The following is a 144,179-nucleotide window of genomic DNA, read 5'->3' as shown; positions in this document are numbered from 1 at the left end:
TAGTTAATATTTTACAAAACCCTTTCCATGTGTAATAACTCATTTCATCCTCAGAACAATAAATCCTGGTTTCATACTTAATAAACTTGCAGTTTCTTGTTGCTCACTGTTTTTTCTTTTTTTTTTTTTAGACAAGGTCTCACTCTGATACCCAGGCTGGAGTGCAGTGGGGAAATTCTGGCTCACTGCAGTCTCCACCTCCCAGATTCAAGCAATTCTCATGCCTCAGCCTCCCAAGTAGCTGGGACTACAGGCATGTGCTACCACGGCTGGCTAAGTTTTTGTATTTTTGGTAGAGATGAGGTCTCATTATTGTCACACATGTTCATGTGAAGAGACCACCAAACGGGCTTTGTGTGAGCAACAAGGCTGTTTATTTCACCTGGGTGCAGGCGGGCTGAGTCTGAAAAGAGAGTCAGCAAAGGGTGGTGGGATTATCATTAGTTCTTATAGGTTTTGGGATAGGCGGTGGAGTTAGGAGCAATGTTTTGCCGGCAGGGGGTGGATCTCACAAAGTACATTCTCAAGGGTGGGGAGAATTACAAAGAACCTTCTTAAGGGTGGGGGAGATTATGAAGAACCTTCTTAAGGGTGGGGGAGATTACAAAGTACATTGATCAGTGAGGGTGGGGCAGAAACAAATCACAATGGTGGGATGTCATCAGTTAAGGCTATTTTCACTTCTTTTGTAGATCTTCAGTTGCTTCAGGCCATCTGCATGTATACGTGCAGGTCACAGGGTATATGATGGCTTAGCTTGGGCTCAGAGGCCTGACATTCCTGTGTTCTTATATTAATAAGAAAAACAAAACAAAATAGTGGTGAAGTGTTGGAGTGGCAAAAAAATTTTGGGGGTGGTATGGAGAAATAATGGGTGATGTTTCTCAGGCCTGCTTCGAGTGGTATTAGGGGCGGCGTGGGAACCTAAAGTGGGAGAAATTAAGTTGAAGGAAGGTTTTGTGGTCAGGGGTGATATTGTGGGGTTGTTAGAAGGAGCATTTGTCATATAGAATGATTGGTGATGGCCTGGATATGGTTTTGGATGAATTGAGAAACTAAATGGAAGATACAAGGTCTGAATAAAAGAAGGAGAAAAATAGGTATTAAAGGACTAAGAATTGGGAGGACCCAGGACATCCAATTAGAGAGTGCCCAAGGGGGTTCAGTGTAATTACTTGCTTGGTTGGCAAGTTTTTGGGAAAAGACCATTAGTTCATTTTACCTTTCCTGAAGATTGAGGATGGTAAGGGGTATGAAGTTTCCCCTGAATACCAAGAGCCTAAGAAACTGCTTGGGTGGTTTGACTAGTAAAGGCCGGTCTGTTATTGGACTGTATAGAGGCAAGAAGGCCAAACTGAGGAATTATGTCTGACAAAAGGGAAGAAATGATCACAGTGACCTTCTCAGACCCTGTGGGAAAGGCCTCTACCCGTCCAGTGAAAGTGTCTACCAAGACCAAGAGGTATTTTAGTTTCCTGACTCAAGGCATGTGAGTAAAGTCAATTTACCAGTCCTGGGTGGGGGCAAATCCCTGAGCTTGATGTTTAGGGAAGGGAGGGGGCCTGAATAATCCCTGAGGAGTAGTAGAATAGCAGATGGAACACTGAGAAGTGATTTCCTTAAGGACAAATTTCCATGATGGAAAGGAAATTAGAGGTTCTAAGAGGCGGGTTAGTGGCTTGTAACCTACATGGAAGAGGTTATGAAATGACGATAGAATAGAATGGGCCTGTGAGGCTAGAAGATATTTTCCTTGGTCCAAGAACCATTTGCTTGTGTGGGAAGAGATTGATAGGTGGAAGTTTAAGTGGGAGAGTAGGTGGGAGTGACCGATGAGAAGGAGAAAAACTGGCCATGAGGGACAGAAGTTGGAATGCTAGCTGCTCCTTTAGTTACCTTATCAGCATAAGCATTGCCCTGAGCAATGGGATCTGATGCCTTTCGGTGGCCCTTGCAGTGTATGACTACAGCTTCCTTTGGAAGTAAAGCAGCCTTCAGAAGAGTTTTTATTAAAGAGGCATTAATGGTGGAGGACCCTTGCATAGTGAGCAAACCTCTTTTAGCCCACATAACAGCATGGTGGTGCAGGATATGGAAGGCATATTTAGAGTCAATATAAATATTGACGGCCGGGCGCGGTGGCTCACGCCTGTAATCCTAGCACTTTGGGAGGCCGAGGCGGGTGGATCACAAGGTCAGGAGATCGAGACCACGGAGAAACCCCGTCTCTACTAAAAATACAAAAAATTAGCCGGGCGCGGTTGTGGGCGCCTGTAGTCCCAGCTACTCGGGAGGCTGAGGCAGGAGAATGGTGTGAACCCGGGAGGCGGAGCTTGCAGTGAGCCGAGATCGCGCCACTGCACTCCAGCCTGGGCGACAGAGCAAGACTCCATCTCAAAAAAAAAAAAAAAAAAAAAAAAAATTGACATGTAATTCCTTTGTAAGAGTGACAGCTCAAGTTAAGGCAATTAGTTCAGCTTACTGAGAGGTAGGGGAGGGGGGCAGAGTGGTAATCTCAATGATAGATGTGAAAGATACTGTAGCATAGCCTGCCTTTGCTGGTGAGTGGTGATTAGGCCTGGTGGAACTGCCATCAATAAATCAAGTGTGATCAGGGTGAGGAAGAGGAAAGAAGGAAGTATGGGGAAATGGAGTGAATGTCAGGTAAATCAGAGAGATACAGTCATGGGGGTCAGGTGTGGTATCAGGAATAATGTGGGGGCTAGCCTAAAACAGTAAGATCAATTTGTTTGGACAGAAAGGCTACAGGGCATGGTCCTGGCTCTTGTGTAAGAATTTTGACCACACAGCTCTGTACTTTGGCTGTGTATAATGAAAAGGGTTGGGATGAGTTAGGGAGAGCTAGTGTGGGAGCAGCTTCTAGGGCTGTTTTTAAGGAATAGAAAGAGGAGTGGCAAAGGGATTTAGGATCTATGCAGTCAGCTAGGTTTGCTTTTGTGAGTTTATACAATGGTTTAGTCAGGATGGTAAAACTAGGTATCCAAAGGCGGAAGTACCTAACCATGCATAGGAAGGAAGGGAGTTGTTTTGTAGAAGGGGTTGGGGTTTAGAAGATTAGCCGGACACAATCAGCAGGGGGAGCACGTGTGTTTTCATGAAGAATTATGCCGAGATAGGTAATGGATGAGGAAGAAATTTGGGCTTGACTGAAGTAATGAGAGCTGTCTGTGAAACCTTGCAGCAGTACAGCCCAGGTAATTTGCTGAGCGTAATGGATGTCAGGGTCAGTCCAAGTGAAAGCGAAGAGAGGCTGTGATGAAGGGTGCAAAGGAATAGTAAAGAAAGCAAGTTTGAGATACAGAACAGAACAATGGGTTATGGAGGGGTTGTGGAGGGAGGTATTGAGGATAGGAGAGTGTATGGCTTTGGCACCACGGGGTGGATAGGCAAGACAATTTGGTTGCTAAGGCGCAGATGCTGAACTAACCTGTAAGACTTGTCCGTTTTTTTGACAGGTAAAATGGGGGAATTTTAAGGAGAGTTTATAGACTTTAAAAGGCCATGCTGTAACAGGCAACTGATAACAGGGTTTAATCCTTTTAAAGTGTGCTGTGGGATGGGATATTGGCATTGAGTGGGGGTAAGGGTGATTAGGTTTTAATGGGATGGTAAGGGGTGCATAATGGGTCACCAAGGAGGGAGTAGAGGTGTCCTATACTTGTGGATTAAGGTGGGGAGATACAAGGGGAGGATGTGAAGGAGGCTTTGAACTGGGGAAAAGGGTGGCAATGAGGTGTGACTATAGCCTAGGAATAGTCAGGGAAGGAGATAATTTAGTTAAAATGTCTCGACCTAATAAGGGAGCTGGGCAGGTGGGGATAACTAAAAAGGAGTGCATAATAGAATGTTGTCCAAGTTGGCACCAGAGTTGGGGAGTATTAAGGGGTCTAGAAGCCTGGCTGTCAATACCCACAACAGTTATGGAGGCAAAGGAAACAGGCCCTTGAAAAGAAGGTAATGTGGAGTGGGTAGCCTCCATATTGATTAAGAAGTGGACAGACTTACCCTCCACTGTAAGAGTTACTCAAAGCGTCTGTGATGGTCCAGGAGGCTTTCAAGGTGATCGGGCTGCATCAGTCTTCAGCTGCTAAGCCCAGAAGATCTGGGAAGGAGTCAGTCAGAGAGCCTCGGGCCAGAGTTCCAGGGGCTCTGGGAGTGGTTGCCGGGTGAGTTGGACAGTCCAATTTCCAGTGGGGTCCTGCACAGATGGACATGGCTTAGGAGGAATCCCGGGCTGTGGGCATTTCTTGGCCCAGTGGCCAGATTCCTGGAACTAAAGCAAGATCCTGGGGCAGGCTGTCCTGGAGGAATGCCTGGTCATGGCGGTTCAGGCGTTTGGAGTTCTTGTATGCTGGAGATGTGGCTGGGATTTGTCTCACAGTGGAGGCAAGGAATTGCAATTCAGAAATACGTTGCTACTTGGCTGCCTCTACTCTATTATTGTATACCTTGAAGGCAAGGTTAATTAGGTCCTGTTGTGGTCCTGTTTGAGGGCTGGAATCTAATTTTTGGAGCTTTTTCTAATGTTGGGAGCAGATTGGGTAATAAAATGCATATTGAGAATAAGACGGCCTTCTGGCCCTTCTGGGTCTATAGTGGTAAACCGTCTAAGTGTTGTTGCCAAACAGGCCATGAGCTGGGTTGAGTTTTTATATTTGATGAAAAAGAGCTTAAACACTAACTGATTTGGGAGAGGTCAGACAAAGAAAAAGGAGCATTAACCTTGGCTATGCCTTCACTCTAGCCACCTCTTTAAGAAGAAATTGTTGGGCAGGTTGGGGAGGGCTAGTCGCAGAACGAAACTGTAAGCCAGACCGGGTGTGAGTAGGGGAGGTGATAAAAGGATTATAGGGTGGGGGAGTGGAGGCTGAGGAAGAATTGGTACCTGGCTTGGCCTGGTAAGGAGCAGGCTGGGGAGGAGGGGAGGGGTCAGATGGGTCTGCAGAAAAGGAGCATTCAAATAACTCAGAGCTTGGGGTGGAGACTGAAGGAACAGACAGGAGAGAAAGGAGAAAGATTTGGGATGAGTCACATTGGGAGCAGAGACTAGGGAGGGACCAATGTGTAAAAGAGTGCCTGGATGTCAGGCACCTCAGACCCATTTGCCCATCTTTTGACAAAAATCATGCAGGTATTGTAAAATGGAGAAATCAAATATGTCATTTTCTAGCTATTTACAATCACTATTGAGTTTGTATTGGGGCCAAGCAGTGTTGCAGAAGAAAATAAGACACTTAGGTTTTAGGTCAGGCGAGAGTTGAAGAGGTTTAAGTTTTTGAGAACACAGGCTAAGGGAGAAGATGGCGGAATGGAGGGTGGAAGTTTGCCCATAGTGAAGGAGGTAAGTTTAAAGAGAAAGGTAGAGACACGGAGAAGGGGGTGGGTGAGCAGCCCTGGGCTGCAATGTGGGTGAGCAGCCAAAGCAGGCATCCCCGCAATTGACTTGCCACCAAGGAAATGTGGGTGAATGACCAAGGCAGGCGTCCACACGGTGATTAGACACCAATGGATTGTGGGTGAATAATAATCAAGCAAGTGTCCCTGCAGTGATTAAACACCAAGGGAAGACTGTCTTCCTGAGTCCATGACCGGTGCTGGAGTTTTGGGTTCACTGATAAAATGTGTCTCCTCTGTCTCTAGTAGAGAGGAAAAAGAACTGGAGTTGGAAGAACAAGGAGATTGAAGGGTAGCGAGAGAGGGAGATTGAAGGGTAGCAAGAGAGGCTGGAGAAGAGAGTGAAAACACTGCTTATCCGATTTGAAATTCATGAGATGTGGCCAGGCGTGGTGGCTCACGACTATAATCCCAGCACTTTGGGAGGCCGAGGCGGGTGGATCACGAGGTCAGGAGTTCGAGACCACCCTGGCTAACATGGTGAAACCCTGTCTCTACTAAAAACAGAAAAAATTAGCTAGGCATGGTGGCGGGCGCCTATAGTTCCAGCTATTTGGGAGGCTGAGGCAGGAGAATGGTGTGAACCCTGGAGGCCGAGCCTGCAGTGAGCTGAGATCGCACCACCGCACTCCAGCCTGGGTGACAGAGCAGACTCCATCTCAAAAAAAAAAAAAAAAAAAAAAAAGAAATTCATGAGGTGTTCCTTGGGCTCGTTGGTCTGAGGACCCAAGGTCATAGGTGGATCTTCTGACGGAGTGAGGCCGAGGACAGGGGAGCAGTCTACCAAAGGAGTCCTCCTGTCCTGGGTTTCAGGACCAAATGTCACACACATCCATGTGAAGAGACCACCAAACAGGCTTAGTGTGAGCAACAAGGCTGTTTATTTCACCTGGGTGCAGGCGGGCTGAGTCCGAAAAGAGAGTCAGCAAAGGGTGGTGGGATTATCATTAGTTTTTTTTTTTTTTGAGACGGAGTCTCACTCTGTTGCCCAGGCTGGAGTACAGTGGCACTATCTCAGCTTACTGCAAGCTCCGCCTCCCGGGTTCACGCCATTCTCCTGCCTCAGCCTTCCAAGCAGCTGGGCTACAGGCACCCACTACAGCGCCTGGCTAATTTTTTGTATTTTTAGTAGAGACGTGGTTTCACCATAATAGCCAGGATGGTGTCGATCTCCTGACCTCGTGATCTGCCCGCCTCGGCCTCCCAAAGTGCTGGGATTACAGGCGTGAGTCACCGTGCCCCACCTATCATTAGTTCTTACAGGTTTTGGGATAGGCGGTGGAGTTAGGAGCAATGTTTTGCTGGCAGGGGGTGGATCTCACAAAGTACATTCTCAGTGGTGGGGAGAATTACAAAGAACCTTCTTAAGGGTGGGGGAGATTTCAAAGAACCTTCTTAAGGGTAGGGGAGATTGCAAAGTACATTGATCAGTTAGGGTGGGGCAGAAACAAATCACAATGGTGGGATGTCATCAGTTAAGGCTATTTTTACTTCTTTTGTAGATCTTCAGTTGCTTCAGGCCATCTGGATGTATACGTGCAGGTCATAGGGGATATGATGGCTTAGCTTGGGCTCAGAGGCCTGACAATTATCTTGCCCAGGTTGGTCTTGAGCTCCTGGCCTCAAGCGATCCACCTCTCTCCGCCTCTCAAAGTGCTGAGATTACAGGCAGGAGCCAGTGCCCCCAGCCACTCACTGTTATTTGCAACCAGAATGTTCACTTTGATGATAACATTATATATTTCTCCAGTTCACAAAGTGCTTTCTTGTCTCGTTGGAAACACAAGTTTTTTCATCTTCTCAGCTTCTAGTCATTGTTCTAGTCTTCCTCTTGTGGGAAGGGGAGAGGACTAAAATGACTTCTCGAATTCCTTGTAAGTGCTCTTAAAATAACAGTAAGCTCTATTGTATATCCAAGGTGAGGACCTTGCTGTTGGATTTCTGTCCCTCAGAGCCTTTAGGCTATAATCTCAGAAGTTCATTCCTACTTCATTTTTGCTCTCCATTTTCCCTTTATTCCATTCCTGATCATGCCTTCCAGGTCATGCTCTATTTGGGATTTCTGTTTTTGTCAAAAAAATAGAAGGAATTTAGCAACTTAAGGATTATTCTGCCCAACGTGTTCACTTTACAGAGGAGTTCACTGAAGCAGAGAGCCAACAAGTGTCAATGTTAAACCCACAAATAAGTGGTAGAGCTGGGCCTGAACCTGAGACTACCCTTCTGCCAGATATCTTTTAAAGACATTGAGCTGTCTTTAAAAGTTACCTGTCAAATGAAATATTCTCTCCAACATGTGTGCTTCTCTTATATAGCTAGCCTATAAATATTTGGTTGCTGTTGCAGTAGAGATCTACCCCATTTTATAATATTTCACAGATTATATTGTATATTTTCAATTCTTCCAGAGTGTGCTTATTCACCTAATGTGAATGGTCTGTGTTGGTCTTCGAATCAACAAACATTTATTGAGCATCTACTATGTGTCAAGCATAATATAGGCATTGGGGACATAAGAACCAATGCCCTTCCACTGTCCCCATGGTGGGTTTTGGCCTGATTTTAACTGGAAGTATTATTTGGATTTCTGTAGTTTCATTCAACATTGGATCATTAGTAACTCTTTAGATTTAGTGTAAATGGTCCTGTAAATGTGAGAAAATTAGTAACAAGAATTGAACTCTAACAAGGTGTTCAAATGCTGACTTTAAAGCCTTTACCTAGGCAGGCGTGGTGGCTCACACTTGTAATCCTAGCACTTTGGAAGGCTGAGGCGGGCAGGGCGCTTGAGGCCAGGAGTTCGAGACCAGCCTGGGCAACATGGTGAAACCCCCTTTCTAAAAAAATACAAAAATTAGCCCGATGTGGTGGCGCACAACTATTAGTACCAGCTACATGGGAGGCTGAGGCAGGGGGATGGTTTGACCCTGAGTGGCGGAGGTTGCAGTGAGCCGAAATAGTGCCACTGCACTCCAGCCTGGCTGACAGAGCATGACCCTGTCTCTAAATAAATAAATAAATAAATAAAGACTTTACCTGTGCATTTAGGATTTTTTTGCACTGCAGAGGACCCAAGGACCTTTATGTATCATCTGTCTGTCTGTCTATCTAATCTGTAGAGAAGGTCTCACTCTGTCGCTCAGGGTGGTGCGATCATAGCTCACCGCAGCCTCCAACTCCTGCGCTCAAGCGACCCTCCCGCCTCAGCCTCCCGAGTAGCTGAGCCCACAGACACTGGCCACCACCGCCTTGGCTTTCCAAAGTGCTGGGATTACAGGCGTGAGCCACCCAGCCAAGAACCACTATTTAAATGTCGCCAAGCGTGGTTTAAAAAGTCTCCCAATTCTGAGGGGGGCAAGGTTTGAAAAACTATTGGATCCTATGTTCAGCACCGAAGTGACAGGATGATTCGTACCCTGAACCTCAGCATCATGCAGTATACCCAGATCACATCTGCACAGCCCCCGAATCTAAAAGAAAAGTTGAAACTATATTAAAAAAAAAAAAGTCTCCCAAATTTGTTACAAAAATGCCAACGAAGGTTAATCTCGGGTAATCTAATTCCGTTTCCTGGTGTTTTCTTTTTTCTTTTTTTCTTCCAGTCGGCTCCACCTACAGAGAGGCCCAACAGGGGGCTCGCGCGCTCGTTTGGGCTCGGCGGCCGGAGAAGACGGGCGCACTGGGCCGGAGCCGCCCCGCCAGGGTTGGGTCGTGGCTGCCGGGGCTCGTCGCCAGAAGGCCTCCTGGGCCGCCCTTCCGCTCTCCCGGGGCTGGGCGGCGCTGTCTGGCTCTTCCTGCCGCGCTCCGGCCACTCCCCCTCCGCCCCTCGCTTGGCCCAGCCGTGGCGGCCGTGCTCTGCACGCAGTGCCTCCCTCGGGCGTGGGTCTGCAGGTGCAACCCCGACTCCTCCCTGAGCCCCGCAAGGCAGCCCTGGGGTGCTCCCGGCAGGGTTGCCCGACTGACCCTGCCCTTGTTTTGTGTTGCAGGGGACCCGGACAGGGCAGCGGCCGGCACTACCGCGCCGAGATTTGCGCAGAGTTGAAGACCCTGACCATTGAAGAGGTGGCCCCCCGCCCCGTCGGGCTCACGAGGTAGGGGGCTGGCTTATCCCCTTCTACTCTCCCTTTCTCCTCGCCACCACACACTCCCCGCTGGCTTCCTTCTTGAATCAAGTTCCCAGTTCCCAAGCGAGGGGGCGACTGGAGGGCAACTTCGCCCTGGTCTAGGAGGTTGAAGTCCTTTCCAAGGTCTAAAGTGCTAAAGGAAGATTGTTCCCCCAAAACACGCTTATAGGCCTCTTTCTCAATGCTCAGAGTTGTTGCCTTAGAAACAGAGAATTTTGATTTGCACATGACTTTGTATGTGCAAGTTATTGGTTTAACACAGGTACATAGACCTCATCCTCTGCTTCGTTCCACCTCAGTGCCGGAATCGAATTATTCGGCCTCTGCCTCCCTGAAACCAGCCCGGCAACCCCCGTGTTTCCATGTGAACATACGCCTCTGGTGTATTGCAGAGATTTGGGATTGGATTCTTTTAGGGATGTGGGCAGCTGGTCCACTGAAATGTGAAAGTCACTTTGGCCCTGCCTGTTGACCACTCTGGTAACACAGTGTCATCTGGTGTGGAGATGAGAACCTCAGACAGTGTGAAGCAGGCAGTGGGTCTCAGTGTTGGAGACCTCCAGGGAGAGGGAGAAAGGCAGCCGTAACCCTGAAGTGTTACCAGCATGGAACCTGTTAACTAACATGGCTAACACGGATTATTTGGATGAGCACTACTTCCTGGGATTCACATGCTGAATGACATTCATCCTCAAATCATCCTTCAATCTAGGTGGAGTGGCTGGAGAACACATGTGTACCCTGTGTATACTTGTCAATAACCGATGTGCTCTGCACGGAATGGGTCCAGGCTGAGGGCTAGGCTCCTTTGTTTTGTTATTTGTCTAGACATTGTGTTGTAAGGAATTAGCCCATGAGAGCTGTGACTATGTAGTTTTACTCACTGCTAAATCCCTGAAGTCTCAAATGGTTCCTGGCATGTGGCAGAAGCTTAAAAAATTGTTGAATGAATGAATTTTGTAGATAAAAATGTCTTCTCACCAATATGGCCACCTCTGTACAAACAAATCAATATCATCCCTTTGGCATCTCAGCTTTCATTTCTTCCAGTGATTCCAACCCCTGTTGGGATGTGTTGGTCTATGACAGTGGTTGTCTAGCACAGCGGTCCGCAACCTTTTTGGCACCAGGGACCAGTTCTGTGGAAGACAGTTTTTCCATGGATCGATGGGGGTTGGAGGGGATGGTTTTGGAATGAAACTGTTCCACCTCAGATCCTCAGGCATTAGATTCTCATAAGTAGTGCGCAACCTAGATCCCTTGCCTGTGCATTTCACGATAGGGTTTGCACTTCTATGAGAGTCTGATGCCACCCCTGATCTGACAGGAGGCAGAGCTGGGCAGTATGCTTGCTTTGTCTGCTTACCTCCTGCTGTGCAGCCAGATTCCTGACAGGCTACCAGTCTTTGGCCCCAGGGTAGGGAACCCCTGGTCTGGCATGCATCAGAATCAGTTGGGGTTTGTTAAAAAAGAATGCTAGGCTTTATCTTCAGAGTTTCTGATTCAGTCAGCCTGGGTTGGGGCTTGATAATTTGAATTTCTTTCTTTTTTTTTTTTGTTCTTGAGATAGGGTCTCACTCTGTCACCCAGGCTGGAGTGCAGTGGCATGATCATGGCTCACTGCAACCTTGACCTTCCAGGCTCAAGCGGTTCTCTTACCCCAGGCTCCCAAGTAGCTGAGACCACAGGTACATGCCGCCATTCCTAGATAATTTTTTAATTTTTATTTTTGTAGAGATGGTTGCCCAGGCTGGTCTTGAACTCCTGGGCTCAAGTGATTCTCCTGCTTTGGCCTCTGGAAGTGCTAGGATTATAGGCGTGAGCCATTGTGCCTGGCCTATGCCAGGTGATACTGATGCTAGTGGTCTGGGGCCACATTTTGAGAACCACGGGCTTACAGGGCCTGGCTACACTGCTGGCTACACTGCTGTTGGTCTGCCTCAGCTATGGCACTATCGCAAAACATAGAGGTTGGGGATCTGGGACTAGACTAAAGGAGTCCAGATTCCCCAAACAGCTGATCATTTTACCCTTCTGTTTAAAATTCATTAATGACTTCCCATTGTTTATAGCATGAAAATTAAGATCCTCAGAAAGGAGGCCAGACGCGTAGCTCACGCCTGTAATTCCAGCACTTTGGGAGCCTGAGGCAGGTGGATCATGAGGTCAGGAGTTCGAGACCAGCCTGGCTAATATGGTGAAACCCCACCTCTTCTAAAAATACAAAAAAAATTAGCTGGGCATGGTGGTACATGCCTGTAATCCCAAAAACTTGGGAGGCTGAGGCAGAAGAATTGCTTGAACCTGGGAGGCGGAGGTTGCCGTGAGCCAAGATCACGCCACTGCACTCCACCCGGGGCGACAGTGTGAGAGTCCGTCTCAAAAAAAAAAAAAAAAAAGTCCTCAGTAAGGCTTCAAAGTCTCTTGTGTCCCCACTGTAGTGTCTTTGTAGGTCTTTGTAGATGCCATTGCTTTTATCTGTGCCAAGCCTTTTGCCTCCTACTTTGAATAGTTAACTCTTACTTGTTAGTTCAAGTGTTGCTTACTTAGGAATGCTTTTTCTGACTTCCCCAAGTGGTCAAATCCTTCCATTATGTGCTTTCATAGCACCATATATTTATATCATTAACACTTGGTACTGGAGTTATAACTTAATATATGTATCTTAATTATTACCTGGTTAATATCTGTTTTCTCTACTATACTTTAGCTTCATGAAGGCAGAGACCTTGCCCATTTTGCCTCCTGAGTGTATGCCGGCTCTTACTTTAGTACCTGGCATGTCGTTGTCATTCAGTAACTATTTTGGTATGATTGAATGAACATTGTCTCCATGGATGTGTACTGTTCTGCTTTGCAGCTCTATTTCCTTTGTAGGTCAGAGTTGATGTCCATTTCTGTGGAGTTAACTTTGGTGATATTTTGATCTGCCATGGTCAATATCAGAAAAGGCCCCATCTTCCCTTCATACCTGGTGAGTATGGGGAGACCAAGTGACTGCTTCAGCAAAAAAAGATACAGGGAGTTTTCCGAATCATGCCCTTGGTCTCAGGCAGTGCTCTGTTGGTGTCTGCCTGCCATCAGTGATGGTTCAGTTAGATGTGTCCATCTCACTGTGAATTGGGATCACTAGATTGTGAGCCCCATGAGGGCAAAGTCTGTGCCTGTCTTGTTCAATATTATATCCCCCAGCTTAGCATTGTACGTGGCTCTTAGTAGGTGCTCAGTAAATACTCTAAAAATGAAGAAATGAACAAATGAATTTTCACCAAAATTCTGTTCACCAGAATTATCGTTGGTCCTAGTCATTCATTCCCTTTCCTTGCTTGATATTGCCCCAATTTTGTTTCTTCACTGAAGGATCACAGACATCTGTGTGCAGCTAAAACTTCAGCCTCACAGACACATTCCCAATAAAACATAATGCCAGAGGATCAGAGAGAAGAAAAGGGTGTGGATTTCTTAGCAGCCCTCTGTCCGATTTTTGTTCCCAGTCTACTTCTAGATTCTGAACATGTGGACAAGTGACTGATTTTTGTTGTTGAAATGTGTTTAAAGGGATATAAGTATAGCTTAGCATGTATATAGTACATGTATATTTTATACAGATCTATATTATTAAAGACAGAGTGATTGCAAATAGTTACCGTGTTTTGGTCTCAGGGTATTTGATTGTATCTCAACAGTTGGAACCATTTCCTTCTGTTTATATTTGCTGAAATACTGGTTGGGGGGAAGATGTCATACTCAATTGAGTTATTCCCCTGGCAGCTCAAGTAGGAAACATTATAATTACTTCAGAAATTTCAGAGGTGAAAGAGGAAAGGGCAGACATCAGTTCATCCAGTTGAGCCAAGTACTGTCTGAATAAACACAGTTCATGTCCTTGAGGGAGGGCCCTATAGTCCAGCAGAAGAGACTTGAAAACAGATAAATAGGATGAACATTGTCATTGGGGTGCTATAGGAGGTCCCAGTGATTAGGGTCAAAAGTATCTGTGTACCTGTGATTCTCTGTGCTTTTGCACAGTCTTGAAATTTTCATTTGTGTCGTGGTAAGATTGGGACTGCTATAGCTTCCCAGGTTGTGATTGTGAAATCTTATGTTTACTTTCATCTGCTTTGGGTATAACACCCTTATCTCTCTGCCTGCATATGGAGAGGGGGAAGGGCACCTAAACTCCCTCAGCTCCAAAAGCTGTTGGACTAGCCTGTCGATCAGTGTTTTCTCATCTCCATGGTGTTGTGTTTTACAGATAACCTAATCTTTAAACAATATGTTTTCAGGAATGGAGTTTTCTGGGACAGTGTTGGAGACAGGCACAGAGGTCAGCACAGTTAAAGAGGTAAATTAGTTGAAGTCTAGGGAATCAATATACATGGAGCTATGAAAAACGTGCTAACTTCATTTGTAGCCGAAGGGTCTTGCTTCTACTGGCTTTTGCCTGCAGACACCAAAGGGAAACCTAAATAGAAAGGTAAGAAAGAAATTCTGAATTGGGGAAAGGAAGTCATTGGAAGTTCCTGGCTGCATTAAACTTTTTATTATGAATAAAAGGCGGCACCTCAGTCTTTAACTGAGAGGACAGAGAACTTGAGCCTCTTGTGAAGTTAAGACTGGGCTTCTAATTCAAATCAACCTTTGCCTTACTCTATCTCATCGTCTCCAATGTGCTCCCTCAAATTGGCTTGACAATCTGGTGGTGGTATTGAGAGAATTACTATTTTATTTACTAAACATTAACTCTGAATAGATAATTAAGACCAACCTGTGTCTTTTGGAGTCAGAGATGTGCATTTTTTTTCTTTTTTGATTAACTCAGGAAAAGGAATGCAAGGTCATGCATTTGCACATATCTTTAATGGTATGTTTCCTTTAGGGAGATAGAGATACAATTAAAGATAAGAAACTTTAATTGTATGGTTGAAGAATGCGTCACTGACCAGAAGGTATCTGTACCACTCAAGATTAATGGTTGAAGATGTTTTTTCTCCTTTGTTTTTCTTTAATTTCCACCTATCCCTCGTTCCTGTCTTCCCCTCTCCTTCTTTTTCTTTGTGTTTGTTTGGTCATGTCTTGTTTCTGAGCTAAGCACTTCATTTTTTCAAATGTTAAACTCCTTCTCTTCATTAACGTGACACTTTGCACAGAGCTTTGTTTGCGTTGAGTGTTTTAATGAAGAACAACATTTTGTTTTCTGAGTCCTTGAGCTGGCTGTTCATTTGGACTAGGTAGTTTTAGTAGAAAAACTGGTTTTGGGCATTGAGCTGGATGTAATGGGCTACTCCCGGACACAAAGCTTGTGAAAGAGAGAGCCCTGGGAATGGAGCCAGCCAGGGTAGTCTAGTATGGTTGTGCCGGGTGTGAATGGTGCCTCCTGGTGGTGGACAGTACACAATTGTCCCCCCCAGCTTTATTGAGGTAAAACTGACATATTAGACCATTCACCCATCACAGTACCGTGATCTGTGTTCAGTTCTCTACCTGTTGGCTCCTTCCTGAGCCAGATGCTAGCCTTGGGGTTGTGAAGTCTGATGCATTCAAGTCCTGAAATCTGCTACAGCTTGCTTAGTTTTGACTTCCACTGGGCTTGGTTATGGGCAGGTGTTTCCCTTTGCCAATCAGTCACTGAATCAAATCCTAATATTTACTGAGCAGCCTTTATGACTAGGTGCATACACTCAATCTGTAAGTCACTATTATCTCTTTTATAGGACCTGTGGCAGATTCCAAAAAAGGTCTCCCTACAAGAAGCTGCTGTCCTCCCTATAACTTATGGCACTGCAATTTTTGCTCTTGAGCATCGGGCCCATTCCCAGCCTGGGTAAGGACTGTGTAGGTGACAGAAGGCTAGAAGGTACTCATCTCTTGGTTTCAGAAGTGTCCAACAAGGCCGTGCCCCACCTCTTCCCTTCCTTTCCCTTCCTTTTGGCTGACGACAGGCCAAAGGGAGGTAGCCACTTGAGATTGGGGTTTTTTGACTGTGAGGACATCCCTCTGTCTGAGAGGAAATGATAGACTGTGAATTTGGCCAGTGTGAATTGGAGAAATACCTCTCTCAAATGTGACCACTCTGGAGATCTCATAACAAATACTAAAGTGTGAGAGTTGGTTTATTTAAGCCCATTTCACTCTGAGTTTATTAGAGGCCCATGGTATTTGTTTCTGTGAGGCCTTGTTGAGTGTGCCAGATGGGACATTTCAGAAGAAAAGGTGCTGAAGTTTGACTCTTTACCTGGAGCATCCATACTGCTTCTTGATCTTTTTGGAGAGCTGAGACCCAGAATTGCTTCAGAGAGGTGGGTTTAGTTGAGCTGTGGCTCAACTCATCTTCTAACATGCTCATCATCTTGTAACATTGGGCAGTATCTAATATGAGAAGGATTTTAAGATAGAATTTCTGAAGAATAAATTGGAGTGGTAGCTCAAAGGAAAGGTTGCCACTGATATGAGGGAGAGGCTACCTAGAGAGATTTAGGAATCTTTTTCCTAGCAAGTCTTCAAAACTGAACCAAATTAACGCTAATCTAGAAGTCACATCCGTAAGCTTACAGGGTAGAGAACAGATGTACACGAAGGTTTGAATGAAACAACCTCTAACATTCTTGCTTTAAAATGTTCTGTTCCTAAACTATTTGCGAAATCATATTACTGGTTGACTTTTGAAGGTTTCTGAAGTAGCATTCATCTTTCGTTGGCACAGAGAAATTGAAATTGTTTTAGTGATGGCAGCAGCTGGAGCCACAGGCCTTGCGGTGATGTGACAACAAACGTTCTTCAGGCCAAGGTATTTGTATGTTAAAGTCACCATTTAAAAAAATCCTAACTCCAGTTTTCAAGCACATATTTATTCAAACAGTATATTCATTCATTGATTAAAAACCACGTGCAAGGCATTGGGGATATAAAGTAACCCAGAGCAGGGTCTTGCCATGTATTCGCTTACAGACTAGGGAGGGGGCCTAGAAGCAAATCACTCATCCTTCCAGCTACTAGACCCTGGCAAGGACTGACCCACTTCATGCCTTCTGCACATGCTATTTTCTCTACCTGTAATGCTCAGAGCTGTCGTTCAGATTTAAACTCAAATGTCACTTTTTCAGAGAAGTATTCTCTGTCCCTCAGTCTAGGTGAGTCCCCTCTCCCTCCTCTGTGTATGTGATTTTGCAGCACCCTCTACTTCTCTTTCATAATACATAGCTCAGGGTGTGGTTATTTGTGTCATTATCGGGTTATTGGCTCCCTCTTACTGGACTGTAATCCCCATAAAGGCAGTGACAGTGTCTCTGTGGTTCATCCCTATAGTCCTGCACCTAGCATGGTACCTAGAACATAGTAGGCCCTCAAGAACTATTTCTTAAATGAATGAATGAATGAATAAAATAATGAAAAAAGACTTAGGTCTCTTCAGAAGTATCTTTCTGAGGCTGTGAGTGTTGGAAAAGGGGGATTTCTTAGAGAAGGTGGACATTTAAGCTGACTTTTAAATAATTGGTAGCTGTTGAACAGAGGAAGAAGGGAAGTGAAGGCCATTTTAGTGGTGGGAAGACTTATTAGAAGATAGAGAACTAGGAACTAGCATGGTGCATTCAGAGAATTGCAAGTAGCATCTTTGGAGCCAAGGACCTTGGGGGGAAATGGTGGAAGGTGACTCTAGAGAGGAAGGCAGAGATAAGATCACGAGGGGCCTTGTGTGGGGCTGAAGAATTTGAACATTTATTGGAAGCTATTGAGAGCAGTTGAGGATTTAAAGTAGGGAAGTGACATGATATTTTTGCATTTGGAAAAGTTCACTCTGGTAGCCATGGGAATAAGGGATAGGGGAAAGGTCAAGGGTAGTCTGGAAGCAACAGGACAGGCTCTTGGAGCAATCCAAGCCAGGATTAGGATAGGCTACCTGAACCAAGGCAGTGGAAGCAATGCATTGAGAGATACTGAAGTGGAAAAAAAGAGAGAATTTGGAACCTGGAGAGCATCCTGCTCTAGTCAAAAGAACAAGGACTTTAAAGTTAGCCTGACGTAGGTTCAGATTCCAGCTCTGCTTCCAGCTTAATATCGTCAGTTTTCTCACTTGTAAAAGAATGCTTTCTCCATGGAGTTGTTGTGGGAATACTGAGATTACACGTGCAGTGCCTATTAGAGGGCGGGGCATGTCAGTAAGAATCTCTTTAAAAAGAATCCTGTTATTATTAGACATTGAGTGGGAAGGAGCAAACTAAGTTAACTCGAGGAGTTGCCATCTTACTGAGATTGAGAACACAAGCAGGAATAGTGAGTTGGGTTTTCTGTGTGTTGAATGTGAGGTTCCTGTGGAGCATGCAATCGGATAGCCAGAGGGCAGCTAGGTATGTAGGTCTGGAGATAATTGGAATGGTCTGGAATTCCTTTAGGGGACATCTCTCCTTTCTCATATTAAGTTCCATTTGGGAAGGACTTGTGAGTTCTGAAAGTAATCAGAGATACCAGGAGGCTCCTCAAGTAATAGGAACACATTTCATGTTAAAAGGATTGGCTTTTAGCTCCTGTTTGGGGGAGAGACTGTAATTGGTTTTATTGTCTAGAGCTATTGGTTATTTAACATTTTGAGAAAGATAAAATTGTACAAATTGTTTTAAATAGTTCTAAATTGTTATAAATAGTAGAGAGAAAAGCTCACTTTAATTAATATATTAAAATTAACCTAATCTGTTTTTTCTTGAACAGCAATAATGGTTTTAAACAAAAGCAAGCAAAAATAGAAATGTTACCATGCCACCTATGTGGAACAGGTCATGTTGATTACACCCTGAATCCACGGCATTTCATATTGCTTCCAAAGTGCCTCCACAGCAATTATCTTACCCTTGATCCTCACAAAGCCCCTGAGAGATGGGTAGTGTAAGTGTTTATTATCCCTATTTCACAGATCAAGAAAGCTAGGCACCAAGAGAGAAAATGGTTCACTGCAGGTCTCATGCAGATCTAGGGAGAATCTTGGGATTCAATTGAGGTGCCTGACCCTAGAGCAGTGTATGCCCACTGTGGCACTGTGTGCTAATAGCCCTCAGGGAACTGCAACTATTTCAGGGTTCCACCAGGGAATATTTGAGGGAAGCATTCAGTTTCAAATAGTTATGAGTAAGTTTGGAATCTTTTAAGGGCACCAGTGTTCTTGGAGTATTTCATTGCAAATTCACTTTGAGACTAAAGGGCTTGGGCTGGTGGGTGCTGCCCCGTGGTGAGGCATGTCTAGGCAATGCTTGAGTGTTTGCAGCTTTTCTGGAGACTTCCAAACCCCAAACTTCCCCATAGTATTGCTCACCACCATCTATGCCGTCTGTTTCAGGCTTTAGGTATGGCTTTCTGCTAGGGTGATGGAGTGGAAAAGCATGGGCTTTGGAGTAACGCAGCAGTGGGCTTGAGTAGTTGTTCTAACACCTGCTACCTGAACGACCTTGGTTGATTGCTTTAGCCCTCTGAGTCTATGTCTCTGTCTGTAAACTGGGAGTAATTATATCTCCTCAATAATGTTCTTCTCAGGCTCAAATAGAATAAATGATTGCATGGTGTTACAGTGGCTTCAGTTTATCTAACATTTTGTTTTCCAAGTGCTTTATATACAGTGTCCCATTTAATTCTTTTTCCTTTCTCTTTAGCCTGGAGATTTTTTTTTTTTTTAAACAGAGTCTTGCTCTGTCACCCAGGCTGGAGTGCAGTGGCACGATCTTGGCTCACTGCAACCTCCATCTCCCAGGTTCAAGCAATTTTTCTGCCTCAGCCTCCCGAGTAGCTGGGATTACAGGTGCATGCCACCACACCCAGCTAATTTTTGTATTTTCAGTAGAGACGGGGTTTCACGATATTGGCCAGGCTGGTCTCGAACTCCTGACCTTGTGATCTGCCCACCTTGGCCTCTCAAAGTACTGGGATTACAGGCGTGAGCCACCGCGCCCAACCCCTGATTTTTTTTTTTTTTTTTTTTTTTTTTTGAGATAGAGTCTCGCTCTGTCACCCAGGCTGGAGTGCAGTGGCACATCTCGGCTCACTGCAGCCTCTACTTCCCAGGTTCAAGCGATTCTCTTGCCTCAGCCTCCCGAGTAACTGAGTAGCTGGGACTACAGGCGCGTGCCACCACGCCCAGCTAATTTTTGTATTTTTAGTAGAGATGGAGGATTCACCATATTGTCTAGGCTCGTCTTGAACTCCCGACCTTGTGATCTGCCCACCTGGGCCTCCCAAAGTGCTGGGATTATAGGCATGAGCCACCGTGCCCGGCCTCCGATAATTTTTTAAATGTCTTACTTTACTGATGAGGTAACTGAAACCTTGAGAAGCTGGCAGGTAGTATGGAGATTAAATGCATGGACTCTGGAGATGAATTACTTGGGTTTGCGCCCCAGCTCTGTCTCCCATTTGCTGTGCGACCTTCCTTGGGCAACAAGTTACTTAACTTCTTCTGCCTCAGTTTCTTCATCTATAAAACAAGGATAATAATACTGTATATTTCATTGGGCTATTATAATTAAATGAGTTATTCATATATGTAAAACGTTTAGAATGTTAACTGGCAAATAGTAACAAAATGTATTAATTCTTACTAAGTATTTCGCCTAGGTTAACACAGCTAGTGAGTGGCAAAGCCAGGATTTGGACTAAGGTCTCTCTAACCTCAAGATCTTTCTATTGAATCATGTTTTACCCTCTAGGAAGTCTTTCCTGATCCTCTAGATTTAGGTAGGGTACCTCTTGTTTACATTTCTGGGCCCCTCTTTATTTTCCCCATCACTCTGATGTATCTTGCTTTCTTGGCTCTAAAGGATCCATCTTGTGTCCTTACTGCTTGATTCATAGTAGATGCTCAATAAATGGTGGTTTTCATTTGCATTTGAGAAGACTTTCTGAGTGTCTCTTGAACCACCTTCTAGCTATCCCTGTTAGGGTTCCAGGATTACTAGAAATGTGGACCTCATGGCTAGTAGGGCATGGAGGGGCCAGTGAGATTGTCTGTGTGTTGGGCCTGATGTGTGGGCTCAAGACCAATGCCAGGGCAGCAAGGTCACAATGATTTCCTTGAATAGCACCCTTTGGCTGGAGATGGGGTAGGTGGGGTACCCCTTTCTTGAGACATGTTCTGGATAATCAGATATCTTGTGTTCTTGATGCAGGTAATATAGCTGCTGCCGGAAGTGACGAGAAGTGCAAGGTGGCGGTGCAGAGGGGTGCGCAGTCCAGCGTGAACTACAGTTAGAGCAGGCTGAAGGAGGCAGCGAGGAAGCTGGTGGACTAGGGCGGGGTGAATGTGGCCATCGACATGGTGGGAGGAGACATCTGCCTGAAGGCTGTCCTCAGGTACGTGATGGTCTGTCTAGAGTGGACTAGAGCTGAAACCTTTCCTGATCTCTGCCTTCCTTCTGGCCTTGCTTCTCTCTCATCTTCGCTGTTCACTTCTCCTGTAGGCATCAGCATCAACGAGAACAGTGAGTGGGTGGGTGAAAAGGAATAGAAGCAGAGAAAATCAGGAAATGCTTATATATAGCAAAAACAAAATACCCAACTGGAAAATATCCAAAAAAATGACTGCAGACTCTCTAGTTGGCAATGCCAAATGCTTTAGAAATTATTCATGTGTTAAATACAGCTATGCCAGTTCCCACTAACAACTTTATATCCATGTCTGTGGGGAATTCTTGCAGAGGGCATTGTTCAGCTGTTAGAATTACTGGGGTGGCAGTTCCCTTTTTCCCAGGTCACTGTGGACCAAGGTACAGACTCTTCTGATCTTACTGCTTTCTGAAGCAGCCAGCAGCGTAGGTAATTCCTTGACTTGTTTTATTTAAAAAAAATCACTGGAGATTTAGTAGGAGTGTTGTATCACACCAATTCTCATTCCATTTTCAACCAAGGATTCTGGAGTACTCTGATAGCGTTGGTTTCATTTCTTATGTCATCCTGGCAAGCATAATTTTGTAGTTTATCTCTTTATCTCAGTTTCAGGTAGAAGTCGCAGAAGCAGAGACAGTAGCCTACCCACAAAAGAGATCCAGTTGGTTCTCTAGCCCCTGAGCTGGGTGGTAGGCAGTCTATATGTTTGCTCACCTCTGCACCATGCCTGGTGCTGTGCTTAGAGAAGAAGCAAAGGAAGGAGTGTGTAGTCCAAGTGGAAAGCCAGGATAGAGAGCTGGTAAAACTTGCTCATCTCTTACCTTCCTCTTTGCCTTCTGGATAATTGCGTTTTAGCAATAGCTTCTCATTGCCCTTCTAAAGAAGAAAAGCAAAAAACAAAAGCCAAGCAAATATACACATATTTTATATACAAGGTGTTTGCAAAAGTTGTTTCTGTAACTCATTGCTTAGCAATAGTACTGTAGGGGACTTTTCATACTGGGCTGCAGAATACTTATGAATTTTTGTAGATTATTTAAAATTCTCTAAAGAGGCACGTGTTAAAGGAATCCTAAAGTAAGTCTTTGTATGAAGCAAATGGTCCTTCCCTCATTAAAGTGTATGTCTTCTTATTCCTGCTTCCTAAGTTCATCATCTTCAAACTGAGTTGTCTCAGTACAACTCAGACATTTGGAAACAAATGGAATGACATTTGTTTATATGCCCAATTTTCTTCCACAAAGTGGTTGAGGTAGTTAAATAGATAGTCTTGATTCTCTCTTTTTTTTTTTTTTTTTTTTTTTCTGAGACAGGGTCTCACTCTGTTGCACAGGCTGGAGCACAGTGGTGCAATCATGGCTGCATGGCTCACTGTAGCCTTGACATCCTGGGCTCAAGCAGTCCTCCTGCCTCAGCCTCCTGAGTAGCTGGGTGTATTAGTCTGTTCTTACACTGCTAATAAAGACATACCTGAGACTGGGTAATTTATAAAGGAAAAAGGTTTAATTGACTCACAGTTCAGCATGGCTGGGGAGGCCTTAGGAAACGCACAATCATGGTGGAAGGGGAAGCAAACATGTCCTTCTTCACGTGGCAGCAGCAAGGAGAAGTGCTGGGGAAAAGCCCCTTATAAAACCATCAGATCTTTGGAGAACCTACTCACTATCGTGAGAACAGCATGAGGGTAGCTGTCTCCATGAGTAAATTACCTCCCACTGGGTCCCTTCCACGACATGTGGGGATTATGGGAACTACAATTCAAGATGAGATTTGGATGGGGACACAGCCAAACCGTATCACTGGGACTACAGGCATGTGCCACAATGCCTGGCTAATATTTTTATATTTTGTAGAGACAAGGTCTCACTATGTTGCCGAGGCTGGTCTTGACCTCCTGGGCTCAAGTGATCCTCTTGCCTTGGCCTCCGAAGGTGCTTGGATTATAAGTTTAAGCCACGGCACCTGGCTCAACAGCCTTGATTCTAAAGTGGGCCCCCTTATAAAATTATCTAGTTCCTTTGGTTCCCTAATACCTTGCTTATGGCATATATAACATATGGCATATAAAATGGCATATATGGCATTTTCTTTTTTTTTTTTTTACTGAGAAGCCCAAAGTAATAAATGATGGTTCACTCCTGCCACTTTGCAAGGTCAAGAGGAGTGCCCAGCTGTGGATATAATACATGTTGGTTTTTAAAATGTTGGTAAAATATACTATAACCTAATATTTATCATTTTAATGATTTGTAAGTATGCAATTCACTGGCATTAAATACAGTCATAATGTTGCATAATCATCCCCAACAAAACTCTATACTTGTTAAACATTAGCTACTTCTTTTCCCTTCCCCAACCTCTGGTAACCTCTGTCCTACTTTCTGTCTCTGTGAATTAATGTACATTGCTCTTTTTTTCATTCTCCTTTTTTTGTATTGTGGTAAAAAACAGATAACATAAAATTTATCATCTTAACCATTTTCAAGTGTACAGTTCTGTAGTGTTAATTATATTCACATTGTTGTGTGACAGATCTCAAGAGCTTTTTCATCTTGTAAACCTGAAACTCTATAGCCATTAAACAACAACTCTCCTTTCCTCCCTTTCCCTAGCCCTTGGTAACCACCATTCACTTTCTGTTTCTATGAGTTGACTGCTTTAGATACCTCATATAAGTGGAATCATACAGTAATTTGTCTTTTTGTGTTTGGCTTATTTCACTTAGCATAATGTTCTCAAGGATCATCTATGTTATTGCATGTGACAGGATTTCCTTCCTTTTTAGGGCAGAATAGTATTTCATTGTATGTATATACCACATTTTGTTTCTCATTTGTCTGTTGGTGGACACTTGGGTTGCTTCTACCTCTTGGCTGCTGTGAATAGTGCTGCTGTGAATATGGCTGTGCAAACATCTCTTTGAGACCATGCTTTTAATTCTTTTCGATATATATCAGAAGTGGAATTGCTGAACCTATTTTTAAGTTTTTGAGGAACCTTCATACTGTTTTCTGTAGTAGTTGCACTATTTTATAATCCCACCAACAGTGCACAGGGGCTTACATTTCTTCACATCCTTGCCATTTGTCACTTGTTATTTTATGAGACTAGCCTTCTTAATGGGTGTGAAATGTATGCTGTTTTTTTATAATTTCTTTTTCTTCTTCTCTTTGTCCTTAGCCTGGCCTGGGAGGGCAGGATTGTGGTGGTGGGATTTGCTGGAGGAAACATTGCTTCTGTACCAGCCAAGCTTCTGCTCCTGAAGAATGTCTTTGCCATGGGCCTGTACTGTGATTGATACAAAGAAATGAACTTTCCCGTCTTCTCTAAGAGCCTATCTTCGGTGCTTCAGTACTGCCAGCAAGGGCACATCCAACCATATGTTGGAATGGTTTCCAAGCTGGAGGAGGTGAGACACACTTAAGGGATGTGATGCAGGTGAGGCCAGGAAATAATTTATGCAAGCTACTGGGCAGTTTATCTCTGGAAGCTATAAATCCTTTTTTTTTATAAAAAGGAAAAGATGAAAATGCAACACAGAATAGTGGGATTGCACAGGTGTCAGGGTCACAGGATTTTTCCCAGCCTTCGGGTTGTATGGATGTAGACTCAGGCCCAATGTGAATCTGAATCCGTGAAGGCCACGTGAAGCCGAAATTTGAGGGCTCTGTCTGCATCACTGCTCGCTCAGATAGAGGAAAGTTATGCTTCTTTAGAAAATGATTTACACATGTTGATATGAACTTTGAACTCTACAACATACAAGCCTAAGAAGAAAGTGCTTGGCTTGACCTTTGGTTTTAAAATATAGATGCTTTAAAGCACAACCAGATGATCTAAGTTGGAGTTCTGTGAGGAGAACACTAAATCATGCCTGGCATCATAAGACTATAATTCATCCATTAGTCACTGTAGTTAATTTTGTTGGCTATTCACTCCATTTTTTCATTCCCCCCCAATCTCATTAATGTGGCTTAAACTTCCTCCAAAGTGTACTTGTGAGCATGCATATGCAATATAGTTGTAAATGTGAATCTGTTAGGCATTCACTGTGAAGTCTATTATTTTTTTGACTTAATTTGTTTCAATGTTCAAAAAACTGTCGTGGTAACTCTTGTCAGCCCTAGATGGAGGTGATATTTTGTTCAAATGCAGATTAGTGGAGCCCAAGCTGTTGGTGCCAGACTTCATTGCTAACCAGCCTTCCATGGTTGTTTCTTCCTGTGAGGAGACACATTCTTTTCAAACATGGCTTATTTTCTTTCTCTGTTTAGTATGTACGTCGGGAAGATGGTGTTCAATGGTGAAGAGAACCTGACTGGCCAGTAGAAAACTGGTTGGATGCCAGTCACAGCTTCATCCCTCCAGCCATGTCATTTTGTGGAAGTCCCCTTGCTTTTCTGACTTTAGTTTCCGCCTCTCTAAATAAGCAGGAGGATGTGACGAGTGGTTTTTAGACTGTGCTGCAGGAGCCACAGCAGGGATGTGGGGCTAGGGCAGCAGGTGTTGATGTGAGCTGCCTAGGCTGTGGAACCCCATCGCTGCTGGGGTTTGAGTAGCTGCACATTTTAACTACTTTTCTCAAACTTTTAAGAAAAGGTCTTGTGGCTTAAAAACTTGAAAATCCCAAGTTCTGGGTCCCCTTCCATCCTGTGGCTTTTATCATGTGACTTCTAACCTGAGGCTATACCTGTTGATAAGGGATAAGGACAAGTAGGCATACAGAAGTGGAAACAAGTATCCACTTGAACTGTCTCTTCTCTCTCAAGGTCTTTTAGGTGCCGTTTAGGCAGGAAGGAAAGCCAGAGGTGGATTATTGTTTTAATTATCCTCGTTGAAATTCTCTCTCCTCTGTAAACATGAATTGACTATGTAATTACTAACCACCTGTCAGCTTCCATATGCCCTTCTCCTTTCCAGTGAGGGCTCTGCATGTGGGATTTATAGAGTTGTTCTCACTCTGCTGCCCTTGGTGTAATCGAGTGGATCTCTAGGCCATGCTCCCTAACACATTTCGAGCATCTCATTCATATACCATCCATTTACCATGTCTTCTTTTTCTGTTTCTTTCAATATGCAAACCATTTAGAGGATTCATAATAGGAATGAAAGCTCATATACATTAGGTGCTTACTGTGGGTCAAGAACTATGCTAAACACTTTACATGTATTATCTCCTTTAACCTTCACAACAACCCTTTGAGGTATGCCAACTTGATTATATTTTACAGATGAAAGAATCAGGACTTATAGAGGCTAGGAGCCCTGCCCAGTGATAGGTAGGAAGTAAATCTAGTCTTGGTCCATCTGATGCCAGAATCTGGGCTCCTTATGACTGTGTCAAACTCCCTCCTCAAATAAGCCAAGAAGTCACTTCCAAGAAGCCTTATTCTATAGGGTTTAGTTTTATCTATTTATCATAGAATTATCTGTGTGAAAGACATTATTTTAACTATGTTATAGTTATACTCTTATATTTTCCTGAGCAGTACCAGAATTTATATATTTTGTTCTTTTGTTCTTTGTTCTTTTGAAAATGAAGATGGTTAAATGAATATATAATTAATTTCACTGAAGCCTGGGTAAGAAAAATATTAAATGAGTAAATCAGTAAACGTGTAAATTAGTTAACATACTGGAAAAAATTGTTTGTCAGGACCTGTTTGGGTTTGGAAAATGACCACTGTGCTGTATATAGAGAAAATACAAACTAAAAAGCACTAGTATTTCTGACTGGCTTGCATTTTCTCCTGAATGTGTGTGCTTGCAGATTTAACCTTGATAGTTGATACTAATATGACCACAAACTTTGCACCATAGATTTTTGAGTAGGCACAGGGTATGAACTTCTGTAGGACTCTGCTTCTCCTTTATTTACCTGTGATTACTTCTTTAATGCCTGTCTTTCCCATAGAGCATAAACTCTGTGCAAGCAGGGCCATGTGCTGTCTGCACCTCTCTATCTCCAGCTTCTGGCAGGCGCTCACATACCTGTTAAATGACTGTGAGTGTGGGGCTCTGGGCTCAGACCAACAGCATTCGGACGCTGGCTGTGGGCAGATTACACATCTTTGTGCCTTAGTTTTCTCAGCTGTAACAGGGGCAGTAATATACCCTGCCTCCTAGGGTGATTATGAGGATTAAGTAACATGATACATGTAAAAGCACATAACGGATATGGCAACTTTTAAAAAGCATAATATATTTCCATGATAAAATATGGAGTTGAACTTTTTTCAGTTCCCCTCAACTATAACACTTTCGCTTTGATGTCTCAGAGGGAAGGATTATAAGACAGTCTTTAGATTTTGAATTCTACCTAGAATGTATTATTTTCTGAAGGATGATGTCTATGCTGTGGTGAGTGGATCACGAATTGGTCCTGTGATCTGTCCAGAGGAGGGCATTATTTTGATGTGCAGTGTGTTTTCTGTAGGAAGCTGTCCCTGAATGTGTCAGTCTGACATGGTATTTAACCACACAGATCTGAACTTATTTATTATTTAAAGGTCAGGTGAGATCATCACATGAACAGATGGACAGAAATTGTTAATGGATAGAAATTGCTTGAAATTTTCTCAGTGTATCTGTGGCATATTCTTAAAAATGAAACTACTCTTTTAGTTTAGAAGGTCTATTAGTTATAGCCCATTGTTCTAGACCCAGTTTGTGGAACTCCTCGTATCTGCTGGCCCCACCTGCCCCAGGCCTTGGCCACTTGTCATGCTTTTCCAGTGATGACTCCTATAGCTCATCCTACAATTCATACAGCCCAGACCACTATCCCTAGGATGCATCTCCTAACATCGTTGATTGCCTTGTGCTTTCCTGGGTTGGGAGCTGATCCTAGAGGCAAGGCCGCCATTGTGTTAATCATACAGGAGCATCTGCAGCTCTGGTATGGAGGTTTGATCCAAATGGACCTGTTGAAGCTTCTGGCTTCCCCAGAAACTATGCAGGGTCTGGGCAATGCAGTCCAGAAGTACGGGTATTTCATTCCATTGGGCAAGCTTTTCCCTGGGAGGAATGAAAAGAGATAAATTGTTTGCCTTTTCTCCTCCCTGTTGACTGTTTCATATGGCTGCTTTATTTATTTATTTATTTATTTGAGATGGAGTTTCATTCTTGCTGCTCAGGGTGGAGTGCAGTGGCACGATCTCGGTCACTGCAACCTCTGCTTCCCGGGTTCAAGTGATTCTCCTGCCTCAGCCTCCCGAGTAGCTGGGATTATAGGCACCTGCCACCACTCATGGCTAATTTTGTATTTTTAGTAGAGTTGGGGTTTCACCATGTTGGTCAGTGTGGTCTCAAACTCCTGACCTCAGGTGATCCACCTGCTTCGGCCTCCCAAAGTGTTGGGACAATAGGCATGAGCCACTCCACCCAGACTTTTTTCTTTTTTTTTCTTTTTCTTTTCTTTTCTTTTCTTTTCTTTTCTTTCTTTCTTTTTTTACAACCATTGCCACTATCCAATGGCTTCTCTATAGCAGTCCCATGTGAAAAACAGCCAACTACATGTCCCCCTGAAGCTACAGCCAATTCAAAATCAGTAACACAATGCCCTGTAGTTTCTCTCCTTCTTTCCTTCGTTTGCTTTACTTTTTCTGTTACCCTTGCCTCCCTGGGATTGCAACCCTCTGACGCATTAGGGCATAACTTTTGATTAGGTTCTATTTTCTAAGGGCTCATGCTGATCAACTTCAAAAATTTATTTATTTTTATGTTTAGTACCGCATTGTCTGACTTTTTTTTTAAAAAAGTTAAGTTTGTTGAGATATAATTTACATATAATAAAATTCACGCTTTTTAGGTGTACAGTTCTCTGAGTTTTGACAAACCTACACGGCATGTAGCTAGCCCACCACAGTCAAGATGTAAGAACATTTCTGTCACCCCCAAAAGTTCCCTTATGTGCCTTGTAATCAATCTCCTTTTCCTGCTCCACGGCTACTGGTAGTCACTGACCTGTTTTCTTCCCACTTAATTTTTCCTTTTCCATAGTGTCATATAAATGAAATCATACAGCATACAGCCTTTCGAGTTTGGTTTCTTTCTCTTTGCGTAATGCTTCTGAGGTGCACCGTGTTGCTGCATGTGTCGGTAGTCCATTCCTTTTTATTGCTGAGTAGTATTTCATTGTATGGATGTACCACAGTCTTTTTCATTCACCAATATGCAGACATTCAATTATTTTCAGTTTTTGATGACTATGAATATATCTTCTATAAACATTCATGACAGGTATAGACATATGGTTTTATATATTTTAGGACTGAGATTTCTAGGTTATATGCTAAACGTATGTTTAACTTAAGACAATTTACACAGATGTGTAATTGGTTTTACTTTTCTCCTCATTCTCCATTGTTGCCTAGATAACATCATGAAGCAAGAATGATATAAGGCAAGGACTGAATTGTAGCTGCTTCTGAATGATAACTTTAAAATAAATCTGTGCAGAATTCTAAAAAAGAACAAATGTTGATACCCCTTCAAAAAGAGGCAGCTTCGATTATATCAGCAGCTCTTTATTTCTCGGGTATTCAGAAACAATTCTGTTTCAGTTTCTATATTCTGTGATTTTGAAGAGAAGGCTGTTGTTACTATATTTCTATCAAAGCCCGTAAAAGCCCGTATCACACAGGTTTTCCATTTCTTTGGCTGTATTCTGGATTAGAAACTGGTGCTCTGGCATACAAATGTGCCCAAAGGTGAGCTCTGTGTTTTAACATTTTGAGATTTTGCTTGTACTGGTTTGCTAGTACACATTTAGCTTTTAATAAATTGGCAAACTGTCTTCCAAAGTGCTTGTGCCATTTTGCATTCCCTGTGTATGAGAGTTCCAGTTGCTCTGCATCTGCCAAAACTTAGTCTTGTCAGTTGTTACCTTGAATGTTAGCCATTTCATTAGGTTTGTAGTGGTATCTAAGATTTAGATAAACTTAGATCAATAATGTTATGAATATAATTCACCTATAACAACGTACTGCTAACCAAGTTTTTGCCTTTTAGAAACTATCCCAATTCTGTAGGCCAGGGTTGAACCTCCTTAAAGCATAAGTCTCACAGGGCCTGAAAAAACAATAGCACAATGGAAAAAAAAAGTATCTAGGTAACAACTAACATGATGAATAGAACAGTACCTCACATCTCAATATTAACATTGAATGTAAATGGCCTAAATGCTCTACTTAAAAGACACAGAATGGCAGAATGGATAAAGAACCACCAATCAAATATTTGCTATCTTCAAGAGACTCACCTAACACAAAAGGATTCATGTAAATTCAAGGTAAAGGGGTGGAAAAGGATGTTCCACACAAATGGAAACCAAAAGCGTGCAGGAGTAGCTGTTCTTACAGACAAAACAGACTTTAAAGCAGCAACAGTTAAAAAAAAAATACAAAGAAGGACATTATATAATGATAAAAGGATCAGTCCAACAATAAGATATTATAATCCTATAGTTATACGAATCTAAAACTGGAGCTTCCAGAGTTATAAAGCAATTACTACTAGACCTAAGTAATGATATAGTGACACAATAATAGTGGGGGACTTCAATACTTCACTGACAGCACTAGACAGATCATCAGGACAGAAAGTCAACAAGGAAACAATGGACTTAAATTATACCCTAGAACAATTGGACTTAATAGATACTTACAGAAATTCTTCCCAGCAACTGTAGTATTCTATATTCTTCACATCAGCACATGGAACGTTCTCCAAGATAAATCATATGAAGACCACAAAACAAGTCTCAATAAATTTAAGAAAATCAAAATTATATCAAGTATCTTCTTAGACCACAGTGGAATAAAACTGGAAATCAACATCAGAAAAAACCCTCAAAACTATACAAATACATGGAAATTAAATAATCTGCTCTTGAATGATTTTTGGGTTAACAATGAAATCAAGATGGAAGTTAAAAAATTCTTTGAAATGAATGATAATAGTGACACAACTTATCAAAACCTCTGGGATACAGCAAAAGTAGTGCTATGAGAAAAGTTCATAGCATTAAATGCCTACATGAAAAAGCATGAAAGAGCACAAATTGACAACATAATGTCACACATCAAGGAACTAGAGAAACAAGAACAAACTAAACCAAAACCCAGAAGAAGAAAAGAAATAACAGAGATCAGAGTAGAGCCAAATGAAATTGAAACAACAACAACAACAACAACAACAACAAAATACAAAGGACAAATGAAACAAAAGCTGGTTATTTGAAAAGATAAACAAAGTTGATAGATCATTGGTGAGATTAACCAAAGAAAGAAGAGAGAAAATCCAAATAAGCTCAATTTGAAATGAAACTGGAGATACTACAACTGATACCACATAAATACAAAAGATCATACAAGGCTACTACAAACACCTTTACGAGTACAAACTAGAAAATCTAGAGGAAATGGATAAATTCCTAGAAACATACAACCCTCCTAGATTAAATCAGGAAGAAATAGAATCCATGAACAGACCAATAACAAGCAGAGAGATTGAATCCGTAACAAAAAAATTGCCAACAACAAAAAAAAATGTCCAGGACCAGATAGATTCACAGCTGATTTCTACCAGACATTCAAAGAAGGATTGGTACCAATCCCACTGAAACCATTCCAAAAGATAGAGAAGGAGATAATGCTCCCTAAGTCATTCTGTGAAGCCAATGTTGCCCTAATTCCCAAACCAGGAAAGGACATAACAAAAAAAGAAAACTACAGACCCATTTCCCTGATGAATATAGATGCAAAAATCCGTAACAAAATACTAGATAACCAAATCCAACAGCCCATCAAAAAAATAACATATGATCAAGTGGGTTTCATCCCAGGGATGCAGGGATGGTTTAACATATGCAAGTCAATAAATATGGTACATCACATAAAAAAATTAAAAACTATATGATCATTTCAATAGGTGCAGAGAAAGCATTTGATAAAATCCAGCATCCTTTTATGATAAAAACCCTCAATAAAATAGGCATAGAAGGGACTTACCTCAAAGTAATAAAAGCCATATATGACAAACCCACTGCCAACATCATACTGAATGGGGAAAAGTTGAAAGCATTCCCCTTGAGAACTGGGACAAGACAAGGATGCTCACTTTCACCACTTCTATTTAACATAGTACTGGAAGTCCTAGAGCAATCAGGTGAAAGGAAGAAATAAAGGTATCCAAATTGGAAAAGAGGAGGTCAAACTGTCGCCATTTGCTGATATGATTGTATACCTAGAAACCCCTGAGACTCATCCAAAAAGCTCCCAGATCTAAGAAGTGAATTCAGTAAAGTCTCTGGATGCAAAATCATTATACACAAATCAGTAGCACTACTGTACACCAACAGCGACTAAGCTGAGAATCAAATCAAGAACGCAACGCTTTTTACAATAACTGCAAAAAACAAACCAAAAACCCCTCCCAAAAACCTAGGAATATACTTAACCAAGGAGGTGAAAGATCTCTACAAGGAAAACTGCAAAACACTGCTGAAAGAAGATAACACAAACAAATGGAAATACATCCCATGCTCATGGATGGGAACAATCAATATAGTGAAAATGACCATGCTGCCCAAAGCAATGTACAGAGTCAATGCAATTGCCATCCGAATACCAGCGTCATTCTTCACATAACTAGAAAAAAACAATCCTAAAATTCATATGGAGCCAAAAAAGAGCCCATATAGCCAAAGCAATACTAAGCAAAAAGAACAGATCTGGAGGAATCACATTACCCAACTTCAAATTATACCACAAGGCCATAATTACCAAAACAGCGTGCTACTGGTTTAAAAATAGATATATAGACCAATGGAACAGAATAGAGAACCCAGAAATAAAGCCCAATTCTTACAGCCAACTGCCCTTCAACAAATCACACAAAAACATAAATTGGGGAAAGGACACCCCATTCAATAAATGGTGCTGGGAAAACTGTCAGGCACATGTAGAAGAAACAAACTGGATCCCCATCTCTTAGCTTATACAAAAATCAACTCAAGAACTCAAGATGGATCAAAGACTTAAATCTAAGACCTGAAACCATAAAAATTCTAGAAGACAACATCAGAAAAACTCTTCTAGACATTGCCTTAGGCAAAGAATGCATGACTAAGACCCCAAAAGCCAATGCAACAAAAACAAAAAATAGATGGGACCTAATTAAGCTAGAAAGCTTCTGCACAGCAAAAGAAATAATCAGCAGAGTAAACAGACAACCCACAGAGTGGGAGAAAATATTTGCAAACTATGCATCTGACAAAGGACTAGTATCCAGAATCTACAAGGATCTCAAAACAAATCAGCAAGAAAAAAAAACAAAAAACAAATAATTCCATCAAAAGTGGGGGAAGGACATGAATAGACATTTCTCAAAAGGAGATATACAAACAGCCAACAAACTTGAAAAAATGCTCAACATCACTAATCGGGGAAATGCAAATTAAAATCACAGTGAGATTCCATGTTAGTCCTGCAAGAATGGCCATAATTAAAAAGTTAAAAAACAATAGATGTTGGTGTGGATGTGGTCAAAAGGGAACGCTTCTACACTGCTGGTGGGAATGTAAATTAGCATAACCATTATGGAAAACAGTATGGAGATTCCTTAAAGAACTAAAAGTAAAACTATCATTCAATCCAGCAATCCCATTACTGGGTATCTACCCAAATGAAAACGAAGGAAAAGAAGTCATTATATGAAAAAGACATGTACACACGTTTATAGTGGCACAATTTGCAATTGCAAAGATATGGAACCCACCTAAGTGCCCAATGGCCAACGAGTGGATAAAGAAAATGTGGTATATGTACACCATGGAATTCTACTCAGCCATAAAAAGAAACAAACAAACAAAAAAATGCCTTTTGCAGCATCCTGGATGAAGCTGGAGGTCATTATTCTAAATGAAGTAACTCAGGAATGGAAAATCAAATATCGTATGTTCTCACTTATCAGTGGGAGCTAAGCTATGAGGACTCAAAGGCATGAGTGATATTAATGAACTTTGGGGTCTCAGTGTGGGGGAAGATTTGGGGGATGGATAAAAGGCTACATATTGGGTACCATGTATACTGCTGGGTGATGGGTACACTAAAATCTCAGAAATCACAACTAAGTAACTTATCCATGTAACCAAAAGCCACCTGTACTCCAAAAACTATTAGAAAAAAACCCAATCCCATTCATCTCAGATATATTCATTCATTCATGATTTTATTCACCAAACATTTACTGTATGTCAGTCAATAAAAAGTAAGATTTAGTCTTGCCCATGAGGAGTTTGTTTTTTAATTGGGAAGATCTCAGGACAGTGCTGTGATAGGGGGAGAGCCCGTTTCTAATGAATGCACACATCAATATGATATATTTAGAAAACTCTATGTTACTTTGGTTATTCCTGATTGATGAACTAGTTAAAAATTCCAACAGCAGAAACTTCATATCCCAAAACAAAAGCAATGTTTTTATCTTGCTGCAAATTCCAGGTTGCATATCTCCAGAGACAAATTTAATTATGGCTTCATCCACCTGAAGGCAGAAAACCAGGGTGCTGGGAACAGCCTGTGTATCTATTATACCTAGGCATCAGTATTGTGCAGTCTTCCTCTCTGTAACACAGCCTGTAGAATCCAGGAGGAAAGCGTCCCTCGGCCATCTGAAGTAGCTATCAAAAGAATCTGGTCTAAAGCCGTGCATTTTACTTTTTAGTTTCTCACTCAGAGCCCTATCACTTTTATTAAATTTCCAGTTCTTAACACCACCGAGAGTCTGTGTTCCCAGCCCAGACAGAGACCACCAAGTAGAAAGGGACACAGTTGGGTTATTTTTAGAAGTAGCTACAGTTACAACAGAAGTGGCAACTGGAGATGGAGAGGTGACAGAATATCGGAAAAACAGAAGGTAAAATAATGGATGTTCAAAATTTTGAAATGCTCAAGTCATGGAACAAGAAGATGATGCTTTCCCCCAGTATTCTCTGTGACAGAAGTCACGGAAATATGTGATACATTTTAATAAAGACTTATATGCAAAATGATTAAAATTAGCTTGAGCATTTGAAGGGACAGCTTTCTTTTGATGTTAACATTTATTTGCAGAAGATCCTTGACTCCCTTAGGATGCCAGGTGAAAAGTATCACTAGCTTTAATAATATTTATTTTCTCATGTATTTTCTATTGTTGGGCTATGACACATCTCTGGGAACAAGTGACTTCTAACTGACAGGGAGAGTGATGCAGCTGTGAGTCACCTGGAAATGACTGACGGGGGGATGAGTGTTTCAAACATCTGTCTTAGACCTCTTCCACCTCCTCGTCGAGAGTCTCAATTTGCTTAGACGGGAAAGGTCTCTGTAAGGCACAGGGCTCTGAAAGACAGATGTTTTTGAAACCAGGAATCTCATGCGGCAGAGAGATTGCCATGATTGATTTGTTCCTGTACTTCTTTTAGTTTATTTTATTTATTTATTTATTTATTTATTTTTGGAGAATCTCAAATGGAAAGGGTTGATTAATCATAATCTTCATTTCAAAGTACATTTTCATTGTTGGGCCACGGAAAGCTGATCTTTTGTTTTTTATGTCTGTATATTTATGAATGTCTGTATTTACTTATTCCCTTTACCCTCATTTCCCACTGCCTCTCCCTACTTTTTCCTACCTTCTGAGCCAGTCTGTGATGAGTTGGGTATGTATCTTTTGATTCACATTTCCTTGTAAAACAAATAGAGTTAATTTGTGTGTTAATTTCTTTTTAAGTTACATAAATGGCGTTTTGCACTAGACCTTGTTCTGTTTCATACATGAAACTCACTCAGTGAGTTTTAAAGTCTTTTAAAGATCCATCTGTGTTGCCGTTCCTGGATCCAGTTCATTGCTTCCCACTGCTACATCATGGTGCGTGGTATGCATCCACCACAGTTTACAGATTCATTCTGTACTGATAAACTTTGAGGTTGACTTGGTGCCCTAGTCAAGTCATAATAATCAGTATGGTGGTAAACAGCCTTATTGCACAACCTTAAGGACTTGTGCAAAGGTCACTTTGGGGTTATTTTCCCAGGTGTAGATTGTTGGGTCGTAGGATGGATGTGTACTTAATTTGACTGCCAGTTACTCTCCAGAATGACTCGACCAGTTTATGCCTCTATTAGCAGTACATGAGAATTCTTGTTTATTTGTCACTCTGTTGATATGTCCAACATTCAGAATTTTGCCAAACTGATAAGGTGTAAAGTGGCATTTTACTATTTTAATTTGAATTTTCCTGATTTCTAATATATTTAAGTATCTCTTTATATATTTGGTATCCATTCAGGTTTCCAGTGCTTTGAATTGCAATTTAAGCTCTTTGTGTAGTTTCCTGTTTGGCTTCCTGTCTTTGGGTTTTGTTCTTGTTTTTTGAGATGAGGTCTTGCTCTGTCGCCTAGGCTGGAGTGCAGTGGCACAATCATGGTCCACTGAAGCCTACCTCTGGGCCTCAAGCAATCCTCCCAAATTCAAATGACTTCCCACCTCAGCCTCCTGAATAGCTGGGACTATAGGCATGTGCCACCTTGCCTGGCTGAGTAAAAAAAACTTTTTAATAGAGATGGGGTCTCCCTGTGTTGCCCAGGCTGGTCTCCAATTCCTGGGCTCAAGCGATCCTCCTAGCGTGGCCTCCTAAAATGCCGGGGTTACGGATATGAATCACCATGCCTGGCCTTCCTGTCTTTTTCTTACTAAGTTGCAAACGTTCCTTGTGTAATCTGTGACTCTCAAACTTTGATGTGCATACAAACCACCTGGGAATCTTATTAAGTTTCAGATTATGATTCAACAAAGACAGGATGGGACTCAAGCTTGTGCATTTCTTATAAGCTCCCAGATGATGCAGAAGACTGGGGTTCTTGAACCACCCTTTGAGCAGCAAAGTGCTAGTTGTTAGTTTGAGACTTTGCAAAAGTCTCCTTCCACATTTGTCATGCTACTATCACTTTTGTCTAGATTTAATTGCTTTTTGTCTAGATTTAATTGCTTCACAGCTCTAAAAAAATCCTCTGGGCTCCACATAGTCATCTTTACCCCCAGTCCCTGAATCCCTGGCAGCCACTGATCTTTTTACTGTCTCTACAGTTTTGCTTTTTCCCGAATGTCATATGGTTGGATTTAGACTGCATGTAGCCTTTTCACACTGGCTCCTTTCACTTAGAAATATGCACTTGAGGTTCCTCCACGTCTTTTCTTGGCTTGATAGATCATTTCTTCTTATCACAGAATGATGTTTCACTGTATAGATGTACCACTGGTTGTTTTTCCATTCACCTATTGAAGGACATTTTGGTTGCTTCCAAGTTTTGGCAATTGTGAATAAAGGTGCTATAAACATTTATGTACAGGTTTTTATATGGACATAAGTTTTCAGATCATTTGGGTAAATACCTAGGAGTGAAATTGCTGGATTGTATGGTAAGGATATGTTTAGTTGTGTAAGAAACTGCTAAACTGTTTTCCAAAGTGGCTATAGCATTTTGTATTCCCTCTAGCAGCAAATGGGAGTTTCTATTGTTCCATATCCTCACCAGCATTTGCTGTTAGTGTTTTGGATTTTAGCCATTCTGGTCGGTATGTAGTGGTATCTCATTGTTGTTTTAATTTGCAATTCCCTAGTGACATATGATGTTGCGCATCTTTTGATATGGTTATTTGCCATCTGTATATCTTCTTTGGTGAAGTGTCTGTTCAGATCTTTTGCCTGCTTTTTATTGTTAAGTTTTAAAAATTCTGTGTATATTTTATATTTTAGATACAAGTCCTTTATCAGATATGTGTTTGCAGAGATTTTTCTCCCAGACTATGGCTTGTCTTTTTATTCTTTTAACAGTGTCTTTTGCAGAGCATAAGTTTTTAACTTTAATGAAGACTACTTACCCATTTTTTTTTTTTCATGGATTGTGCTTTTTTGGTGCTATATCTAAAAACGCATTGCTAAACCAAGGTGACCTAGATTTTTCCCTATATTTTCTTCTGGAAGTTTTATAGTTTTGCATTTTACATTTAAGGTCTATGATCCATTTTAAGGTGGTTTTTGTGAAGAGTATAAGGTCTGTGTCTAGATTCATATTTTTGCATGTGGCTATCCAGTTTTTCCAGCACCATTGGTTGAGAGACTGTTCTGTCTCCACTGAATTGCTTTGCCCTTTTGTCAAAGATCAGTTAACTGTATTTGTATGGGTCTATTTTTGGGCTCTCTATTCTATTCCATTGATCTGTTTGTCTATTCTTTCACCAATATCACACTGCCTTGATTACTGTAGCTGCTTTTAAATATATGTTTTGTAACCTTGTACTTCCTTAAAAAAGATTCAAGATAGATTACAATTTCAGTTACATAGGAAGTAGTATAATTTTAATAAAAAAACAAAAATTATTAATCATAAAGATACGGATTCTTCTGCCAGTGGCTCTATTCTTTCAAAAGCTGGAAAACAGAGCTCTCTTACAGTGGCGTATGGACAGGCCTAGGGCTTTTTACCATCTGGCATTTATCTGACAACACTGATAATTATACATTTAGACAGAGAGAAATACTGAGGTTATTCTTCAATGTTATTGTTTTCCTTTGCATTTGTGATAACTAGTTAGTGTTGCATAGTTATTTATGGTTCATTGGAGATACATCTTAATACTTTAGTTATTTTATTAATTGATACTGCATCAAATGTTTGTTGAAATATCCATATATGCAAATCTGACCACATACTTTTGCATTTTGTTTTAGGTCAATGATGCCTTCCTTCATGTGAAACGGGAAATCCATGGGCAAGGTGCTTCTCGCTGTTAAATAAATCCTCGCCTGAGCAGCAAAGTTAACATGTCCAGATCAAAACTCCACATCTTTCCCCAAAACCTGATTTCCCTTCTGTGTTTCCAAAGGTGTTACCACTTTCCTTACTAATCCAGGTTTAAAATCTTGGCGTCACCTCTGATTCTGTTACAACAGAATCAACTCTTAACTAGTATGATTATATAGTTTATTGTCCAAACCTTTTTGAGAGTAAAAGGGTGCCATTAGTAATTACATCAGGAAAACATATCCCAGGCAAACCAGGGTGTATGGTCAGTCTACTCAATGCATTATGAAATGCAGTGACTGCCGAGTTCTGTCATTCCCACCTCTGAGATATCTCTCATGTCCATATCCTCTTCTCCATTCTGACTAATGAAGCCTGAACTGCTATCACCAGTGACCTTCTAACTGCTTTTCCTACCTTTAAACTACTCTCACCCCCTCCATCCTTGTGATGCATTATTGCCATGGTGATCTTCCCGAAGCATAGCTCTGACTATGGCCCATTTCAGAAAACTACAGTGGCTCACCATTGCCTGATGGTGGAGTTCAGACCCCTTGAGCTAGCATTTCATTATGACTGTGATTTTTCCCCGCACCACTTTCCAGCCTTAAGTATGTACTGAACTTTCCTGCCTCCCTCATTTTGCCCTGCTTGTGCAATTTTTTCCACCCTCCATCTCTGTCAAACATAAGCCTTCCTGACCTCTAAGACCTGCCTTTGTCATGTGCCTTTACCCTCAGGCAAGGAGCAGTCTCTTCTCTTCCTCTTCTACCTTCCTGTAGCTTCCCTAGGATTTGTCACATTCTGCCTTGAATCATAGGGAACGACATGTGTAGTGGAGTGAACACAGGCCTCTGAATCCAAGATATGAGTTTAAATCCCAGCTTTGGAGGTGGTTACTTAAGGTCTCAGTGCCTTCATTCTTCTCCCTATATAAAGTAGATATTACAATATCTAACTTAGAGAGTCATTGGGAGCTATACATGCAGTGATTGGGTAAAGCACCTGGCATATGGCAAGCAATTAGCAAATGCTGGTTACTTCTACTTCTTTCTCTTCTCTTTTCCCAATGTATCATAAGTTCCTTGAGAGCAGGCACCATGTCTGATTTACCCTTGTATTTCCCACAGTACTTCCCATAGTGAGTTACCCTTAATAAACAGTAAGTTGAATTGAATTTAAATTACCTGTAAGTTTTAAAATGCGGGATTAAATTAAGAATATGTTGCTTTGGAAACACCCAAATGTCTATCGATGGATGAATGGATAAACAAAATGTGGTATACACATAATGGAATATTATTCAGCCTTAAAAAGGAATGAAATTCTGACATGTACTACAATATGATGAACCTGGAAGACATTATATGTGAAATAAGCCAGACAGAAAAGGACAAATACTATATGATTCCACTTATATGAAGTACCTAGAATAGTGAAATTCATAGAAACAGAAAGTACAGGTTGACATCCAAAATCTGAAATGGGAAACGCTCCAAAATCTGAAACTTTTTGAATGCTGACGTGATGCTCAAAGAAAATGCTCATCGGAGCATTTCAGATTTTGGATTTTTGGATTTGGGATGCTCAACTGGCATAATGTGAATATTCCAAACTCTGAAAAAATCTGAAGTCTAAAACACTTCTGGTCTCAAGAATTTTGGATAAAGGATACTCAACGTGCAACATGTAGAATGTTGGTTGCAAGGTGGGAGGGGAGAACAGAGAGTTATTGTTTAATGTACAATGTTTCCGTTTGGGAAGATGGAAAGTTTTGGAGGTGTGTGATGGTTATGGTTGTGCAACAGTGGGAAGGTACTTAGTACTGCTCAACTGTGTACACTTAAAAATGGTAAAAATGATAAATTTCATGTATGTCTTACAATAATAAAAGAAGTTTTAAAAAAATCATGTTACTCTCTTTTCTAAGTGAATCCATTCAGGGAGGAGAACAGGGAGTGTGTGTAGCGTGCCTAGCTTAGGTTGGAGTCAGCTCCAGTCTCTGCCGGAGTCCTGGTTTGTTGGGAGAGGTCCTGTACTTTTGCTGGGTGCTAAGCATTGTGCTGTATTCCTCCTACTGCATGAGTGATAATTCTCAGAAAGGAGGAGGTGGCATGAGGATAAAAACAGGCACCTGACACAACAGGGAGATGTGGGTACTTCCACTTATTCTTCATGAAGTCCGCTTCCAATAAATGTGGTAAGAGGCTTTGTTTAGAAAAAAATATATGTTTTTTGAAGGATAGAATGATAAAATAGGATTAACATTTGAGGAAAGAATTTGAAACGGAGAAATTAGCAGAAGGAAGGGGGAGGAGAAAGATGTCAGGGAAATCACCCACGTGTGTGTTGTGGGCCACGTGATGCCTCCATGAGGGCCAGCACACTTGCTGCCGCCTCTTCCGAATCTCAGCGGGTGTGTTTCAGCCTTCTGGGAGCTTCATGCCCTGTGATTCCATTTCATAATAGGCTTCTTCTCACCTCCCTTCCCCCAACCCCATTTCATCTTAATATGAACTACTTTTATATTTAAATGAAAGTTGGTTTTCAAAAATATTAAGAAAGTAAAGTTTGAGCCATATTTTAGAGTTTCCTAACACCCTTTGGCATAACTGAAGACACGCTGGATAGATCGTGGGAGAGAAGACAAATCAGGATTGGGAAAAGTGTATGAGCCCGGCCAGGAGCTGCCTTTTCCGCTGCTGACAGCTGATCAGTAGGTGTCACAAATAATAAAGATCTATTGTCCACAGTTCACTAACATCAAAATGACTTAAATAGAAAGAGACAGTCATTTAGGAGAATGAGTTTTTTCCGATTTAACAAGTTTTGGTTAGAACCCCTAATGACCTGTTCTCTGCTTGCCTCTGTTCCTGTTTCATTGGAGTGATTTGATTTGAAAGCATTTGAGTCATATTTTAGTCATCGTTTGGTTATTCTACCATCTGAGCCATTAGTTAGTCTGAAAAAAGAATCAATGCAGCTCCAAGTGACAGTATTTATTCTATATTCACAGACTTTTCCCAGCTCTTCCTCGTAGGCTGCTGCTGGAAGAATCATGCCCACACGCCCACCTCCCCTTTTTCAGTAACTGTGGGTCTCTCCACCTGCACATACTTCTCTCCAAACCAAAACGAGGTTTTCTGCCATTAGCTGTGAAATGATCCTATTTATGCATCACCAGTATATTTGTCCCTGCTCCTTCCTCTGTAATCTGTGTGAATTTAGAAAACGACCTTTTCTATTTGAGTTATGGTAAAGATAATAAGGGCTGTTATTTGAGAAGCAAAGGATAGTGAAGTGCCTTCGTGTATTCAATTGTATTTAATTTAAAACAATTGGAGTAAACTAAGAAAAATTCATTCTATTATTTCGTTTTCTTATTTTTTTTTTCCAAGTTTATATAAAGGAATCAAGGAGCAATGACTGTTTTTTTCTTTTCTTGAGATGGAGTCTCACTCTGTCACCCAGGCTGGAGTGCAGTGGCATGATTGCAGCTCACTTCAACCTCCGCCTCCCAGGTTCAAGAGACTCTCCTGTCTCAGCCTCCTGAGTAGCTGGGACTACAGGTGCACACCACCACGCCTGGATACATTTTGTATTTTTAGTAGAGACAGGGTTTCACCACGTTGGCCAGGCTGGTCTTGAACTCCTGACCTCAAATGATCAATCCTAGCCTCCCAAAGTGCTAGGATTACAGGTGTGAGCCACCGCGCCAGGCCAGCAATGACTTTTCAAATCTCTTTTGTTTGTAAAAGTGATGTGAGGGGAAGACCTAATTAAAGAAACAAATTCTGGCATTTCCATTTGTTCTCTTCCATTTTGCTTCTTCATCAGAGCTTATTGGTAGATTGAAGGTCTGACTTGGAAATTAACTTGTTTCTAGAACTGTATCCTTGTTGAGGAATCATGTAAAAAGTGACTTTTTCACCTCTTTCTCTCTGTATTTAAAAACGGTCATTTTCTTGAACTTTGGTGAACTACATCATCATTTTAAAAATGGCACTGTTAAAATAATTACAACAATACCATATGGTCACTGGAAAAAGTCAAACAACCCAGAAATTTATAAGTAGAAATTGTTATCCTATTTTTCCTCTTTCTTTTTTCATTTCCATTCTCCAGGGAAAGTACTGCAAGCAATTTGTTGTTAGTCTTGAGTCTTGCAAACCTTTTTAAATACAGCCCCCACAACCCCCCATAAACAGAGATTTTTTAAAAATAAAGATATACATATATAAGCTTTAAAAATAGTATGCATACTGTTGTGTAATGTGCTGTTATAAATTAAAAATATAGACATTCATATTAGTATAAAGAGTTATCTTTTTAGCAGCTGCTTAGTATTCCATAGTGAGGAAATATATAATACATAATCATTTCCTTATTAGTGAACTTATTCACATAAGCATTTATCAATGTGCCTCTATGTGAGCAAAAGTTTACAAATCTAGTGGGGGAGACAGACATTAATCAAATATATGAAATCATGCTAAACTGGTGCCATCCGAGGTCTAATGGAGGAATTCAACTCAGGAAGGTCAAGAAACATTCCCTGAGGAAAGACCTTTGAGCCTCTATCTGAAGATGGAAGCTTCTAGGAATTTAATCCTAGCGATTTAGATATGGAAGAAAGGGAAGAATATTCCCGGACCCTGTGGGTAGTGAAAGCACAGTGAATAAAGGGAGCTGAAAGAAGGCTGGTGGGGCTGAAGCTTGAGAAGCGAAGGCAACTGTTGTGAGATGAGGCTGGCAGTGGGGACCAGGTTAGGCAGGGATGTGCAAACAAGTTATGGGAGTTTTGACTTTACCCTATAAGCAAGGGCTGCCACTGAAGTGCTGTAAGCAGACGGGGAACAGGGGCAGCATGACTAAAATGGCCTTTTGGAATCCCTTCAACTATAGTGGGGAGAAGGGATTGGAGAGGAAAGGACAGCTAGGAGTTCATTAAAGTCCAAATGAAAGATGTTGTATCTTGGACTAAGGTGGTAGTGATGGGGAAGGAGATAAATGGACAGAAGGGAGAGCTGTGCAGGAGATGAAAATGAAAGGATTTGATGTTAGATTGGATATAGGGCTAAGGAGGAGGAAAGGAGAGGGAAATGTCAAGATGACTCCTAGCTCCTAGATGTTTGAGAAGAGGGACATCAAAATTGGGTTTTGGCAGTGGAGAGGGGCTATGATGGGGCAAAAGGTTAAGTTTTGTAAATACTGAGATTTACGGGACATGTTAAATACCTGTCCGGGGTTCAGAAGAGAGATGTGGCCTCGAGATACAACTTTGGGAATCATTTGCATGAAGGTAATATTGTTGTCTGTGGTGTGGCTGAGATTATCCACGGAGAGTGTGTAGAGTGAGAAAAGAGTAGGGTATAGACTAGCCTTGAACATGTTTCCTTTCAATAGAACCATGGAATGAATATTTCATAACTGTGCTGTTTACCACTAAAAGTCTTAGAAGGGGTAGTTTGGTGATTTAAAATAAGTGCCAAGTGAACACAAGGAAGGATGCATTGCACAGTTGCAAAAGCACCATCCTCTTAATGAAGGGCCAGGGACTGGGGCTCTAATTCCAGCTCTTTGATCTTGGTCTAGTTACCTTTTTTACTTTTTTCATGTGAAAAATAAGGATCACATGTTTTCTCTACCTTGCGTGGTTCATGTGAGGGTCAAATGAGATAAGGTATGTAAAAGTGCTTTGCGAGTTATTTTCATAATAGATTACAAGGTTGACTTTTACCAGTGTATTTAAATTCATTTCAGAGTTCATTTCATTTTATTAGAGCAAAAGATGTATATTTCTTTCAGCATATGCTGGGCTGACATGGAGCAAAAGAATTGTTTGATTTTTAAAATGGTCCCTCAAATATTTTTACATTTTAGCTAAAGTCATTGTGCTCTTTTATACAGAAGAATAGACAGAGTGATGGGAGCCCAGTGATCTGATGTACCTCAAAGAATTACAGAGCCAGACAAGGTCTAGAGAAGGACATGTAAGTTGATCAAGAGGGTAGAGAGCATTCTTTGTGAGCGATGATAAAAGAATTAGAACTTTTCATTCTGGAAAGAAAGACACAGGCTGAGGGGGGAATATGATTGAGATTTATAAGATAATGAAAACCTAGTATAAAAATATGAACGTATTAAATCCCAGAGCATAAGAACTAAGGACAACTTTAACATTTTAAAGCAATAGTTTTAGGGCAAAGCAAAAATAGCACTTTTTAACAGAAGAAGAGTGAACATATAGAACATATACAACAAAAGCAAATATTGTAAGAGATTTACATTGTTAGAGGATAGATCCATAGGAGATTATAAAATGAAACCAAAACTATTTGGTTAAATCTCGCTAATCTGTTAGGATGATGATAGGGAATGACTATTAAACTTTCCTGCCTCTATCTGGCATCCTTATCTACATCAAGATTCCTGAGTGTACTTGCTGGAGAGCAGAGAGCACAGAATTTGGGCTCAGGGGCCTGGCTGCAAGTATTACCTCTGTGACCTTAGAGAATCATTTCTCTTCTATGTACCTCAGTTTACTCATCTATTAACAAAAGGAGGAGGGAAGGTAGTATCAACTAACTATTATGAGAGATTCAAATGAAGTGATGTTTCTGAAAGTGTTTTGTCATTGATAAATAGGTTTATCCTTTAAATTTAAGAATTTCCTCTTTTATTGTATCATTTCCAGTTCTATGCCCTTCAGGTAGGATGAGCTTTACTGTGCCCTTCCTGACTGTAGCCTAGTGAGGGAGCAGTACTCACAACTCAGAAATAGAGAGGATGGAGGGCAGGGAAGAATCCCTGGTCCTCTAGGGAGGTGGAGAAAGTACGGACACCCCTTTTCTGATACCCCTTTCCCTTTCTGGGAAGATCTGGTGGGTAAACTAAAGAACTAAAGGTAGGGAGAACTTTGCAAACATCTTTCTTGTCCTTTAGATGTTTTGGGTGATAAGATGCCACTTAAAAGATGGGGAGTGTTTGATCTTGGGTAACTTCCAGGAGCTTAGGAACCCTGAAAAAGGCCAGTACAGGAGCTGGATGAGAAAAACCATGGGTACTTGTTTCCTATGGCTATCATTGGTTTAGGATTTAAGGGAGAGAGAAAAATATTGTAGTTCACCAAAGCTGATGGAGATCTGGGAGCAGGGGAAGCATGTCTTACCAGGAGGATCCTTTAAGCTCCATGTGTATCTCTTGGGAATATGACTTTGACAGAGGGGGTAGACAGTCGCAGGAAGAGAGAACTGATAACAGATAACTTCCTATCTCTTCCATAGCAGATACGAATTACTTCACCTGACTTTCAAGCACTACTTCGTACAATCTCATCTGATCTTATTTCCCATGTGGTGTAGTGGAAAGAGAATGGCTCATGAGCTAGGAAACCTTGGATTTGAATTTTTGCTTCACCACTAATTAGGTCTGTGAGCTCAGTTTCCCATGCATAAAGTGATGATAATAGTAATGGCCTTATCATTGGGTTGCTATGAGGATCAAATAAGATTATATTTGTGAAGCACTTAGCATAATGCCTGGCACATCATAGACCCTAGATAAGTGCCAGCTTTTGTCATGACCCACCAGTACCCTCTTCTCTAAGGAGACTGCTAGACTATGAATTCTATGAAAGTGGGGATTGGGATGCATCTTGTCCACCGTGGTGTCTGTGGTGCATGCCAGAGCCTGGAGGAACAAGTTTCCCTGTACCAAGATTCTGTCATTCCCTTTCTGTGCAAGTTGTATCCATTCAGGGCCCATTTGAAGGCTCATTTCCTCAGTGAAACCAGCCTATATTGATCTTTCTTTCCTCAGAACTCCCATAGCAATTCAGTCCTCAGATCACCATAGATTCGCATATTTGACTTGCTGCATTGTATGTGTTAGTCCTTTCCTTCAATGATGCTCAGCAAACGGTGAAACTTGCTATAATCCAGGTCTTGGATTAGAGATGTGACCAAGGAGTCAATTCCTTAGATGCTGGACTTCTATTATATCTGATACTTTTTCCCCGGCGTGGGATTCAGTGCAGGAAAGTGCCTGTCTTACCTCAGACCTGAGGGAAACCTACTGTTTTCATGTGCTGCCTTTGACATGTGACACAGTGGGGGGCTTTGCAGGAACCTCTCCCTTTGATGGAAACATATTTTCTGGCGCTTACAACTAGAGTTCCTTCCTCATTCCTAGAACCTTTGACTTGATGGAAAAGCTGTGCAGGGCGTTCATGTTATTGCTAATTTGTCACAATAAACATAAAACAGTGCTCAGAATATTTTTCTCAATATTAACACAGCATTTACATGTCAGAATATTTTTCTCAATATTAACACAGCATTTACATGTCAATTAGTGCCACTTTCACGTAACATACCACGCTTGCTTAAAAGATTCCCCTTCCTTTCCTTTTGTTCTGAAAATTGCGAGAGCTAGTGGTAGAAGGTGCAGGTTTGCTGAATTTCTTCGCCCCTTTCTTCTCTCAAGAAAGGGTGAAGGGCAGTGCCTTTCTGGAGGCAGTGTGAGGAAGTGGCACTAGCCCTTGCACATCTCCTGCTTTGCATTTCTGCTCATGTCTCAGGTCCATTTTCTGATTCCAGGCCACCCTTTACAGATCTGATGGAGCCAGGAACCACTGTGATCCACCAGGGATACCTCCCTACAGCTTCCAAGTCAGGGTCAATAACCTGCTCTTCCTATAGAACAGTTCTCTTTTGACTTCAGCTTGTAAAAATTCTGATGTATTTATTAATTTCATTTTTATCCTCTCTTTTGCTTCAAAGGTTATCTTTTTTAAGTTAAAAATAACCACAAGGAGACCTTGTGATCCTCTTCTCACTGACCCAGATATTTTAAGAGCAGTTATTTTAAGAGACTGACAGCCGCTTCTCATCTGGGGATTCAGGCCAGCTCTCAGGAGCTGATGAGCTAAATGTAATAATAAAATATTAATCCTATTTCCCATACATGAACTACTCTTCTTGTTTTCCCTTACCTATCCAGACCCTACTCATCCTTCAGGGCATTGTAGAAAAAGCCTTGGAGTTGGGGATAAAGACTTGTGCTCAATTCTCGACTTGGAAATTTTTGCTATCTGACCTTGGGCAAGTCACTTCATGTCCGTGATTCTTGGTTTCTTCACCTGTAAAACAGGAATGCTGAGACTCTCACAGGGTGAATGTAGAGGGTTTAGGGTCCAGCCAGCCTGGTGACTGGAATATACAGAATGGAAATACTTACCAAACTCCAGAAAGCCCAATTTGAGTAATCCTCAATCTTTGATCTCTCCTATTTTTGTATTTCTGTGTTGTTGAGTCTATCTACATCATGCAATTTAACAATTAACTATACCGTGTCTTTAACATGTGGCTCTAGTTTCTTCACATCCCCAACTAGTGGCTAAGCACAGGAGGGCGCTGTGCATTTTATTTTTCTTGTGCTAACATTGCAATATTAGGCACTTAATTCTTGATAACTGATGGATGGAGTACATTACCCATTTAACGAAATTTGGGTTCTGCCATACAACACACGTTATTTTTGTTGTCTTGATGGATTCAATTTCACTGATTGTTGCTAATGATGAGCTAGCAGGACATTTTTTAGGCTTTCATTCTCTTGTCAAATTGTGGTTTCTCATCAAATATATGCAATACGTGTATTCAAAGACACTGCTGACCTGCTATGAACAGAGAGTTGACTTGTTTACCCACTGTGGGGATGCGTTTTCCTGGTGGAGCTTTGTTTTCTCTCTCAAGCGGGTTTGAGGAGGCCCATGGAGCTGTGTGTGTGCCTGCTGAGACTGTCTTTCCCCTGCCCTGACACACAGGGCCAGAAAGGAGGCCTATGGCTGACCCTCTTCTGGTTGTGACACGTTCTCAGTGGAATTCACAGTGGCCCAAAGAGCCAGTGTCATTCAGGTGGGAACCCCATTCCCGGATGTCACATTGCTTTCACCAACTGCCTGCTGTGGGTTGAATTGTGTCCCCCAAAAGATATGCTGAAGTCCTAGCCTGTGGCATATGTGAATGTGACCTTATTTGGAAATAGAGTATTTGCAAATGTAATCAAGTTAAGATGAGGCCATACTGGATTGGGGCGAGGCCTAAATCCACTGTCTGCCGTCTTCGTGAGGAGAGAGAGGGATGTGGCTGCACAGAGGGAAGATGGCCGTGTGAAGATGGAGGCAGAAAGTGGGCTGATGCAGCTACAAGCCAGGGAATGTCAAGGCTGGCTGGGAGCCACCCGAAGCCAGAAGAGGCAGCGAAGGGTTCTCCTCTAGAGGCTGCAGAGGGAGCGTGACCCTGCCCACACCTCAATTCCAGACTTCCAGGCTTCAGAACCGTGGGAGAATATATTTCTGTTGTTTTAAGCCACAAAGTTTGTGGTAATTTGTTATGGCAACCACAGAAAACTAATACGCTGCCCAAGAGTCTAAATAAAATACAAAAGAGAGGCTCTAATTAGAATAGGTTACCTACCTTCCCCTGAAAGGCCTTGATCCTAGTCCCTTTGTGCCCTACCTGGTGATTACCTGAGTATAAGGTTCCCGGGCCTTTCCCCTACACAGCTCTGTATGGTTCCTTATTTGACTTCATCTCCCAGGTGCCTGAGCCCCCGCCCCTTCCTCTATATCCTCAACCTCACTGTTATGCTCTAAATGATGCCTGACTAGCTCCTGGAGACAGGGGGATACCCCTTAAATGTACCGGGGCCCGATGGTGGGGTAGGTATCCACATTGCTCCTCGTGGCCACTCCCAGGCTATTGCTTCTCCCTAACCCTCCCCCAAGCTTGGAAGCACAGGCCATGGGAATCTGTGTAAGCCTCTTGTGCTGTGGCCTCCCACCAGCCTGCTGTCACTCTTCCCACTGAGTGAAGCTTTGAGCCCCTGCCGGCTCTCCTTTGCTCTTTTCACCTCTTCTCTTGGTGATTGCATTGTCCACAAGTCAGTCAGTCCCACCCCTAGCTGCACTTTACAATTATCTGGAATTATCTGGGTTTAAAATGCCCACCATTAAACTTCTCTCCTCCTCTTTCCCTGTTTCTACCCAATTAAACCCGAATCTTTGGGGAGTTGGAGGCATGTGTATTTTTATTTTATTTTATTTTTTGAGACAGGGTCTCACTCTCTCACCTAGGCTGGAGTGCAGTGGCACCATCTTGGCTTACTGCAACCTCTGCCTCCTGGGTTCAAGCAATTCACCACCTCAGCCTCCCGAGTAGCTGGGACTATAGGAGCACACCACCATGCCCGGCTAATTTTTGTATTTTTTGGTAGAAACGGGATTTCACTGTTGGCCAGGCTGGTCTCAAACTCCTGACCTCAAGTGATCCACCTGCCTCAGCTGCCCAAAGTGCTGGGATTACAGGTGTGAGACCCCACGCCCAGATGGCACATGTATTTTTTAAGAGCTCCCAGGTCATTCTAGAATGTGGCCAGGTTTGAGAAGCTGGTGATGCAAGTAGTATTCTGGCCTCTTGATTTCTTACCCTCCTTAGTGCCAGCAGCCCTTCCTCCTGCCTCAGCTACCCACTCTCAGTCATGCTGTGGTGACTGGCTTTCCTAGTACTTGCTCCAACCTCAAAAATGTTGATTTCTGGCATCCCAGTCTGACCACCACCTCCTCACTTCCAGTTCCCCCACTCTAGAACCCCAACTCTGCCCATCGTCTGGTATCCCCAGGTTCCCTAATCCATATACTTTTTCATTGTCCATCATGACCCTCAGGCTCCCCTTTTTTCCTTCCTTTCCCAGCCTGAGTCTGTGGTCCCTGTTCAACTCCCTGGCTCTCATGTTTCTCTGATGCTTTCCCCTGGCAAACCTCAGACCTGATAAAAATCTACTCACCAATTCAGGTCTGCATCCAGGCACCAAATCTCAGAGTGTGGCTGGATAAAAATACATAGCTGGCTTACTGGTCTTAATTTTATGCACAGAGTGCAAGTGGATTCTCAGTGGTGCCTGGCAGTGCTGCCTCATTTCCCTAGTTAATTCACTTTCCTATTCTTTGAGAGGCTATTTTATACCTTCTCTCTCCAAACCAACTCCCTCTAGTATCTCTGCCTCCTCACTCTTCCAAAAGGCCCAGCTCATTTCTGCCTCCAGACGTTTGCACTTACAGTCACTCTGTCTTCCACATTTCCCCCTGCCATTCTTGCCATGAAAAACCCCTCACTGGATTCATTTCCACTTCTCAAAGAAGTATTCCCTGACTCCTCTGCCTAAAATAGCCTCCCATCCGGGCCCTAATGCTCTCTATCCTCTGACCCTTCCTTATGCACTTACCCTCGCTGGCATTACATGATGGGTTTATTTTTGTTCACTTGTCTCCCTCCTTCCCTGGCGCCTAGGCTCCATGCAGGCAGTGCCCTTCTGGTCTGTTTCACCTCTACGCCAGGGACAGTGTCTGGCACACTGCCAGCTCTCAGCAAATGAACCAGTGAATGGATCAGCACAGGGAAGGGTCTATGTTGTATATTTTTGAACTTCTGACTTGGTTGGAAGTATCAACAGGGATTAAAAGTTCAGGCTCTTGATCCATACTAGACCTGGACTCAAAGTCTGGTTCTTTTTTTTTTTTTTTTTTTTGAGACGGAGTCTTGCTCTGTCACCCAGGCTGGAGTGCAGTGGCGCAATCTCAGCTCACTGCAAGCTCCGCCTCCCGGGTTACCCATTCTCCTGCCTCAGCCTCCTGAGAAGCTAGGACTACTGGTACCTGCCACCTTGCCCGGCTAATTTTTTGTATTTTTAGTAGAGACAGGGTTTCACCGTGTTAGCCAGGATGGTCTCGATCTCCTGACCTCGTGATCTGCCCGCCTCAGCCTCCCAAAGTGCTGGGATTACAGGCATGAGCCACTGCGCCTGGTCGACTCAAAGTCTGGTTCTATCCTTGCTAGCTGTGGGCCATTGAGCAAATTACCCACCTTCTCTGAGCTTCAGTTTTCTCACCTGTAATAGAAGGGGCTGGATGACAATAGCTACATCAAAAGGCTACTGTGTATATTGCATAAAGTTATATACATATAAAAAACAGCACAAAGCTGACAAAGTGTAAACACTCAACAATTGTTAAATAATGGCATAACAATTTACTAATTACTATTAGGTTAGAGCTATAGGCCATAGGCTGCAGCAATTGTCTAAATGCTTTACTGGTAATGATTCAATCACTCTTCACAACAACCTTTGAGGTAGTTACTACTAACCTCATTTCACAGATAAGGAAGCTGAGGCCCAGAGATTTTCAATGATTTACCTGATAACATGGAACTAGAGAGTGGCAGAACCAGGACCCAGCCTGGCAGTGTGGTTTCAGAGCCCGCACACATAACCATTGTGATATACTGCCTTCGCTCTAAAAAGGAGTTTTTCACATTTTACATAGTCACTCCTGGGGAGTTCAAGATGTTTTCCCAATACTTGACTCAGTCTTGTGATGGGTAAACCTGAGATTTCTCATCTATTGTAAATAAGTAATTTAGCTTAAGTAGTGGAGCTTACCATTCTTTCAAGAAGAAACAATTACACTTATTATTTTCTGCCAAGGGTTTTGGTTTAGTGAAGTCTGAGCTAATACTTCCAATCTGCTGGTGATATGGGAAAGGATGTGCCTATGAGACCCAAAAGGTATGTATTTAGGAGTACATCAGTTATTGCATTGTTTTTTGTCTGTTTTTGAGATGGAGTCTGCTCTGTCACTAGGCTTCAGTGCAGTGGGTACAATCTTGGCTCACTGCAACCTCCGCCACCTGGGTTCGAGCAATTCTCCTGCCTCAGCCTCCCGAGTAGCTGGGACTACAGGCCTGCGTCACCACGCCCAGCTAATTTTTGTATTTTTAGTACAGACAGGGTTTCACCATGCTGGCCAGGATGGTCTCGATCTCTTGACAGCCCGCCTCTGCCTCCCAAAGTGCTGGGATTACAGGCGTGAGCCACCGCGTCTGGTCCAGTTATTGCATTTTTCACTTTGATTTTGGTTTGTTTTTGTTTTAGAAATGGGGGTCTTGTTATATTCCTCAGGCTGGTCTCAAACTTCTGGCCTCAAGCAATCCTCCTGCTTTGGCCTCCCAAAGTGTTGGGGTTACAGGTGCGAGTCACTGTGCCTGGCCTTTATTTTTCTTTTTGTTTTTTGAGATGAAGTCTCGTTCTGTTGCCCAGGCTGGAGTGCAATGGCACGATCTTGACTCACTGCAACCTCTGCCTCCCAGGTTCAAGTGATTCTCCTGCAGGTTTATGAGTATGTGGATGTACGCTTTTTGCACATATTCCAAATGTATCTCTTTTTAAGTAGGGGAAATATTTGGGAAATGAGACTGCAATATTCTCTCAGGATTGGTGGTCACAAGTTCCATGTAAACTAAAGCTCAATATTATCAATAAGAGCCTGTGTAGTACACATGTTCTTAAATATGTGCAGCATTCACAGATAACAAATCTTTTAATATTCCTTCTTATTTCTTTCTTCACTAACCTTTTTTTCTCCACCACGCCAAGTTAATTTGAATTCATCTCCCACTGCTGACCTCTCGTAGCACTTAATGTTGATATCACACACTTGGCATTTGTTTACATTGTGCTCTTTATGGAGATCTACTTGCATCCTTAATTTCATCTAGTTGAGTAATTATTAACAACCTAAAGGAGAATAAACTAATTGCAAGACAAGATGGCAAATGCAGGCCATATTTAATTATTCTTTGCATAAATCTCAGGAAGTGCTCTTTGCATACAAAGCAAGAATATGGTAATTATGAGTGTCTTTTCTAATTATAACAAGCCACTTTCCACAAGATCTGTTTTTAATATTTGCAGCACGATGTTTTGGGATCTTTGAGAGCCAAAAGTCCTGAGTTCTACTGTGCGACCTTGGTAAGTTATTTAACCTTTCTGAATCTGTAATTTATTTAATTTTTTGAGACAGGGTTTCATTTTGTTGCCCAGAATGGAGTGCACTGGTGTGATCACAGCTCACTGTAGCCTCAACCTCTTGGGTCCAAGTGATCCTCCCACCTCATCCTCCCAAGTAGCTGGGACAATAGGCACACCACCATGTCCGGTTAATTTTTGTATTTTTTATAGAGAGAGGGTTTCGCCATGTTGCCCAGGCTGAACTCCTGAGCTCAAGTGATCCGCGTGCCTCAGCCTCCCAAAGTGCTAGGATTACAGGTAAAAGCCACCGTGCCTGGCCTGAATCTCTAATTATTTCTATCTAAAATTATGGGTTGAATTAGAGATAAATGCTATGGTTTGATTGTTTGTTTCCCCCCACATTTAATATGTTGAAATCCTAACCCCCAAGGTGATGGTATTAGGAGGTGGTGACTTTGGGATGTGATTAAGTTATCTGGGTGGAACCCTTTTGAATGGGATTAATACCCTTACAAAAGAGGCCTGAGGGATCTCAGTCATCCTTTCCACCATGTGAGGTTACAGTGAGATGTCTGCATATGAGGAACAGGTCTTCATGAAAGACTCAATTTGCCATCCTCTTGAGCTTGGTCTTTTGAGACTCCAGAACTGTGAGGACTAAACAGCTGTTTGTAAGCCACACAACCTATGATATTTTGTTATAGCAGCCCATATAAACTGAGACAAGATCCTTTAGGATTATAAAAAATTTTTAGGACTCTACTTTGAATTATTTTTATAGTGGAAGTAAAAGAACATTTCTTTTTAAAAAGTTATTTCTTTTTCTTTTTTTTTTTGTTATTATACTTTAAGTTCTAGCATACACATGCACAACGTTCAGGTTTGATACATCGGTATACATGTGTCATGTTGGTTTGCTGCACCCATCAACTCATCATTTACATTAGGTATTTCTCCTAATGCTATCCCTCCCCCAGACCCCCAACCCCTGATAGGCCCTGGTGTGTGATGTTTCCCACCCTGTGTCCGAGTGATCTTATTGTTCAATTCTCACCTGTGAGCGAGAACATGCGGTGTTTGGTTTTCTGTCTTTGTGATAGTTTGCTGAGAATGATGGTTTCCAGCTTCATCCATGTCCCTACAAAGGGCATGAACTCATCCTTTTTTATGGCTGCATAGTATTCCATGGTGTATATGTGCCACATTTTCTTAATCCAGTCTATCCTTGATGGAAATTTGGGTTGGTTCCAAGTCTTTGCTGTTGTGAGTAGTGCCACAATAAACATACGTGTGCATGTATCTTTATAGCAGCATGATTTATAATCCTTTGGATATATACCCAGTAATGGGATTACTGGGTCAAATAGAATTTCTAATTCTAGATCCTTGAGGAATTACCACACTGTCTTCCATAATGGTTGAACTAGTTTAGACTCCCACAAACAGTGTAAAACCATTCCTATTTCTCCACATCCTCTCCAGCATCTGTTGTTTCCTGACTTTTTAATGATTGCCAATCTAATGGGCGTGAGATAGTATCTCATTGTGGTTTTGATTTGCATTTCTCCGATGACCAGTGATGATGAGCATTTTTTCATGTGTCTGTTGGCTGCATAAATGTCTTCTTTTGAGAAGTGTCTGTTCATATCCTTTGCCCACTTTTTGATGGTATTGGTTGTTTTTTTCTTGTTAATTTGTTTGAGTTCTTTGTAGATTCTGGATATTAGACTTTTGTCAGAAGGGTAGATTGCAAAAATTTTCTCCCATTCTGTAGGTTGCCTGTTCACTCTGATGGTAGTTTCTTCTGCTATGCAGAAACTCTTTGGTTTAATTAGATCCCATTTGTCTATTTTGGCTTATGTTGCCATTACTTTTGGGGTTTTAGTCATGAAGTCCTTGCCCATGCCTATCTCCTGAAAGGTATTGCCTAAGTTTTCTTTTAGGGTTTTTATGGTTTTAGGTCTAACATTTAAGTCTTTAATCCATCTTGAATTAATTTTTGTATAAGGTGTAAAGAAGGGATCCAGTTTCAGCTTGCTACACATGGCTAGCCAGTTTTCCCAGTATCGTTTATTAAACAGGGAATCCTTTCCCCATTTCTTGTTTTTGTCAGGTTTGTCAAAGATCAGATGGTTGTAGATGCGTGGTGTTATTTCTGAGGACTCTGTTATGTTCCATTGGTCTATGTATCTATTTTGGTACCAGTACCATGCTGTTTTGGTTATTGTAGCCTTGTAGTATAGTCTGAAGTCAGGTAGCATGATGCCTCTAGCTTTGTTCTTTTTGCTTAGGATTGTCTTGGCAATGTGGGCTCTTTTTTGGTTCCAAACGAACTTTAAAGCAGTTTTTTTTCAATTCTGTGAAGAAAGTCATTGGTAGCTCGATGGGGATGGCATTGAATCTATAAATTACCTTGGACAGTATGGCCATTTTCACGATATTAACTCTTCCTGTCCATGAGCATGGAATGTTCTTCCATTTGTTTGTGTCCTCTTTTGTTTCGCTGAGCAGTGGTTTGTAGTTCTCCTTGAAGAGATCCTTCACATCCTTTGTAAGTTGGATTCCTAGGTATTTTATTCTCTTTGTAGCAATTGTGAATGGGAGTTCATTCATGATTTGACTCTCTGTCTATTATTGGTGTATAGGAATGCTTATGATTTTTGCACATTGATTTTGTATCCTGAGACTTTGCTGAAGTTGTTTATCAACTTAAGGAGAGTTTGGGCTGAGACGATGGAGTTTTCTAAATACAATCATGTCATCTGCAAACAGGGACAATTTGTCTTCCTCTTTTCCTAATTGAATTTGCTTTATTTCTTTCTCTTGCTTGAATGCCCCGGCCAGACCAAACTATTCAACACTATGTTGAATAGGAGTGGTAAGAGAGGGCATCCTTGTCTTGTGCCAGTTTTCAAAAGGAATGCTTCCAGTTTTTGCCCATTCAGTATGATATTGGCTGTGGGTTTGTCATAAATAGCTCTTATTATTTTGAGATATGTTCCATCAATACCTAGTTTATTGAGAGTTTTTAGCATGAAGCGCTGTTGAATTTTGTCAAAGGTCTTTTCTGCATCCATTGAGATAATCATGTGTTTTTTGTTGTTGTTTCTGTTTATGTGATGGATTACATTTTTTGATTTGCGTATGTTGAACCAGCCTTGCATCCCAGGGATGAAGCCCACTTGATCATGGTGGATAAGCTTTTTGATGTGCTGCTGGATTCAGTTTGCCAGTATTTTATTGAGGATTTTTGCATGAGGGATATTGGTCTAAAATTCTCTTTTTTTTTTGGTTGTGGTCTCTGGCTTTGGTATCAGGATGATGTTGGTCTCATAAAATGAGGTAGGATTCCCTCTTTTCCTATTGATTGGAATAGTTTCAGAAGGAATGGTACCAGCTCCTCTTTGTACCTCTGGTAGAATTCAGCTGTGAATCTGTCTGGTCCTGGACTTTTTTTGGTTATTAATTAGTGCCTCAATTCTAGAGCCTGTTACTGGTCTATTCAGCGATTCAACTTCTTCCTGGTTTAGTCTTGGGAGGGTATATGTGTCCAGGAATTTATCCATTTCTTCTAGATTTTCTGGGTTATTTGTGTAGAGGTTTTTATAGTATTCTCTGATGGTAGTTTGTATTTCTGTGGCATCAGTGGTGATATCCCCTGTATAATTTTTTATTGCATCGATTTGATTCTTCTATCTTTTCTTCTCTATTAGTCTTGCTAGCATTCTATCAATTTTGTTGATCTTTTCAAAAAACCAGTTCCTGGAATCATTAATTTTTTGAAGGGTTTTTTGTGTCTCTATCTCCTTCAGTTCTGCTCTTATCTTAGTTATTTCTTCTTTCTGCTAGCTTTTGAATTTGTTTGCTCTTGCTTCTCTAGTTCTTTCAATTGTGATGTTAGGGTGCTGATTTTAGATCTTTCCTGCTTTCTCTTGTGGTCATTTAGTGCTATAAATTTCCCTCTACACACTGCTTTAAATGTGTCCCAGAGATTCTGGTACATTGTGTCTTTGTTCTCACTGGTTTCAAAGAACATCTTTATTTCTGCCTTCTTTTCATTATTTACCCAGTAGTCATTCAGGAGCAGGTTGCTCAGTTTCCATGTAGTATTGTGGTTTTGAGTGAGTTTCTTAATCCTGAGTTTTAATTTGATTGCACTGTGGTCTGCGAGGCAGTTTGTTGTGATTTCTGTTCTTTTACATTTGCTGAGGAGTGCTTTACTTGCAACTATGTGGTCAATTTTGGAATAAGTGCAATGTGGTGCTGAGAAGAATATATATTCTGTTGACTTGGGATGGAGAGTTCTGTAGATGTCTATTAGGTCTGCTTGGTGCAGAGCTGAATTAAAGTCCTGGGTATCCTTTTTAACCTTCCGTCTCGTTGATCTGTCTAATATTGACAGTGGGGTGTTAAAGTCTCCCATTATTATTGTGTGGTAGTCTAAGCCTCTTTGTAGGTCTCTCAGGACTTGCTTTATGAGTGTGGGTGCTCCCGTATTGGGTGCATATGTATTTAGTCTCATATTTCTTCACATTAATATAGTCTCCTATTTCTTGGAGGCTTTGTTCATTTCTTTTTATTGTTTTTTCTCTAACCTCGTCTTCTCGCTTTTTTTCATTCATTTGATCTTCAAAAATTGATACCCTTTCTTCTACTTGATCGAATCGGCTGTTGAAGCTTGTGCATATGTCACGTAGTTCTCGTGCCATAGTTTTCAGCTCCATCAGGTCATTTAAGATCTTCTCTACACTGTTTATTCTAGTTGGCCATTCGTCTAGCCTTTTTTCAAGGTTTTTAGCTTCCTTATGATGGGTCTGAACATGCTCCTTTAGCTCAGAAAAGTTTGTTATTACTGACCTTCTGAAGCTTACTTCTGTCAACTCGTCAAAGTCATTCTCCGTTCAGCGTTGTTCCATCGCTGGCAAAGATCTGCGATCCTTTGGAGGAGAAGAGGCGCTCTGGTTTTTAGAATTTCCTGAATTTCTGTTCTGGTTTCTCCCCATCTTTGTGGTTTTATCTACCTTTGGTCTTTGATGTTGGTGACCTCCAGATGGGGTTTTGCTGTGGATGTCCTTTTTGTTGATGTTGATGTTGATGCTATTCCTTTCTGTTTGTTAGTTTTCCTTCTAACAGTTAGGTCCCTCAACTGCAGGTCTGTTGGAGTTTGCTGGAGGTCCACTCCAGACCGTGTTTGCCTGCCAGTGGAGGCTGCAGAACAGCAAATATTGCTGCCTGATCCTTCCTCTGGAAGCTTTGTCTCAGAAGGGCACCTGCATATATGAGGTGTCTGTTGGCCCCTACTGGGAGCTGTCTCCCAGTTAGGCTACACGGGGGTCAGGGACCCAGTTGAGGAGGCAGTCTGTCCATTCTCAGAGCTCAAATGCCATGCTGGGAGAACTGCTGCTCTCTTCAGAGCTGTCAGACAGGGACATTTATGTCTGCAGAAGCTGTCTGCTGCCTTTTGTTCAGCTATGCCCACAAAGGTGGAGTCTATAGAGGCAGAAGCCTTGCTGAGCTGTGGTAGGCTTTGCCCAGTTCGAGCTTCCTGGCTGCTTTATTTACCTACTCAAGCCTCAGAAATGGCAGACACCCCTCCCGCAGCCAGGCCGCCACCTCACAGTTTGATCTCAGACTGCTGTGCTAGCAGTGAGCAAGTCTCTGTGGGTGTGGGATCCACCGAGTCAGGCACAGGAGAGAATATCCTTGCCTGCCAGTTGCTAAGACCTTGGGAAAAGTGCAATATTGGGGCAATAGTGTCCCGTTTTTCCAGGTATAGTCTCTTACGGCTTCCCTTGGTTAGGAAAAGGAAATCCTCTGACCCTTTGTGCTTCCCAGGTGAGGTGATGCCCCCCTTGCTTTGGCTCACCCTCCGTGGGCTGCACCCACTGTCCAACCAGTCCCAGTGAGATGAACCATGTACCTCAGTTGGAAATGCAGAAATCACCTGTCTTCTGCATTGATCATGCTGGGAGCTGCAGACTGGAGCTGTTCCTATTTGGCCATCTTGGAATGGTTCCTAAAAAGCTATTTTTGAAACAGTTCTACAATTCTGAAATTTTATCAAAAATCAGGCCTTTTCCCTATTTAACATTGAGAACTTCCTCCATTCCAGGGTAATAAATACCTAATACATATGTGCCTTCTGCTTCATACTTGTATGTACTTCATACACAGCCATTAAGGTGACTGAAAACTTGAATTTTCTATAATTTTCCCCGTTAAAAAAAAGCTTATGTTGTCTATATAATTAAGATAATTTAACATCCAAGTACATTCATATGCCTCACATAATTTTTTTTTTTTTTTTTTTTTTTTTTTTTGAGACAAGGTCTCACTCTGTCACCCAGGCTGGAGTGTAGTGGTGTGATCTTGGCTCACTGAATTCTTGACCTCATACCTCTCAACCTCAGCCCCCCAGGTAGCTGGGAGCACAGGAGCACACCATCACACAGGGCTAATTTTTATAATTTTAGTATAGATGGAGTTTCGCCATATTGCCCAGGGTGATCTCAAACTCCTGGGCTCAACTGATCTGCACGGCTTGGCCTCCCAAAGTGCTGGGATTACAGGCATGAACCACCTTGCCCAGCTCACTTCATTTTAATTCAAAAAAGTGGCTGAGAAATACATAGTGAACTCTCTTGTGTTCTAATCATGTAAGATGCATTGGTTATTTGGTCATTGATCAATAAGTGCTTATTTCCCAGTTTTTGACTGGTGCTAAAATGCAGGGATTGGTTGATCAATTCTAAGTCTCCTCTTTTCTGCAATTGGTAGTTTTTAAAATAATCTCTGAGTCACCCCTGGGGGCACTATCTGAGACAGTATGGATTGAACAGCACTGTCAGCAACATGCTCTGGGATCCCTCCCTCTGTAGAAAGGACGTGAAAAGTTGACCTGCCTTTGACAACAATCTCAAAGGAGGGAAGGGCTGTGTGAGGTCTGGGCTGGAAGAGGATTTTATATTTTCTCTTTTGCATGGCTTGTCTTTTCCAAATAAGCAGGAGACATCTTTAGGGTTCTTTTGTGTGTTTGGAACAGAGAGAGGAAAAACCCAGATCCATTTAAGATTCAGCAGAGGGCTTGGAAGCATAAGAGTTCAGGCAAGTTACCACTTGTCAATGATTCTTACATAATAAAGACAGCTTTATTATTTCTTCTGATTACATAGTCTTCTTTGATACCTACACACTCAAAAATAATCTGAAATAATTCTGTATATGCATATATAACGGCATGTGGGATAATATACCTTTTCACTCAATAATATGTCATAGACACCCTTCCAAGTCAACTGGCATAGCTTTATTATTTGTTATTAGATATCCTAATGCTTCACAACATAAATATCTCATAATTTATCCAACTATTTCTTTATTCATGAGCATTCACATTTTCAGTTTTTTGCTACTCCAAACTAACACTTTTATAATGAACTAACATCTGTAATGCTGAGTCCCTAATTTTCACTTTTTCAATGTCCAATCCTGATGGAATTTTTTCCCAATTATTCACCTGCTGTCCTGATTGTTTAGGAATTCAATGTAATAGTTAGGCTCTCTGTGGAATTCTCATTCAGAAATACAAAGGGGAGTGTGTGGTTTCTTTCTGTAATTTCAGAGAGTAGCCTCTTTTATTCGGACCTTCTCAATATGGTGGTCAGATCATGTTTCCAGCCTCAGGAGCTGCATATTAAGCCATTCCGATGGGAAACTGCTGCTGAAGCAGAAAGGTTCTGGGCAGCTGACGTGGCAACACAGTTTACAGTATCTGCCAGCTGTGAGTAACAGCAGGCTGTCATGATGGGATATAGCAGAAGCAGCAGCAGCAACTCCTGATTTAGGGGCAATCGATGTAAGTACTTATTTTCACCATTAACCAATTAACCCAAACCAAATGCAAACTGAAGAATGCTAAGAGGGGATACAGTTCTCACTAGGGACCCCTTCTAGCAGACTCATTTGAGAAGCATTTGGTCTCAACCAGAATAAGAAGGCATTAAGCCAGCACATGGTTTTCAGCAAAATGAAGAACTTCACAGGGTTCTGTTTGAAAAAACTAATTTCAGCTGTGGCTAATGCCAGTTTCCAACCCTAACTCCTTGGAGCTCCTTCATACTCTGGCAAAGGCTGTTCCCTGGGGGCTGGAATGGCTTGTTAATGTGCAAAAGAACACGTGATTTCAACTTACCAAAAAACTTTAGGCAGGTTTGATTACGGGAAGATGAAAGGAAGCTTAGCAATTACAGCGTTTGGGGAAAGGAGAGAGCCTGTTAAATATTTTAAGGAGGATTCAAGTTGGTTAAAACTGACTTAGAGGCAATGTGGAAACTTTTGTTCTCAAGCTATATAGATGACTAGGGGTGTGGTGCCTGCCAACCCCATGACAATGAAACTCTGGCTTGGATTTCTTTACGAGAGGTGGCTCTGTGGCTGCTGTTCCCAAGGCTTCCACCCTGGAAGTCATGTTTACAGTTTCTAGTATTTTCAGAGTTCATAAACCATGTATTTACGGGTTGGTGATTTTTTTTTTCTTTCTGTTGAGACCTTTTACTCTGATGTTCGGCTCTGCATAAAACCTAAGTGACCAACAGCGGCTTAACCTGAGTGTGGTTAACTTATTGATAAACAGGTATTTTTGATTGTCACCTCTCTATGTGGGGTGAACAAGATGGAAGAGGTGGGTCACTGCCCCTGAGGAGTCTGCTGCCTAGCAGGAGTAACAGATATTATAAGAGGAGAAATGAACTTTGGGCTGGGAGTCGGGGGACCTGGATTCGGATCCTGGCACTGATCCCAGTGAACCATATGGCACTCTGGGCTTCAGTTTATGTGCTATAAAATGAATGCATTGGGATGGATAACCTCTTCAGTAATTGATTGCTCACCTAATGTGAATTTTCCCCTTGCTGAACAGCTTCTCACACAGCATTACCTTAGCTCCACATCCAATTCAGGGACAGGCGCTTTATTTCTAAAATGAATCTCACATGTCACCAGCCAGGCCTCATCAGATTGAGATATTCTATAACAGAAACTTGAAGGATTCTCCTAGATGGGCCCATTTACAGTGTAATGTTGATAGGTAGAAAGGTTGCTTTTGAGAAAGATGTCTTAAAGGGAGCAATTCCACAGACTCATCTTAAATATCTATTTCTGTTTTTAAATGGTTATTGATTGGAACAAGTACCTTTTCAACTGCTGCTGGCTTTTGAGAGGCAAAGACACAACAGCCTGACTCTTATTAAAATGAAATTGCTTGAAATAAGTGTGACCCATAGACTTAAGGTTTGAAATAAATTTAACTGAGTCAAAAAAAAAAAAAAAAAAAAATCAGCCAGGCTGTGGTTTCAAGTACAACGGAAAATACCCACCATTGGCGGCCATGCAGTGCAGCCTCAGCTTCCCAGAACTCCTCACCATCAGTTCAGTCCTTTTTGACTTTGGAAGTTGTGGGAGATTCATAACATGTTAGTAGAATGATGGATCAAATCCAATTTTTTTTTTTTTTTTTTTTTTTTTTGAGACGGAGTCTCGCTCCCTCACCCAGGCTGGAGTGCAGTGGCCGGATCTCAGCTCACTGCAAGCTCCGCCTCCCGGGTTCACGCCATTCTCCTGCCTCAGCCTCCCGAGTAGCTGGGACCACAGGCGCCCGCCACCTCGCCCGGCCAAGTTTTTGTATTTTTAGTAGAGACGGGGTTTCACCGTGCCAGCCAGGACGGTCTCGATCTCCTGACCTCGTGATCCGCCCGTCTCGGCCTCCCAAAGTGCTGGGACCACAGGCTTGAGCCACCGCGCCCGGCCTCCATTTTTTAAAAGCACAATTTTTATGTAGACTTATTGTCCATCAGCCCTGCTAGCCTAGCTCACAAAATTATCTGCATGGGCATTCATACCCTTGCTGCCTCCCTCCCTTCCCCAAGACAGAGGTGTACTTCCTGACCCAGAACAAATCCCTTCTCTTGGATTACGTATCCCCATAAGCCTCCTCTGGAACCACCACACTCATCACTTAGTTCCTTTATTCTGGCTGTGTCTTCAGTCTTTCCACTGGCTTTCTACCGGCTTTCCACCACAAGTAAAAACATCTTTAAGTCTCTCCCATTTTATAATACACCAACTGACTACCCACCAAACCAGCCAATGAGCAAACACAATCCCTCCTTACTGTTCTCTCCCTTTTCTGACCCTTTCACCAACCCCACTGGCATCCTCCAGTGGGCACTTTCGAGTTCTTATGTAATTTGATGTCTTACTGTGTTTGTGGTCTTTATGCCTTTCTTGACAGCCTCTCCTCCCTTGGTTGCCTTTGATGCTGTTCTGACTTTGCCTTCTTAGTCTTCATTGACTTCTCTTCCTCTGCTTTTTACCTTAAAGTATTATTTTCTTATTTTGAAGTATGTGCTCTTCCTTGACAATCTCATTCATATCTGAGATTTTAATTACGGTTTGTATGCTGATAATGCCTAAATCAAAGCACATACAAATCTTCAGGAAAGAAGCAAAGTATAAATAAATGAACACCGCCCAGCACAGATGCGTGTCTCTGCAGATTTCTCTTGGGAGCTCTTGACTCATATTTACTGCCTAAGACACCTCCAGTACATTTTCCTGCAGGCACCTCAACTCAGCATGGCCCATCCTGAACGTAGCTTTCTCTTAGTTGGCTGCCTTTCCCTCTGTGTATAATAATGTATGTAACTTCTACCCTAACACTTACCACATTTTATTAAAGTGATTAGTTTACTTTATTTGTCTCTCCAGTTAATGGTGAAAACTTGAGAAATAGAATTATGTCTTTATTTTTGTATTCCTAATGCCTACAACATGAGGCACATAATAGTTATTCAGTCATTAATTATTGAACGAATAAATGGTGGACAGATGGCTGCTTGCTGCAGTAGGTTGACATTCTGTGTCAGTCAACCCAGTCAGTGAGAAACATTGCTCTTTCACAGTAGTTCATGCATAAGTTCTGGGTGCATGCTTTTTGGAATGTCTCTGGACATGTGCTGACTGCTGGGTTAATCACCATGGCCAGGGAGATGCAAGACTCTTACTGTCCAGGTCTAAATTTTGTGCCCATTCTTAGAGCAAGAGATGGGGTCAGTCTCACACATGACAGATAAACTGAGAGGGGGTAGGGAAGTTCATAAAAGTAAAATTGATAATTTATTACCAGAAGCCAGAGTACAGGATGCTGGCAGAAATGGCAGGTATTCATCATAACTGTGTGCAAACCCCCTGGCTTTTATCATATAACTGCTATGATAAAAGCTAAACATTGGGGGTTTGCACATACTTATGATGAGTACCTGCCATTTCTACACTCCACTCTCCTTGTCCAGGTGCCAAGCAGGGACAGTCTTCCGTACCAACTCTCAACTTTTCTTTGCATTCTAAGCTCAAATCACATTAAGCATAAAACCCATTATGATGCTGCAAATGTACCAGGTCTTCCTTCACCTTCTAGCCCTTATCGTGTCTGTTCTGCCCAGAACACGTTCTCTCTTGCTCTCCTTTCTCTCTTTCCAGGATAATGCACTCTCATCCTTCAGGTCTCAGTTGAGACAGATTTTTTTTTTTTTTTTTTTTTTTCCAGAGAAACCTTCTCTGGTGAGGGTTGATACCTTTGTTGTGCATTACATCTGCTTCTCATTGTCATCCTCTCCTAGCACTTATCATTGGAATTGCCTGTCACCTAGGCTGTGTCCCCATTAGGCGCTAAACTCCAAGAAGAGAAGGAACAAGTTCACCTTGCCGATTTAGTGTGGCCTGAATTTAACACCTAAAATGATTATTGGCACATAGTAGATAAGAAATACACAATAATGAAGTACTCCTGGGTTCCCACCCGTTTCTTGGTTAAGAAAAGGCTTTTCTCCCATATGAACTGAATAAATGAAGGTCTTCATTTATTCTTTCATAAATAAATGAATTAATATTGTCTAAAATATTATTTGGTGAATGGAGATAATTAAAAAAAAATTATCCCAGGGATGAAATTATACCGCAGTTGGATTCATTTAGCAACATTATTTATTTAATGAATGACATCTGGATCAGAACTAGGACATGGTGTCACAGTGTCATAATGTTATGGGGCATACAGAATATTGCATCCTAAGTGTAAAAGGGAATACGTCTAGCAAGCTTGTACAGAAACTACATTGCAGGAACAGTGTTGCATGCAGAGAATCTACAACATTCATTTATGGGATGCTCCCAGAAAATAGTGAACTTTAGCCATCTCCCTTGATGACTGCAGACACATATGCTTAGTGATATGCTTTGGCTGTGTCCCCACCCAAATCTCATCTTGAATTCCCACATGTTGTGGGAGGGACCCAGTGGAAGGTAACTGAATCATGGGGGCAGGTCTTTCCCATGCTGTTCTCATGATAGTGAGTAAGTCTCACGAGATCTGATGGTTCTATTAGGAGGTGTTTCTCTACTGAAGCTGTCTCTTTGCCTGCTGCCATCCACATAAGATGTGACTTGCTCCTCCTTGCCTTCTGCCATGATTGTGAGGCCTCCTTTGCCATGTGGGACTGTAAGTCCATTAAACTGCTTTCTTTTGTAAATTGCCCAGGCTTGGGTATGTCTTTATCAGCAGCATGAAAATGGACAAATACACTTAGAAAATCATCTTGTTGTGCCCTTCAGTGTCCTCCAGAACCTGAAATTTGAACTTGGTTTTTTGGCATCATAAGGGACTTCTATGGAAATTGCCCTGCTGTGATAAATTTAGCATTAGCACTGCTGGGGAGCTTTGCTATATTTGCAGTCACTCATTCCAGACTGGTAGAGCACGGGATGTGAGTGCCATTTAAACACATGTATGCATCCACACTGTACACACGCATGGGCCATTTCTGTACATGGAGCAGTGGGCAGAGCAGTAGAACCTGCAAAATGGTATGTACCTTTATTAGCTGACAAATGGGACAAGGAGAAATTGTCCCATTATTTACTATCTATCTATCTGTCATCAGGTTGAATGAATCTATTTACACTGACTGATAATTTTGAAGGTTATAGTTATTATATTCACATGAAATAGATTTTAAACAATTGCATTTTTGTGTTAAATATATTACATGGCTATTACTAAGCCATATGCTCTTTTGAGCAAAAGCATTCCACTAGAAGACCTGCGGTTGATTTTCCTCTACTTGATGACTGATATTGACACACTCTGTGAATTTGGTAAAAGTATCACTTTTATTGCCTCTAAAATGGACGTTCTACTGATGCCACTGGGTAAGGAAAATAATGAGCTAAGGATAGGCATCTCTGGGAAAGATAAGCTATGACTGCAGTGGATTATTATGATGACAGACAGGGCAGAATAAAAATTAAAAACAATAACTTCTGATTAGATTATGTCAATAATAAAGAATAGCTAATATAAAATTTAAATATGAACTGCTATGATAAAAGCTAAATAAGAACATATACTCTGAACAGCCTATAAATTAACTCTTCTGCTATGCTCTTTATTTATTTATCTATTTGAGACAGGGTCTTACTTTGTTACCCAGGCTGGAGTGCAATATGTTCATAGTTCCTTGCAACTTTGAACTCCTGGGCTCAGTGATCCTTCCACCCAAGCTTCCCAATTAAGTAAGACTGCAGGTGTTAGCCACCATGTCCAACTATTTTTTTTCTTTTTTGTAGAGACAGGGTCTTACTATGTTGACTAGGGTTTCTTGAGCTCTTGGCCTCAACAATCCTCCTGCCTCATTCTCCCAAATTCCTGGGATTGCAGGCATGAGCCACCATGCCCAGTTAGAAATAGTGCTATGCTCTTTTAAACAACATTGACAACAACCATTTGTTGGACACTTACCAAGGTGCAGGGACTGTGCGGAGTGCTTTTCCTAGATCATGCATTCATTTATTTATCAAATGCTAATTGTGCACCTCCTACAGGCCATGCACAGTACATTATCTCATTTATTCTATAACAACCTTGTGAAGATACTCATCATTACATACTCATTTAGCAAATGGGGACACTTAGGCTGAGAGGTTAAATAACTTGCCTGAAGGCTCACAGCTAATCAGCGGAGGCATTGGAACCCAAATCCAATTCTAACTGCAAAGCCTGAGCTCTCAATTCCCATAGTGTACCAAAGTCATGAGCTTTGTATATAGTTTAGCTTCTCACACCTTTAACAGAATGTAAGGAACCTGAAAGAGAGAAAAGCAAAAATTTATGGAAAACCCACTCCTGTAATTAAAAGGCACTTTCTATGGTGTTTTTCCATATATCATTTCATCTACCTCACAGCCCTTTTAAATGAGATTTCATTTTTAAAATATAATTTAAAAATTTAATTTTAAAGATGGGCTCATAGAGATTAGGCAATTCTTCCAAAGGCACATGACTAGCAAATGGTGTAGTTAAAACCAAATCCAGGTTTCATTTTCTATTTTCTTTCCTTTGGACCTTGCTACTTCCCAAAATGACTAAGGAAAGGACAGGTTTTAAGGAGATATAAACAAGATCGCAGCTCTGTACCCAGAGAGGAGCAGACTTCTGAGTGGTATGGGGGTGGTCTATGCTATTCAGACAGCTGCAATGAGGGTCTGAGTCACATATGGGACTGTAAAATACTGGGGTGTGTTTCTGTACGGAGCCTGACGACCTACCTTCCTTGAAGGACAAATACTACCCATCTCAGGTAAACTGAGAGTGTCACTAGCCCCCTGGGTACCCGGGTACCCTGTAGTGTCTTATATAATATGGTATTTTTTATCCAGCAATAGAGAGTAGTTGAAGTTCTATGACTGTAAATGAAAGAGCTGTGTGTGCATGAGCGCCTTGGCTTGAGTCTCTGGCTTAGACGCTGCTTCACCTGCAGGGATGGAGACTTTCCACAGATCCTTTCCAGCTCATTGGCTCTGTGCGTCTGAATGTCTGCTTCTGGTTGGAGTGCATCTCTCAAAATTTTCCAACAAATGGCAGGGAGTGACTTCTGGGGGTACAGGGTATGTGTGTGTGTATCTGTATCTGTCCCATTGCACATGTAAAATTTTTGAAGTATCATGCTTCATCTTAAAAATTAAGGTAAATTTGAATGTCATTCAAAACCATTTGTATTTGTTTTAAATGAAGATACTATTAAAATTGTTTAGAAAAGAAAATTGATGAGTATCCCATGGCATCCTGCATTGTTCCTGAAACAACAAGTACTCCAGTGTGAGAAGCACTGGGCTACATTTTCTTAAAGTTTCTAATTTTGTTGTTTTCACCTTAGACCATTATTTTTTTCTTGTGTCATTGTATGACACATGTTCTCTGTTTCTTCTTGATCTCATGGCTCAATGGGGGCACTGGATTATGTGTCAAGGAGTTGTAGATTTCACAGCAGTGATGAATAATCAATTAATCCCTTACTGATGACTTGTGCAGAATACTTCTTTGGCAATTTATGCTATTTCCAGGGAAATAATAACAGTTAACATTTATTGTGCATTTTGTGATTTGCCAAATACTTTGTAGGGTTTTAATCTAATTTTACCCTCATAATAACTCTGTGAGGTAGGAGGTTCCATTATTATCCCTATTTTACAGATGAAGAAAAGGAGATGCAGAGTAGCTTGCCCAAGTTCATGTAGCCAGCATAGTAGGGCTGGGATTCACTGCTGGACAGCTTTATTCCAGGACCACCAAGTTGTCTTGCTCCTTTGGGGAATTTACATCCTATCGGCCTGCAGCTGAGAGAACATTCCACGAATATTCCAGTCCCACTTCATTTGGTGGGTTTATGCGTCACCTCTGCCTGCTGGAGCTTGACATGGGGTCAGAAGTCACAGCAGCATCCATCTGCTGCCCACTGTTCTTGATTCAGGGCGCATCAATCAAATGGGAGGGGTGAAGAGAGGAGGAGGTTGGGCCACCTCTGCCAGCCTAGGGCTAATAAAGAAGCATAGAGTCATTCTTCTTGAGTGATAGACTGCCTTTCCAGCTCTTGGCAGCAGAGGTGGATGCAGATTGGGCAGGTTTGCAGGCAGCCACGTAGGTGGCATTTGAAGGAGTCCTTTGCGGGTGCACCCACAGGGTGCCTTGGTCCTGTAGGAAGTCTGCATTGTGCCTAAACCTTCACTTCTAAGGTTGTGGTAAGAGTAACAATCCCAGGACTGGCACTGGTAGCTTATGGTACCTGTGCCAGGCTAATTGTCTCTGGCACAGGCACCATCTTTTCTTGGCACACACCCTCCTAATAACTAGAACAGCTGAGCAGCACAGGATGTGCTGCATCTTGTCTGCCACTCAGCTCACCTGAAGCAAGGGGCTGAAGTCTTGGCAGCAAACACTGGCTGAGGCCGTGACCTCCATATCCCAAGACTGTTTCCAGGGGGTAGCTTAGCTGGAGTCAAGAGGCTGCTCTGCACGAAACCGTCACCCCCTGATTCATTCTTGGAGTCAGAAATATAAGATGCTTGCTGACTAAAAAGAGCCACGACGTTGTGGCTGGAAATACATGTGTGGCCATTATCCCATCGTTCCCACCTTGGTTAAGAATTTTAAAAAAATTATTGTAATGTAATGTTTTTCTTTCACTGTCTTGTTGGAGTGGGTCTCTTAAGATTAGCTAGGGACCTCATTTTAATAAAGTATGCAGATAATTTGTGTCTGTTTTTGTCTCATTTATATCCCACGCAGCATCCCTTTATCCACACTTAGATCAGCTCCCTAGACTCACTGACTGCCTCAGCCTTCTCTTTTACTTTCTCTGGAAACTCTCTTTCAATATTTAATTCTATACTCAGGCTATGAAAACTATTGGGTACAGTCATACAGTATAAGCTGTTGCTGGTATACATTTAAGGTGTCCATTCATTTATAAATAAAATGTTTTTGAGCTCTTGTCATATGCCAGGCACTGTGCAAGGCACTGCAAATATAGCACGGAACAAAGCACAGAAGGCTGACATCCCCATGGAGCTTGATGTCAGCCTAGGTGTCCAATGACAGATGCATTTCCAGCCCACTTGTTACTCTGAGCACACGTTCTTAGTGAAAGCCCACTCCTGTATTCCACAGTGGCCATTCCAAACCGTCGTAATGTTTCTCAAGTCTCTTACCAAATGCTCACCCTAGAGATGGCCAGTAGAACTTGGCATTCTACTCCACAGGGAATTCTTGGTTTCTGTCCCCTTATGTTCAAACTTGTCTCCACCTATGCCCATCTTCACCTCTTTTTCCCTGTCTTAGAGGAAGAGGTGCCCTTCCTTGGCTAGGTTTAACTTTTGCTCCTGTGCTCTGGATCCCATGTGACCCATTTTCTCTGAGATTTGTTCCTTCCGTAAATGTTTTTTCAGTCTCTCCATATGAATCAGCAGAAACTCTCTCTTGGCTAGTCCACCCTAAACCAATTCTTCAAATCTGAGTGCCTCATGGTAGCCCTAGCCCTTTTCTTCACATCTAGGGTTCTGGAAAGAGTCATTTTACTTGCTGCCTCCTCTTCCTTAATTTCCATGTGCTGTAGATGTGATTTTTATGTCTAATCCCTCACTCCCTTGACCATGGCCCTACTGAAATTGTTCCTGTTAAGATCATCAAACCTCTTAATTGTCAAATCCAGTGATTCAGAGAACACACTTTTACTTGTTGTCTTTCTCAATATTCCTCCTAGTTTGGCATTGTTGACCACTATCCTGCTTTTAAAGCCATCACCTCTGACTTCTGGGATACCATCCTCTTCTGGTTCTCTGCTCATCTTTCTGGCACCTCCATGTTATCTTTCATAGGCTCCTCTTTCTGTGTCCAGTTCTTCTGTGTCCACCTCAGAGCTCCTTCCTCAGACTTATCTTCTAAGCTTTTCTCCAGTGATCCTATCTGTGTCTGTGGCTTCAACCACCATGTCTTTCCTCCATCCTTTCTCTTGAGCTCATTACAGCCAACTACTTATTGACCACACTCACCTCTGTGTCCCACAGGCCCCTCACAGTCAGCATGTGCAAAACTGAACATATCATCTTCCCCACCAAACTGGCTCCTCTTCTAAGATGATTAGGCAAAAATTAAAAAAAAAGGTAACATGATCTCATCTCCACAGCCTGAAAACTTGGATCATTCTTGACTTTTCCTTCTCCCTCATCTTCTACAGTCAACAGACCATCAATGCATGTTGATTGTATTTTATAAACATATATGTATTCTATATGTCCCTTCTCCTCCAGTCTCTTCACAGCTGCTCTTGTTCAGGCATTCATCTGTCCTGCTTGATTTGTGGAATAGCCTTGAATAGCACACTTACTGTTTCTAGTCTCCTGCTTTCCCCTGTGCTTCTTCTATTAGAAAAATCAGTGATATATCCATTAGAATGACGATTGCATTGTATTACGATTGCACTATACTGTGACTGATTGTATTATGATTCAATGTCTACTGCTCTACTGAATTGAGAGCTTCTTTGGGGGCAGATATTGCATGTTATTTATCTTTGTATCCCCAGTGCATGTGATAATGATGGGCATATAGTAGGTGTTCAATAAACACTTGTTCAGTGAATAAATGACTCAACCTCTATCAAGAAGAGCAGACTGAGCACAATTAATCAATCTTGGAAGCTTTGAGCACTGTCCCATTTTAGCAGCTTGAATGCCTAATTAGTTACTGATGTGACAATAACACATTTGGTGGTTGAACTAATACTATTGATTAAAAATAATGTTAGTTAATTTTGCCTTTTAAAATAATATACACTTGTTGTAGAAAAGTTAGAAAATATGGATAAGCAAGAGGAAGAAAATAAAATCATCCATCATTCCATTACCCAGTGGATAACTACTGATAACACATTGATGCAGATCTTCTCAGCTTGTTTTCTAAATTGTTACTTTCAGTAAAGGAATAGGATGAAGCCTGGGGGATGTCTTAAATGATGAGCTGCCCTTTGCAAGAGTAACCAGTCATTAAATCACAGTGCTCAAGGATTCATGGCAAACCTGACCTGGATCTAGGTGGGTGTTCACATCCATCAGCACTAATCCGGTGGCTAGACATTAGCAGCATCATTAACAGTGATAATACTTTTGCTAGACAGGTGTCAAACTAGGGTAGTGTCTTAGTCAGTTCGGGTTACTGTAACAGAAAACCATAAACTAGGTGGCTTAAACAACATAAATTTATTTCTCACCCTTCTGGAGGCTGGGAAGTCCAAGATCAAGATTCCAGCAGATCTGGTGTCTGGTGAGGGCCACTTCCTGGTTTGCAGGTGGCTATCTTTTGTTTGTATTCTTACATATCAGAGAGCAGAGAGAGAGAGGAGAAGCAAACCCTTTGTGTCTTTTTTATAAGGGAACTAATTCCATTGACAAGGGCTCCACTCTCACGGCCTTTCAGAGGCCTACCTCCTAATACATTGGGGGTTAGGATTTCAACATACGAATTTTGGGAAGAAACAAACATTCAGTTCACAGCAGGCAGTTACTCTTGTTTGAAGCTAGACCCTAGACAGTGCTGTCTGGCATTTGGAAAGGAGGACGGAGACTGGGAAAGGAAATTCACATAAATTAGTAAACTTCTAGGATTCCAATCCTGGTACATAGTTGGGATGCAGAGCAGGAATCAGGTATGAGGACAGAGCACCTGGGGCAGGATAATATGAAGACTGTAGCCATTTGGGCATGAGGGAGGCTGCTGGATTATCCAAGAACACTGCAGCCAGGACTTGGGGTGGCAAGACTCATTCTGGTCCACCTCCTGGTGGGGACTGAACTCCTAGTATATTGTCAATCTGGGTCAATTTGGTTTAGAAATCAGGAATAATTGAGCTGCCGGGCTGAAAGACTTAGTAGTTGTAGTTATGTAGGGCTGGGAAGGTAGGAAATGATAAATCCCAAACCCTTTGGAGCGGTGAGATCCCACCACAATCTACTTAATTTTGTGACCCATGTAACTGTTGTATGCCATATGTCTATATAGAATAATTAAAGCTAATTAGAATTAATTGTGGTTGGTGAGTGTTTGAAGAGTTTCATAATAACTCTAGAGATAATTAGAGATACTTTGGGATGTCACAAAAGAAGGATTTGGAATAATTTGACTAGATGTTTAAGCCAGCGTTGTGCACTGAAGGCTAGTAACAGAAGGACAATTCTATAATTGCAAGAACACTGAATCAGGAAGTAAGAGTTTGGGGTTAAAATCAGTATGCTGCTAAACAGGTTCTCTGAAAAAAACCAACAACCCACCAACAACCTCGCTTTGTAGCATTTGCCAATTTCTGTGGTGTAAATACTCCCACCATGGTGGATTTCAAGTTTTCCATGGTTTAACAACTGGCTCACATAATTCCTGAATATTTAATAATCAGCTCTTATTAACCTTGTGCAAGGCAGCTAGAGCACACCAGTGTAATTTTCACTGGACTTCTAGTTAACTTTGTGATCTTGGGTAAGTCATTTCACTTCTTTGGATCTTGGTTTTATCATCAAAAAAGCAAAGTTGCTAAAATAACCTCTAAGGTCCTTTTCAAAGTTAACATTCCGATAATGCAGCTGGTGTTATAGGGCAAGACTAATGTCACATTATATGCCAAAAGAGTGACATCAAGAACTTTTATGAATGTTATTGTGATATATCAGAACATATAATTTGATATCAAGTCAGTGTAATCATCACCCACGTTCTGATTCCTGCTGTCGATGTGTGTGTCCTTCTCTAGTTCCTCTTCCCAGAAGGATTAAAAACAACAGTGCAGCCATTAGAGAGCCAAACTTCACAGACCAAGAGTGAGGTAAGAAACCATTAACGGCTGGGCACGGTGGCTCATGCCTGTAATCCCAGCACTTTGGGAGGCTGAGGCGGGTGGATCACAAGGTCAGGAGTTTGAGACCAGCCTGGCCAACATGATGAAACCCCGTCTTTACTAAAAATACAAAAATTAGCCAGGCGTGGTGGCACGTGCCTGTAATCCCAGCTACTTGGGAGGCTGAGGCAGGAGAATTGCTTAAACCCGGGAGGTGGAGGTTGCAGTGAGCCGAGATTGCGCCACTGCACTACAGCCTGGGTTACAGAGGAAGACTCTGTCTTGGAAAAAAAAAAAAATAAACCATTAGCTGCAGTCAGAGAATTCTACACTCAGTTGCTGGGTTCTAGAGTCAGCTGAGGGGCTGAGAGAAAATCCTGTAGCTTAGATACATGACCCTATACGACCATGAGACCCAAGAGGGTGGTTTTCCCTGGACTAGTAATGACAGATATGAGAGACTAATTTGTGTCTTTTATATTTATGTGTGTCAAATCCTGGCCCTTAATAGGAACACAGTAAGTATTTGTTGAGAGAAAGAATAAACCATTTGGGATTTTTTAAAATTCAGAATTTTAAAATATTAATTCAGAAGTAGTCATGTGTTTCTCCGTGTTTACCTTGATATTGCAGAAGAAATGTGTATTTCAAGCGCGAGAAACTACTTTCTTGTTATAATGGAAAACTTTTTAGTGCCTTCAGTTCAATATTGGGGATATAAATCTGCCTTCTAGCTAGATAACAGAATGTATTACACAACCAGAGCCCAATGGAGAGAAACATACATGAGAAAAACCCACACTGGGCAAACCAGGTGTTTACTCCCACCAGAGAACATGTCCCCTTCCCCATGCACCTCAACCAGTGGAATTAACTCCTCTCTTTGGAAAGGAAAAGATAATATTGATCTGCAGGGCATACTTACCTATATATCATGTGATGCTTTACCAACATTTCATCCTCGTAATGACCCTCATAAGCTAAGCATTGCCATTCCCATTTTAAAGAAAAAGAAACTGAAACTCAGAGAGGTTAAGTAACAGAACCAGCTAGTGGAAGAGCCCCGGGTTAACACCCCAAAGGTGGTGTTTTTCGCGCCAGACCCGGCTGCCTTGGGGCTTCTGGACTTCCTCTTCCTGATGTCTCTCTTCCGTGATTGCTGTGGGAATTTGAATGATTTCTCATGTGAGTGAACCTGGCTCAGTCCATGCTCAGGCAAACAGAAGCGCCAGTCTCTGACAGCGTTCAGAGCAAATTCTTCAAGTCAGGCGGGTCCCGCACTGCAGTATCTGGGCTGTACTTTGCCCTAATGAATCAGCTCCATGGAGGCTGGGCAGTTGCAAAGGTAACTGACATGCTGTAGATCTGAGGGCCCGGTGAGTCGTGGTAGATGTGGCACCTGGACTTTGACAGTCTCCAAGAGGAGAGGGGGCACTCTTAGGCCAGGTCCCTGGAGCAGCGCTGAAGGAAGGTGGGAAGCCATCGGAGCAGGTGTGTGGGAACACTTGCTCCCTTCTTTCCGTTCTTTGAGCTGGACGTGCTGTGCCGTCAGATTAGGAAAGGCGAGATGGCCTTTACCGGGGCGAGGAAAGGTCATTTATGTGAATGCGTGAGTGTGATTTGTCATCATGGATGTAATTCCTTCATTTTGAGAATCGAAGGTGCTATTTATTTGGTGTCCTTAATCTGAGGACTGATTTGCTGGAGTTGATGTCTCTTGGCAGCAAAGTGATGTGATTTCAGTGGAAAGATTGGGTGTTGCACCTTTCATTTGGGGAAGGGCTGCCTAGTGAGACTATCTGGGGACAAGGAGAAAGCAGGTTTCTTCTCATTCCGCTTACTTGGTCCAAATGGTTTTGAGTTCCACGAGCCTTCAGAAAAGGCTCATGTGCCCTTCCTTGTGTCTGGGACATTTGGCCTTTCCTGGGATTTGCTGGCAAAGGCTGTCATTGCACCTGGCTTTTTCAAGGGAGTGAGCTGACATGGGAAGGAAGCCACAGGTTCCCCTGAGTTGTGAGTGACCTTGAGGTGGGAGGCCTCCTCTGCACCTTGCTCTTCTTGTGTGTTCTGCTGTCTCATAGCTCTTGGCTCATAGCTGTCGACCCTGGCTCCCTGGTGTTTGAGCAGAGTGACGTCTCGATTTCAACACCCACCCTTTTGACCTTTTGTTCTGATATGAATTTTTATGTGAGGCTGGGACCTTTAGTAGTGGAAACAAGTTAACTGATTTGATCAGAATCTTGCAACCTAAAACAGTTCCTAAGGAAGAAAAAATCGAGGCCGACCTAGCCTGTGGATGCTCCTGACACAAGAGAATCCTGAGCAAGAGTAAGATCTGAGGCGTGCTTTCCTTTGGCGGGTGCAACCCCTGCCCCTCACCACCCCGTGCTATGAGCAGAGGAACCTGGAAGGTAATCAGTCCTTGGAGCAATTTTCCTTTTTCAGGAATACGTGGGGACTTGGGGGAAAATTAGTTTGATGCTAGGGAGACTTCCAGGATTTAAATCTCCAGCCAGGAAGAATCCTGAGACATGGCCTTCTAATTTTTTATGTAAACAATCCCAAATTTGCCTCTTGTTGGCTTCTCTGGAGGAGCAGGGATGACCATATTATATAGGTTCTAGTTCTTTGGGGGGTTAACGTAAGGATTCAGAAAAGGTGCTTCTTGAAAAGGTCAGTCTAAACTCCTTTTTCTTTTCTTTCTTTTTTTTTTTTTGAGACGGAGTCTTGCTCTGTCGCCCAGGCTGGAGTGCAGTGGCGCGATCTCCACTCACTGCAAGCTCCGCCTCCCGGGTTCATGCCATTCTCCTGCCTCAGCCTCCCGTGTAGCTGGGACTACAAGTGCCCGCCACTGCGCCCGGCTAATTTTTGTATTTTTAGTAGAGACGGGGTTTCACCGTGTTAGCCAGGGTGATCTCGATCTCCTGACCTCGTGATCCGCCCGTCTCGGCCTCCCCAAGTGCTGGGATTACAGGCGTGAGCCACCATGCCCGGCCTAAACTTCTTTTTCTTTAGTAAACATCTTCAGCCACTCATACTACCCTCATCTTTATCTTTGATAACACTACTATTTATTGAGCACTTTAACATGTTGGGTAACATGTCAGGCACTTTGCAGAGGTTATCTTTAACTCTGTCAATAACCTTGCGAGGTAGTCATTACAGTCTCTATTTCATGGGTAAGGAAATTGAGGCTTGAAAAAATGAACTAGCTAGTTAAGTGGCAGAGTTAGGATTTGAACTCTAATCTAGCTCTCTGCAAGACCCACTCTATTTATGATACCACAGGGCCTCCACTGTAAGTGTTAAATAAACACTTGCTGGGGGAATATGTGAAGAAACATCAACTGGGATTCCTTGATAGCATTTTTAGCTGTACCTATTACTGTTATCTGTCTCCCATGCCTCCCCCATCTGTCGTTGTTCCAAATGTACTTTTTAATTTTTTAAGCAATATCAATATAATTGTCTAGTCTGTTATTTGCTTCATGTATCCGAGATTTTTTTTTCAGATTTCTCTGTATCCATGACCATATGGTTTGTTTTAGATAGATTTTGAGGACCATAGCTGCTCTTTTCACAAAACCTAATCAACCACTATGTTTGGATATAGGTTTCAAATGATTATTTTTTTCCTTTTTCTTTTGTCTGCAGGAAGATAAAATAACTACACAACTTACTCAAAACCCAAGACAAATTCAGAGAGTCAGTGATGGAACTTTGGGCTCCCCAGAGGCTGCCCCAGACACGAGGGAAGGTCACAACACCCTCAAAGGATCCAGACCGAGGGTTTCGGAGAGATGGACATCATCGGCCTGTCCCTCACTCTCGGCACAATGGAGAGAGGTTTCACCAATGGCAAGACAACTGTGGGAGCCCCCAGCCACAGCAGGAGCCCAGGACAGACCATCAACAGTCCCATTATGCCTCCAGGCCTGGGGACTGGCATCAGCCTCTGTCTAGAATTGACTATTACAAAAGTGGTTATCCCAGTCAGTTGTATTCAAGGTATGGCTTTAGGGCTTGGAATGAATGCAACTCTCCTAAATGCTTCTGAATAGATTGTTCTTTTCCTTCTTCCTTTTCCTTTTATTTTTCTCCCCCTTTTTTCTTTTTCCTTCTCTACCTTACTACATGGCTTTAGCTAAATCCTGTCCTCTCCCAAATTTGTTTCTGATGACTGAAGATAGTATTTCTCTCCTCTTTATTCCCTAGTGGAGCTTCTTAAAGAAGCCATCACAAATGCAATTGAGTATTGGGGGTTTGGGGGGGCAGTGTAGAGGGAAGAAAAAGTGGTGAAATTCAAAAGAGCAGATGGAACCCTCTTGCTCTGGGATTGCAAAAGGTAGTATATGTAGACTATGGAAAAGCTTTTCTTGGAGATCCCTATAAGGAGTTCCTCATTGTCATTAGACCACTCTGCCTTGGGATTAGCATGACACCACCGGCACCAAGAAGAGTCCTAGTGCCTACCACAGTACCCGGAATGTAACAGGCATACCAATAATCCGTATTGAATGAATGGGAACTTTAAAAAAAATCGACCTTAGGGAAAGCAGATAGAAACTTGGAGGCTGCAAGTTCGGAAGGAAGAGGTTGCAGTGAGGTCATTCTATTCAGGTTGGAGAATCTGGAATTCCTGTTTCCCTGGTCTGTAGCACTGGACTTAATATTTCACGGAATGTTGGAAGCCATCTATGTTCTACTTTAGGGGTAATATTTACCTGCTTACAGATTCAGGGTTGAAATTACGACTATTATTATAAAGAAATTTGTCCCCAAGAAATACTAAAAAATTACTAATTGGGCTAGGTGCAGTGGCTCACGCCTGTAATCCCAGCACTGTGGGAGGCCAAGGCAGGCGGATCATCTGAGGTCGGGAGTTCAAGACCAGCCTGTCCAACATGGTGAAACCCTGTCTCTACTAAAAATACAAAACGAAACAAAACAAAATTAGCTGGGCGTGGTGGTGCACACCTGTAATCCCAGCTACTTGGGTAGCTGAGATGTGAGAATCACTTGAACCTGGGAGATGGAGATTGCAGTGAGCCGAGATCATGCCACTGCACTCCAACCTGGGTGACAGAGTGAGACTCTGTCTCAAAAAAAAAAAAAAAAAATTACTAATTGATAAAAACATTAGTATTATGATGGTCCTCTCCCCAATCTTTTTGGATTGTTGAATTCTCAAAGAAAGGCATGTTCAGGACAGAGGCAATAAAAGTAATCAGACTTAAGATAGTCCAGTCTGACTTTTTAATCTCAATTCCATCTGGAATAAGCATGGAAGTTACGGTGGTGTATTGGAGACTTAACACAGTCGTCTCAGGAAGTGATTTTCTCAGATAATGTCAGGACAGAGTGTTCTAAGATAATATGTATGTATTTGGGGAGTGAGAGTTTTACTATAAAGTAAAAGAGTTTTAAATAAAAAAGAGGTTTTTAGAAAAGAGTTTTAAGTAAAAAAATTTTACTATAAAAATTCTACTCTTGTTATGCAACAAAGGCCTGACTCCTGCTCTGATTCTGTTTCTGTTTATAGGATCTAGAATTAACCATGGCTTTCAAGCAGATTCTAGGCTGGGTCACAACTCTGTCCTCTGAAGCTGTTTAGTTTGTCAAGTCTTCCATTGGTTTCTGTCTTTACCACCCTTGTCCTCAACTGACCAGTCTTCTTTGTGCTATTTTAGGCCAGGGTATGAGAATTCATATCAGGGCTATCACTCTCCCACAACGAGGGAGGAATATGCTTATGGAAGTTACTACTATCACGGACACCCGCAGTGGCTGCAGGAAGAAAGAGGTATGGAAAAGTCTCCAAGAAGCCTCTGGGATTTGGGGATGGGGCAGCTGGTCTGAGAGGCAGGGGAGAGACCGACGGAGCCATGTTCAGACTCTCACCTTGGGCATCTTTTCTTGGCCAGATGAGACCACAGCAGAAACACTCCTCCTCGATGTCCTGAGAAGAGACTAAAGGAGTTGTTTTCCTTTGTTTGCATAGATGATGGTACTGTTACTAGTACTATGGGTAGTTTGCACTTCATCCACATTTTTTCTTCTACTTTGCCTTATAGCCAAGATTATAGTCTTCGACCAAGTAACAGTGAAGTCAGTTCTTAAGGACATCTGCTGGGCTATAGTAGGAGTCTGTCACTTCACCCTGAGGACAGCAGATATGCACCCAAAGGAGTGTTCTCCCCTATACTAATAAGTATAGGGTGTGTCTTAATGGCAGCATCTGAACTGCTAGCAAAGATAAATCTGTTTCAACATTGAACACACACACACACACCCCTACCTGCCCCCCACACATGTACACACCAATCCCCATCGTTGTGTGGTTGTATAGATCCACGCTAATTAGTTCAGAGGGGACTGAGAGGCGTCCTATGGACTTTCATCATTAGCTCTTACCTATCTATTTTTTCAATTTGGAAAATATGTTTTTAGATCTACTGTGCTCTAGGAACTCCTCACAGCTCACTAATATCTTTCTAAGAACTTTCAGAAATAGGAAGTGACCTGTCTTGATTCTGTTTTCTCTGAGGGTGCAGTGCCAAGGCAAAGGAGTCCTTATATCTGGCATGAAGATTACCGAGAGCAAAAGTACCTTGATGAACATCATTATGAAAACCAGCACAGTCCATTTGGAACAAATAGTGAGACCCACTTCCAGTAAGTGCAAAAGGAGAGGCCAGTTTGACATGATGTTGTCAAACTCAGACTATGTTGGGCAAATCTTCCGGCATCTGATGCTGGTCTCTTACCTCCAGAAGCCTGCGTACCTTTGTTTCAGCCACAGGGATATGGGAGTATCCAAGGATGGTCCTGGTCCACTGTTAATATGGACCCTGGGAAGAGAGATTCTTATCACTGAGAGTCTGTTCCCAAAGCTGGGCAAGTCTGAGTCCTGTGAGGTTCCCTGAGGTCTGTCCTAAAGGAGGACTTTAATTCTGTGTTGGCCTCAGAACAGATATGGCCTAGAAAAAGCTCTCATGATTAGGTCATGAGAACCTACCTGGGGCTGGGGTGCTTCTCCTCAGCCTATGCCTGAGCCCTGAGAATGGGCCATCTCCCCGTGATAAGACAACACAGGGAAGAGAGTTTTGCCCAAGCATCTGTCCTGGTGCTCGCAGCTCTGGAATTCACCAACCTAAACACTCTGATGTAAGTCATTCCAGAATGTCAGGCTGTAGAGACCAACCCTTCTCATCAGGACCTGAGGCCGCTTCCAGCCACTGAGCTGTGGAACTCAAGCACTCCTGCTTTTCCTGGGATTAGTAGATTGAGGTGGCGAGTGGGAGGAAAATGCTTTCTCCTATGGCACCCAGGCTGACATGGCACCTGACCATGCTTTGGAGCAGGTCAGCTTCCAGCTGAGAGTGTTTCAGCCTTGCTGGCTTGCCCAGGACCCCGCTCACTGCTCCTGTCATTTTGCTGCAGATCTAACAGTAGGAACCATTATAAAGACAGCCCTGCTTCCAACTCTGGACAGGAGTGGCCTGGGGAGCTGTTTCCAGGGAGCCTGCTTGCTGGGGCCCAGAAAACTAAGGTAACCTAAAGTGACGTGGGGGCTGGAGACTGTGTCCATGTGTCGAAGCTGACACTGTCAGCAGTGGCAGAACAGGGCCCTTGGGGATGGATGTCCAGCGGCCAGCCGTCTGGAGGACCCATTCCTTCCCTCTTAGCAGAACCTCCACCCATGCCTTCCTTTCTTCCCTCCTTACTGCCTCAGTTTAGGCAACCGAGGCCCTAAACTGAACTCCTTTGCATTTTCAGCAAATTGAGGGGATCGAGAAAGGTCACCCAGCTCACTCCAACACACTGGGAAAGAGAGGACGCTGTCATCCAGGTGTTAGGTGTTAGGGACCCCAGGGGACTAGCAATTTGGTTTAACCCAGGAAGAGGGAAGTTGCTAGAATCTTTGAATTCAGGTTTGAGAAGCAGGGCTTGAAACCTTTTCTAACTCTTCATTCATCCCTCTCCTCTAAAAATCTTATTATATGCACCAGCTGGGCCACAAAATGGAGATCTTTTTTAAAATACACTTTTTATTTTAGAATCATTTTAGATTTGTGGAAAATTTGCAAATATACTACAGAGATGGTTCTTTTCTTTTGAGACAGAGTTTCACTCTGTTGCCCAGGCTGGAGTGCAGTGGCACAATCTCGCCTCACTGCTACCTTCATCTCCTGGGTTCAGGCGATTCTCCTGCCTCAGCCTCCTGAGTAGCTAGGATTACAGGCACCCCCCACCACGCCCAGCTAATTTTTGTATTTTTAGTAGAGACGGGGTTTCACCATGTTGGCCAGGCTGGTTTTGAACTCCTGACCTCGTGATCTGCCCACCTTGACCTCCCAAAGTGCTGGGATTACAGGTCTGAGCCACCATGCTCAGCCAGAGATCAGGTCTTAATTTTGAAAGTCTTGTATTAATCTTGTCTCCCTTATTAGGTTTGTATGATTTTTGAGGTCAATTTCTTTTGTATACTTAGTGCTTAATAGGGTAGGGCACATATGATTATGACTAATAGTAACAATACAATGACAGCAGCCACATACACATGTACAGCACTTTACAGTGTACAAGAGCTTTACTTTTTATTTTATTTTATTTTTTTGAGACAGAGTCTCACTCTGTTGCACAGGCTGGAGTGCAGTGGCACAATCTCGGCTCACTGCAACCTCCACCTCCCTGATTCAAGTGATCCTCCTGGCTCAGCCTCCCTAGTAGCTGGGACTACAACTGTGTGCCGCCATGCCCAGTTAATTTTTGTAGTTTTTAGTGGAGATGGGGTTTCACCATGCTGGCCAGGTTGGTCTGGAAATCCTAACCTCAGGCGATCTGATCCTCCTGGGTTGGCCTCCCACAGTGCTGGGATTACAGGTGTGAGTCCCTGGCCTGGCCCAAAGAGCTTTTGAATTAATTATTTTACTTGTATGCACACAAGATGTAAACTCAATGAATTTCTTTCTTTATTTCTTTAGAGACAGAGTTTTGCTCTGTCACCCAGGCTGGAGTGTAACAGCATGGTCATAGCTCACTGCAGCCTTGAACTCCTGGGCTCAAGTGATCCTTCCACCTCAGCCTCCCAAGTCGCTGGGGCTATAGGTGTGCATCACCATGCCCAGCTAAATTTTTTTATTTTATTTTATTTTTTTTGTAGAGATGAGGTCTTGCTATGTTGCAATTTGGGGTCTCAAATTCCTGGGCTCAAGTGATTCTCCTGCTTTGGCCTACCAAAGTGCTGGGATTACAGGTGTGAACCATCATACCTGGCCCCATGAATTTCTTTACACCTGCATCCAAGGGGAAAGCATGGCACCTAGAGCATAATAGGTGCTCATTAAACAGTCAATGAATGAGGGCCGGGCACAGTGGCTCATGCCTGTAATCCCAGGGCTTTGGGAGGCTGAGGCGGGCAGATCATGATGTCAAGAGATCGAGACCATCCTGGCCAACATGGTGAAACCCCGTTTCTACTAAAAATACAAACATCAGTTGGAGTGGTGGTGCACCTGTAGTCACAGCTACTTGGGAGGCTGAGGCAGGAGAATCTCTTGAACCCAGGAGGTGGAGGTTGCAGTGAGCTGAGATCGTGCCATTGAACTCCAGCCTCATGACAGAGCGAGACTCTGTCTCAAAAAAAAAAAAAAAAAGTTGATGAATGAATACATGAATTACTTGAAGTATATAGGGCAGATATGATTATATCGCAGATGAAAGCACTGAGCTCAGAGAGCCTAAGTCACGTGTCCAGGGGCACAGCAGCTGAGTATAAGACAAAGCCGAGATTTGAATTCAAGGGCCCCTGACCCCAAGGCCTCCGCTCTTTCCATTGGGTCATAATATATCCTTTGGCAAATGCCTATCAACTTGATTTTCTCTTTTTCTCCTTTCAATACATCCACTTTCACTGTATGTGTTTTGTTTCTTTGAAAGAACGCTTGAGAAGACCAGCTCTCTGAAACTTCTTCCTATGTGTTTGTATTGTTTTTAACTTTCAGCCATCACTGGCTAGTGAGTCCAACCTTCTCCAGCAGCGTGAGTCTGGTCTCAGCTCCAGCAGCTATGAGCTCAGTCAGTACATCACAGATGCCCCCGAGCGGGATGATCCCCCAGCTTCAGCAGCTTGGAGTCCAGTTCAAGCTGGTGGGTTCTAAAATGATCACAAGAGTTGGTTGAATCTGATGTGGAAAGGCTGGGTGGAAAGTCTCTGGGAAAGTCAGCCTTATGGTGACTTTCCACCGCATTTGCTTATGTATGTCTCTGGGGCAGAGAGGTCAACTTTGGTTCCATTTTCTATCTTTTTGCTTGTAATAGTAATTGCATCATAGCTGATTCCTGGAAGGGAACACTGCCCCTATCCATCATCAGGTTGGGAAAGGAGGCACTCAGTGGTGCTTTTAAGAAAGGGAAGACCAGAGAGAATTAGGAAAAGCAAAAGCAAGACGCAAAGCATCATTGCTTTGTCTGGATGTAGGAACTTTGTCATGAGTATAGAGGCCACGGAAGCCAGAGACTCCTTGGCCTCTCAACATCACTGAGAGTCTGGGCTGAGTGCATTATCATTTGGACTGAATCATCAAGCCCATGCATTGTATTATGACACATTCTCAGAGGCTTAAATCTGACTGGAGCAGGGAACATGGGCTTCTTCTAATTACACAACCCACCCAGAATCTTATTTTGGTTCAGGCAGAATTTGGGCAGAAATACGTCCGTGGCATATTCCTGAACTAAAGAAAAGTGATGGAAGTAATGCTAACAATGTCCATCTGTGTCTGTTGGTCAGAGGATGTCTCCTCAGCTGGTCCCAAAGCGCCCATGAAGTTCTACGTTCCTCATGCTCCTGTGAGTTTCGGGCCAGGAGGTCAGCTGGTGTGTGTAGGTCCCAGCTCTCCCACTGACGGGCAAGCAGCCCTTGTTGAACTGCACAGCATGGAGGTAAAGAAGACCCAGTGTTCCTGGAATGCCGGCACACTGCTTACCTAACTACTCCTAACGTGCTTACCTTGCTTTCCCGTGCCTGAGCTGGGGCATCTCCGGGAATGGGATGCTCTTGTGGAAACTGGGCCAGGTACCCCCTGGATTAGGGGGTGCAGGAATGGGTGGGGCTCTTCTCTGAAAGAATTGATGCTAGAGTTATGTTTTTCCTGAGATGTCAGTGGCTCATCTTTAGCAACAAGATTCACTTTTTCCTTTCTGCTTTCTCCACAAGGCCTTGAGCCACATCCTAGCCCCACGGCCCTGGGGTCTGATACTAGACTTGACTGAAAGGGGCCTAGGGTGGACACAGTCTTAAAGTAAAATCTGATTGTTTTATTGCAGGTTATTCTTAATGATTCCGAAGAGCAAGAGGAGATGAGAAGTTTCTCAGGACCCTTGATTAGGTAAAGTGCTGTAAGAGCTGCTGAGTAAGGGCAATCTTCCTGCTCAGATCAGCATTTTGGAGATATGTTCTTGGTTTCCTTGGAAAAAAAAGTCCGTCCTTGTTGGAGTGGAATTCTCTGTGCTACAAGATAGAACCAGATGTGGCCTGAGTCATTTTGACAAGCCATTCAATAGTTGAAGGACAGAAAGCAAAATTAGCATGACAGTTTAGAAATCTAAAACCAGTTCCATTTTGCAGAGGCTGCATGGTAGGAAGTTTTAGTGTTCTGTGTGCTTGATAGATGCTAGCAGAAAAGTGGAGCATCGCCTGGGAAGTCCCTGACGAGTGGATCATAGCAGAAACAATTCTTGTGACAGTGGCTTTTTCCTGGAGAGGTAGATAAGATCGGCAGTGTTCAAGTTACGGAACAGTGTGCGAGTGAGCCCTCTGCAGTACTCAGCTAGGACTGCTTTTAAATATTTAGTTATATTCCTGATAAATGTAACTCAGGGCATCTTCGTTGAGGAGAGAGTCCTTGCTGGATGACAGCCAACATGGGTCTCAGGCTCGGGCATCCTATGTACTAGGAATACCATGGTGGACAGGTCAGCCCTCTCTGAACCTTAGTTTTCCCCCTGGAAGTGGTATAACACCTGCTCTCCCTACCCGAGGCTTGTCTGTGAGTCTCAAGTGAGATTATGCACATGGAAAGTATCATCACTACTATATAAATGTATTCCTCTTATGGCATCTGACAGTTCCCTCAAGTAAAAATGAGTGTTCTCTCTGTTTCTTACACACGGGTATACAGATATGGGTCAAAAAAGTGAATTGGGTTATTCAAAGACTGGGGTACTAAGCCTAACTTGGCTTTGATGTTATTGGATGATCTTGAGCAAATCATAATGCCAATCATATTGATCACTTAATACATGCCACACAATTTTCTAATTCCTTTTTGTATGGAGGTAGGTTCTTTTACTGTCCCTATTTTAGGGGACAAAGCTGAGGCTCAGAGGAGGTAAGAAACTTGTCTAAACAGAGAAGTGGCAGACCAAGATTTAGACCCAGGGTTGTCTGACTGCAAAGTCTGCTTTTACTTGCTATCCCGTGCAGTGACTTCAGGTCTCTGGGCCTCTGTTGCTTTATCTATAAAATGGAGGGGGTGCATGAGAGAATCTCTGAAATTTCTTCCTGTTCTATAAGAAAATAACTATCCTATAGCTATAGACTCATTACCCTAGCCCTGGCTTGTCAGATTTCTATCTCAACCACAGCCCAGCCAGCACTTGCACACTTAGGAGGAGCCTGGGGTCCGAAACAGGGAAGTGTCTGCCTGCTCACTCTTCGCTCCCTAAATTTTTTCCATGTAGGGAAGATATACATAAGGTGGATATTATGACGTTTTGCCAGCAGAAAGCAGCTCAGAGCTGCAAATCTGAGACACTGGGGAGCAGAGACTCGGCTCTACTGTGGCAGCTCTTGGTTCTCCTTTGTCGCCAGAATGGGGTAAGTTACTGTTTTGGTGGGAGAGCAGGTGCAGGCTGAAATTTAAGTCTTCATGGGATAGATAAGATTATGTTTATGGCATGATTATGAAAAGCAATGGTAAAGAAGCCACAAATTGCCCCAAGGGGAAAAATTGTTCAAATGTCAATGCCAGTTTGCTAATGCAAATCTTCCCTGATGATCTTCCTTGGTCTGGGAATATTGTAGTTTCTGAGTTATTGCACCAGCCAGGTAATATACCTGTGAAATTGTAAATGTTTCTGGTAAGCTTTGTGGCTCCTGACAGGCAGAAAATAACCATGATAGTGATGCTGAAGTTTGAAATATAGCAATCTAAGAAAGGACTGCCTTATGTTTGCATAATTGGACTCCTCGCGAAGAAGGCAGGCTCCCTGCTGCCTTCCTTCTCCAGCTGGGGCGGCCAGCCTGAGGACCCATAGGATTCTCCTCAGATGACCCTCTTTGCCTTACAGTCCATGGTGGGGTCTGACATTGCTGAGCTGCTAATGCAAGACTGCAAGAAGCTGGAGAAGTACAAACGGCAGCCCCCTGTGGCCAACCTCATCAGCCTGACCGATGAGGACTGGCCAGTGCTGAGCCCTGGGACCCCGAACCTGCTCACCGGAGAGATCCCCCCCAGTGTGGAGACACCTGCGCAGATCGTGGAGAAATTCACTAGACTGCTCTACTATGGAAGGAAGAAGGCAAGTATGCCCTTCGCCCAATCCCTCTCCACCAATCACCCCTGCTCCAATTATGTGAATAGTATATACTCATTTCAGGGAGGATGCGAGAAGTTCAAAAAGAAACAACAAAGAAAATAAAAACACCCACAGTTCTACCATTAAAAGACAATGAACTATTAAATGAAATAAGCCAGGTACAGAAAGACAAACATCACATGTTCTCACTTATTTGTGGGAGCTAAAAATCAAAACAATTGAACTCACGGAGATAGAGAGTAGAAGGATGGTTACCAGAGGCTGAGAAGGGCAGTAGGGGAGGGTGGGAGGGAGGTTGGGAGGGTTGATGTGTGCGAAAAAAAATAGAATGAATATGACAGTATTTTACAGCACAACAGGGGAACTACAGTCAATAATAATTTAATTATACTTTTAAAAATAACTAAAAGAGTATAATTGGATTTTTTGTAACACAAAGGATAAATGCTTGAGGGGATGGATACCCCATTTATCATGATGTGATTATTAAACGTTGCAAGCCTGTACCAAAATATCTCATATATTTTACTCCATAAATATATATACCTACTATGTACTCATAAAAATTAAAAATAAAAAAATAAAAAATTGAAAAGATTATACCTGTTAACATTTTGATATATTTACTTCCAGCATTTTTCCATGCATATATATTAAAAAGAAAATAAAATTGCATATACAATCGTTTATTTCTTTTTAAACTTAAGATGATATGGTAAAATACCCTCATGGCATTAAATATGCTCCAACAGCACCATTTAAAAAATAGTTATACAATATTCCATCATATTAATGTATCATATTTTATTTAGCTATTCTACTATTATTGAATATGTAGACTATTTACAATTTTGTCAACCATTATAAATTATATAATTTACACATCTTGTTACATGAGTCTTTGTCTGATCTTTTAAATTTTTTAGGACAGATTCCTAGAAGTGGAATTACTGGGTATATAAATGGTATGCACTTTTAAAAGGTTCTTTATATATATACCAAATTAATTTCCAGGAAGTTTGTTTACAAATACTCCTTCTGCTCTATCTAAGGCTTCCTATCAATATTGAATACAGATGCTCCTCGACTTACAATGTTTATATCCCAATAAACCCATCATTAAATAGAAAATATCATAAGTTGAAAATGCATTTGATACACCTAACCCAACATCATAACTTAGCCTAGCCTACCTCACATGTACTCAGAATGTTTACCTTAACCCACAAAATCATCTAACCCAGAGCCTGTTTTTTAATAAGGTGCTAAATATCTCATATAATTTATTGAATATGTTACTGAAAGTGAAAAACAGAATGGTTGTATGGGCACTTGAAGTACAATTTCTACCAAATGTGTATTGATTTCACACCATTGTAAAGTCAAAAACTCATAAAGCAGGGACTGTCTGTACTTTAAACAGATGAAGATTGATTTCTAGCTCAATTTTGAGGTTGAGATTATACTTTACAAAAGTCATAAAAATTTAAGTGTTTGGATAGATAATTAAAATCAATTTGAATCAATTTCATTCAAAAATTAAAATATAAAAAAGACCTAATTGGGAAATGATGCTCCTATCCCCTAGTCACCCAATTTTTCTCTCTGAAATATCCAGAGAAATTTTATGCTTATATTGTTATTTTCTCTTTGTTAAAAAATAGCATACTGTATACCATTTCTGTACCTTCCCTTTTCCATTTTACAAAATACCTCAGAAAACACTCTATATTAGGGTTGCCAAACTTTTTCTATAATTGGACAGATGTAAAAAATGTAAAATGTAAACATTTTACGTTTTGCAGGCCATGGGGCCTCTAGTACAACTACTCAGCTCTGCCCTTATAGTGTGAAAGTGGTCACAGAAAATATGTAAATGAATGGGTGTGGCCGTGTTTCAGTAAACTCCATTTATAGACATAGAAATTTGAGTTACCATATAATTATAATGCATAGTGAAATTAAAAAAATTTTTTTTCCAATCACTTAAAAAGGCAGTAAGTATTCTGAGGCTATGGCCTGTACCAAAATAGGCAGTGTGCTGGATTTGGCCTTTAGGCCATATTTTGCTGACCTCTGCTCTATAGCCTATATAAATACCTTTCTCATTATTTCTTACATTGGCAAAGTTTTCTACTGATAAATTATAATTAATTTAACTAAACCCCATATAGCTTGACATTAAGAGTACTTCCAGTCTTCTGCAGTTACAATGTTGCAATGAATAACCACTGTCCTTTTGCCCAGTGTGAGAGAATATATGTAAGATAAATTTCTAGAGGCAGAGTGTTGGGTCAAAGGATATGGTTTGTAATTTTGATAGATACTGACAAATTGCCTTTTAGAGGTTGTGCCAATTCACTCTACCAGCAATGCAAGAGAGTGCCTGTTTTCCTACATTCTCACCACAGTGTGTTTCAAACTCTTTGATAGGTGCCAATCTGAGAAGTGAAAAAAGTCTGGATGTGGTGACTCACACCTGTAATCCCAGCACTTTGGGAGGCAGGCAGATTACTTGAGGCCAGGAGTTTCAGACCAGCCTGGGTGACATGGAGAAACTCCATCTATACAAAAAATACAAAAATTAGCCAGGCCTGGTGGCATGGCCTGTAGTCCCAGCTACTTGGGAGGCTGAGGCATAAGAATTGCTTAAACCTGGGAAGTGGAGGTTGCAGTGAGCTGAGATCATGCCACTGCACTCCAACCTGGGTGACAGAGAGAGACTGTCTCAAAAGAAAAAATTATCAGCTAATTTAAATTTTTTTTGTAGATATGGGGTCTTGCTGTGTTGCCAGGGCTGGTCTCAAACTCCTGGGCTCAAGTGATCCTCCCCCTCAACCTCCCAAAGTGTAGGGATTACAGGTGTGAGCCACCACACTAGGCCTGCATTTCTCTTATTGAAATGAATATGTTCAATTCAATTCAATTCAAAATGAATTCAATGAAGTTGAATATTTTTTAATCTGTGAATTTTTTGTCATTGATTTCCTGCATTTTTCTATTGAGTCTCTGATCCTCACTTATTGATTTGTTGGAGCTCTTTATGTTTTTAGGGCTTTCTGTGTAAAATTGTAAGTTTCTGGGGGTCATATTTAGAAAGGCTTTTTCTACTTCAAAATTAATTTATAAAAATGAAGTTGAAGTACTTTTCATTTTTACATTTAAATATTTAATTTCTTGTTTTTGTATATGATGCTATCTTTTATTTTTTTAATTGATAAAAGTTGTATATATGTATAGTATACAACATGATATATATGTGTATATATACATACACACTGTGGAATGGCTAAATGGAGCTAGTTAACATATGTGTCACATCACATATTTATCATGTTTTTTCTAATGAGAACACTTAAAATCACCTCTCTTAGTGATTTTCAAGTATACTATACATTGGTATTTACTGCAGTCTTGATGTTCAAGTGCTACGAAACTTTTGCTAAAGAGATGAGGCTAACTGGCAACCATGTCTGATGGGAAGCTGATGGAATAGCACAGTGGATTTTGATAAAGTGAAGGCTGGTGAAGGTGACATCCTAGAGAAAAACACTATGCTAGCTACAACCTGCTTCCTGGCTGTTCACATTCTTATATGAGGCTCTAAGAATTTTCTGGAAGCCCAGCCTCCGCTGCTCAGGATGCAGCAGTGCCTAAGCACAGGAACTTCTTGTGAGTGGAAGGTGGGAAAGGCACTCTTGAATGTGATGTTTTGGTTTTCAGGAAGCCTTGGAGTGGGCCATGAAGAACCACTTGTGGGGCCATGCTTTGTTCTTGTCCAGCAAGATGGACCCACGGACCTACAGCTGGGTCATGAGTGGGTGAGTTGGAACTTAACAAAAGAGACCAGTGGGGCAGAGAGGCCTCCTCACCAAAGGTGGAGGATGAGGGTGTGGAGAAACGCCAGATGCACTGAGGAGCCTCCCACTCCAGGGATCTTTCCATGTTCTCTTTTCTGAGCTGGACATAGCATTTCTCTGTTATAGACACAGATACATTCTTTCTACCTGCTAAATTGAATACAGAGTTTTAGTAAAATTGCCCAGGGTGAGAGTTTCCAAAAATTAAATAGATTTTTACATTGCAGTAGCCTTCTCTCTTTGGGAGCGGCTGTTCCAGCTAGTTCTGGTAATGAGGGGTAGGTGATCACTTCCTTAGAGCCTTGGGACTGAGGGTCTTTGACGTAAGCAGTTGTCTACTGTTTATACTTGTGATGAGGTCTGGGTACTGAGAGTAGGGTAGGGGTGTGGGGTAGCAGGGTCGTGAGCTGTGGTAGGAAAAGGAGTTTTTGCACTGGCAGTGAGATCCAGAAGTCTGCATCGGCGGCAGTGGGAGGTGTTGAGACTAAAGAGATGTGCTTAGTCAGAAATGACGTCAGCACACTGTGATCTGGGTGCCAGCGGGGACCAGGAAAAATGCCCAAACCAGGATGAGCTAGGGATGGAAGCAAGGGTCCATAACCAGGAGTTTGGAATAAGGAGATGAAACAGAGTGAAAGCAAGCCAGGATCAAATAGGGGTGCTGGATGGAGAAGGCTTTCTGAATAAGTCCTTCAGGCTCCTCTTAGCATCCACGGGTTGGCAGGGACAAATGTGGTGGGTGGGGTGAGGGACCCTCCTGTAAGGGGCAGACTTGGGTCAGACAGCAAGAAAGATGCTACCTCAAAGTGTTGAGCTTCTAGTGCTGGTTAGAGCTGTGAAGGAAGCTATCCTCTCAGCTGAACTTACATTTGAATTGGCCGTAAATCCTGTTGGGCAGAGGTTGAATTAGAAGATGACACTTCCGTCGGCACGGTGGCTCACGCCTGTAATCCCAGCACTTTGGGTGGCCGAGGTGGGTGGATCACCTGAGTTCAGGAATCTGAGACCAGCCTGGCCAACATGGTGAAACCCCGTCTCTACTAAAAATACAAATATTAGCTGGACATGGTGGCGGGCGCCTGTAATTCCAGCTACTCTGGAAGCTGAGGCAGGAGAATCGCTTGAACCTGGGAGGTGGTGGTTGCAGTGAGCAGAGATCACATCATTGCACTCCAGCCTGGGCAACAAGAGCAAAACTGCATCTCAAAAAAACAAACAAACCAACAAACAAAAACACTTAACACTTCCATGTTAAGTTCAGTCCAAGGGCCTAATGACTGCACCACTGGTGGGCCCATTCTGGATGATGGCCTTGGTTGAGTCTCATGACGACTCCACCCTTCAGTCTTCCTGGAGACTGGAATGGGGAGGAACACAGAAGTTGTATTATGATACATGCTTGGAGTTCCGGTGGCAAGGGTGCTGTTAAATAAAGGACGGTGTTCTGAGGATGATTTTCCTTTGGGCTTTGAAAACGAACATCCCACAGCCCCACATTGTAGCATACATCTCTGCTACAGATTTTTGCCTTGGGCCATTGATTTTTGATGGAGCCCAGTGAATTGTGAAAAATACCTCTCACCGAGTAAGCTTAAATCTCAAATCAGCTGTAGAGCTTATTATATCCTTGTTAAGCATATCCCATGGTTTGTCATCAGCAGGATCATTTCTGGCCCCTGTTCCACGCCTCTTTGGTTACTGAAAATGGCTATTTAGTGCTTGTGAGCAAAAGCACTACAGACCCAGGCTCTTGATGAGCCAGAAAAACGGCACTGAGTGCTGTGGGCTTGGTGTGGAGGAGGGCTGCAGGGAGTGGGAGATCGGGGTGGCTGGGAAGGGGGTGCCTATGGAGAAAAGCTTCCAGATAAACTGCTGTGGCTCTCCAGGGGACCTTTGAGATGTCAATGGGTCATCTCAGTGATGGAAGAAGGCCCACAGAAATGGTTATTCCAGAGTTAGGCCATTAAGACCAAGGTGCAGAAAATACCCCCAACAATGAGATCTAGCTGGGGTGTGCGGTAGATTGAGGACCCTGCCATCTCTCCTCAAAGGAGGATGTGACAGAGGCATGGCAGAAAGTAAAGAGATGTTCACGTTCCTAAGGAAGCTGCCAAAATCTGATAAAATTAGGTGAGGCCCTGAGCCTTGTGGGCAGTGGGTAAAGAGGTTCCCTGGGCGTGGTCCTCACTGACTATCCTTCTCTCTGCAGCTTCACCAGCATGCTGGCGCTCAATGACCCACTGCAGACCCTATTCCAGCTCATGTCGGGGAGGATTCCACAGGCAGCCACGGTACCCCTGTGACAGGATTCCTTTACCACCCTGGCATCCCGAGGGCTTGAGGGGGTGGGGAAGCTCAGGAGTGTGATGGCTTTCAGGAGCAAACGTGATGATAATATTAATAGTTTGTTAATCACTTACCATGTGCTGGGCCCTGTGCTAAGTGCTTTGATGCATATTACTTGGTTTAATGCATAGAGGTAGGAAATATTATCTCTGCTTTGCAGATGTGGAAACTGAGCTGCAAAGGTGTAAGATGACCCAAGGTCAGAGATAGTGAGTGGTGGGCTCAGGATCTGTCTGGGTCTGTCTGACTCTGAAGACCTTGGCCTTCCCAAAATGTCAAAGCTGCCTGCTCTTGTGTGAATGGCAAGAGGACCTGTGCCTGTTCTTCAGGCTTCCCCTGGCAGGGCTGCCCTTCTTTTTCTCTGGAGGAATGCTCCCCACCACTGCACATTGGCACTTTGAAGCTGGACATACTCGATTTCAGTCTTCTAGAGTTGATGTGGCTGAGAGTCTGAGGCCAGCTTGGTAGTTTTCCCATTATAGGAGACTTGATCTTTTGGCCCCAAAGTATTCCTTCCTTACCTTTGATGTCCAGTCACTTTACTAGATTATGCCCTGGTGTTGACTGTCTGGATCCATTTTTTTCCTTGGGGTATATATAGCATGTCCTTTTAATATGTACATTCATATGTTAGAGTTCAGGAATATTTTCTTGGATTATATCCTTCAATATTTGTTTTGTTCCCATTATTTTGGTTTCCTTTTCAGGAATTCCATGTACACATATTTCATATATATACATATATGAATTATACTTATAATTTTCTCTTTAATAATTTTTTATTCTCTTCTTTCCTCTCTTGCCCGCCCTTCCTCTCTTGCCCGCCCTTCCTTCCTTCCCTCCCTCCCACCTTCCCTCCCTCCCTCCCTCCCTTCCTTCCTTCCTTCCTTCCTTCCTTCCTTCCTTCCTTCCTTCCTTCCTTCCTTCCTTCCTTGCTTCCTTCCTTCCTCCCTCCCTCCTTCCCTCCCTCCCTTCCTGCTTCCCTGTTTCCTTCCTTTCTTTTTTCCTTCCTCTGTCCTTTACTGTGTTTTCACCAGTGTCTCTTGCTTTTGGGCTCTGGTGTTTCTGTCTATTTCTTCAATTTCCCCCTACTTTTTTCCTGAGCTCTGCACATTACATTCATCTCCTGTTATCCACCATCTATTTCCTGGGCTCTTATAACTCAGATTATGCTCTTGCTTCACAGACGCAATTGTTTCATTATTTTACTTAAATTCACGACAAAATGTTTGGTGACAATTTTTCATTTGTTTTGTGGTAACGTTTTTGTAGTGAATGTTCTCTCTCCCCTCTATTTTTCATGTTACCTTCCTCCTTCTGTCTTAGGGTTTATTTGTATACATTCTGTGCTTGCTTTCTCATATTACATAACTTTAAAGGAGTTGAATCTTTCCTGGGTTTATATTTCCAGTTATTTATATTAGGTTTGTGCAGAGGATGGGCCAGGCCATATTCCAGGCCATCTGGCATTTTCTGCAGGACCCAGAGTTTTCTGTGTGAGCCTGAGTTGCCTTTGCCACTCTCCAGCTGGTGGGGAGAGCTGTGGGGTCCTCTCCCTTGTGTTCTCTCGGCTTCCCCATGGAGGGACCTCTGTCCAATCGCCATTACTTTTGGTAGCCTTTTCTCATATCTTGAGGCTTGGGTTTTGGTGAACACTAGTTTTAATAAAAATTGATCTCACGCTTTTCCTTTTTCTTTTTTTTATCCTTCTTATTGCTTGTGGCTAATTCCAAGAAAAGAGAAATGATTTTCATGCCCTGTCATCAAATCAACCGGCTATTTTGTAGCACAGAGTGTGCCTCACAATTCAGTGGAATGGCCTGTGCTCCACAATGGAACTGCATTATGTTACGAAGCACTAAATGCAGGAAGTGATACAATTAGCTATGGTTCATTGTGTGTGTGTGTGTGTGTGTGTGTTTTTTTTTGTAATAGTAGAGTTAGCTAAATTTCCCCTATTTTTAGATGAGAGAACGGAGGAGCCAGAGGTGATGTGTCAATGCATTATTTGATCTTAGGGAGTTTCCCAGCACTTCAGCATGTACTAAAAGGCTGGATTTCAGTTTCATGTGATGAACGGGGTGGTGGAAAAGCACGGCAACAGGACAACACAGACGTGGGTTTCACACCAGTTTAACCTAGACTCTATGTGCGCCTTTCTGCCAGGTGAACTTGGCTTTGTTTCTTAATCTCACAGAGCCTGTTTTTAATCTTTATTGGGATTTTGGTTCCTAACCTGTAGAGTTATTGTGAAAATCAAAGGAGAGAGAACATCTGAACATATCAACCGTCATGCTTGGCCCATTGACGTTAATTAATAAATGTTGGTGCTTTATCTCTCTCTCTCTCTCTCTCTCTCCTGTGTCCCCTCCACCTCTCCATTGATCTGATTCATAGTGATCTTTTTCAAATCACCAGCGAGGAGACAGAATAATGACCTCTAAGTTTTTCTTTGTGTGTGTGTGTGTTTAGCAAGGGATTTCCTTCTCTTTTGCTGATTTCTGTAGATCAGCAAGAAGCAGCTTGGCTTACATGTTAAAATGAAGGTCATAATAGGACTTAGCACATGTGATTGTTGGTAGGGGAAACGCTTAGCACAGGATATGGTTCATGGTTCGATGTGACACGTGAGAACTGCTATTATTATGATTTATCATCACCATCATTGTCATCATCCTCTTCACACTGCATTGACTGGATCAACAAGGAGTGGGTGTAAAATGGAGTTGAATAAAGCATCTTTTATTCCCTGGGATAATTACAAAGACCAAGTAATTATGAATGGTTTTAACCTCCAAATCTTAGTTATTATTGGCAATCTCCTGCCCTACCTATCTATATAACAAATCGGAAGGTAGGCAGCTGTGCAAATCACCTCTTTCCTCTGCTCAGCTTCCAACTGTGTGTGTGTGTATGTGTGTATGTATTTATACCTACATGCAATTAAGTGCAAACCAAACGTGAAGTACCATGCGATGTGCTTTACACAACTATCTTATTTTATTATCAACAATAACCTGTTAGGTGGAAATTATGATCTCCATTTTAGGGATGAGAAAACAAAGGTTCAGAGGCATTAAGAAACTTGCTCAAGGTAAGTAAGCTAGTAAGATGCAGGACTCGAGTTGGGACCTGTGTTGTTTCCATGATGTTATATTGTTTCTTTATTGATATTTTCTGCCTTGAAATTCTCCTTTGTTTAGTAGGACAGTCTTAGGGAGAGATGGTAGGGAAAACACCATTTATGCGGGGTTTTGTACATTTCCACCACGCTCCTTACTCTCTGTTGCCCCCTGGTGGAATTCTGCTGCCTCTGCATTGTCCTAGCTGGGACTTCTTATTCCTAAAGTGGTAATAGGAACCAGACTTCATAGGGTTGCTGTAAAGATTAAATAAGTGGATGTGTGTGAATGGGCTTTGTAAAGTCAGAAAACATAGGTATTTGGTAAGACATTAAGCAGGCCCATGTTCCCCTGACTTCTGTGACAGGCTGTGGCCTCTTCTACTCATGAGCCAAAGATGTTTGATCTTGAACCAAAAAACCACTGAAGCCTCAGGGTTTTTCTGAGTTTTGTCTCTAGCTATTTGGGGGTCAGGCACTGGGGAGAAATGTGAACAGTAGTAAGTGAGCAATGTCATTTTATTTATCCATTTTCCAATATCCCTGTGAATGTATGTATGTATGCATGTATACGTATCTGTCTATCTGTGTCCTTCTGAGAGTTTTACCTTTTTAAAGATGAGAACTCTAAATCAATGAATGGCAGCATTGCAGGTGGTGGAGTGGGCGTTCTCTGACAGCTTCTGAACCAGGAAATAGACAACAGCCTTCTTTATATACATCTGGCCATTCCTAAATGATTGTACATTTAAGTTATTTTTTTCTGGTGCTTTTCAGTGTTGTGGAGAAAAGCAGTGGGGAGACTGGAGGCCTCACTTGGCTGTGATTCTGTCAAATCAGGCTGGGGACCCGGAGCTGTATCAGCGTGCGATTGTTGCCATGGGTGACACTCTGGGTAAGCGATACCAGCGTTGACCTGCCCCTCCCCTCCCCTCCCCTTCCCTTCCGTCCCCTACCTTCCCCAACTCCTCCCTGTCCAGACCAGCTTTAAACATCCTGCTCTTAGATTCTCAGATTCTAGGTAGGGCCAGAGTCTATGCCCCAGGCTTTTCCTGGACCCAGGAGCCTCCGTGTTTTGGGGAAAGTAACTCCAGGGAAATGCATGTCCTTCTTGTCTCTCTGTTTCGCAGAATTTCTGTGGTGAGTGAATGCAGGCCAGGCCCCTGAGCCTTGGTGTTCTGCTGCTGTAGGAGTCTGCTCTCAGCAGCTGGTTTTTCCAGCCCTGGGTCAGATTCCCCTGTGGATGGAGTTAACGCATAGGACACTTTGCCTCCTGTTGCTGTAAATTTCTCAGTGACCCAGTTCAATCAGATAGGAAATTCTGTTTTTGCCTGAACCACTCTAGGTTAACCCTGTAGTCTTTCTTTCTATCATCTCTCTGTGAATATGGCCTTATAAACACTTAGGGGCTATTGAATGTTCCAGACCAGTGGTTCTCAAATTTAGCCAAGAAGCAGAGCATCTAGAAATCATGGTGCTCCCATGGGGCTTTTTAAAATACTGCTCTGTTAGACTTAAATAGCTATGGTAAGGTTGTGCCAAGTCAGATGGAGGCCACGCAGCACCCTGAGTAGAAGGGAACTAATGTTTGTTGAACACTTCTTGGGGGCCAGACACTGTGCTAGGTATTGTATCTAGTTGAATTAACTCAATTTTGAGGCAGTGGAAAATGTATGGGAGAACATTTCAAAACATGTTGGTAATTAATGTGATTTTTATGTTTGACTTTAGCAGGGAAAACAATGGTGCCCCAGGAAGCCTAGTTTAAGAATGGCGACTCCCGGTAGTCTCCTTCTTTGCTCAGGTGCAGGCATTTCAAACTCCTTTTTCACCCTCAGGAAAGACTAAAATGTTCAGAGAATTCCTCATCAAAAATCCTTTAGGGGCCGGGCGCGGTAGCTCAAGCCTGTAATCCCAGCACTTTGGGAGGCCGAGGGCGGATCACGAGGTCGGGAGATCGAGACCATCCTGGCTAACACGATGAAACCCTGTCTCTACTAAAAAATACAAACAAACAAACAAACAAAAAAAAACAAAAAAAAAAACTAGCCGGACGAGGTGGCGGGCGCCTGTAGTCCCAGCTGCTCGGGAGGCTGAGGCAGGAGAATGGCGTAAACCTGGGAGGCGGAGCTTGCAGTGAGCTGAGATCCGGCCACTGCACTCCAGCCTGGGCGACTGAGCAAGACTCCGTCTCAAAAAAAAAAAGAAAAAAGAAAAAAAAATCCTTTAGCTAGAAGGTGAAATCGTGCCTTCTTCTGGCTGAAGAGAAATGTAACATCTGAGGCCAAAGGGGCTGGTGGGAGGAGTGGGGTTTAGGGGTCTGTGACTCATGCTATGAAAGGCTTATTCATTTAGTCCCATGTAGCTTCTCCCCTCTGACCCCCGAGGCCACTCTTCCATCTCTCTCCTATCCCACCCGGATGATGGGACCCCACACTGGTGTGCTCCGGGACTGGGTCTTGTTCTCTTCCTCCTGCAGCTGGGAAGGGGCTTGTGGAGGCAGCTCACTTCTGTTACCTTATGGCTCATGTGCCCTTTGGCCACTACACCGTGAAGACAGATCATCTGGTCTTGCTGGGCAGCAGCCACAGGTATGTGACCTGGGAGAAAGGAAACAGGAAGGACATTTTCCATGGGATTGTTTTAGCCCTTGTTGGGTTTTATGAATCCATTCTTCATTTTCTCATGTGAATTTCAGCTTCCGCTGGCTCCCTTATCTGGGACTGTTACCTGTGCATGTCTGTGCAAGGAGATGCCCCGTGGGCCCCACATTGCAGCATCAGCGGGGCCTCAGGCCCTGGGTCTTGCTCTGCAAAGAGGTGGGCTGATGCCTTTGTGTAGTATTGTGTCCTTTGGCCACTGGGTGGCACCCTGGCTCCACAAGCTGACTTTGTTTCTTAAAAAAACCAATTATGTGTGGAGGCTTGTGGGTCCGTCTTAGGCAGCCCTGGGCCTGTTCTGAGAGCCCACCCTGGGCAAAACTGGATAATGGAAGCAGTTTATGTTTAGTCCCTCTTTGGGGCCCTAGCATCCCTACAATGACTTGGTGCACAAGCTACTTAGAGTCCCACTGGTGACATTCTCTGTTGGCCATAGCATTAGGCTTTTCCTGCAGGAGGCGCTCGCTCAGCCCCCAGTGAATGATGCACGGACAGAACGATTCGCTCCCTAGTGGCCTTCCCTGTTCTGTATCTCTCTATCCCCCTCCCCATACGCATTAAGAGTCACTAAGCTCTTACGTTGTGCCAGGCGTTTTCTTTGCACTATTTCCTTTAATTATTACACATTTACCCTATGAAGAAGTGAAGTCAAGCAAAGATTTTAATCGTACTCAGGGAGGAGGGAAACCGAGGCACAGGGAGATGAAATAACTTGTCTCAGATGGTACAGTGAGGGTGTGGGTGAGTTGGACTCGGAATCCAGGCAGTCAGGCGACAAAGCCCTTTTAACTGTTGCACCACACTGCCTCCCACTGAGGCAACTACCCAGCTCATGCCTGTTCCTTCCAGGTCCAGGTCTCTGATAGCACACGGCTAGCTTGTCAAAGAATCCCTCCTGTGCCAAATGTACAATAAGTGTGTATGGGCTAATATGCCTCCCCTCCTATGTTTATGTTGGTTTATGTTGAATGAGGAAATTCCTAGAAATAAAGTCCTACCCTGATTGTGATTTTAAACACCATGGCGAGCTGTTGATGGGAGAAATTTTGGGTCGCATGAGACTCTTGTGCCCCCCACCACCTGCCCCGACCAGATCACACTCACTCAGTCCCCATCCTCGCTGGTGGAATGAACATCCAACGTACAGACGCTTGTTCGATTTCTGGCTCAGCCGTCCTCGCCTGCTCTACCATGCCTTTTGGTCTCAGTGCTCCTGGGGTGTTACATGGCTCCCCTCTTTTGTGCAAGTTTGCTCAAACTAGGGGTGCTCTTTACAGGTACACGACAGGCTTTATGGGCATGGGGGCCAGCTCTCCTTGGGTTTAAGAGGAGAGCCCAGTGCCTTGAGTTACCCTTCAGCAAGAAGGCAGGCGGCGCCGTTTCCGCAGCCTCTGCCTCCCAGCGCCTCTGGTGCAGAGTTCTGTTTTGTTCCTTCCTCAGCCTCAAGCAGGGAGAGGGAGAGGAGGTGAAACACTCATTCTGGGAGCCCAGAGTCTCTTTCTTCTCTTGAAGCCGCTGCAGGGATCAGCCCAGGATGGAAACTCCCCCATGAAAGGCTGCAGCTGGTGTTTGGCGATCCACTAGGATTTAACTCCCGTGTCCCCCACACCTCAATCTCTTTTATTGTTATTCCCTGGTTTTAGTCAAGAGTTTTTGAAATTTGCAACAACTGAGGCAATCCAGAGGACGGAAATCTTCGAGTACTGCCAGATGCTGGGCCGCCCCAAATCCTTCATCCCTTCTTTCCAGGTAACCGAGCCCAGATGAGGCCACCACTGTCACTGTCAGGCAGCTGCAGGCAGCTGTATTTCCAGCTTTGCTTTTTGGCACTTGGTACCTGGGGCTAAGTTATCACTGAACTTTTCCTCATTAGCTTAAGTGTGGGAGGGTGTAGGATTTCTTTTTATGTCCCCTAAAGGTCTGCGTTTTATAATACAAAGGTAAAACGTTGCAGAGGCCTCTCTGCTGGAGGCTCCTGCCTGACTGCTGACGTTTGAACGTTCTGCTTGCCGCCCTGGCCTGCGCCTCACTCCTGCTGTCAGCTGCCTCTCCCCATCTCTCCAGACAGCTCTCCCTTCTTCTGAGCCCCTGCAGCTGTCCTGTGGGAGGGAGTGGGAACGCAGGCCCAGCCCAGTGGCTGCTCACCCTCCCTCTGCTCCGTGCTCCTTCTCGGGCCTCTTTTGAACTCCTCTGTCCTCTACCTCTGGCCATCCCTCTGTGCTCAGCCCTGGCCCTCACTCCTCTTCGTCCCTCTCAGGGCATCAGCTGTGCGGTTGGTGACCATGCTGTGGTTTCCGCCCTGTCTTCGCAATGTTTCTACATGATGCCGTTGTCACCTTACATTCGTTAAGACCAGTGCTGACATCGTGCCGTCCTCCGTCTAAATCCTCCGTGAGCTCTGACGTCCAGCACCATCCCTTCCTCCATGCAGGCTCCCCGGACCACGCCTATGAGTGTGACTGAGATGGCAGCCTTCAGTGGTCTCAGCTGTAAAATGGGATGACAGTGGTGCTTTGTAATGGAGTGGGCATGAAATTGAGTTAGTTTCTCTAATGCATGAGAACAGTGCCTGGCACACAGCAACTGCTGTCAGTGTTGAGGCCATGGCAGGCACAGTGTGGCTCCCACAGCTGAATCCAGGGGCCCCCACTGACATTGAACTCATGCTGCCTTGTGTTTTCTTGCCTTTCATGCACAGGTACCTTATCTTCCTACCTTAGTTATCTTCTTTAGGTAGAGACCTTTTCCAGCAATTCCTTGTTTCTCCTTCAGTGCTTGGTGTCGAGGGTACACACTGCAGCAGCAACAACAACAATTACAACAACATGCACACACAACACAAAGCCTTGAAAGTGAATTCCTTTGTCGTAGAGAAATGGCCCAATTAGCATCTTCTCTTCTTTTTCTTTTAAGTTCTAGGATACATGAGCAGAACATGCAGGTTTGTTACATAGGTATACATGTGCCGTGGTGATTTGCTGTACCTATCAACCCGTCATCTAGGTTTTAAGCCCCACATGCATTAGGCATGTGTCCTATAGCATCTTCTTTTTTAAGGGCTTTGCCAAAGACTCACCTTTTCCAGCAAAACCCTGCCTGATGAGCTCCTGTTTGCAGTTCCTTGACCGGCTCTTTGCTCTCCTTTTTTTTCTCTTCTTTATTCATCCCAACTCTCAGTTATTTTGGTGCTGCTTGGGGCTGGTATTAGTAATGAGATTGGCTACTTTGAATGTGCTCTATGTGCCCGGCATTGTGGCGTTATACGTCTTGTGTATTGTTTCAAATCCTGTAATGTAGGCATGATTAACTCCCTTTTACAAAAGAGAAAACGGAGGCCCGGAAGGGTTACATGCTATCGGCCCACATCTCTTGCATGCTGTTTCTTCTCAGTACTTCACCTGAATTATCTCATTTAATCTCCATAACAACCAAGGGCGTAGGTAGTAGTAGTATTCCCATGTAGTAGAGAGGAAACTGAGGCACAGAGAGATGAGGTAACTAGCCCAGTGTCTCACACCTCACATGGAGCTTTTATTTGAACTTGGGTCTGTCTGATACCAAAGCCCTCACACTTGCTCCTGCCCTGCCACTCATGCTTTCATGAGAGCTTAGTTGTTTTTCTCAGTAAGCTTTCTCCATTAACTTTATGCCCTTTGTGCTAGGGTCTATTTTTTTTTCTTTTTTTTTTTTTTTTGAGACAGAGTTACTCTGTCACTCAGGCTGGAGTGCAGTGACATGATCTCGGCTCACTGGAACCTCTGCCTCCCGGGTTCAAGCAATTCTCCTGCCTCAGCCTCCCGAGTAGCTGGGACTACAGGTGCATGCCACTATGCCAGCTAATTTTTGTATTTTTAGTAGAGATGGAGTTTCGTCATGTTGGCCAGGCTAGTCTCGAACTCTGGACCTCAAGTGATCCGCCTGCCTCGGCCTCCCAAAGTGCTGGGACTACAGGCGTGAGCCACCGCACCCAGGCTATTTTTGTTTCTTTTAATGTCCCTCTTTTGCCTGGTCCTGTGCCTGTACATCAAGCTCTCTGGATATGTGGGCTACCCAATAAATAAGGACTCCAGTGCACTTTGCACGGTGACCAGGACCTAGGAACGTTGAGCGGATGGGACTCCTGTTCTTTTCTCTGTAATGCAGGAACTGGAGGCTGGATTTGGAGTTGTGCCCGCGCATAGATAAAATGCTCCAAATGGCACAAGCCTCTTGATATTTGGATGCCAGAGTTAGCGGAAGCTGACAGTCAGCTGACTTCCAAGAAGTCTTATCTACATTTCTCTCTCTCTCTCTCCCTGCCTGGATGGACTAGTCACTGACTCATTTCCCTTCACAGGTGTATAAGCTCCTTTATGCTTCCCGTCTGGCAGATTACGGCCTCGTGTCCCAGGCCTTGCATTACTGCGAAGCCATTGGTGCAGCTGTCTTGAGCCAGGGAGAGAGCAGTCACCCTGTGCTGTTAGCGGAACTCATCAAGGTGAGCCTCTCAAAGGGTTCTGTGCAGTTGTTTTATCTTCACTATTCAAAGAACGCCATTGTAGAGCAGCTTAGACTCTACATTTCATCTTCTTTGAACCTGCCGTAAAATTGGAGCCCACGGCCGCCTTTGACCACGTATGCATGCCCAGATGCGATAAGCAGAGGCCCAACACTACACAAAGAAGGATGCTCTCTGGGCGGGCGGTGGTGGGATTGGAGACTGGAAACCATGTCGGTGCTACTTGGGAAATTCATTTTTGCATCTGCTTTTCTGGTACAGTAAAACTACATGCTATGGTGAACCATTCTAATTATAAAAGCTGGGCTTAGAAAATATATTTTAGTGATTAAAAGAGTAAATGATCCTTATTAAAATGCTTTTAAATGCATGGAATATTTTATCACATATGAGATACATTTAAAATAGAAAACAAAAACATATCAACCTTTAGTTCCTAGGGAAGAAAACAACAATCAAGCAAATAGTTGTTTCAATTAATTGAAGAAAAACCCATTAGCTAGAGAGTAAAAAAGCAGCCTACCCTTAAATTTTTGTTTTGCCTTAGATGAGGCCCAAGTGCTGGATTCTTTAACGTATAAAAATTGCTGGTGGTGAGCCTCCCCATACCCTGAAGTTTCTGCCAACAGGTTGATGGTTGCAAGGAGCTCAGAATGAATGATTAGAAAAGTTTTGGTAGCTAAAACTTGTTTATGGAATAAATCCTTGAAATACAAAGTAACATTAGCATCACCTGGGAGCGGGTTAAAAGTGCAGACTCTTTGCCCCTGCCTAGATGTATGGAATCAGAATTAGCATTTTAACAAGTTTACAATTAGAATTCAAACAAAATTTGTATGTACACCTAAGTTTGAGAAACACTGTTACAGAGCAGACAGCTTTGCACAGAAATGAAGCTGAGTAACTGTTTCTCCTCATACTTTATTTAGAATCTAATACCCAAGACAGGTTAGTGATTTATGTTGCAATTTTGGAAGGATGTCTGCTGAATTAGCTATTTTTCGATTATTTTTTATAATGTAATTTATAAGTGAGTTAAGGCTCTCTTTCTCCTTTTTCCTTGTTTTCTCTTCCCTGTTGTCTTTCTGTTTCTCTTCCCTCTCTCTCCTCTCCTCTCTCTTACTTTCTGCCCCTAACCCATCTGGAAACCTGGCACAGCTAGCAGAGAAACTGAAGCTATCAGATCCTCTGGTTTTAGAAAGACGCAGTAGAGACAGGGACCTAGAGCCAGACTGGCTAGTGCAACTTCGGAGGCAGCTGGAGGTGAGTGGGGTTGGAGCCAGGGCAGTGGTGGGGGGCGGGTGTCGGCCTTTGTTTCCCTCCTCCCTCCCCTAGACATGGAACAGGTAGGCGCTGACATTAGCAAGTCCCTGGTCCCCATGCCTCGCCGTGGTCTCTTCCATCACCCATGAGGCACAGTTGGTGTCTGGGGAAGGGGTGGGACTCAGCTTCCTTGCCGCTGCTTGTCCCTGTGTGGAAGCGTTTTCCTATATTCACCTGTGACACGTTGGGGCGCTCTTCCCAATCACTCTTGACACCCTTCCCTGAGGCCCCAGAGAATATGTTTCATGACCATCAAAGCTTCCCCATCTCTGCTAGGAACAATGGATCACAGTGGACCAGTGTCACTTTCATGTAATGTGGGGCAATTGCTTAAAAGACTTCTGAGTCTTTTCTTTTTTGTTCTGACAATTGCAAAAGCTGCTGGTTGTAATTGGAACAGTAATTGGAACAGTAATTGGAACAGGGCCTCCTCCATTTTCTTTTTCTCATTCTGCTCTGAAGGAAAGATAGGGTGGATTTTTTGAAGCACGCGCAGCCTTACCCCTTCTATCTGCTGCAAGTGCTGAGGCCTACAGTTTAGTTCTTTCCATGCGCTCCTTCCTTCAGGGGAGGGTGGATGACTCTGGTCTCCAGCCATCTCTGCCTGTTCTGGGCAGAGTTGGAATCCCCATCCACATGACCCCCCAGGCCCCTAAGCATACGAGTGTTTCCCTTACCTTGTCATCCCCACTGGAAGTTTCTTTTTGGCTTAAGTTTTGAATCACTTTGTTTCTCTGTTCTTGTTTTTCCTTTGTGCCGCTTAAAAGGAATTTTACTTTATTTTAAATAGCAAAAGATAGCAGGAGACACTGGGGATCCTCATCTTACTCGCTCAGATATTTCGGGAGCCAGAGGAACAACAACAGGTACCCAAAATGATGAACTGAGCATATACATAGCTGATGCTCAGGATCTGATTCTACGAGACAAAGTAATTCACAAAATCACTCGCCGTTCCCTTCCCAGGGTGCCTGTCTTGCCTGTGTAAATCCACCCCGTTGTCCAGGCGCCTCCTCCACACAGCTCCTGCCAGCCTCACACATACCCAACTCTTCTAAATTCCCTCAGTCTGAGAGCGTCTGCTTCACAATTCAGGTTTTTAAATACCTGAGTGTTTTTTGTGTTGCACTGTATTGTTAGCCAATTCTTTCTCCTATGTTAACTTCTCTCCAGCTGGATACATTTCTTGAGTCCAGAGATTGTGGTTCATCTGTATCATATGTTAGTGTTGGGGATGTCGGAAGTCCTTAAGAGTTTTGAGCTGGCAATTGCCAGATGACTGTGGAATAAGGATGTTTCAGTGTTTTCACGGCATCTCTACTATTCCCTTGGGATGCTTCCCAGTGGTGGGTTGGCAGGCACCATATCCCTGATTAACTCTGTACTCTTTCCCCAAGTTCCCAAACAGTAGGGTCAGGAAAGGGCCCTCATCTCTTCCCAGCCCTGTGTCCTTCCTCAGGCATGAGCAAAGGGAAGGGAGGGCAGGGCAGGCCTTGGCTTCTGTTTCTCACTGTGTAGCAGGATCTGTAAAGGTGGGGGTTGGAGGAGAGCTAGGCTGGGTGCCCGTGGATGTTGCTTCCCCACAGCCCTGGCTCCTGGTGTCCAATGGAGCAGGCGGGTCGGCCACTCATGCCAGTCCCGTGACCAATCATGTTATAGGTCCACACCTTAGTTTATGTTACCAGTCAGGTCTTTTCCAGGGCAAATGTACTCTGATTCTTTAAGAACAAAGCCATGATTTCTGTGAGCTGGTTTAGGTTTTTAGCTGGAAGCTTTCTAAGTTTTAAATACCCAAGTCCATTAGGAAGTCTTTAAAGAAGAAATAATTTATCAAAAATTAAAAAGATGTGGAGTTAGATAGGATGGTAATTTCAGCCCTCCCAACCCACTGGCTAGAGGCTCAGAGATCATACAAGGTAGTGTTAACTTAAAAAAAAGGTCATACAATGTATACATTTGGAAAGGAGACTTTATTGCTTACAAAGGGTTCCAGCCTGTAAGGTGGCCATCCCACAGGCTGGGAAGTATAGCCAGGCACTTTGAGGGAAGGAGAGGTAAGACAAGAATTTAAGTTGAATGGGTTGATCAAACATACGTATTTAACAGGTTATAGGAGGAGCTGTGACTATTCACAAAGGAGGTCCTCACACATGCCTAATGAGCTAACATGCATGTAAAACACGACCCATGTTCACCTTGGGGTGAAGACTTATCCTTTAAGCGTATTACAATTAGGCCTTACCTGTCAAAAGGTCTTTTCGGGACACAGAAGCACTCAAGTGGGGACCCTCTGTAAACTGGCCAGACCCAATTCATGGTTGGTGGTCTTCTTATCTGGAGAAAGTTACTGAAATCAGTCTTGTCCAACCACAGCTGTGGTTATGGCTGATAGAACAGAGGCTCATTTAGTCTGCATTTGTGAGTGGAATGAGTTGTAATTGTTTTAACATTGCTCATCTCAAGGCCAGTGCTTGCTGAGCTGCTAGAGAAAAAAACCTCGTGGCCATGAGAACACAGTTTATTTTTAAGGTGCGGGACTTAACCGTTGCCTGGCAGGGCTTTAGGTTCTGTGTACAATTTGGTATCTTATGGCCACCAAGCCATAAGATCTGTTAGTCTTAAGATCTCGGTTTTAACATTAATGCTGGTCAGTTGTGTCTAAACTACAAAAGAGAGGGGGTATAATGAGGGGTGTCTCACTTCCCATCCTGTCATGCTGGGAACTCAGTTTTTAAGGTTTTTCTGGGGTCCCCTTGTCCAAGAGGGGGTCTGTTAAGTCAATGGAGGGGCTTAGGATTTTATTTTTAGGGTACACTAGTGAAGGAAACAATTCTGTAAACAGCAATGAGGGTGTTACCATCACTCTGTGTTTTACTTGTCATCATGTTATTGGAAGCCACGTTAGATAGCTTGTCCTTGTGACTGCTTTCCAGAGAAGACATGAGCAGGAACGTTTCTGGTGTGATCAGTATGCAAATGCCACATTTCAGGTCTCACTTCTTTACCTTCATTCTATGTCCTTAGAAAACACTTTCTACCAGGACTTTTCTGGATGTCAAGGCTACTCTGAAGCCCCTGAGTACCGCTCAGCTCTGTGGCTGATGCTTGAGCAGACCTGCCTGCCCCAGCCCAGCCCACAGCAGCCCTTCCCTCTCCAGCCGGGCTCCTACCCAGCAGGAGGGGGTGCAGGGCAGACAGGGGCACCGATGCCTCTTTACTCAGTTCCTGAGATCCACCTACCAGGAACTGGCAGCAGCGTGGCAGTGACAGAGGCCCCTGGAGGAACAGTCTGGGAGGAAACGCTGCAGACACACCTGGGCCCTGGTAAGACCTGGCAGCTAGGGTGGCCACGTTGAGTATAGGGTCTGGGTAGGGAGGAAGCAGGAAAGGGAGGTGCTGGGACCAGTCAGAGGAGGTTGGGCTGGAGCTGGGAAAGACACAGATGCGGGGATATGTGCCTGTTACTGAGGGCCTGCTAGTTTTCAGCCACTATACTGGTGCTTTGCGTATATCTGAAGGAGATTGCTGTCTTCCAGCCCAGTCCCTCTCTCCTCTGGGCACAGCAGGGCACATGGAGCGACACCTGCCATCCAAATGATTACATAGTTTCTAGGAGAGAGATTACAGGATGGAGAAATAGAGACCAAGTTCTCTTTCTCCAATCATCCTGCACCCAAAAGCTTATTATCAGGGTCTCCAGCAGAAACCCATGTGTCTGTCTTGGCCCCGAGTTTTTTCAGGCTCATCAGACCTTTGACAACAAGGGCTAAGTATGGGTGAGCAATGCTGAGCGATGCCAGGGAGATGCTGGAAGTCACCTAGAATGATTAGATCTTAGACCTTCCAGGATTAGGTCCTGTCCAAGATGGAGGCTCACATGGAGAGGAAGGTGGTGGAGGATCCCTGTGACCTCGCTTGATGCTGCTCTGATTTCCAAGATTCCCGAAGAGTGGCTGTGGAAGTAGAGGATGAGTTGAACAGCATGTCCTGGGGTGGCTGGGATTGAGCTGAGCCATGTGAGCATTCTTTGTATTTGCTGTGATTAGCTTGGGCTTATGGACTCGGAGCTTCTGCTGCAGTTAAGAAAGCTGATTGTGTCCCAGTTAGTCTTCTTCAGGATAGATGGGAAAAGCACAACTTCCTATTAATATTTCCATTTCTGTTTGTGACTCAGGAGAGAACACAGTGTCTCAAGAAACCTCCCAGTCTCCTGATGGCCAAGAGGTCATTTCCAAACCACAGGTGAGAGCACACAGCATAAAAGATACCACTGCCCACTCAAACACTTCTGGTTTTCACCAGTTGCCCTGGTTTCTTGGCCACATGCAAGCTCCTCCTCAGCGTTGCAGCAGCTTTCTCTTCCACATCTCGCCATGCCTCTTCCTATACCAACTCCTGGGAGCTGGGCTGGAGGCTGTGTTCTTGTTTACACTCAACCCCACCAACCTGTGTCCACAGGGTGAGAGGGAGCAACTGAGCTGGTTTGTTTTGGCCTCTCAGATCTCTGTTACCTCTGACATCTTCTCAGTGCTGCACAAAACACTTGCCATACCCTGTCCTGCCATGGAAGACTGTTGATATTTCCTTGTTTTAATTTTTACCTGGCTTTATTTCAAAGAAAGATCTGTGGTAGCTGTGACAGTGCCTGCCTCTGTCTTTTCTCCTCAGTTAGGCTCTAAGGTCCTGGAGGTGACCATGTCTGATGAATCATTCTATTTAGCTCTGATTGAACACACCCCTGCCCTCAGCAATGGGCAGTGTTGGTCCCGAACCTAAGGCGTTCTTCAGCTTCTCCTGGTTGGAGGGTTACATCCTATAACTTTTTAAAGTAGAAAAACGGGTACAGGTCTTAACAAACTTCTATGGTTTTCTGTTTTTTTTTTTTTTTCCTGACTGAAAAGTGGTACATTATTATTATAGAAAAATCTAAAAGTGAAGTATCATATAAAGAATCAAATATCACTCAATCCAACAGTCAAAGTGCTTTTCTTTTCTTACACTATTTTTCTGTATATGCATATGTATACACACATATATGTATATCTGTATATACATTATACGCATATACATGTTTTTAAGTTGCTAAGAACATATGTATGCAAAGCTTTATTTCCTGTTACTTAACACTATATAATGAGATTTTTCTGTGTCATTCATAAATATGATTTTTAAAATTATACTTTATGTCGTAGGGTACATGTGCACAACATGCAGGTTTGTTACATATATATACATGTGCCGTATTGGTGTGCTGCACCCATTAACTCGTCATTTACATTAGGTATATCTCCTAATGCTATCCCTCCCCTCTCTCCCCCTCCAACAACAGGCCCCAGTATGTGATGTTCCCCTTCCTGTGTCCAAGTGATCTCATTGTTCAATTCCCACCTATGAGTGTGAACATGCAGTGTTTGGTTTTCTCTTCTTGTGATAGTTTGCTGAGAATGATGGTTTCCAGCTGCATCCATGTCCCTACAAAGGACACGAACTCATCCTTTTTTATGGCTGCATAGTATTCCATGGTGTATATGTGCCACATTTTCTTAATCCAGTCTGTCATTGATGGACATTTAGGTTGGTTCCAAGTCTTTGCTATTGTGAATGGTGCCGCAATAAACATATGTGTGCATGTGTCTTTATAGCAGCATGATTTATAATCCTTTGGGTATATACCCAGTAATGGGATGGCTGGGTCAAATGGTATTTCTAGTTCTAGATCCTTGAGGAATCGCCACTCTGTCTTCCACAATGATTGAACTAGTTTACAGTCCCACTAACAGTGTAAAAGTGTTCCTATTTCTCCGCATCCTCACCAGCACCTGTTGTTTCCTGACTTTTTAATGATCACCATTCTAACTGGTGGAGATGGTATCTCATTGTGGTTTTGATTTGCATTTCTCTGATGGCGAGTGATGATGAGCATTTTTTCATGTGTCTGTTGGCTGCATAAATGTCTTCTTTCAAGAAGTATCTGTTCATACCCTTTGCCCACTTTTTGATGGGGTTGTTTTTTTCTTGTAAATTTGTTTGAGTTCTTTGTAGATTCTGGATATTAGCCCTTTGTCAGATGAGTAGATTGCAAAAATTTTCTCCCATTCTGTAGGTTGCCTGTTGACTCTGATGGTAGTTTCTTTTGCTGTGCAGAAGCTCTTTAGTTTAATTAGATCCCATTTGTCAATTTTGGCTTTCGTTGCTATTGCTTTTGATGTTTTAGAGATGAAGTCCTTTCCTATGCGTATGTCCTGAATGGTATTGCCTAGGTTTTCTTCTAGGGTTTTTATGGTTTTAGGTCTAACATTTAAGTCTCGAATCCATCTTGAATTAATTTTTATATAAGGAGTAAGGAAGGGATCCAGTTTCAGCTTTCTACTTATGAGCTAGTTTTTCCAGCATCATGTATTAAATAGGGAATCCTTTCACCATTTCTTGCTTTTGTCAGGTTTGTCAAAGATCAGATGGTTGTAGATGTGTGATATGATTTCCGAGGCCTCTGTTCTGTTCCATTGGTCTATATCTCTGTTTTGGTACCGGTATCATGCTGTTTTGGTTACTGTAGCCTTGTAATATAGTTTGAAATCAGGTAGCATGATGCCTCTAGCTTTGTTCTTTTGACTTAGGATTGTCTTGGCAACGCGGGCTCTTTTTTGGTTCCAAATGAACTTTAAAGTAGTTTTTTCCACTTCTGTGAAGAAAGTCATTGGTAGCTTGATGGGGATGGCATTGAATCTATAAATTACCTTGGGCAGTATGGCCATTTTCACGATATTGATTCTTCCTATCCATGAGCATGGAATGTTCTTCCATTTGTTTCTGTCCTCTTTTATTTTGCTGAGCAGTGGTTTGTAGTTCTCCTTGAAGAGGTCCTTCACATCCTTTGTAAGTTAGATTCCTAGGTATTTTATTCTCTTTGAAGCAATTGTGAATGGGAGTTCATTCATGATTTGGCTCTCTGTTTGTCTGTTATTGGTGTATAAGAATGCTTGTGATTTTTGCACGTTGATTTTATATCCTGAGGCTTTGCTGAAGTTGCTAATCAGCTTAAGGAGATTTTGGGCTGAGACGATGGGGTTTTCTAAATATACAATCATGTCATCTGCAAACAGGGACAATTTGACTTCTTCTTTTCCTAATTGAATACCCTTTATTTCTTTCTCTTGCCTGATTGCCCTGGCCAGAACTTCCAAAACTATGTGGAATAGGAGTGGTGAGAGAGGGCATCCCTGTCTTGTGCCAGTTTTTAAGGGGAATGCTTCCAGTTTTTCCTCATTCAGTATGATATTGGCTGTGGGTTTGTCATAAATAGCTCCTATTATTTTGAGATACGTTCCATCAATACCGAATTTATTTAGAGTTTTTAGCATGAAGGGCTGTTGAATTTTGTCAAAGGTTTTTCTGCATCTATTGAGATAATCAGGTGGTTTTTGTCTTTGGTTCTGTTTATATGCTGGTTACATTCATTGATTTGCATATGTTGAACCAGCCTTGCATCCCAGGGATGAAGCCCACTTGATCATGGTGGGTGAGCTTTTTGATGTGCTGCTGGATTTGGTTTACCAGTATTTTATTGAGGATTTTTGTATCGATGTTCATCAGGGATGTTGGTCTAAAATTCTCTTTTTGGTTGTGTCTCTGTCAGGCTTTGGTATCAGGATGACGTTGGCCTTGTAAAATGAGTTAGGGAGGATTGCCTCTTTTACTATTGATTGGAATAGTTTCAGAAGGAATGATACTGGCTCCTCCTTATACCTCTGGTAGAATTCAGCTGTGAATCCATCTTGTCCTGGACTTTTTTTGTTTGGTAGGTTATTAATTATTGTCTCAATTTCAGAGACTGCTATTGGTCTATTCAGGGATTCAACTTCTTCCTGGTTTAGTCTTGGGAGAGTGTAAGTGTCCAGGAAATTATCCATTTCTTCTAGGTTTTCTAGTTTATTAGCGTAGAGGTGTTTATAGTATTCTCTGATGGTAGTTTGTATTTCTGTGGGGTCAGTGGTGATATCCACTTTATCATTTTTTATTGCATCTATTTGATTCTTCTCTCTTTAATTCTTTATTAGTTTGCTAGCAGTCTATCAATTTTTTTGATCTTTTCAAAAAACCAGCTCCTGGATTCATTGATTTTTTGAAGGGTTTTTTTTGTGTCTCTATCGCCTTCAGTTCTGCTCTGATCTTACTTATTTCTTGCCTTCTGCTAGCTTTTGAATTTGTTTGCTCTTGCTTCTCTAGTTATTTTAATTGTGATGTTGGGGTGACAATTTTAGATCTTTCCTCCTTTCTCTTGTGGGCATTTAGTGCTATAAATTTCCCTCTACACACTGCTTCAAATGTGTCCCAGAGATTCTGGCATGTTGTATCTGGTTCTCACTGATTTCAAAGAACATCTTCATTTCTGCCTTAATTTTGTTATGTACCCAGTAGTCATTCAGGAGCAGGTTGTTCTGTTTCCATGTAATTGAGCAGTTTTGATTGAGTTTCTTAGTCCTGAGTTCTAGATTGATTGCACTGTAGTCTGAGAGACAGTTTTTTATAATTTCTGTTGTTTTACATTTGCTGAGGAGTGCTTTACTTCCAACTATGTGGTCAATTTTTGAATAAGTGTGATGTGGTGCTGAGAAGAATGTATATTCTGTTGATTTGGGGTGGAGAGTTCTGTAGATGTCTATTAGGTCCACTTGGTGCAGAGTTGAGTTCAATTCCTGGATATCCTTGTTAACTTTCTGTCTTGTTGATCTGTCTAATGTTGACAGTGGGGTGTTAAAGTCTCCCATTGTTATTGTGTGGGAGTTTAAGCCTCTTTGTAAGTCTCTAAGGACTTGCTTTATGAATCTGGTTGCTCCTATTGGGTGTATATATGTTTAGGATAGTTAACTCTTGTTGAATTGATCCCTTTACCATTATGCAATGGCCTTCTTTGTCTCTTTTGATCTTTGTTGGTTTAAAGTCTGTTTTATCAGAGACTATGATTGCAACCCCTGCCTTCTTTTGTTTTCCATTTGCTTGGTAGATCTTCCTCCATCCCTTTATTTTGAGCCTATGCGTGTCTCTGCATGTGAGATAGGTCTCCTGAATACAGCAAACTGATGGGTCTTGACTCTTTATCCAATTTTCCAGTCTGTGTCTTTTAATTGGACTATTTAGCCCTTTTACATTTAAGGTTAATATTGTTATGTGTAAACTTGATCCTGTCATTATGATGTTAGCTGGTTATTTTGCTCGTTAGTTGATGCAGTTTCTTCCTAGCATCGATGGTCTTTACATTTTGACATGTTTTTGCAATGGCTGGTACATTCCAACATGGAATGGTTGTTCCTTTCCATGTTTAGTGCTTCCTTCAGGAGCTCTTGTAGGGAAGGCCTGGTGATGAGAAAATCTCTTAGCATTTGCTTGTCTGTAAAGGATTTTATTTTTCCTTCTCTTATGAAACTTAGTTTGGCTGGATATGAAATTCTGGGTTGAAAATTCTTTTCTTTAAGAATGTTGAATATTGGCCCCCACTCTCTTCTGGCTTGGAGAGTTTCTGCCGAGAGATCTGCTGTTAGTCTGATGGACTTCCCTTTGTGGGTAACCCGACCTGTATCTCTGGCTGCCCTTAACATTTTTTCCTTCATTTCAACTTTGGTGAATCTGACAATTATGTGTCTTGGAGTTGCTCTTCTCGAGGAGTATCTCTGTGGCGTTCTCTGTATTTCCTGAATTTGAATGTTGGCCTGCATTGCTAGGTTGGGGAAGTTCTCCTGGATGATATCCTGTAGAGTGTTTTTCAACTTGGTTGTATTCTCCCCGTCACTTTCAGGTACACCTATCAGACGTAGATACAATCTTTTCACATAATCCCATATTTCTTGGAGGCTTTGTTCATTTCTTTTTACTCTTTTTTCTCTAAACTTCTCTTCTTGCTTCATTTCATTCATTTGATCTTCAATCACTGATACTCTTTCTTCCAGTTTATCGAGTCAGTTACTGAAGCTTGTGCATTTGTCACGTAGTTCTCGTATCATGGTTTTCATCTCTATCAGGTCATTTATGGACTTCTCTGCATTGGTTATCCTAGTTATCCATTTGTCAAATCTTTTTTTCAAGGTTTTTAGTTTCTTTGCACTGGGTTCATAGTTTCTCCTTTAGCTCTGAGAAGTTTGATTGACTGAAGCCTTCTTCTCTCAACTTGTCAAAGTCATTCTCCGTCCAGCTTTGTTCCATTGCTGGCAAGGAGATATGCTCCTTTGGAGGGGGTGAGGCACTCTGATTTTTTGAATTTTCAGCTTTTCCGCACTGCTTTTTCCCTATCTTTGTGGTTTTATCTACCTTTGGTCTTTGATGATGGTGACGTACAGATGGGGTTTTGCTGTGGATGTCCTTTCTGTTTGTTAGTTTTCCTTCTAACAGTCAGGACCCTCAGTTGCAGGTCTGTTGGAGTTTGCTTGAGGTCCACTCCAGACCCTGTTTGCCTGAGTATCAGCAGCGGAGGCTCAGTTGGAAATGCAGAAATCACCCATCTTCTGTGTTGCTCACGTTGGGAGCTGGAGGCTGGAGCTGTTCTTATTTGGCCATCTTGGTGCCCCCTATAAATATAATTTTTAATATTGGCATGGCAAAATTCATTTTATGAAAGTAGCGCTATTCATTCATTTATTCAAAATATTCACTGAGTTCCTACAATGTGCCAGGCCCTGTCACAGGGGCTGGGGTGGCATCAGCACGTCAGCCCAAGCCTTCCCTCAGGTGCTCAAGTCTAGTGGAAGTGACTAAACATAGACAAGTATATGTGCCAGGCATCTCACTTCAGAGGAGTCGCCAAGGAAGGTGTCACTGAGGAGGCCTTCAAATGGAGATCAGGATGGAGCATGGAAATGAGCCAGGTGAATATCTAGCAGAAAGGCGTTCGAGGCAGAGAAACAGCAGGACTGGAGGCCCTGCAGTGGCTCCCTTGGTGTAGTTAAGGGAGATCAAGGGAGCCACTGTGCCCTGAGAGTGGGAGCAGTAGGGAAGAGGGCTGAGAAAAAAGGCTGGAGGGCAGCAGAGGCAAGCTTACGGGGGGCCTCCATGACCACAGTAAGGAGCTCGCATTCTGGTTGATTATTCCCGTGCTGTCGTTAATCATTGTGAGTGTTGCATCCTTTCCCCTCCCTCCCTCCATTCCTCCTTCCTTTTCTCACTCATATATAACACACAGTGCTGGGCATCCTAGTATATAAGCCCTTGTCTATGTCTTGAATCATTCACTTAGGAGAAATTCCTCGAAGGAAAGCCAGACAGCCTACCTTTAGCCTTTGCTGTGCCATTTATGAGCTGGGTGACCTGAGACAGGTTGCTTCACCTTTCTGTGCCTTAGTTTTCTCATATATAAAATGAGATAATAATAGCACCTAGCTCACAGGACTATTGTAAGGATTAAATGCATCACTACATATAAAGCCCTTAGAACAGTGCCTGGCACAAAGTCAACACTATATTCATTTGAATAAAAAATAAAGGTTTTTTCTTTATTTTGCCAAAGTATTTCCTAAGGTTTGTATCAATTGTGTTTTATTGAGAATGAAAAATGTAAATATTACAGAAAAGGGCAATATGTCGTGTGACTCCACCTATGTGAGACACATAGAATAGGCAAACTCAGAGACAGAAGTGGCATGGCAGTGACCAGGGCCTGGGGGAGGGGCAAATGGGGAGTTATGTAATGGGGATGATGAAAAAGTTCTGGTGACAGCTAGTGGTGATGGTTGTACGACACTGTGTGTATACTTACTGCCACTGAATTGCACATTTAAAAATAGTTAAAATGGCAAAATTTATTTTGTATCTATCTTACCACAACAACAACAAAAAGTTAATGTAAAGGGATGTGGGTATATTTTACCCCCCTCTGGTGCATATGTTCGCAGTTGATCTTGAGCAAGTCTGTTAGGAAATGAGCTCTAAGACGAGTTATGTTTGGTGGTTGCTACATTCTCTGTTTTCTTTGGAGGGGCTTGTGGGCCTCTGTGGGGTGTTTTCTGGCCCTCTTCATCTCCAGCAGTAGCAATCCATAACCCCTGCTCCAGGCCTTGGCATAGTTCTGAAAACTGTATGTTTCTGGAGAGGTGGCACCACAGACGAAGGTCTGTAAGATTAGGGACAACATGGGCTTGGGCTCTGACTTTATCCTGTGACCTTCAGCAAGTCATTTTTCATGGCTAAGCCTTCCTTGCTCTTCAGTACAATATGATTCTGAGAGACAATCCCACTGCTTCTGAGCAGGTCAGGTGAGGGAGTATGTGCACATGTGTTTGGTAACCTGTCAAGTGCCATGCAAATGTGAGTTCTTTCTTTAATTCCAGACACCGCTGGCTGCCAGAGCACCAAGTATTTCTGAGAGTTCCACCAATTCAGCCAAGGAGGATGAGGAGGAGTCCTCCGATGAGGCTGATAAAAACTCTCCCCAAAATACTGCCCGGAGAGGCAAGCTCGGAGATGGGAAGGAGCATACAAAGGTGGAGGGACTTGTTCTTCTCTCCCCGGCCTTCCTCCCCCTGCCATTCCCTTCCTTAAGGGTGGTGTAGACTTGGAAGTCTGAGCTCTGACTGTCACATGGGGGTGGGTTAACCTCATAGTCAGGGGGAGAAGCAAACCTGCAGGTCATAAAATGTCCTCTTCCCCTTCCAGAGCTCAGGGTTTGGCTGGTTCAGCTGGTTTCGATCGAAGCCCACCAAGAACGCATCTCCCTCTGGAGAGGAGGACTCCTCGGACAGCCCTGACTGTGAGGTAGGCTCTGTGGAAGGGAGAGGATGCCTCTCTCTGTGGGTCTTTCAGAGGGAGCTGCCTTAGCACCTAGGAGCTCTCAGAGCTGGCACCTGACTCCACCCCAGGCCACACGAGACAGAGGTTTTGTGACAGAAGATGGTGGGAAATGAATTGGTCCTGTGGGGGCAAGGCAGATTATAAAAGCTTTAAAAAGTTAGGATGAAGAAATGTAACTTTAGAGGGTCAGCAGGAGGGAGCTAGTGTGGATTACTGAGCAGAAGAGTGGGATGAGGAGAGGGGGTTTTGGGGAGTACCCAGCAGCAGTCTGCAGCAAGGCCGCCATCCTGAGTGTGGGAACGCAAGTGGGTGGGCGTGAATTTGTTAACCACCAATGTCGCCAATGCTGCCTTTCTTTCTCCACAAAGCGGGAGACCCCCAGAGCATCTTCTCCCCACCAGGCTGGCCTGGGCCTCTCACTGACACCTTCTCCTGACTCCCCTCCTCTGCCAGCTCTTAGCGCCTTCTCTGTGGGCACAGGTACCGCCACCTCGCGTCCTCTGGGCCATGGGTGGTCCCCTCAGCGCTCCCAAGGGTGGGGGTGCCTTCTGGGAGTGGGGACCCCCAGTCCTGAGCAGAGGAAACAGCTCTGACTCATTGCTTTCCAGGTGGGGGTGAAGGCCAAGGATCCACATCCAGTGGGGGAGCAGCTGCGGGCGCTGGGGTTGGAGGCTTGTCTGGACCTGAGGTGAGCAGCCCCTGGGCTGGAGCCTCGGACCCCAGCAGATGCCTGTGTGTGAGGACTGAACCTTCAGTGTGGACAGTGCTGACTCCTGGGGAACATGAGAAATGCTTCTCTGCTGTGTTAGTTTGCTCAGGTCATCATAGCAAAGTACCACAGAACGGAGGCTCAGACCACAGAAACCTAATTTCTCACAGTTCCGCAGGCTGAAAGCTGAGGTCCAGGTTTCTTTTGAGGAAAAGATGACCTGGCTTGTGCCTGGCCATCTTCTTTCTACGTCTTCACACGGCCTTTCCTCTGAGCATGTCTGTGTTCAGATTTCTTCCTCTTATAGGGACATCAGTCATACTGGATTGGGCTGCCAATATGACCCCCATTTATGTTAATTGCCTCTTTAAAGAGCCCATCTCCAAATGTTGTATTTTCATGTTTCTCCAAACATATGTTTTCTGAGGTACTGGGGGCTAGGGCTTCAACATGTGATTTTTTTTTTCTGGGAACACATTTCAACCTATAACAGCTTCCTCAGGGGAAGCCTGGGGAATTGCCTTTTTACCTGTCCCAGGAAGAGGCAGAGTTCACTGGAGACCTTGTCCAGGGCTATGGTAAATTCTTGATGAGTTGTCCACATTAGTATGGATCTCATATCTATTGCTAGGAAAACATTTTTATTTCTTTAAGCCTGGTTAGATAACGCTTGTATAATTTTAGGCCTTTTGAAGGTTATATTACTTTTTATGATGGTATCAGTATAATTTATTGAGGCTTTTTCTTTTTGTCAGTATTGCCACTCCAGACCCACGGGTTGGATGTGTCCACTTGAACCATGTTGGCTTGCTTGAGATTCCCTGAGTTCTATTAAGAAATCCTTCTGATATGGTTCTCTTTTAAAACATTTCAGTAGCTTTTGGGGCCCAAGTGGTTTTTGGTTACCTAGAGGAATTATATAGTGGTGAATTCTGACATTTTATTGCACCCATCACCCAAGCAGTGTTGGCATGGATATGGGTTGTACCTAATGTGTAGTTTTTTTTAATCCCTGACCCTCCTCCCACCCTTCCCCTTCTGAGTCTCTGAAGTCCATTATGTCGCTCTGTATGTCTTCACGTACTCACAGCTCCCCACTTATAAGTGAGAACATATGGTTCCTGGCTTTCCACTCTTGTGTACTTCACTTAGAATAATGGCCTCTGGCTCCATCCAAGTTACTGCAAAAGACATTGTTTTGTTCATTTTAATGACTGAGTGTATTCCATCATATATGTATACCACATTTTCTTTACATGCTCATTAGTCGATGGGTACTTAGGTTGGTTCCACATTTTGTAATTGTGAATTGTGCTCCTATAAACATACTTGTGCAAGCGTATTTTTCAAATAATGATTTCTTTTCTTTTGGGCCGATACCCAGTAGTGGGATTGCTAGATCGAATGGTAGTTCTACTTTTAGCTCTTTAAGGAATCTTCATACTGTTATTCACAGAGGTTGAACTAATTTACATTCCCACCAGCAGTGTAGAAGTGTAGAAGTGTTCCCTTTTCCCCACATCCGTGCCAACATCTATTATTTTTTGACATTTTAGTTATGGTCATTTTTGCAGGAGTAAGATGGTATCTCATTGTGGCTTTAATTTGCATTTCCCTGAAGATTACTGATGTTGAACATTTTTTTCATTTGTTTATTGGCCATTTCTTCTTTTGAGAAATTTCTGTTTATGTCCTTTGGAGAGTCAATAAGGAACTCAAAGAAATCACTGAGGAAAAAACCAAATAATCCTGATATGCTTCTTGAAAGCCTCAACGTTCTGGAATCTGGGAGGCGGGCACTGATGGGATTTTCCATGCTTTTCTATCACAGAGTGTTTCCTTTGAGCTCTGCTCCAACCCTGGTGTTCTGCTTCCTCCACCTGCCTTAAAAGGGGCTGTTCCTCTTTACAACCCATCTCAGGTCCCTCAGGTAAGGAAACCCTCAGGGGGAGGGGCTGGCCAGGAGCACAGGTTTTGGATTAAGGAGACCTAGGTTTATCATCCCAGTTTGCCATTTATGATATGTGAGTTCTTGAGCAATTGGAGAGTCTTGAGACTGTCCAATTCTCAGTTTCTGCATCTATAAAATGGGGTCAGTAGTAGCTAGCTCACAGATACGTATATGAAGGGCCTGGGACCCAGAAAATGGTCAATAAATGTAGTTACTCTTAATATCGTATTTAAATTTTAATAGCTCTTGAGATGTGGGAGACACAGTCGGTGTTGGCATCAGTAGTGTGGGTGCACTGTCAGTCTGTCCTGGGGATAAAGGGATCACTGGAAACTTTGAGAGAAGCTAAGTTCCCTGTTTCTCAGCAAACTGGGTAGACTTAGCTCTGCTAATGTCTCATTTGGCCTCCTCTTTTTATAAAATCCAATTTCTTTTCACCATAGTTGGGTGAAGGTGTTGGGTGGAGGTAGATAATTAGAACACAACCTTGGGAAATGTTCTACACAGAGGCTCGGGTGCCCTAGCTCCATCCATCCAATCAATCCCGGGCAGAGTCATGTTTGGGGCTGTACTCAGTGTAATATTTGTTCTTCTTTTCCAGCTGCCCATGGCCACTAGCCTGAATCGGCCAAATCGCCTAGCTCAGCGTCGCTATCCCACTCAGCCATGCTGAGAATAAACACGCGTCCCAGGTTCATCGCCGCAACTTTGCTTGCTCTCCTTTTCTCAATCTCCCAGTCCCTCTCTACCATACTGGGACCCTCAAGAGGTTTGTGTCAGCCTGATGTCTCCACCAGGCACTGAGAAGGCAAGAGGACAGGATCTCTCAAGACACAGCACAATTCAGTCTCTTAAGATTAGCTTCAGAATGCCGGAAATTATTTCATCAGGTGGAAGGTCTGGGTCTAATAGCAGACTGCACATGAGCAGAGTGACATAGTGGTGGCACTTATGGTGGTGGCTTGAGAGCCTTGGGGAAATTAGGGCCCTAACAGCTAGAATCAAAGATGGGACCACAGAGCCCTGTAGCAGGAAATGGGAAGCGGGGGAGGGGCAGGAGCTCAGAACAATGTTCTAGACCAACTTGGACTTCTTCCTGTCTTAGTAATAGACCAATACATGGCTCTACTTAGCAAAGTTTTTATACTGAAACTTGATTACTACTGCCCTTTATAATTTCCTCTTCAATGATACTTCAGCAGTTTCCCTCTTGGTGCTAGTTTTGTGCACTTTTTTTTTTTTTTTTAATGTGGTTCAGATTAATTATATTTCTCTCACTTTCTTAGCTGGTCCTATTTTTTCACATTCTGGCATGTGGCTATCAAGTTAGATTGCTCTAGGCATCCTATTGTCATGGTAACTACTGAACCTAATGATGCAGATGGATGGCACATCAGTATAATAAATGATGGAAAGCGGTTCCTAAAAATTCATCCCTTTCATAAGAGGGGAAGAATGAGTGCCTGATATTGTTAATACCTCCCTTTCTACCTCAGGCCTTTGCAAATTGATGTTCGGAGGGTCACTGGAGTGAGAGGGAGGAGGGGGGCGTCTTGGAAATTTCCATTTCTCTTTTCAAGCCCGAAATAGGAATGACTCTTGCTGTTTGTCAGATTTGCTGAAAATTGCTCCTCACAAAGAACATTTTTTTGTACATGTAATTGTAAATACAGGTTTAGTACGTTAATGTTCTGTAGTTCTGATGTTGATAATAATTAAACCCAGATAATTTTATAGCAAGTGCTTGTCTCTGGCTGATTTTTGCAGAGGAAGACAGTACATTGGTGGTCTCTTCCCTGAAGTCTTTCTAATAATGATTTTATTGTGTGATCAAGTGTGAATAGCTGGAAAGAGCCCTTTGTTAATGAAGAATCTAGGGACAGATCCTCTTAACTTCTAAGTCTACTTTAATGTTATTCTTTTTCCAATTTAAAAAATATGAACAAAAAGCTCCTCTGATGCAAGTCAGTCACTTTACTAACTAAACTAAATGTTGTGTATTTTGTTCCATAAAAAGTTGTTTTAACCTCTTAGATTAAATTAGAAAATGTATGCATAAATGTTTCGCACCTGGAGGGCCCTCAGTAAATGCTATTCCCCTTTTTTCCTTAAAAGGCTGCTACTCCTTCAATTTGGTATGCTGACATCCAGTGGTGGTGCTGTGGCATTAGTGTGTGAGTTTCACAGGAGCCACACTGCCTAGTCTTGCATGCTGGCTCATCTGTAGCTCACCCTGTAACCTTGGGCAAGGTTACCTCACTGTCTTGTATTTCAGTTTTCTCATCTATAAAATTAAGATGATAATAATCATAGTACCTGCCTTATAGGGACATTGCAAAAATTAAATGAGTTAGGCCCTTAGAAATGGGCCTGGTATATGCTAAGTACGGTTGGCCCTTGAACAAACTGAGTTTGAACTGTGTGGGTCCACTTGTACTTGGATTTTATTCTGCCTCTGCCTGTCCAAGACAGTAAGACCAACCCCTCTTCTTCCTCCTCCTCAGCCTACTGAATGTGAAGACTATGAGGATGAAGACCTTTATGATGATCCACTTTCACTCAATGGAGAGCCCATATATTTTCTCTTTCTTATGATTTTCTTAATCATGTGTTTTTCTCTAGCTTACTTGAAGAATACAGTATATAATACATATAACATATACAATATGTGTTAATACACTGTTTATGTTATCTGTAAGGCTACCAGTCAACAGTGGGCTATCAGTAGTTGAGTTTTTGGGGAGTTAAAAATCATATGTGGATTTTTGACTTTGCAGGGCTCAGTGCCCATCATGTCCGCATTGTTCAAAGCTCAACTGGACTTTATTATGGTGTCTTTTATTATTAATTTGCAATCTAATAAGATCTTGACTGTTTTTTGGGGCCTACCAGATCTGACTATAGATTTTTTGTTCTTGATATCTGTATAGGACAGGGATGATGATTAAAACATACTTCTCAATATGTGTCATTGCCAAGTCAGTTTCTCTTCCTGCATCCCTTCTAACACCAACGTTAGGCCATGAGGCTTTGTGCCCAAGGGAACAATGGTGTAGGGGAGGTCCTGTCCAAGAAATAAAGCACTTTAGGGAGGAGAGAGTGCAGACCAAAGAGGAAGGCGCAGGCATCGGATGCCTGTGTCCTCTCGTCCTCCTCCTGTTAAGAGAATTCATGGAATACCAGTGGCTACTGTTATGCTCAACAAAGCAAGCACTGAGTTTAGTTACCTCCCAGCCAAAGGAATACAGAGCAATGAATATACTTTGTGAAGAGGAAGAGTAAGGGTTTCTATGCACTAGAAAGGGAGGAGGTTCTTGGTGTTTATGGTAATTCATAATTTAAAGGTTTTACTCTGGCAAAGTCAGAATGTGTCTATTAATCTGTATATGCTTGGTTAAAACAAGCCCAGTTGCTCATTGGTTAGGTTAGGTCCAGTAAGGGTCTGAGGAGCTGGGGTCACTCCCAGTTCTTAGTTGCTCATCTGTGCTGTTTGGGTAGTGGTGGTGGTATTGCTAAAGGTCATGGTTATTTTACAACTTCAACTGGTTAAAATCTGTTTTGGTGAAACAAGTGCAGCTGTCAGAAGAAAATATTGTTTTCTCCTTTTATAAGGTGGAGGCTTGGGAAATAGAGTAGGTTGTGACAGATATACACTGCTATGAAAGGGAGCACACTGGGCTAGTGGCCCTTTCCTCTAGCTCCCCTGGTAACCTTGGGAAGGGAGGCTGCAAGACTTGAGGAGAAGCCGGCTTTGGCTTGGCAACGTGTCCAATGTGTCTGGGGAGCCATAGCAGCTTGGCTTTGGGGATCTGAGGCAGAGCTCTGAGCTCCCTGAAGCCTGCTGTAGGGTAGACTGTAGCAGGGAATAATTGCATAATGACCCCAAAGGTCAGATGGGACAAGTAGTCTCCCAAAAGGCAAAAGGTCAGGAGTGGACCAGACAAGCCACCAGCAATGAATAGGTCACACTGTGAAGGTCATAGCCCTCTTTTCCGTCACCGTGAGCTGTTTGGGGAGAGAGAATGAACAGAATTCTCTTTCTCTCTCAAAAAATGAATTATCAAAAGACATGGTATGAAAGGGAAGAGCCTAAGATATTATTAATTGGCAAGTTTGTTTTTTCACCTGCTTCTCAACAGAGTCCAAGCTTGGAGGAAGAATAGGTCAGTCATACGAAATAAACCATAGTTTCCTTGAAAAGCTGAGTAGTAGTGGGCAAATTTTTGATTCTGCCATATACACATAATTCAATATTTATATGAAAACATTTAAGTGTAATGTTCTATAATTTGAAAGTGAACAAACCACTAAATTCCATTTCAGGGTCTGTATCACATGTTACCATTCCAGCCCTCTGTCTAATCCCCTCATGTGGCTATAGAGCTGTAAATGAGCCGCGAGTCCTCAGTCACCTGTGTGTCCTCTCTGTTCAGCCTTCTCACAGGCTTCAGGTTGCTCAGGATCAAAGCCTCTGCTAGCTTTGTTTTACCCTAGAAAGTCTCTTTCTTTTTGGTATCTTCCTCTGAGTAACCAAGAAAAGGAGCGGGAGACTGCATCTACTTCTTCACTAAAATCAGAAGACTTTCTACCCAAGACGGAATGTGCAAAACCCTCTTTCTGCTTGAAAAGAATAATAGGTATGTAATTTGGGTCTCTCCAATCACGTGAGTTTCTCTCTCACTTTTTCCACCAGAGAGTGGAATGGAAGTGACTTTTCTCCTCTTCTATTTGCTGCCTTAAGCTGGAAATTGCATGAAGCATGATCTGCAAGCAACAGAATGTTAGGTACTTAACTGAGGTTGTCCCAAAATGTGGCCTCAACAACAGCCTGTTTTCATTTCATTAATTGGCCATACTTATACCAGGCATCATTCATTCAGGTCCTTTAGAAATGGTTTCTTAATGAGATTTAAAGTTACTCTGAACAAGGATTAACAGCATATGAAAATGTTTTCATTACAATTGTGCTAGGTAGAGAAATCTTCTTCCTATGCTTTCTTCCTTTTTGTATATTCCTGTTTCCAGATAATCAGGGTCAACAGCAGTTTAGGTCAAACTCAAATGACCTTTGCCAACTGTTTGTTATTTTACTGTGAGATGTTTTCCTGGCCCTTACCTATCTTAGAGAGAGCCAGTTAACCTACCCAATTTTTAAAGAATTCTTAACAGAGTGGGATTCCATGGCTTCCTTTGAGGTTTCAGCCCATGGTTCCTCAAACATTAGGAAGCTATTTCTAATACTTTCTACTCCAATCACTCCTGTGACTCTTTAAGACTCTTAACTGGTCCTCAGCAGAGATGGAAAACAGCTGCTCACCACCACCTGTGCCTGGGAACTCGTTCACATTTTGGAAGGTCATTGAGTCATGCCTCAGCTTATGAAATGAAGTCTTACAAAATGGGGTTTTCTTCAGTAGAATTGGAGATTAAACCAGATAAATGCTAGGAGTCTTTTGGTAGCTCCAGTGTTCAGACATCCTGAATTTCAACAATAATAGTATAACATTTATTGAGTATTTTGTGTCAGACACTTGCATTCTATGTGTGTATACTTTCTATGCAGTATATAGTATTGTGATTTCAACATATATTAGGAACAAAACAACTGAATAGAGAGGTAAGGTAACTTGTCCAAACATACACAGCTAGTAAGGATGGAGCTGGAATTAGAATCCAGGTAGTCTGATCTCAGAATCTGGGCTTTTAGCCACATTGTCCCTGGACATGTGTACATTCGTTCACTGATTTATCAAATATTAATTGAATAGCATGTCAGGCATTGCTGTTTTCCCAACAAAAATGGTTCTGACACTTAAATACTTACAGTCTAGTGGGAGAGACAGACATGTAAACACAGAAATTTCTGCATAATGTGAGAGCTGTTCTAAATATATGTACAAATAACTTTGTAGCTTCAATCCCTTAATCATATATGAATTTCACATATTTATATAATTTTGAGGAAATATGTAATATATTCAAATTATATCATCCCTATAGGTTAAGATGGAGGTGAAGTTCACTGCTAGCTATGTAGAGTAGCATATCTGTTGGCCAAGTTTAAAGTGCCTTTAAGATGTGGTGGATGCAGACAAAGTCTGGATGAACAAGGGTAATAGTGTACTGTGATCACAAATACCACCATGATCTATGAAAGGAGGATGATCTGATTTAGACTTGCCATATTGCTACTGCAGAAATTCTTCCCGCTTCTCCATGCTGTTGGTTTGGAGGCAGGAAAGGACTGTGAATGTTGCAATGGAACACATTTGAAGGCAAGAGCCCTGGTGAGGAGTGTATATGGTTTCATGTGTGTGCACACGCGTGGGTGCCATCCATGAGGCTCCTTTGGGAATGTCTCTTTTCACCTAATCTCCACTCCTAGCCTCTTTCACTTCCCCTTCCTCGCAATTACTCTTTATTTCCAAGGGAGGATTACCCAGAAGACAGCCTCTCCATAAAGCATCTTCTGAGTGGCTGACACTACGAAGACTCTGTGAAGTCCCACTTAGCAGCACAGGATTGTGTCAATACATCCAGACTTTTGGCTAGCAAATTTTAGCTAATTTTATGTTTCCCCAAACTGGTTCTTAGAAATCCAAGACCTTGACTTTTAAAACTTGTCTCTGAGTTTTAAGGGCTCATTTTGGAATGTAAAAGATAATCACTGTTTTTCATTATTTTAATGTTCTACGATCATGATTTGGGGTCATGTGAAAACCTCACTGTCCTGGAGTGAAAATAATTTGAGTTTTGTGCGTCAAGATTTCATTCCACTTCTTTGAGTATTTGGATAAATGCCCATGAATTAAGTAAGAACCAATGAGAGACTTACAGTCATGATTTCTTTATTTAATATTTCAGCTGCTTCTCTTTGCAAACAACAACAAACCAACCCCAAGCCCACAGATGGCGTTAGTCATCCTAATAATACACATCAGTTAAAACTGTGAGTTGGGATCCAGCCTCATTTGCTTTGAGCAACAGGTATATTCCTGACGAGTTGCAGATACATTGACATTTTCTAAATCAAATTAATTTTTAAATGCACTGGAGTAGCTTGCAATTTAAAGGTAATTGATGTTAAACCCCTGAAATAAAGAGTTATTTATAAAGAAAACAATTGTTCCCATTTTCTCACTTCGTAGATGCTGACTTTGTAGTCTTGGGGAAAGACATTGTATTAAGAATGAGAAGACTTTCAGTTCCAGGCTCACATTTTCTGCTAGCTAGATGGTTGACTTTAAAAGTATGTCCATTGAATCTCTCAGTGCCCCCAAACATCTCAGCTAAAAACTTGGCACTTGCTCAATCAACAAACATTTATTTAGGATCTTCTATGGGATACATAGGTGAGATCAAAGTCCTAGCCCTCAAAGGGCTCACAGATGAATTAGGAAACTAATAAGTGATTCAGGGAAACCCAGGATAGTCGTTTCTCCGGGCGCCCTTGGTGTGTCATGTTGCCCCACTCTGCCTACCACGGAAGGAGGTTGTCAGGAAGGCTCGGAAGGAGGGGGCTCTATCAGTGAAAAAACCATGGTCCAGAGAGGTTAATCAATTTTCCTAAATCCTCTTAAAGTTCTGATTTCCAGGCTAATGGTCTTTTTCTTCAAATAGGAGACCGTAATTTAAAATGTAAAGCTTTTTAATTATTACATTGAGGGTACATTTGTGGTTAATAAAAACATCAATATAATAACTGAGATTTTGTGCCAGGCATTTTATGTAAGAGGTTACATGTGTTTATTCATTAAATTCTCTTAATGGCCCTAGGAAGTAGATATTTGGAAGATGCTAAGGCACAGAGTTCAAATAACTCATCCAACGTTACACAGCTAATGATGGAACTGGGAGAGCATCGAGGCAGGTACTTTACATATGTTGTCTTTAATCCTTAAAACAACTCAGAGGGGGGTTTGATTAGCTCACTTTATAGATCAGGAAATGGAGGTGCAGAAAATGTAAGTAACTACCCCAGAACCACACATAGAAAGTGGAGGACCTGGTATTTGAACTTCTGCAGTCTGGCCTGTACCCTTATCTCTTGTTCACTTAATTTAAAGTGGGTGGACCTGTACTGCAATACCAAGTAGGACCATTGACCTTTATTCGAGTCTCGTGCTGTCTTAGCTAGGGTGATTCTGTGTGCCTCTCTTTCCCAAGTACAACCAAGGGATATTATTTGTTGTCTCCAGCGTTTATGTGTATGCCTATTTTTTTCCACTAGACTTATGACTTTCAGGGACTGGGATGATATTATAACTTACTTATTTTTGTATTTCTGGCACCTTGCACAGTACCCATGCCTAACAAGGGCTCAATATTCAAAACAGAACTGGGTGAATAATTTCCCACCGTGAGAACTTCAGGAGAACTTGCAAAAAATGTCCACAAATTATATTTGGTCTAGAGATTATCATGTGAAGTCATTCTCTTGTTAGAGTTTGATCCTTTTCTGCATCTTTAGAAGCTGATACAGGTATTGGCATGTGGTAAGTGCTCAAACAAAATCTGTGAAGGGATGAGTGGCTTAGTAAGGGCGGGCAAAATGAAAGGATCATCACAGCTTCTGAGAAACTGTCCGTGAAAGAGATGATGGAGGTCTACGGAAGAGGGAGTCTAGTGCTTCGTCCCCAGGCCAGCGACATTTGTGGCAGCTGAGGGAAGGGAAGCGCCCTACTTGAGGTCAAGGCAAGTGATGTCCTGTATCTACAACTCCTCGTTTGACCCTCAGGGGCGCTTATGTCTGGCAAAAGCATTTCTTGGTTTTAAAAGGTAATTCACCCCTTTACAACCTGTGTAATTGCTATTGGAATGCTTTGCCCCGCTAGTGTCTTAATTAGGTCAAATTTTATACCAAGGGCTTTAAGTTAATGCTGTATTTGCAATTCTAAGGCCCCCTTCTCTCAGCACTGCCAGGAAGCACTCACATTTTTTTAGAGATGGAGACACCCTGATAAGCCCATTTGGGCACTCTTCTAAGGGGGTAGGATGGGCATAGGGGTCCAGGGGAACTAGGCCAAAGGAGATGTGTGTGCCAGGAGAATCATCTAAATGCTTCTAAAAAGAAAATTCAGTCTCAAAGTTATCCTGCTCCAAGTATTGCTTGGATAATTGCAGGATGCAAGGCTCTTTGCATTTGGTTAAATTATATAGTTCTGCTCTCTCTGTGTTAAAAAAACCCACTTTTTATTATCTGCCTTTTATCAAGCAGACCATACCCCTAGAGTTACACCCTTCCTCTCTCCAGCATGCCACCCCAATAATGAGATAACCATCCACTAAGAAAACAAACATAATATAAAAATTATACAAATACATAATCCCCAACCCAGAAGGAAGGGAGCAACTGCCACCTGGTACCAAACAGCAAACAGTATAATATTTATCCAGAGCAGAGGGTTCCCCCAACAGGCTGTAATTCCTCTATTGGGTGGGGCAGGGGGTGAGGGGTCAAGGGGAGGTCAGTGATGAAAATCACCTCCATAGGCCTGGTCTAAATAGGTAGCAGGTGGAAATCAATTCAGTGAACTCAATGTTTCTGTTTCCCGTCTCAGGACACACTCAGGAGGCACCTGAGGAGTCCATCAATCTGTCACTGGAAAGGGGAGAGGTGGCGGGAGAAAGGAGGTAATTGGATTGTGCTTCAGTGGGACTTTTTCTCCAGCTGGAAGCGTAGCTGGAGAAATACGAAGCAGAGCCATCCCTGAGGTCAAGTAAATTGGGACTTTTGGTCCTGGAGCTGGAAAGTAGCGCTCTTGAGGTTTGAAAATCTGCTCTGGCTGTAACATTTCAGATAAGGCTGTTTTCTAACTTTTGGGCTGGTCTTGGATTAGGATAAAATTTTACTCCCCTTGCCTAAGAACTGTACTTTCCATGGCCTCAGTCAACTCAGGGCTTGCATTGATTCATACATAACTAGTATTTAATTTCTTAATCAAATGCTCTCTGAGTAAGTAGAAATTCAGTTGTTAGAAACTGTGCAATGCACGGAAGCTAGTCAATCTTCTGTTTTATTGATAAATTGGAACTTTAAAGCAACGTTGCTAGTCAACATGACAGTTCTTCCTAAGAAAGAGGCAGTTTACAGAGCTGTGTAAAACAGAAGTGGCCTTAAACTGTGGTTGGGGAGATGTGATATGGCAAAATGTCTACCAATAAAGTGGAGCATTATAGCAAATTACCCAGTTTATACATGCAGGCAAAGCTTCCTTTCTTACGCCATGTTGGAGAGCCAATAAAACTTGCAAATGTGATGGGAGCCACTATTTCTCCCTCTGTGCAGCTGTTTATCAGCAGCTTTTTAACACATTTTCACATATTAATGAGGTGGCATAGCAGTTCCAGAATTAGAACAGTGGGATGTATCATTGTCTGCTTATCTGAAGATATGCCTGCTGTCAGCTCAGCATCATTACCAGGGTATGTACAATGAAAGATGTACTTTTTGGTGGGGGCAGCATGTACATGCTACCCCACCTTCCTTATGCCCCAAACCCCCTCGCCTTCCAACCATCATGCCTGGATGGGCTCCGGCACTGCTTTTGTAGGTCTTCCTGCAACTTTGTCTCCTTGTTTCATGATTTGTGTGTCAGTAGGACTTGAAATTCCTTTTTGCTTCTCCATTTCCCAATATAGTCCTTGATAGTCAGTAGGTACTTATTAAATGTTGAATGAATGAATGAATGAGTAGATAGGTGGATGGATAAAAGTGTTCCCTCAAGAACTGTCCTCTGCAGGCACAATCTGCACTCACTGTGGCTTAAAGGAACAAGATAGATACGTGGCATGGCTTTCCTTGAATTTGCATGAAAAGGTAAAATGGCAAATAGAATCTTATAGAATAAGGGCTGTAAGAGACCTCAGGAAGCACTCACCCCGGTGGTTTCCACATGCAGGTGTGCAGTTGGTGCCAGAACACTGCAAAATTTTCACCCGTCTGCAATGAGATGAAAAAATAAAAACTATAGAGTGAGCTTTTCATAGAGCCAAATGTATTATCTGTTAGAATTCCAAGATTAGGTCCTTTTACTATATTTGGTGTTAAAGTTTCCTCTCTAAAAAAAAAAGAGAGGTAATAGTAGATAATAGCTGCTACTTTTTTTCTCTCTTAAGTCCCTTTATTTGGTAAAACAACAAATTCCTAATTTTTTTTGCAGATTCCTGAATCACCCACATTTTTTTGAGAGGGAGAGGAGAGGATGTTTCATGAGTCCATAAAATCCCAAAGTCTGGAACCACTGACAACTCATCTCTGTCTCATCTGAAAAAAACTCGCTGACATCTCCTGTTGGCCTTAAGTGAGACACTGGGCTCCTTAAAAGAAATAGCACATTTCAGTAAATGATAAGATGCTTCAAGTCGTACAAGTTCCTCTCTGTGTTGTCTCTTCAGAGCAGGGATCCAGGCTGGGTCACAGGCTTGTAGCAATGCCATAACTAAGACATAGGTCAGTCAATAACAGGGGCACAGAGGCCCAATTTACCAACATCTAATGTGCTTTCTTTTGCTGTGGGTATAGTCGCTGTTTTGTCTTTAGGTAGAACATATATGTGCTCTGTGTAATACAGAGCACCTCTCTGAGAATGACAATTCTACTTGATATAAACCATGGGAAAAAGAGAACTCCACGGGGACACACCTCCTTAATCACCTCTCCTTTCTCTGAATTGCTGCAGCTCTGTTGTCTATGCCATATAATGTAGCTTTTGGATTTTACATTGTCTTCTGTTCTCTGTTTATTAGTCACAAATCTTATCTCTCCTAAAGAATGGGAACAATTCTTTTAAATCCTGTTATTAATTGATACACTTTTTCTTTTGTAACTCAATCTTCTCTGGAGGCCGTTGGCCCTTACTGGTCCTATGTATGTTGGAAAGATCTGCGGTTCTGCAGACCTGGTTTCCAGCCCTGACTCTGTGACTGATGGATGACAAGTAGATGAGTGAATGCTGAATCTCACGGCACCTGGATGACTGTTGTTCAGAGAGAAGAATGGTACTGAACAACCAAGAGAAGTGGCAGATGCATTAACTGCCTAATGATGCTGATGTTCTTTGAGAATATAAACGTGAAACATGATCATTATGGTTAATAGCAGTCTTTGGATTAAAATTTTGTTTTCCTCAAAGAGGAGAGGAAGAAAGATTATTTAAAGAAATAGTGAATAGAGGGCCCCAGTTTGTTCTTCATTAGTGATTGGCTTTGATCAGAATGGCATAAGCAGTGGGAATGTGGTCTTAAAATCCAGAAGGGAATTATCTCTACTCCAGGGCATGAAGTCTTCTCTTTCTCCTCCTCCCACTGGGGAAAAAAGTAAAGAGAGAAAAAGCTAGGGAAGCAAATGCTCTTAAAAAATAAGATGATTTCTCTATGTCAGGTCTGAAAATAGTATTTCCTAAAGCTACTGCTATGTCAGAGACCAAGCCAAGTGGAAGAGAAGTGGCCCAGGGCTGGACTCAGCCTCCAACATCTTGCTATGGAAGAAGCCAGAAGCAGGTGGGGCTGTGATGAATTTTTATTAAAGCCCCTGTTTATTAAAAGTTGAGTGAAAGTCTTCCTAAGATCCAACAGGCCTTTTCCAGAAAAGTGCTTTTCTACTTGTGATGGACATAATTGGTTTCCCAGCTATAAAAGCTTCCTATGGCTGCTGTAGCAAATTGCCACACTTACTGAGTTTACGCAACATGCATTTATTACCTTACAGTTCTGGAGGCCAGAAGTCTGAAACGAGTCTTGCAGGGGTAAGATCCAGGTGTCTGCAGTACTGGTTCCCACTGGAGGCTCCCGGGGAGAATCCGTTCCCTGCTTCCTCCACCTTCTGGTGGCTCGTGGCCACACCACTCTAATCTCCACTTCCTTCATCACATGGCCTTATTCTCTTCTCTTTCACATTTCCCTTTGTTTCCCTCTTTTAAGAAGGCTTTTGATTACATTGGCTGTGCCTGGAAAATCCAGGTTTATCTCTCCATCTCAAGATCCTTGATTCAGTCACATCTGTAAAGTCCTTCTGCTACATAAAGCAACATTTGTAGGCCCCAGGGATGAGGAACTGGATGTCTCCCAGGCTGTTAATCATTCTGTCACAAACAGGCAATAGCTCTTCTTCCCTTCTTCCTTCCTAACAGAACCCTGATTTGGTTCAGGCATCCTAAGACACTGGTTTCAGGGGACAGTGGTCCTTGCCAGCCCTCGTATAAATCTTGATTAAGCCAAGGTTGTCACATCTCTCCCATTCCCTTGCCAGGCACTGGTTAGGAATGGGCATGGGATTCATCTCTGCCAATGGTACGGAAGGAGAAATCTGCTCTGTGATTTCTGGAGAGCTCCCCTCACTCTTAAAGTGGTGCTAGGAAAGGAATGCTGTCTCTTAAATAGTCTCTGGATGATGGGGATTGCTAGTTGAGAAGGTAATGCTTGAAGCTGCCATAGCTATCTTGTGACCATAAGGGGACAGGTCTCAGGACAAAACAAAAAATGCTGAGAATGTCTGAACAGAAAGATAGAAAAAACTGGGTCCACAGTGTTATCAGTGAGCTGCTAAATTAGCTGTCTCTGGAACCTTTCTCTGTATGCTTGTTGGTGTACACAAAGAACCACTTTAATGTTCTAGTCCCTTTGAGTTGGGTTTGCTGTGACTTGAAGCTACTAGACATGACCAGAGACCCACTATTTATTTATGCTTCCAATAACATAAGTGTGTATATAAACATATGCAAGCCCCGGATCTGCCCTAGCTCTGGACCTCATCCTTGACTGTCTTGAATCATTATAAGAACCTCTTTGGTGATCTTCGATGATGTCTCTGACTCTGGACATGTACCTTCTTGATCTAGACATTACAAAATAGTGTACTTCTGTGTGTACTTCTATGCTTAGTCACCATACATATTTATTGAGCACTTACTATGTGCCAGCCACCTTGCTAGTCACAGAGATACATCTGTGAATACAACAGTCTTTGCTGTCATAGAGCTTACATTCTAGTGGAAGGAGATATATGAAAAGCAAAGTATAATACATCAGGTGGCAATAAATGTTACAGAGAAAAATAAAGCAAGGTAAGATTGCTGTAGGAGTTTGTTTTTCACATGTGAAGGTCAGGGAATGGTCTCTTTGACAAGGAGGTGATTGAGTAGAGCCCTGATTAGAGGGACAGAGTGAAGTGTGCAGGTACCTGAGAGCAACCAGCCAGGCCAAGGGAGCAGCACGTGTAAAGGCCCTGAGGCAGAGCATGCTTGGTGAATGAGTAAGAGCAAGGAGGCCAGCATGTGGGGGTGAGGCAGGAGGGAGGGAGTAGTAGGAGAAGAGCTCAGAGAGGATGGTAGGGACAGGTCTTGTTGGACACAGAGGCCAAAGTAAGGACTTTGGCCATTACTTTGAGTTAGGGGAAGCCACTGAAGGGTTTTGAGCAAAGAAGTGACTGTGACATGATTTAACTTACATTTTTCAAGTATCACTCTGGCTTCTGAGTAGAGGTTAGACTCTGGGTGGTAGACACGAAGCTCTTGTAATAACTCAGGCTGGGCGGGGTAACTCAGACCTGTAATCCCAGCACTTTGAGAGGCTGAGGTGGGTGAATCACGAGGTCAGGAGTTTGAGATCAGCCTGGCCAACATGTATTTGTAATTTACATGTATTTGTAAAAATACAAAAAATTAGCTGGGCATGGTTGTGGGCACCTGTAATCCCAGCTACTTGGGAGGCTGAGGCAGAAGAATCACTTGAACTCAGGAGGTGGAGGTTGCAGTGAGCCAAGATTATACCACTGCACTCCAGCCTGGCGACAGAGGGAGACTCCATCTGAAAAACAAACGAACAAATAAACAAAATCAGCCAGTAGATAATGGTGATGGGATCGAGGTGGTAACCATGGGGATGGTTATAGAAAGTGATTGAATTCTGCATATATTTTCAGGGTAAAACTATTAGAATTTGCTGATAAATTGGCTATGGAATCTGAGAGAAAGAAAAGAATATAACCTGACTCCTAGGTTTCGGGCTCAAGCAGCAGAAAGATGGGGAAGACTTCAGGAAGAGTAGATTTGGAGCGACAAGCAAGAGTTTGGTTTGGACACATTAAGTTTGATATGTATGTGTCCACGACAAGTAGAGGCATGCCAAGCCCATGAGCTGGACTTACTAGTCCAGAGTTCAAAGGAGAGGTAGGGAAAAGTTTTCAGAAAATAAATACTGCAAACCTATGGTATCTGCTTACTTGTTAAAGTACAAAAGCCGAGTCATGTAACATGGAGGCTTTCCTACACCCAGTGTGTCAACCACTGATATCCGTCCAAGTCAAAACTGCACGCCCTTTCATGCTTCAAAGTCTCTACTCACGTTTTCCCTTGACCTGGACTGCACTTCCCTTCCTTGCCATCAGAATCCAGTTCATCCTTCAAGGCCTGTAAAACCTCTTCTAATGTTTTCGTTGAAATCCATCATGACTTCTTTTGTGTTCCCAGGGCATGGACTACCTTTTTTCTGACTACTTGTCAGAATCTATGTCTCCACAAAATTGTATGCTCATCAAAGGAAGGGAAGGACCATGGTTCATTGATCTTTATATCTTTAACACGGAGATACACATGGGTGAGATCCTGAAAACCAGACTCCTCAGTCAGTCCCAGTTTACCACTACTGGTTTTGAGGTGAAAATGCATGAAGACGAGGTCAGACAATTGCAAGCTATTTATTACTACAGAATATTGGCTAAAAGCCCCACGTACAACTCATAGCCTGGGCGAGCTGGCTTCACCATGTGTGAGTCACAGCATCCTCTTTGCATCCTGAGGAGTTCAAGAACTGGGCTAAAAACTGGCTTCCTTTGTCTTTTTTTCTGAGGCCTGTCCCCAGGTCTTGATCACTCTGGTGGTAGGAATGATGAGGACAACTGAATCTAACAGGGAGTTAGTCTAGGGAAGTGTAGACTAGAGCACAATTGGCCTAAGTTATACCCCTGAGGCGTGGGGATGTAGGGGTTGGTAGGGAGCTGAAGGCTTAATTTACCACACTAACCAAATATGAGGACATGATCTGGAAATGAAGGCAGCGACTAAACAAGGCAGGCAGAGAGCAGATCAAGGATGCAACAGGATTTAACTTCTTTCTCATTGCACAGAACATCCCACCCGGCATTATGACCAGTGGTGTCCCAAGCACCTTCTCCTTGGGGGTGAGCTGCAATGAGGAGAGCCCTGACTCCTGCCACCAGATGGAGCTGGCCCTGCATCTAGTCCTGATTTTCACCTAGCACGTGCTGAATAAAGCTTCATTTAATTTACTGAATTGGATAAATACTCAGGAACATGCATATATCCCAATGGAGAGATTGAGGGGTTACTCTGTGAGTGAGAGCATGTGAGGTACACACTAGGAGGATTTCCCTGGGATCTTAACACAAGACATGGTATAGTATATGCTTAAGAGTGAGAGTTCCAGAGCTGTGTGATCTTGGATAAGTTCTAGCTCTTTTATGAATTAGGATAGTTATAGAGTGGCAAAGAGAAGCTATTATGTCAGTGGTCATGCCTACGTCTTTGTGTCCAAGAAGGTTTGAAATTCCCTGGAAAGAAATACATAGACTTTATCACACTCTCTGCTTCTTTCACCTGAATATTTCTTCCCACCTCGCAGCCCATATCCTGGCTGCACCAGTGGCCCTTCTTATCCAGAGGGGAAATCTTAGTGGAGCTGGTTATGGTCCTGTTATTCAGGCAGCTGCTTTTTGGCATGATCCCAAGTGAAATGTTTGAGCTGGCTGTTCCCTCAGGCTTGGAAGTCACCTGGCTAGTGTGAACTTTGACGGTCCTGGGATGCTCAGCTGGAATTTCTGGCTTGTGTTGCACCAAGCAGGTGGTTTGGGACCAAAGGGCACAGCAGTTGGCAACAATGGTTGTTGGAAGGTTACCAAGGCCTGGGAACATTCTCATCAGTTATGTGCATAAGCGTGAGTGTGTGTGTGTGTGTGTGTGTGTGTGTGCGTGGTCTCTCCAGATGGGTAAAAAGATCTTACTAGGAATCTTTGAAGTAGCATTTTCTTCCAAACCTGCCTGATGTTCATTTTTTCAGGATTTCAGATTTCTGTTGGCAGTTTGAGGGTCTTTTGCAGTGCGGCCTTCTGCTCTATTCACAATCCTATTTTGCCTGACCAATTAGAACTCTGACTTGGGAGTTCTACGTGCCTTTTGATGGTGTTCTTTTAACTCTTTTATTTTTATTTACCTTTTCAACTGAATTTCACCCCCATTTCCATGGGGGTCATCCCTGAGAAGTGAAATCTCTTCGTCCTAAAAAGCATATGGCAGAGGCCAAGGGACTCTTGGGAAAATAAAGATTTTTGTTTTGATCCCTGATTGATTTAACTGCCTCTTCCCCCATATTCCTGTGTCAACAACTCTTGTCGCTTTCTGAATTCCAAGAGAAGGATTTGCTTTTGGAATTAGGAAAAAATACCAATGCTTTAAGGCTTCTCTTCTTTGAATTCTATTTTCTGGAATCATTTGTAATCTTTTATTGCCCTGATAGATTTTACATAAGAGTATTCAGTCAACAAATACTTACTAAGTATATGTTGGGGGCAAGGACCAGTTCTAGACATTGAAAGGGAATGTAAAATATATACATCTCTAGATCTGTATCTTTTTGTTTCCTCCTCCCCCTCCTCCTCCTCCTTCTTCTTCCTCTTCTTCTTCTTCTCTCCTCCTCCTCCTTCTCCTCTTCCTCCTCTTCCCCTCCTCCTCCTCCTCCTCTTCCTCCTCCTCCTCACTCCTTCTTCTTCTCCTTCTCCTTCTCCTTCTCCTTCTCCTTCTCCTTCTCCTTCTCCTTCTCCTTCTCCTTCTCCTTCTCCTTCTCCTTCTCCTTCTCCTTCTCCTTCTCCTTCTCCTTCTTCTTCTTCTTCTTCTTCTTCTTCTTCTTCTTCTTCTTCTTCTTCTTCTTCTTCTTCTTCTTCTTCTTCTTCTTCTCCCTCCTCCTTCTCCTCCTCCTCCTCCTCCTCTTCTTCCTCTTCTTCCTCTTATTCTTTTTTGACAGAGTTTCACTCTGTTGCCCATGCTGGAGTGCAGTGGTACAATCTCGGCTAACTGCACTCTGCCTCCCAGGTTCAAGTGAGTCTTGTGCCTCAGTCACCCGAGTAGCTGGGATTACAGGCACCTGCCACCATGCCACACTAATTTTTGTGTTTTTAGTAAAGATGGGGTTTCACCAGGTTGGTCAGGCTGGTCTCAAACTCCTGACCTCAAGTAATCCACCCACTTTGGCCTCACTAAGTGTTGGGATTACAGGCATGAGCCACCGTGCCCAGCCTCTACTCTATATCTACACCTAAAATATAGATTATAATCTAGAAAGGGAGACACACCATAAGCAAAAGTGAATGCAACAGTGATTGTGATACAAGGCAGTATAGTGCCACAAACATGATACAACTTGAGTGTTTTGAGAGGTGGGAGGGTTGACTTCTGATTGAATGAAGGGAAGGGTTGGTGAGGGCTTCCTGGAAGAGGTGGTATTACAGTTGTGGCTTGAATGATAAGTCTTCTTACAGCTTATCTGGTTCTAAGAATGCAAACGAGCTGCTTCAGACATCAACGTTCCCCAAATAATGCCTCGGACTACTGCGGGTGCTTCTTCTTGCTGTTTTGTGAGCAACACCAGTGCAAGCTTCCCTAATGGAGTCGAGTGTGTTGGTGTTGATTTGCATGGTTGTCTCTCTGCCTCACTTTTCCTGGGCACAGGCATTTCAGGCACCACTGCTCCAAGCCATTTGTTGTTGCCACACGTGTGGTTGGGAAACTTCTGCATGTTTCTAACCTGCTATGGAGCCTGTTTTGAACAGGGCACTGGGCTGGATCTTGATCAGCATCTTTTGCTGAGATGTGCCAGGGCTAGATTTGACTGAATGCCCTGGAAAGGGTATCAGAACCTGCCTTCTTGTCCATTTGCCATTAACAAGGCCACCCTGATGTTGGCTGAGTCACTTCCCTCTGTACTCCACTTTCCTCTTTGTAAAACAGGACAGTTAGTTAGAGGAGAATTGAGGATCTTCCCTGTCCTAATTCCCTGGGTTTTTTGATGTGAGCGTGGCCATGCCTCAGCATGCTCTTGGAGGGGCATGTGAGGCCTGCCTTCCTGGGAGTCTTGTACCTTAGGGTAGGGGCATTATGGACACTAATGTGGAGGTGGGGTCCTGCCAGACTTGAATGGGTTGAGCCAGCTTCAGCTGGAGTCCACATCCCACAGAACCTCTGCCACAAATAAGGCTATTTGTACTCTACCTCGCTCCTGGCTTCCTGTGTTTCTTGACTTCAGTTGAGCTTTCCCTTCTCTTTGATGAGACAATTTAAGTCCCACCACTTTTCAGGAGGGAAAATGACTGTGAGGTGCTCTGGTCTGAAGCCCATGTATGAAGCCCACAACAAATTCTGTGGAATGAATGAAAGAACTGCTACCCTGACTTGCTGTAGGACATGCGTTCTCAGTAGAACCCAAGTTCATGCTTTCTGGGATGGGGGGAGGGAAGGGCAGCCAAAAATATTATTCTTTTCATATATAAAGCACAGATATATCCACATATATACATTATACAGTATATACGTGGTATTAAAATTTCATGATTCGGAAAAAAGTATCTAAAAAGGCTGCTTTAGGGGGACCATAGTGAAGAAAAAGTTGAGAAACTGCTCTAGGACTACATGACTTTCACTCAATTTGCTATAAAGAAAGACTTTGTTCCTCTTTCCACAGTAAAGAACATTTTGATGCCATTGAAATGTGTAAAGATTCCTTCTTCCCTCTCAGTGTTCTCATTCCAAGGGCATAGCCCACAGTTAAGCTTTTCCCAGGGCACTGTTGCTCATTGCCCATGGAGCCTTTTGGCATGGACTCTGTGGCCATCAGCAGGGTCCTGTGCCATCTTCTGAGAACGGGCAGCTTCGTATGAGGTAGACTCAGTATATTAGTCTGTTTTCACACTGCTGATAAAGACATACCCAAGACTGGGAAGAAAAAGAGGTTTAATGGACTTACACAGTTCCACAAGGCTGGGGAGGCCTCACAATCATGGTGGAAGGCAAGGCAGAGCAAGTCAAATCTTACACGGATGGCAGCAGGCAAAGAGAGGGAGAGCTTGTGCAGGGAAACTCCTTTTTTTAAAACCATTGGATCTTGTGAGACTTATTCACTATCAGGCGAACAGCACAGGAAAGAACTGCCCCCATGATTCAATTACCTCCCACCAGGTTTCTCCTACAACATGTGGGAATTGCGGGAGTTACAAGTCAACAGAAGATTTGGGTGGGGACACAGTCAAATTATATCACCCAGGTTCCAATATCAGCTCCTCTGCTTGCTGCGTGTGTTTGGGTAGTCACTTAACTTCTTTGAACAGTGATTTCATCATTTGCAAAATAGAGAGTGTAGCACATACTTCATGATGTATAAATTAAAATGAAATCATATGTTACCATGTACCCTACATGGTACATAGAATGCCATGGATCATATGTACCATACATGGTACATAGAAGATGGGCAGTCATTGTAAATTCTCTTTGTTATTATATCAAAATTTACTTTTTCTTTCCCACCCATCTCCTCCCTTCCCCTCCCCTCCCCTCCCCTCTCCTTCTTTTCCCTTCCCTCCCTCTTGCAGTGATGGTGAATGCCTGAATTTTTTCAATTAGTCCTTTTGGGGTCCAGGCACAACTGAGATTAATATCAGTTAGAACTTGAGCAACGTTGCCAAATCCTCAACTCCTTATGCTGACACATGGACCACATGAAGGGACTTGTCTCAGTGCTAGGTGATGCTAATTACCATCTGATCTGAAACCAGAGTTGCTTTCCTTTGTTTAATAATTTATATCTTCTCTGAGAACACTGGACTAAAGTTTAATATTACAGAAAGGGATGATTGATCTAAATGCCAACAAAGCTAAACTGTAGGAAAATCACCCAAAGCCCCTTTGTGGGCTGCCACTCACAGGCAACCTAAAGCACCAGGTGGCATTTGAGGGAGTGTGCACAAGAAACAGTAGGAGAGTTAAACTCCTGAGATGTGAAGTGTGGGTCAAGCCTCTCTCCCTGGGTGTCACCAGCTCCTGCTGGCTGAGAGGCATGGCAGGGCTCCTGGAAGCGAGAACATCACAGCCTCAGGCTCCAGTGTATGGTACTGTACTTTATTTTTCATTTCTTCCTTCATCAACCATTTACTGAATATCTACTATGTGCCAGGTGCTCTGCTGGGCAGTGTGCATAGTCACAGAGTTAGAGATTGCTACTCTCAAGCTGCTCACAGTCTGGTGCAGAACATACATATTAACAGCCAGTTGTCTCTTTCCTCCCCATCTCCACCCACGCTCCCCAAATAGTGATGTAGCAAAAAGCCCCTCCAGTATTTTTCCTCCTCTGTAGCATTTTGGAAGGGTGGGTTTGAGGGACAGTGAAGGAAGACTGAAATAACAGTAATAACCATTAAAAACCGTTATGATGTGCCAGGAAATAGGGTAGGCATTTTCCAGATATCTCATTTAATTGATATACTCAGGGAAACAAGAGGTTTGTGACGTAAGACAGAAACAGATCTGGAATTTTCAGAAGTGTTCTTCCTCATCAGGCTGAGAAATCCAGTTTCATCCCACAGACACAGCTTAGTTAATGAAGGGCTGGTACTCCTTGACTGCTTTGATTCTGTGGAAGAATGCACCCTGAAGTGACTTCTACCACCCAGGTGCTGAAGGAAACGCTATCCATTTCAGTATGGCTGTGACAGATGCCCCCGAGGCACTGCAGTAAAAACAAGCTGATCCTGGCACTTTCTCTTTCCTCTAACTGGAAGGCTCTTCTCCCTACAGCCATGTGGCTGGCTCTGTCACTTCTTTGGGCTTCCTGCAAATATCACCTTCTTAGGCAGGTTGTCCCTCACCACTCTATTTGTAACTGAGCCTCCCCTGCTCCTTGAGCACTCAAAACAGTACCTGGCCCAGAGCAGGTGATCAAGAAATATTTGTCGAAGTAATTAATGATCTGATGCTGTTAGGAAGAGATGACTCCGTGTAGCCTGAGGATGGTAGGACTAGAGGATGTACCCTTATTCATCGAGTTATTAACTTATTAGGTATTTATTATGCAGCCAAATTGTGTCTGGCACAGTGCTGGGCTTTGGGGTACTAAATATAATGAGACACAGTTCCTGCTTCTAGAGAACTCAGTCTAAGGAGGAAAATAGACACACGTAATACTCACAGTAGTTGTAACGATAGCTCACATTTAATGGGGTGTACTGCATGTTAGGTGCTGTTCTAAGCATGTTTATGTATATTAACTCTCAACTTTCACAACAAAATGAGATATTACTCTTACGCCCATTTTGTAGATGAGGAAACACGCCCAGAGGCAGAGAGGCTACACACCTAGACGCAATACAATGCGAGCAGTGTTGGAGTGCATGAAAGCAGCTTCTGTTTTGGCTGGGTACTATTCCTTAGAGCAGGGAGGGGAAGTGGCAGCTTCGAGAGGCCTGTTTGAACTCATTGCTGTCCTGCCCACACCCCATTGACCAGCTGTTTTAGCTACTGCACATGTCTACCCTCCCTCCAATCCTTTGCTGCTCTGGACCTGGTGTCCCCTGAACTCAAAGTGGCAGTGGGTGAGCTCTCGCTCTGGACCACATGACTACTTGACATTTTGGTCCTGGGTCCGCAGGTCCCTCCAGTGTTCTATAGCAGGCAGGATGGCTCAACTCAGGCATCCAAATTCCCCGCTTCCCTCCCTCAAACCTGTGGTCTCAGACACCCCATGTTGAGTCCTGCTGTCCTCAGTGAGAGGGGAGAGACAGTGAACAGCTCCCAGGCTCCACAACTACTCACTCTGTAGGGGCCCATGAAGGTCTGCATTCACTGAAAGGATCTCTTGCGAGCCTCCAAAAGGAGAAAATATGAC

At 42.9% G+C, this 144,179-nt stretch overlaps 1 protein-coding gene and 1 long non-coding RNA gene across 39 annotated transcripts; both read left to right on the top strand.

Annotated features, from left to right (window-relative positions):
- The first annotated feature begins 61,405 nt into the window (after positions 1 to 61,405).
- Positions 61,406 to 122,978, top strand: SEC16B (SEC16 homolog B, endoplasmic reticulum export factor). Of its 38 annotated transcripts, XR_012426984.1 has the most exons (28): positions 75,743 to 75,882; positions 76,648 to 76,802; positions 78,046 to 78,399; positions 80,082 to 80,194; positions 80,946 to 81,066; positions 81,835 to 81,943; positions 84,399 to 84,543; positions 85,187 to 85,338; positions 85,723 to 85,784; positions 87,139 to 87,274; positions 87,748 to 87,978; positions 91,720 to 91,817; positions 94,066 to 94,147; positions 98,101 to 98,218; positions 99,803 to 99,914; positions 101,627 to 101,732; positions 104,320 to 104,460; positions 105,640 to 105,744; positions 106,595 to 106,670; positions 108,829 to 109,128; positions 109,536 to 109,820; positions 109,979 to 110,046; positions 118,119 to 118,271; positions 118,444 to 118,542; positions 118,947 to 119,058; positions 119,187 to 119,266; positions 121,119 to 121,217; positions 121,840 to 122,978. XR_012426984.1 is itself a non-coding variant. In XM_074021632.1 (27 exons), the coding sequence occupies exons 3-27, from the start codon at positions 78,104 to 78,106 to the stop codon at positions 121,909 to 121,911; spliced, it is 3,186 nt and encodes a 1,061-aa protein (XP_073877733.1). In that variant the 5' UTR covers positions 75,594 to 75,736; positions 76,648 to 76,802; positions 78,046 to 78,103; the 3' UTR covers positions 121,912 to 122,978. The 38 variants fall into 38 exon arrangements, 19 of the variants coding, with proteins under 19 accessions (XP_045249080.2, XP_073877984.1, XP_073878109.1 ...); XM_074021632.1 differs by lacking the exons at positions 75,743 to 75,882; positions 109,536 to 109,820 and adding an exon at positions 75,594 to 75,736; XR_012427008.1 differs by lacking the exon at positions 109,536 to 109,820 and having other exon boundaries at positions 105,644 to 105,744.
- A 705-nt stretch (positions 122,979 to 123,683) lies between these two features.
- Positions 123,684 to 132,607, top strand: LOC141409029 (uncharacterized). The gene is made up of 2 exons (XR_012427137.1): positions 123,684 to 129,108; positions 132,401 to 132,607. It is a non-coding gene; the product is annotated as an uncharacterized lncRNA (long non-coding RNA).
- The last annotated feature ends 11,572 nt before the right edge of the window (positions 132,608 to 144,179 follow it).

This window comes from Macaca fascicularis, chromosome 1 (genome assembly GCF_037993035.2).
Source record: "Macaca fascicularis isolate 582-1 chromosome 1, T2T-MFA8v1.1".
Lineage (NCBI taxonomy): Eukaryota > Metazoa > Chordata > Mammalia > Primates > Cercopithecidae > Macaca > Macaca fascicularis.
The sequence above is the reverse complement of the archived record's forward strand: the minus strand, read 5'-3'. Positions and strand labels throughout refer to the sequence as shown.

Bases quoted from the DNA above. Each gene is read 5' to 3' on its own strand.
- SEC16B (XM_045393145.2), top strand. From the start codon at position 78,104: ATGGAACTTTGGGCTCCCCAGAGGCTGCCCCAGACACGAGGGAAGGTC. The intron at 85,785-87,138 runs GTAAAGTGCTGT...TTTTCCATGTAG, and splicing joins TTCTCAGGACCCTTGATTAG to GGAAGATATACATAAGGTGG. The intron at 110,047-118,118 runs GTGAGAGCACAC...CTTTAATTCCAG, and splicing joins AGGTCATTTCCAAACCACAG to ACACCGCTGGCTGCCAGAGC.